The sequence below is a fragment of the Pan paniscus genome, chromosome 23 (assembly GCF_029289425.2).
Source record: "Pan paniscus chromosome 23, NHGRI_mPanPan1-v2.0_pri, whole genome shotgun sequence".
NCBI lineage: Eukaryota > Metazoa > Chordata > Mammalia > Primates > Hominidae > Pan > Pan paniscus.
In genome coordinates this window covers 50,893,223-51,015,118 of record NC_085927.1, presented here as the reverse complement: position 1 = coordinate 51,015,118, position 121,896 = coordinate 50,893,223, and the positions used below count along the sequence as shown (strand labels likewise).

General features: G+C 43.6%; 2 protein-coding genes and 2 pseudogenes across 6 annotated transcripts; 1 reads left to right on the top strand and 3 right to left on the bottom strand.

The window, feature by feature from the left end:
• Positions 1-2,519: 2,519 nt before the first annotated feature.
• Positions 2,520-93,037, bottom strand: EP300 (E1A binding protein p300). 4 transcript variants are annotated; one of them, XM_008967381.5, is made up of 31 exons: positions 91,689-93,037; positions 66,904-67,538; positions 58,374-58,550; positions 56,690-56,951; positions 54,477-54,590; positions 52,868-53,113; positions 46,298-46,391; positions 44,415-44,552; positions 41,949-42,066; positions 40,988-41,162; positions 35,384-35,461; positions 34,256-34,365; positions 33,023-33,160; positions 32,000-32,437; positions 30,187-30,366; positions 29,849-29,993; positions 27,092-27,210; positions 24,792-25,031; positions 23,697-23,785; positions 21,497-21,607; positions 19,438-19,494; positions 18,393-18,470; positions 15,859-15,926; positions 13,986-14,136; positions 13,718-13,864; positions 12,969-13,082; positions 12,011-12,176; positions 9,918-10,082; positions 8,797-8,958; positions 6,053-6,334; positions 2,520-5,808 (listed from the first exon to the last, which is right to left on the bottom strand). In XM_008967381.5, exons 1-31 carry the CDS (start codon positions 91,780-91,782, stop codon positions 3,634-3,636), a joined length of 7,266 nt encoding a protein of 2,421 aa, XP_008965629.1. In that variant the 5' UTR covers positions 91,783-93,037; the 3' UTR covers positions 2,520-3,633. The 4 variants fall into 4 exon arrangements, with proteins under 4 accessions (XP_008965629.1, XP_003814668.1, XP_008965630.1 ...); XM_003814620.6 differs by having other exon boundaries at positions 21,497-21,577; XM_008967382.5 differs by lacking the exon at positions 35,384-35,461.
• On the bottom strand, positions 14,269-14,368 carry LOC112438184 (U6 spliceosomal RNA; annotated as a pseudogene).
• A 16,510-nt stretch (positions 93,038-109,547) lies between the features above and the next one.
• On the top strand, positions 109,548-111,598 carry LOC100982852 (actin, cytoplasmic 1-like; annotated as a pseudogene). The gene has a single exon (XR_008955177.2). The product of XR_008955177.2 is annotated as an actin, cytoplasmic 1-like (transcript).
• An 8,556-nt stretch (positions 111,599-120,154) lies between these two features.
• Positions 120,155-120,779, bottom strand: LOC100982525 (small ribosomal subunit protein uS4-like). Its single transcript, XM_034948366.2, has one exon. It carries the CDS (start codon positions 120,752-120,754, stop codon positions 120,170-120,172), a length of 585 nt encoding a protein of 194 aa, XP_034804257.1. The 5' UTR covers positions 120,755-120,779; the 3' UTR covers positions 120,155-120,169.
• Between the last annotated feature and the right edge of the window lie 1,117 nt (positions 120,780-121,896).

The following is a 121,896-nucleotide window of genomic DNA, read 5'->3' as shown; positions in this document are numbered from 1 at the left end:
AAAAACTACAAACGTTGAAATCATCTTATTATATTGCTGACTCTGGATTAATCCGTATCTTCTACCTCCGTAACACTATTTCTGATCTGGGAAACGGCAGCTTTTCCCCCCGCCCTTTTTTTTTTTTTTTTTTTTTTTTTTTTTTTTTTTGAGACGGAGTTTTGCTTGTCTCCCAGGCTGGAGTGCAATGGCGTGATCTCGGCTCACTGTAATCTCCGCCTCCTGGGTTCAAGCGATTCTCCAGCCTCAGCCTCCCGAGTAGCTGGGATTACCAGTGCCCGCCACCACGCCCAGCTGTTTTTTTATTTTTAGTAGAGATGGGGTTTCTCCATGTTAGCCAAGCTGGTATCGAACTCCTGAACTCAGGTCATCTACCCGCCTCAGCCTCCCAAAGTGCTAGGATTACAGGTGTGGGCCACCGTGCCCGGGGCCTAGTTTTGTATTTTTAGCAGAGACGGGGTTTCACCATGTTGGCCAGGCTGGTCTTGATCCACCCATCTTGGCTTCCCAAAGTGTTGCGATTACAGGTGTTAGTCACCGTGCCCAGCCTCCTTCCTATTTAATGACTTCTGCTCCTACTTCCTGCTTTCATCATTGCAGTAAGAATGCGCTGGTCTAACACTTCAACCCGGCTGGCTGTCTTTAGCCAGAGGCAGAGCTTTAAAACCTGGGAATTTACTGCTTGGAAATGGGATAGAATTCTAAACATTTCCCTTTTGAGGGTTTATTCACATGAATCCTGGGCCCCTAGTCTTAGGGAGCTGGAAGGCCGTATTTCTGGAACAGGTGTTCACTACTTCCGTTTATCGGGTCTCAGCCAAGTAGACCTGGAGCTGCTCCCTAGCAGAATGTGGTGCACTCTTCTGGGCGCCTCCTCCTCTCCTCCTCTTCCTATCTCCCCTCCAACATCCAGCTTCCATACTACCCTTTCCAGAAACATTTCCAATTCCCATCAGCTAGGTTTTCTTTCATGGATTCCCTCTTGCATTCCTTGCATACATCACTTGGTGCTTTGTACTTTGTCATGCTGTCTTCTAGACCTGAAGCTGGTTAGGTTGAGGGCAGGCCTGCATGCTGTTCATGTGTGCTCTGCCTGGCCTGGCACAGATGTAGCTGCTCCATGGATATGTGCGGGGTCACTGAGCTGAAGCAGGTGGATGCTGGATGCTTGATACTAGATACATTTTCTGGGGCTGGCTCTGATTAATGCTGAGTGAGTTCACCTCACATTAAGATGCTGGTAAGGTGGCTCATGCCTGTAATCCCAGCAATTTGGGAGGCCAAGGTGGAGTATCACTTGAGTCCAGGAGTTCGAGACCAGACTGGGTAACATAGCAAGACCCTGTCTCTATAAAAATTTTAAAACGTCAGCCAGGCATGATGGTACACACCTTTGAGTCCCAGCTACTAGGGAGGCTGAGGTAAGAGGACTGCTTCAGCCCATGAGTTTGAGGCTACAGTGAACTACAATTGTGCCACTGCATTCCAGCCTGGGTGACGAGACTGTCTTAAAAAAAAAAAAGATGCTGGTTGTTTTCAGACTAAAATAGTAGCAACAGGTCAACGTATCTGAAATCCTTTAGCAGTCATATATGGTTAGTGTAAATCTCTGTGATAAAAGAAAGATCTGGAATTGATACCAAAGCAGCTCAGTACTTTTTAGTGTACTAACATTTGTTTTAACAACTTGTTCACAGCTACTGCAATGTTCAGATGGAGGATCAATAATCTCTCCATTCTTTGAGCATCTAGCATATTACTGGACTCATGTGTAATCTCTCTCAGCCTTCTAGGTTTTATTTCCACACATTTTCCTTCCCTTCAACCCGATTCCAACTGACTTCTTTGTATTCAGTTAGCAAACAGAGGAGTGTTTCCCTAGCTTCATCTTCTCTGTTTTTAAAAGACGGAGTCTTTGAAGTGCAGTGGTGAGATCCTGGCTAACTGCAACCTCCATCAGGATCTTGATTCTCCTGCCTCAGCCTCCCAGGTAGCTGGGACCGCAGGTGCCCACCACCACGCCCTGCTGATTTTTAGTAGAGATGTGGGTTTCACCTTATTGGCCAGGCTGGTCTTGAACTCCTGACCTCGTGATCTGCCTGCCTTGGCCTCCCAAAATGTTGGGATTATAGGCGTGAGCCACTGTGCCTGGCAAGTCTTGTTTTTTCCAAGAAGTTACTTGGGACTTAGGCAGATATGATCCGTCTTCTTAGGTCCTCCTTCTCATCCCTGTAAGATGAAGGTGATTAGAAGACCATGAGGTCATCCTTAAGGGGTCCTGTATCAAGGTGTTAAGTAGGTTATCACTTCCACCTTGACTGTTAGCTGGTACCTGCAGTACTTTTTCCCAGAACTTTGGATAAATTCACCAAGATCTACTTGTGAATACATTATACGTAGTAGATTAAAGAGGCTATAAGCTAATGCTTTCACTTTTTCCTCTGAATCCTAAGCATTAGGCACTTAAAACGGGTGTACTCCAAGGCAAAGATGTGTTATCAAGTGAAACAAAGTCAGGGTGTCTGTCTCACACAGTTTATTTAACAATAGGTAATAAGAAATCAAATTTAACAGTCTATACAGTGATCCAAAGTTCATATTTATAAGTAATCAACTTTAATTGCATGATTTACAACAGTTGAGGGTTTTTGCTCTCTATTTTCAAGTTTTATAGAAAGTGTGTGTGTGTGTGTGTGTGTGTGTGTGAGTGGGGTAGGGTAAGGAGGAAGAAAGCAAGCAAAGAAGAAACCCCCAGGGACATTTTGCATGTTAAAATCATCCCACCGGAATCGTTTCTTACCCTCTTTTTAATTTTTTTCCTTTGTTAGATGTAAAAATAACGAAAAAAATTCTTTCAAGAAACAGAAACCACAATATATAATACATCAATTTGGCAGCTGCCCCTGTATATTTTTGAAAAAGTCATTTTTCTCTCTACATGTACAAATTATTTTAATACTTGAAGTTTTACGCTCAGACTTACTTACAGAATAGAAAATTTTCTGGAGCACAAAAGTTGACTTGAGGGGAAGAAAGGCAGTTTTTTTTTTTTTTTTTTAAACATTTTTTAAAAGAATGAACATCTTTGCACCCAGAGAAAAAAAACTGGTATTTTAATATATATTTATATATATTTATATATATATAGAATGTAATTTTAAAGTAACATTAACCCCTTTTGTCCTCTGGTTTTAGAAATGTTTTAACTCTTCCATAAAGTGAGGAAAATAGGGAAAAATGTCAACCATCTGCACCAGTAAATAATAACTATTAATATTACATATGTTCATTAATTTAAAAAAAATAATAAAACCTATTGGAGGTGCAAGGCAGGAGCATATTGTTTGGCTTCACAGGCCTCAGCCTCCTCCCAGTGCACACTTGAACCACACACACAAAGGGGAAGAAAGGCTGGTGGTAACCAGCCATAACAAAAATATATTCTTTGTATTCTATCCCTCAGGTTCATCTTGCATGTTTGCTTTAAACCACAAACAGCTACTGCACAGTTCTTATGTGTTCCAAGGAAAATTGTCCTTTAGGCTACGAAAGATTCAAAAAAATTGTTTTCAGTACAAAAAGTCTTGTTAAGAGAAAATAATTTTTTTGCTCCCAAAATACTACAAGGTGTCTCTAGTGTATGTCTAGTGTACTCTGTGAGAGGTTTGAATTCAAGTCTGAGTTATCGGTGCTGAGTCCCAGGTCCGTGGCGCTTGCACCATGGAGGTTTGCCATGCCTGGATTGCTAGCAAGCTGAGAAAGCATTGAATTCTGGTCCGGGCTGGCAAAATGCCCTTGTTCCATGGGGTTGGCCTGGGCAGCTACCAGTCCAGGATGTGGGGAACTTGTCTGTGGGGAAACGTGGTGTGGAGAAGGCTGAGGCTGCATCCTTGGGGAAGGGCTGGAGTGCGGGGGCTGGGACTGTGGCCGTGGAGAAGGGACAGGCTGGGGAGAGCGCACTTGATTGGAGAGAGAATTAGGGATCTGCTGGCCTTGTAGGTGTGGGGACTGGGCCTGATTTGGGAGCATATGCTGCTGGGGGCTCATGGGGTTGGGCTGAACAGGGGACCCCATCTGTTGCTGAAGGAGTCGCTGCTGATAGGCCTGTAGACTGGCACCTGCCTCTGCTCCCAAGGCCTGGGGAAGCTGGCCTATCTGTCCCATATTTCCTTGTTGCATGTGATGCTGCATCCGCTGCTGCTGCTGTGGTGGGTAGCCAACTCCTTGGGGTTGCTGGAACTGGTTATGGTTGGCCATTCCAGGGCCTATTCCTGGCCCTGCTCCCTGTTGCTGCTGCTGTTGCATCATTTGCTGTCGTCTCAAGATGTCTCGGAATTGTGAAGGCATGGTGTTGTGGTTCATGTTCATCTGCTGAGCCTGGGGGCTCATCCCTCCCATGGGTGGCTGGAGTTGCTGCTGTGGTTGCTGCTGGGGCAGGCCAGCCCTCTGAACGCCCGCCTGCATTGGATTCATGTTCTGCATGGCTGGATTGGAGTGGACCCCCTGCTGACCTGGCATGGTAGGTGGCTGCAGCCCTGGCTGCCCCTGGGGCATGCCAGGCTGCCCAGGGATGGGTTGTGGATTAGAGTTGGCATACTTGGCAGCCCGCTGCTTGATGAATGCAGCCAACAGCTGGGGGTTGGCGTGAAGGATACTAAGCACCTGTTGCTGCTGCAGGGGAGAGCTGGGAGACCTGAGAGTCCGCAAAAGGTTTTGTAAGGCTTGTTGAGACACAGTGCCTGGTTTGAGTGGGCTGACACCTACCTGGCCCAATCCTGGTTGTGGAGCCATGTTCAAAGGTTGACCATGCTGGGCCACTGACATCATGGCTGGCCTTGGCATCCCAGACTGTAGTTGCTGGGGCTGAGGCAATCCTCCTTGGCTCCAGGGTGGCTGCTGCTGCATCCCTGTCGGTCCCATCCCTGGCTCCAAATGCCCACTGGGACCTCTGGTCATGGGAGGTGGGTTCATACCCATGGGGGCCATGGGAGTCATCGGGGGCATCTGGTGTTGGATTGGCCTTTGAAAAATTTGCACGTGGGCCATCTGGCGCTGCGTCTCCGCTGCTCTCTGAATCTGCATTGCCATTTCCACTGCTGCAGGTGGGGGCCCTGGAAGGGGTGGCTGAGCAGTCTGAGGAGGGGTTGGAGGAGTCACCTGGCCTGCTGCCTTACCCTGGGACACAGGGCCAGCAGCTTGAGTCCTGGGCAAGTAAGGTGGCATGCTATTGGGAGGGGTAGGCTGAGGCTGAGAAGTGGGCTGGGGCGTCTGCGGGGTGGTTGGCTGTTGGCCAGTTGGTGTTGTTGGAGTGGCAGGAGTGGGCGAAGGGAGGCCCTGTTGCTGCCCAACCACACCAGTCCGCTGCATGCTGGCCATCCTCCTGCGAAGCATTTGGGCCTGCTGTAGTCGGTGCTGCAGCTGTTGCTGCCGGAGCTTCTGCTTGATGTTTAGGCAGAACGGCACCGGGCATTTGTTCTCCTGGCAGTGCTTGGCATGGTAGCAGCAGAGGGCAATGAGCTGCTTGCAGATGGGGCACCCGCCATTGGTTTTCCGTTTGCAACCCTTGGTATGCTGCACAACCCGCTTCATCTTCTGGCAGGATGGCAGTGAGCAATTGGCATTCCGACACTGGCAAGCATGGACCAGAGACTGGATGCAGCGCTGGATACTCAGGCGGCGAGAATCGCCTGGGCTCTGGGTGGCTGCAGCCTGCTGGTTGTTGCTCTCATCATCTAAGCCAAGGCCTAGTTTCTCCATTTTGTGGTCATGGTTTTTAGTGTTATAGCAGGTGATACACAAGTCATAATCCTAGGGAAAAAACAGGAGGTGCAGGTAAACTCTCCAAGATTTAAGTCATTCAAAAGTATTTTAGATATTGTTTGGGCTAGAAAAGCCCCTTTCGTAGAACAAAAACTAGCCTCTTCAGCTCTGCCCCTCAAACACGAGGCCAAGCCCCTAGCATCCCACAGGCCTCTATAAAATACGTGGCTGCATGGCCCCTCAGAACAACCCTGCAGAGCTCACCTCCTCCTTCCCACAACCCGGTGCCTACCTCACAGACAGTACAGTGCCAGCGTGTCTCCACATGGTGCTTGCATTCATTGCAGGTGTAGACAAAGCGGTCCTGGCTCTGCGTGTGCAGCTCCACCAGCATGCACATGGTGGACCACTGGGCTCTTCGGAGTGAAGAGAACTCCAGGTGCTTGTCCCTTGCCAGCGTGAGAAATGCATCCCGACCATCCATCAGATCGCAGGGGATGAGAGGGTCAGGATCAACAATGGGAGGCAGGGAGTTGGCAGCAGGGCCAGCAATGAGGCGGATCACAAAGAAGACCTGAAAAACAGACAGTCTCTTTTTTTGAGACAGGGCCTCGCTCTGTCACCCAGGCTGGAATGCAGTGGCGTGATCTTGGCTCACTACAACCTCTGCCTCCTGGGCTCAAGCAATTATCCCACCATAGCCTCCTGAATAGCTGAGACCACAGGCCCACACCACCACACCTGGCTAATTTCTGCATTTTTTTGTAGAGACGAGGCTTCGCCATGTTGCCCAGGCTGGTCTCAAACTCCTAAGCTCAAGTGATCTGCCTGCCTCAGCCTCCCAGAGTGCTGGGATTACAGGTGTGAGCAGGTACAGCAGGCTGAGCACCAATGAGACTGGTGAATGCTGAGTTAGTTTCACCACCATATGCCTCCTGTTCCTTTTCCTGCTTTACCTCTTTGGTCTCTTGAGACTGACTATAAATAGAACTGAAATGCACATCCCGTGATTTTTTTCTCCTTCATTCAGTAACTCCTTCAGAGTAACAATGGTCTGGGTGAGGTATAGCACCATGCACAGTGGACATTTTGCCTCAAGGCAGTCTACTTTAAGATGCAATCCATGGTTTAACCTCAATCTAATTACAACAAACCAGACAAATCCAAATATGGAGACAGTATGAAAAACAACTGGCCTGGACTCATGAAGGTCCCCTATGCAACTTTCGTGTGTAACTTTTCCTACAGGTTTGGAAGGGAATGGAATGGATAAAAAATCTTAGTCTTTGTTGACAAAGCAATAAAATTCTTGTTCATTGAAGTTTGAAAAAACTTGTAACAACCATCAATTCTCATAACCATTAGTGTAAAAGGTATAAAAAGCTGGTATTACGTATGTATTTGACATTAATTAGTATATAACTATAAACACCTATTAAAGTAATAAAATGTAAAACATCCCCTTAAGAAATTAGGAACTTGTGAGAAACTGCTGTACTGATAACAGATTATTCAACATCTGTGCACACTGGCAGCCACACTCACAGTGTCTCTGGCCAGCAATGTTCGCTGCTTCTGTCACCCTACAACCAGGCCAATACTTGGATTTACAACCTAAATTTAAACAGCCATGGAATGTGTCCACAATTTAAGTCAAACCTATTACAATATATTCTAAGGGCTTTTCCCAACTGCCTAGGATTCTGTGGCATTACTTACTGCTTGAAATAGCTAGTAACTATTAATTGTTAATAATCATTACCTAACGTATTAGAACTCAGGAATCCTTCCATTTCACTAGCATGGCTGAGATAATGGTTATTACCATTATTACATCGTAGCCCATTATTCTAGGCTAACAAAAAAGGGGTGGTGATGGGGGGAGCAGTGGGGGAAAAGATAATTTGAACACCTATGTACCTAGGTCACCATGATAACATCATTATAACAAATTCCTCTCTAAAAAAGATTTTGTTAACTTTCTCTCCCAAAGAGACTGGTTAACCAATTTTTAGGTACGGAATTACAACCTGAAATCAAGCCTTCATTTCCCTCTCAACTTAATTACCACTTCCTATAAGAACTTGATTATATGTCAGAACCGAGATAGTAAAATGAGGAGTCTGACTGAACAATCGAGATTACTACCATTGGACAAACCCTGAGAGGAATTACTCTTCAATTCTCCTGGCTTTCGTTATCAATTATATGATATTAAAGAGAGAGAGAAAAAAAAAAACCTTACCCAGTTATTTTCCCAAATGACTGTAAGAACAACTAAACAATGTAAATGATGAAATAACTCAAAAAGTTTTGAGAAGGGGGTTGTAAGTCCATATGTGGAAGTTTAACTTTTCTCCAATTCTATTTACTAATTCACTTTCAGAAAGGTTAAATCTTTTTATTTTTTGAAACAGAGTCTTGTTCTGTCACCCAGGCTGTAAGTGCACTGCAACCTCTGCCTCCCAGGTTCAAGTGATCCTCCCACCCCAGCATCCCAAGGATTACAGGTGTGTGCCACCACGCCAGGCTAATTTTTGTATTTTTAGTAGAGACGGAGTTTCGGTTTGCCATGTTGGCCAGGCTGGTCTCCAACTCCTGACCTCAAGTGATCCGCCTGCCTCAACCTCCAAAGTGCTGGGATTATAGTCATGAGCCACCACGCCCAGCGAACAGTCAGTGTTTTTATTCATTTCTTATTTCTTTTTCTGAGGCGGAGTTTGGCTCTTGTTGCCCAGGCTGGAGTGCAATGGGGTGACCTCGGCTCACTGCAATCTCCGCTTCTCAGGTTCAAGCAATTCTCCTGCCTCAGCCTCCTGAGTAGCTGGGATTACAGGCATGTGCCACCATGCCCAGCTGATTTTGTATTTTTAGTAGAGCAGGGTTTCACCATGTTGGTCAGGCTGGTCTTGAACTCCTGACCTCAGGTGATCCACCCGCCTTGGCCTCCCAAAGTGCTGGGATTACAGGTGTGAGCCACCATGCCTGGCCAGAAATCTTGCCGTTTTCCCCCAACTCTGGGTGGCTGCATCTTACCTCTTTATGCTTCTCCATGGTGGCATATAGTTTCTGTGAGAGGTCGTTAGATACATTGGGCATCCCGGGTTTCTTCTTGTTGCCCCTACTCAGGCTGCTCTTATTTTTGCTGGTTTTCTTATTATTCTTCTTTTTAGCATTTTTGCTGTCTCCCTTGGTCACCTGCAGAGTAGCACAAAGGAGACAAGAAAATAAGGTTTTTGTTAAGTAATTTGGGAATAGCACAGAATATCTCCCTTCTTTGGAACTAGATATCATAATCTTATGCCTGTAACTTATTTTACTAGCTGTTCTCTTCACTTATTCTTTCTCCTTAAAGTTGTTATTTGACCTAATTTTCTCCCAGTGATCTTTAAGGCAATGGCAGCCCTTTAGCTTTTTGCCTAGAAGAGGCCACAGAATGTGCAGACCCTGTAGATTGATTGAATGTATCCCAGATTGGGGCTAGGGAACAAGGAAGGGGTGGCACTTTGGGGTAGTGAAGAGTGTATCAAAGTGGGGAGCCAGAAGACCTTGGTTTTATTTCCTTCCACTCATATTCTAAAATGTTATGAGCCTACAAATACTAAATGACAAGGCTGTAAGAGTTTGTTAACAGACTATTTAAGGGTGCCTTTTGTTAAGTTAAATTCAATGGAGGTAATTCGAGATATGCTATGGGGAAATAACTGGTGAGGTTACTAAGCCAGGCTTAGTAACTTAAATTCTGGCTCAGGCCTATTTTGTATAGCTAAGAATGGTTTTTTACATTTAAAAAGAGTGTGTTTTTAAAAGACAGAAAATATGCCAGAGATATGTGACCCACAAGGCCTATAATATTCATAACCTACTCCTTCAGATAAGTAATCTTCTATCAGTTTTTCAGGATTTCCTTCAGTTTCTTTTATCATTTCACATTACTCAAAGTCTGAGATGCCATTTTAAAAGGGGCTCTGATGCTTTAAAAGTTTAATACCACTGAAACAGAACCCTAATAACCTCTCTAAGCCAACATTTCTTGTCCAACTTAAAGAGCTCTTTTACACCTGAAAGCTTTAAAACCCAACTTAAAGTTTAAGTGCACTTCTGGATTAAATATTAGAATCATGATAGAAGTTTCAAAGGAAACTCAATGCCCTTACATCTGTGCTTTCATTGCTGGTGTTTTCCTCTCGTTTTCTCTCTTCTTCCTCCTGTTCCAGTTCCTTAATGCTTTCTTCCAGAACATTGGGCCAGAAATCACCCTCGAAGTAAGGCAATTCCTTTGCACTTGTTAATCTATCTTCAGTAGCTTGTTTAAAAATATCCTGTGAAAACATGCATGTACCTATAGGAATTTCTATGTTCTTTTAAAGCATTGATTATACAGAATAATCATGGCTGACAAGAAACATGAAAGCTTAAAATGTCTTGAAAGCTGGCAGAGACTTTATACCTAAGCCGTAAGCCAGGGAGTATTTAGAAAAATAAACAGTGAAAAGGCCTGGCCTAAAGTCAATATTTCCGGTTTTCTATTTCTTCTACCCACAAAAACAGGGAGCTTATCTGCCTTTATATAACCAAGTGGCAATTATCCTGCCAGGATCAACGTCAGGGTGGTAAGCACCATCATGCATGCCATGGCTCCTACCACTCCTTATCACAGAATATGTGGTATGAAGCATGCCCTCCTCACACCCATCCTTGGAATTTCAGCAGCTTTTACTGACAGCTTTGTTCAAAATGACCAAAACTACAAATACTGGAAATAGTATCTGCTGCAGAATGATTTGCTGGGCTGCTTAGGAAAACTTCTTTATTTAGTTGAACTACTAAATTGAGGAAGAGAAGTCTGTATCATGAGACAACCTATATTTATGAATAACATAATACTGTTAATTAAGAATATATTTTTGGCCAGGTGCAGTGACTCACACCTGTAATCCCAGCACTTTGGGAGGCCGAGGCAGGTGGATCACCTGAGGTCGGGAGTTCGAGACCAGCCTGACCAATGTGGAGAAACCCCGTCTCTACTAAAAATAGAAAAAATTAGCCTGGCTTGGTGGTGCATGCCTGTAATCCCAGCTACTCGGGAGGCTGAGGTAGGACAATCACTTGAACCCAGGAGACTGCACCATTGCACTCCAGCCTGAAACTCCGTCCAAAAAAAAAAAGGGAGAATATATTTTTGGCTGGGTGATGTGGCTCATGCCTATAATCCTAGCACTTTGGGAGGCTGAGGTGGGCAGATCACCTGAGCTCAGGAGTTTGAGACCAGCCTGGGCAACATGGTGAAATCCTGTCTCTACAAAAAATATACAAAAATTAGCTAGCTCTCGTAGTGTGCACCTAGTCCCAGCAACTCAGGAAGCTGAGATGGGAGGATGGCTTGAGCCTGGGAGGCACAGGTTGCAATGAGCGGGTATCATGCCACTGCACCCTAGCCTGGGTGACAGAGAGTGACCCTTTCTGAAAACAAAACACCCACACCCCTAAAACCCTAACCAACCCAAACCAAACCAACAAAAAACCAAAACAAAAAGATATATTTTAAGGCCGGGCACAGTGGCTCATGCCTGTAATCCCAGCACTTTGGAATGCTTGAGGCCAAGAGTTCAAGTCCAGCCTGGGCAGCATGGCGATACCCCAACTCTATCCCCACCCTCCCCCCAAAAATAAATAAAACAAAATTTTGGTTACATGTTTAAAACAGGGATTTCTTGATCTACTGCTCTTCAAAACCTGGTTTTTCTTATATTGAAAAATTTTGAATATACAAAATAAAAGCAATCAAATTAGCATTTTTAGGAATTACATGCAAGAGGTAGAACAAGCAAGACTTTTGTTTAAAAAAAAAAAAAAAGTTAAGGCTGGGCACGGTGGCTCATGCCTGTAATTCCAGCACTTTGGGAGGCCGAGGCAGGCGGATCACAAGGTCAGGAGATCGAGACCATCCTGGCTAATATGATGAAACCCCGTCTCTACTAAAAATACAAAAAAATTTAGCCGGGCGTGATGGCAGGAGCCTGTAGTCTCAGCTACTCAGGAGGCCGAGGCAGGAGAATGGCATGAACCCGGGAGGTGGAGCTTGAAGTGAGCCAAAATCGTGTCACTGCACTCCAGCCTGGGTGACAGAGCGAGACTCCGTCTCAAAAAAAAAAAAAAAAAAAAAAAGTTAAATGACAGAATAAAGAGCAGCAACATTAGTGCATTTCCAGATCTATTGTCAGCACCTGGCCCCTATGTCCCAACTGACCTTGTAGTCATGGACAATACGCTCTGATACAGCCTTGTCAAGCATTTTTTTGTACCATTCCTGCAGTCGCTTGGGCTTAGGTATCTTCTGGTCAGGAGGATGGCAATGGAAGATATAATCATCTCCCTCACTTGGTGGACATGCCCAAATATGCCCTGTTGTGTAACTAACAATACAAAGAGAAAGAACATTAAGGAAAAGAGATAATCTATTCTAGAAGGCTACATTTTAAACCACAAGGTGGAGTTGATATAGATACCAATAATTTTTCCCAAGATAACACAGTGTATATATAACCCAGAATGAGATTAACATTGTGAGGCCAAAATTAGGCATAACTCACAGTAGTAACAATGGATCTCATATTGCCTACTTATTTTTGGAGGCCATGGTGGGATGTTGCGAATCTCAGCCACGAAGTGGATGACTTAGCCCTGGATCCAAAAACCCTAAGTTTGCATGTTAAGACCAAATGAAGATTACACTGCAAAGGAAAATGGACCCATTTAACAAGAGCTAAATTAAAAGGCACACTGTTCAGAGAAACAGACTTCAAGATGAGGGAGTGAATGTTTCCAATGACATACATACTCTAAAGGTAAGAAGTATCTCCAGAACTGTTTTTGGTCTTCATACCCAGGTTGTAAAAGGATCAAATGCAGTTAAAATTCTGCCCTCAAATGAGGGGCACAAATCAAACTTCAAAGCAAAGTGGACCCAATGGCTTAGCTTACAAACAAAACTAATGTTGGATGGGTGAAACTAGGGCCAACATATCCATTTCTCTCTACTGACAACATTAACTTCAAAGGGGCTCCAACAAAGTTAAGAGAATTGTTACGTAAGAACTAAAATGGGGAAAAAAAGGCCAAGAGTTATATATTTGCATATTTAACCTATATCTCACCAGAATGCCATGCTAGTTAAAGAAAAAAAGCCATTATCAAAATATGCTTACCCTAATTTCTTGACATATTCTAAATATCCAATTAGGATTTCATGATAGACTGCAGTCCTCAAGCATTTAGGACGGAAGAAATGAACACTATCGAGGTAAGATATGTATACTCTCCTATACAAAATGAAGAGAAATGAAGAGAAAAAAAAAAGTCAGGTCACATAATGAGTTCTTTACTCCATGTGCCTAATAACACCCTCTCACTCTCCCAGGCTCTTTGCTCACATCGTTATTTGTGAAGCTCATCACAGGCAGGTAGGCGACTCCGCCGTGAACCCTTCAGGGAAGTTCAGTGAGCCTGTGGTTTCCTTCTATTTGTAATAACTAGCAGTGCCTGGCACATACAGATCAATCAGTATTTGGTGATCTCTATACATTTTTATTATTGCCTTTATACTATTTTTGGAGAAAAGAAATTCCCACCCGATTTGTATGATATATTTTCACATAGCTACTTAATCCAGATTTAAGCTCATTTTCTGAAGAGTAGTACGTTTGTTTTCAAATTCCAATTTCAGGTTGCTATTCATATCCTTTATTACTATGACCACAGAAGAGCAGTATTGAGCAGTTATTTTGTTTGGGGGTTTGCTTTTTAATCTGTTTCACTTTAAAATTATTGGACACTTGAGATTTTGCATTTCCAAACCAAACACACTAAACATTTTCTTGCCTGTTATGCTTTTCCACCTATTATAAGTTGGAACTCCCACACAAATCCGGAGCTAGCCACTGTGAGCTAGTCATACCTCTGGTTGGGTGGAGGGCAGTCAGAGCCATACTCTTGAACATGCATGCCAAAGAAGCACAGGTCAACACCATCAATTTCTTCAAAGGCAAAGAGGGCTTTGGTTCGGTATGGAAAGGATTCTGCCATCTCTCCACTGTCCACAAACCTATACAATTGAGATGGTGGGGGAACCACAACATAACTCATTCAGATTGGAATCACCAATAGTAACCATGTATGAGCAATTTTGGATCCACGAGGAGAAGAAAAGTGAAATGACTAGATACCTTGCTTTCATGCCTGGTTTTACTTCCACGGTTTTGTCAGAAGCATGAACTACTCTAACAGTGACCTCTCCTGACTCAGGGTGATTCTGTCGCCTCAGAAAGTCATTCACACGATTCTCTAGAAAGGTGCCAAGTCTGGTAGATGGCAACCCTAGGAATGTAAAAGTTAAAAGTTACTGAGGTGCAAATTTACTGTTGTTAGTCTTAAGGTTCAACCTCAAATCTCATTTGTACTTTTTTCAATACAAACAGGATAACTTGGTGAAATTTTAAAAAATCATAGCAAAGTAGTCACTACTTTGCAGATTTACATGTCATATTAGTGCAGGGAACATGCTAATCTTCATATCATTCTAATTTTAATACATGTGCTATTAAAGCAGACACAGTACTCAATAATTTCTAAATATCATTTTCCCCAACTTTTCATTTTGAAAAATTTCAAATTTTGGAAGAGTTTATAAAAATACAGAACAGGGGCCGGGTGCGGTAGCTCATGCCTGTAATCCCAGCACTTTGGGAGGCTGAGGTGGGCGGATCACCTGAGGTCAGGAGTTCGAGACCAGCCTGGCCAACATGCTGAAACCCCGTCTCTACTAAAAATACAAAAATTAGCCAGGCATGGTGGCGCACGCCTGTAATTCCAGCTACTTGGGAGGCTGAGGCACGAGAATCGCTTGAACCCGGGAGGCAGAGGCTGCAGTGAGCTGAGACTGCGCCACTATGGGCGACAGCGAGACTCTGTCTCAAAAACAAACAAACAAACAAAAAAAACCCACAAAAAAACAAAAACAAACAAATAGAACAATGGCCAGGAAACAAGGCTCACACCCATAATCCTAATCCTTGTACTTTGGGAGGCTGAGGTGGGAGGATTGCTTGAATCCAGGAGTTCAAGATCAGCCTGGACAACACAGTGAAACCTTGTTTCCAAAAAACAAAAACAAAACCCAACCAACCAAACATTATATATATATATACACAAATATATAAACAATGAACATCTCTATGTACTTTGCCTAGATTGCAGTAATATTTTAAAGTAACAAAGGTTGAGCATTTTGAGAAACCTTACAAGAATCAAAATAATCTGTAGATCAGTAAAACACCCCAAAACTAAATCAAATACTACATTTAGATTATTAGTGTTAATTACTTACATGATAAAATTTTTGACATCCTCCTGGCACAGTAGAAAACAATCACATAAGGCCAAAAGGTAGCCCATATAAATGGTGTGAACTGAGGGGTTGGGCATGGTGGTTCATGCCTGTAATCCCAGTACTTTGGGAGGCCAAGGTGGGTGGATCACCTGTGATCAGGAGTTTGAGATCAGCCTGGCCAACACGGCAAAACGCCATCTCTAATAAATTACAAAAATTAGCTGGGTGTGGAGGCACATGCCTGTAGTCCCAGCTACACTGGAGACTAAGACAGAAAAATCACATGAACCTGGGAGGCGGAGGTTGCAGTGAGCTGAGATCGTGCCACTGCACTGTGCAGCCTGGGGACAGAGTGAGACTCTCAAAAAATAAAATAAAAAATAATAAAAAAACAAACTGAGGGATGGCAATTCCGGCCAATCATTTCCACACCTTATCCTTTATGAAATGCCCCAAATAGGGAAAAATATAGGAATAGGAAAAACACGTATCTTGTGCATTCTACAAATCCATTCCTTGGAAATTTTTTTCTTTGGTCTAATAAATTTCACACCAAAAAATATATTACAGATCAACTATAAGGAGATTATAGAATTATTTTATTTTTACTCTATTACTGTGATTAAAAACAAAGTAATTCACTTTGGATGGTTTCTTATCTAGGCTTCAGATAAGTTTTGCCAAAATTTACCTTTAAGAATAAAACTTACTTTTAGCAGAAAACTTATTTTCTTTCCTAGTTCGTGCACTTTTCTTTAAACAGCCGTCACAGACGAATCTAAATGTAAACCAAAACTTTGCTTACACAACTTAGATAAACCGTTGAATTTATACTAACAAAAAGTTAAAATTCAAAAGACAATCTAGCGGAAGTATTTCTAAATTTCTAATGAAGAGTTAATAAAACTAATACACAAAGAGCTTTTAGAAATCAGTAAGAACAAAAAAGATAATTGAAAAACAAGCAACAGACATGAAGAAACATGAAGGGCATATAAATTGGTTTACACAGGAAAAGATGATCAAGGATTACAAATCAAGATAGGTTTTGCTAATGTGATTGGGGAGAAGAATCCTAAGAGGTGACATTTCCTATATGCTACTAGTTGGAAAGTACATTTTGAGAGTAGAACCAATAGATTCAGTTACTGCAAATGCACATGATATTTGTCTCCTAAGTAGTTTCTTGTATAAACTTGTTCACCAACCAAGTAAATAAATGGATTATAGTATGTTACAGAATACTATGCATCCATTAAAAATGCAGCAGACATAAATAAGTGTCTATGACCAGCCAGGCGTGGTGGCTCCCGCCTGTAATCCCAGTACTTTGGGAGGTCGAGGTGGGTGGATCTTTTGAGGTCAGGAGTTCAAGACCACCCTGACCAACATAATGAAACCCTGTCTCTAGTAAAAATACAAGAATTGGTCAGACATGGTGGTATGTGCCTGTAATCCCAGCTACTCGAGAGGCTGAGGCAGGAGAGGCTGAGGCAGGAGAATTGCCTGAACCCAGGAGGTGGAGGTTGCAGTGAGCTGAGATCACACCACTGCACTCCAGCCTGGGTGATGAAAGTGAGACTCAATTAAAAAAGTCTATGACTTATAACAAAATACAAAAATTAAAAATTAAATACACATAAATCAAGAAAATGTGCCGGGCGCAGTGGCTCATGCTGTAATCCCAGCACTTCGGGAGGCCGAGGTGGGTGGATCACCTGAGGTCGGGAGTTCAAGACCAGCCTGACCAATATGATGAAACCCTGTCTCTACCAAAATACAAAAATTAGCCGGGCATGGTGGCACACGCCTATAATCCCAGCTACTAGGGAGGCTGAGGCAGGAGAATCACTTGAACCTGTGAGGCAGAGGTTGCAGTGAGCCGAGATCGCGCCATTGCACTCCAGCCTGGGCAACAAGAGCGAAACTCCGTCTCAAAAAAAGAAAAAAAGAAAATGTATGATTGTATGTACAAAAGAGTGTTATTCCTGTAGTGAGGAATCTGGGTGGGAAGAGAGAAGCTGAGACCGTCGCTTTTTACTTTATAAACTGTCATACTATTCAAATTTTATAATGAACATAAATTACTTTTAAGAAAAAGCAAGCTTAACACAGTAATAACAGATTATTTTCATTCAGTTGACTGATCCTAAATTAGAAGAACCACAAGAAGTCTCTTAATCATTCTTACGAAATCTGGTAAGGAAAGCACTAAAAAGGCACACTTAAAAGACAAGTCACACTGAAAATAAAGTATCCACTAAACCATCACCTATTTTCCTTAGTGTTATTTTCTATGTGAAAATAACGGTGAAAAAAAGAAAAGTGAAATCTGTCAATTAGCCTGCCCTTTCCTGTAACCTCCAAATCAGGAACAACAATCAGCCCAAGAACAGAGCAGAAGACATGGAGATCCCATCTTAATGAGAGGCACTGGATGTCCCATATACCCCCTTCCTTTGGAACATGGCTGGGATTAGTTCCTCTTGTACAGAGCAATGGCCCCTCCCTTTTACTAGGCAATTACACTATGACTGCAGCCTTATAACTTGCTGTTCCTGCCCTAACCAAATGGTGACCCTTACCAGGGCCAGACCTATTCATGCCAGCAGCATGATCCTAGTTTCTAGATGCCTGAACAAAAGCATTTACTTTTTTCTGAGACAGAGTCTCACTCTGTCACCCAGGCTGGAGTGCAGTGGCATGATCTCAGCTCACTGCAACCTCCCCCTCACAGGTTCAAGTGATTCTCTTGCCTCAGCCTCCCTCCTGAGTAGCTGGATTACAGGCATGCACCACAAAGCCAGGCTAATTTTTGTATTTTCAGTAGACACGAGGTTTTGCCATGTTGGTCAGGCTGGTCTGGAACCCCTGTCCTCAGGTGATCCGCCCGCCTCGGCCTCCCAAAGTGCTGGGATTACAGGCGTGAGCCACCTCGCCTGGCCATAAATATTTACTTTTGATGTGTAATAACTACAATGTAATTTTAATAAACAATCCAGCAGAATAAAATATATTTATATGGCTAAGAAGAATGCATAAAAATAAGATAAAAATCTATTTTTGGATACTAGGTTACTTAATTTTTAAAAAGCGAACTATAATTATCGTGGCCAAACCCAAAGAAAACAATTTAAAGATAGTAACTTTGAAGATATAATACAGTCAATTGCATAGAATAAAAAACTTGTTAATATTCATGATAAAGAAAAATTCCAGAGAAAGTAACAACGTTAAGACTTACCCAGCAGGCCAGATGATCTCATGGTGAAGGACACAGATCTGATGCATCTTTCTTCCGCACTCTGTACATTCAACAAACCTGGAAGAGCAGAGCCAATTCCAAAATTAACCCCAAACCTTAACCAAATGAAAACTTGCAATATTTCCCATGACTTCTGACAAAGACAGCCAAGGTCATGACCAAAGAACTGAAAATAGTTTTAATAAAGTTTCTATTTTTTTAGAGATAGGGTCTCTGTTGTACAGGCTGGAGTGAGTGGCATGATCACAGCTCACTACAACCTTAAACTCCTGGGCTCAAGCCATTTTCCTGCCTTGGCCTCTCAGCTACCTGGCTAGGATAGGCACATACTATCATGCCTGGCTGTTTTTTGTTTTGTTTTGTTTTGTTTTCTGAGATGGAGTCTCTCTGTGTCGCCCAGGCTGGAGTGCAGTGGCATCATATTGACTCACTTCAACCCCTACCTCCCGGGTTCCAGCGATTCTCCTGCCTCAGCCTCCCGAGTAGCTGGGATTACAGGCGCGCACCACCACGCACAGCTAATTTATATATTTGTAGTAGAGATGGGATTTTGCCATGTTGGCCGGCTGGTCTCGAACTCTTGACCTTGGGTGATCCTGCCTTGGCCTCCCAAAGTGCTGGGATTACAGATGTGGGCCACCGTGCCCGGCCAAACCTGGCTAATTTTTAAGACAGATTCCTGGTGCTGAAAATTCCAAATAAATCCAAATACCATCCCATCCATTTTAGGAACATCTAGAAGACATACATGTCAGTCCTCCATGATCTAAAAGGCCTCACTGCAAACTAGAAGTTTAGATCTTTAATGTTTCACATTCAACATTAAGAACATTAAAATTAACATTAAGAAATAATGTTCCTTAGTACTTCAGTGTTTTCCATGGTTTTACTATCCATTAGATGTATGTTATGTAGATTTAGCCCAAGAATATAGGATCATCTGATTGGTCATGCAAACCTCAAGAGAATGAAAGGGAAAAAGAAAAGCCAAAGCGTACTGACTATTCAAGGGGATCGTACTTACAGTTCAGGATCCAGTGTGTCATTTTTTCTCTTGGAAAATTGTTCTTTATTTATTGTACTAAGGAGAGAAAAGGGACACAATGAGAAAAAGTGATAGAGATGAGCAATCTGACTGCTGTTCTAACCAAAGGAACAAACTTCACCCTATAAAGAGATTCAGGTTTTTTAAGAATACACATTTAAATAGGTGCACTCTTGGCTCACACAAAATGCATGTTTATGTAAAGGAATATTCTATAGGACTTCATAGTAAATAAATTTCCTCTTATCAAAAATGGAGAACCCAGGAAGAACTAGAAATACTGTTTCTTCTTTTCCTTTTAAAATCTTGTCTGTTACTACTCTTGGTGTTAGGTATCATGGCTTCCCATCCTGAAACCCAGCATAACACACTGCTCATAGCCTCACTACATACAAAAGCTAACAGTCTTACCATTCTCCAACTAGGATCCACATTCTCCAACTAGAATCAACATTAGGGGGACCAACTTGGACATCTGTTATACTTCCTTACAAAAATGAGAACATGTCCACATTGAAAACCGTTTCTTATACTAGTTATGGCCTAGAGATTCATTCATCTCTGTTAATAGCATTTTCCTGAATGGCCTGTCTTGCTACTCCAAGTGCAATCTGAAGATGAGCAGCACCAGAACAATCTGGGAGTTAGAAATAGACACTTGGATCCACTACAGGCCTGCAGAATTGGGAAGGGTCTTGTTCCTACTCTTTTCAAAGTTAGAGATGTACTGCCTTAAGGTTTAGAATATTTGGTAAGCCACCTGAGAGTTCAATGACAAGGCTTACGTCTCTTCCTGCATCAAGGAAACTTACCCTAGAGCTAACCTTCCTGGCTTAACCAAATGTCAAAATGTTTCAAGGATCAAAGGCTCCTAGTATCTACTCTCCTAGCTAGCACCCAGACACTGCTATCTTTAGAACCCAATTTAGAAAAATTAACCAGCTTTTCTCAGAAGCCCCATTTTTACTAGGAACAAGAGAATTCCAAATTTTTGTGCAACGTCCTGAACAGAAGTAAATATGAACTTTCAATAATATTAAAATTACACTAACAGTTTTTCCTTCTTAGACAGTCCCAGTTTGAATTCTAATGACGGCCTACATCTTAAGTTACTTTTTTCTTTTTTTCTTTTATTTATTTTGAGACAGACTCTCGCTCTGTCGCCCAGGCTGGAATGCAGTGGCCCAATCTCGGCTCACTGCAAGCTCCACCTCCCGGGTTCATGCTGTTCTCCTGCCTCAGCCTCCCGAGTAGCTGGGACTACAGGCGCCCGCCACCATGCCCGGCTAATTTTTTGTATTTTTAGTAGAGACAGGGCTTCACACCGTGTTAGCCAGGATGGTCTCGATCTCCTGACCTCGTGATCCGCCCGCCTTGGCCTCCCAAAGTGCTGAGATTACAGGCATGAGCCACCACGCCTGGCCAGAGATTAAACTATTAGACTATATGTTTGAAATTTTTTTCTTGGCCATTTACCAAATGGTAAGAGCTTGTGAGACTGCAAAGCACAAGCAAATCTCTTAAACCCCTGCATGCTGTTAAAGTCTATTATTCACAATAGTGACTTGGGTCTTCTGTTAACCTACAAGAGAAGGGTGTAAGGTGGTCATCAGTTCAATCACCCTCAAACTCAGAACAGTTAATAATGATGTTTTCTTGTACTAACCTCCAATTTTTCGAAGAGAAGCTGATTGCTTCCTATACAGAATACTTTTACTAGAACTAAGATGATTGCCCATTGCTGACATATTCCCTAATTCATTGATGTCTCAAAGAGCTTTCTACTATGATAGATATGTTCTCTATCTGTGTTGACCAATATGGTAGCCACCAGACACAGATAGCTACTGAACAGTTGAAATGTGAGTAGTCCATGTGATAAACAATTTTTATTTAAATTAATATGCATTTAAATAGCAACATGTGGCTAATGGCTACCATATTCAACAGCATAGCTTAAGTTCATTTAGAAATAAGCTGTGCATAATCACTGGACAACAAACTAATTAGCACTTTTCAAAATAATGCAGTTACTTACGTTTGAGGCTGGGAAGGGTCATCCCCCAAAGAAACGCTCTCCCCTTGGATCTCATTGAAACACTTCTCACAGAAATGATACCTGTCGGCAAGAAGGCCATACTGGGGTGAACTGTTCCGTTCACACAACACAGCCCAAGCCAAGCAACGAAGCCACCAATCACAGCAGGCCAAGGAGGGGGACGGGAGCAGAGAGCAGGTCATCAACGGCGACAAGGACATTCAATGATGCAGATATATGGGCCCCACAGTTTGGGTTTTGTTTTTTTTTGTTTTTTTTTTGCAATCAAAGCCAAGTGCAGACAACGACAAGCATGAGGGAGAAAAAAAAAAACACAAAACAAACGAAGAAATGAGGGATTGCAAGACAACAAAAAACATAAAAGCAAGACAGAACAACACAAAGCAGAAAGCCAAGGCAAAGCACAGATTAGCATTAAATATCTCAAATGGGATCACAAGTAGCAAATGATTACTGCAAATAAAAGCAAAAGTTTCAATTACACAGACCCATATCCTTTCATTTCAGCAATTAACGCTATGTGATGTAAATAATCAAAAGGAGGAAGAAGGATAAATATACCAGGGAGAGAAGAACTGCTACTCATTACCTAAATACAGGAATCACACCTCTTCCCACTTACAAAACAAAAAACCACAGACCCCCACCCCCCACCCCAAAAGCCCACTATAGATACAACTGCAGACAACAATAATCTAAAACAACCATTGCCAGGCGTGGTGGCTCATACCTATAATCCTAGCACTTTGGAAAGCTGAGAGGGTGGATCATCTGAGGTCAGGAGTTCGAGACCAGCCTGGCCAACATGCTGAAACCCTGTCTCTACTAAAAATACAAAAATTAGCAAGGCATGGTGGCACACACCTGTAATCCCAACTATTTGGAAGGCTGAGGCAGGAGAATCACTTGAACCCGGGAGGCAGAGGTTGCAGTGAGCTAAGATTGCGCCACTGCACTCCAGCCTGAGTGACAGAGTGAGACCCTGTCTCAACAAAGAAAGAAAAAAAACTGTTTATTGAAAAGCCTGCACAAGCAGTTAAATACTGACTACAGCCATCAAGTGATACATTTCAAAAGGAAATGATGTGTGCAGGTACCTGATTAAAGATGGCTTGGTGCAAAGATAAACACTTTAGACTACTGTTTTAATAAACATGAGAAGTTTCATGTCCAGTTACTTGCTTTTTTAAACATAAGGTACTTATAACAACTTGAGTCCCACCTTTTCTAGGTTTCAAATGAGTAAAGAGCTAGATTTTTACTCACTGCAAAATCAAAGCATTAGGTCTACAAAGCATTAGTAGCACGCCTAACTTTTTGTAAATAAAAGAAAAAGTTTAAGTGACTTTTCAAAGCTAGAAATGCATCTGCAACACACAAGTTCAGCAAAAACCAACAACATGGATTTGGTATTAACAAACAAATAAAGGGTATTAATATCATCCAGCCTTGTTATTATTGTATCAGAGCCCCAAATAAACACCCAATGCAAGCTATACTTGTAGCTGATCACTGAAAACAGGAGACAAATTGTGGTTAAGATAGATTAGTGAATGAGATTTATGTGATTACAGCCATTGATTGGGCAGGAGAAAATTAGGCAGAGGTGCCTCGTTTATTAGACTCAAATCATCCTCTGTCACATACAAGGCTGGGTTGGGAAAAGTAAGGTACAGAGAGCTATATGAGGTTTTCCTTTTAATTTGCTTAATATGAGGCAAAGAAAAGACTCCAGAATCCTGTTTTCATATATTCTAATAACAACTACTTAGGGATAGGCCTCATCTAAAAAGGAAATATTTCCAAAAAGCTGTCTAGCGAGTTTCAGTTAAAAGTTTAAAAATCTTCTCAGTTTTGCCTCAGGCTGTGGTGATCAACAAAAACACAGTAGAAAGAGAAGTGGGGCCTGGGATATAGACCCATCTAGGCCAACAACTCACAAAGTTGCTTAACTTCTCAAGCTCTTGGGAGGAACCCAGGTAACTGATGCAAGGCTACTCTGATAGAAAATTTTATTGTTCTGCAAACAAAGGCAGAAGGCAAAAAACAGAACTTGTGCTATACAGCTGTCTTCAAGCAAGATACACATGAACCATGACTGTATGTGTGCTGGCCCATCCGCATGCACTCCCTGGACATGTGGACACATGGACCATGGTCCACACCTGGCCAAGCTTACCTGTTCTGGTAACTGTAATAAGTGGCATCACGAGGTATTGTGCACAACTGTTTGCCGTAGCAACACAGTGTCTGTGGAGAGAACTCCAACTGCAAAAGAAACCATTTGTTAAAAAGCACAGAGGCCTTAAGGACAAGCTAGAACAGTAAGAATGGCAAGTCAGAAACAGAAGTCAGTGGTGTCTTAGTTCTCATTTATGTTAATAATGATGGGCTAATTCAGTTCCTGAAAATCATTCTCAGTTTACTACCACATTATTTCAAAACGCTGAGGTAGGCTTAGCAGTCATATCCTTCCGTCACTTTACCAAAGAACCTAACAGGAATAGCTGGGCAGGGTGGCACATGCCTGCAGTGCTCAGAAGCTGAGGTGGGAAGACTGCGTGAGCCCAAGAGTTCCAGACCAGCTTAGGCAACACAGCAAGACCATAGTCTTATTTTAAAAACAAAAAACCAATAATGTGAATTGGTATGTACAGGAAAGCCAGCACATGCTGAGGAATCTGCACCCACAGGTGAATATAAGAGTGCCCCTACTCCAGATGAGTTAACAGTCTGTTGATTATTTAATTAGTCAACTTTTCCATACAATTGCCACTCTGAAAAAATGCCTTTAAAGAAAGCCCATTTCATATTAAGAGATATTACTACTGTGGCACACAGTAAGAGAAAGACTGTGTTGGCTGGGAGAGGTGGCTCATGACTGTAATTCCAGCACTTTGGGAGGCCGAGGCAGGAGGACTGCTTGAGCCCAGGAGTTCAAGACTAGCCTGAGCAACATGATGAGACCCTGTTTCTACAAAACAAATTTAAAAAATCAGCCGGGCATGGTGGCGTACGGCTGTAGTCCCAGCTGCTCAGGAGGCTGAGGTGGGAGAATTGCTTGAGCCCAGGAGGTTGAAGCTGCAGTGAGCTATGACCTCACCACTGCACTCCAGCCTGGGAGAATAAGACCCTGTCAAAAAAAAAAAAAAAAAAAAAAAAAAAAAAAAGCCATGTCAAAGCCAGAAGCAGGATATTCTCTTATCCCAGTCACCACTATATTATTCTAGGTATCCCAGAAAAGTTAAAGTCAAATCTGAAACACATTTCTTACCTTTCTGCCACAACAGTATCCAAGGCTTTGCATCACTGGGTCAATTTCTTGTTCAAAGACCTCAGAGAGCTTGGAGCAGTATTTGTATACCCGTGATGTTTTCCGGTTATATAACCAGGCATTATTGAACATAAGCCAAATATCATCGACATATTGCCAGGGCTCCTGATACTGTCCAGTGTCTAACTTCCTCTTAATGGTAGAAAGATCCATGGGGCTCTTCACAATATCAAAGTAATCCTAGAAAGACAAGTGACATCAAACATTACTCAAGTCTCACTATTTTTACGGGAGATGGAGTATCATCCACTATCACTGTTAATCTTCCAGGCAGTGTTTTAGTTTCTGGCCTGTCTATATTCCCCAAGAGGTGACTGATGTCCATCACTTCTTTAAATATTAGTTTACAGAGATATTAAACTACTCAAAGGGCAGAGAAACAGAACTACTATGGACTTTCTAGACATCAGGCTGATAGTCTACTGAAGCAACTTCAGGTTCTTTATGAAAGTACATGTGAGATCAGTAAAGTCAAAGACATTTAAAATTTTAGTACTAGAAGGGGTGTACAATGAGGAAACTAGGCCCACAGAACTTAAAGTGTTCCATCTGAAATCACAGCAAGATACAAGAGAGGAAAAGTCCTAAAAGGCTTTTGCCCCTGGAAGCACTTGACCTTTGAGATGGAGTCTCTGTCAACATGTTGCCCAGGCTGGAGTGCAGTGGTGCGATCTTGGCTCAGTGCAACCTCTGCCTCCCAGGGTCGTTCAAACTATTCACCTGCCTCAGCCTCCCAAGTAGCCAGGATTACAGGCGTGCACCACCACGCCCAGTTACTTTTTATATTTTTAGTAGAGATGGGGTTTCACCATGTTGGTCAGGCTGGTCTCCAACTCCTGACCTCAAGTGATCTGCCTGCCTTGGCCTCCAAAAGTGTTGGGATTACAGGCGTTAGCCACCGTGCCCGGCCAAGTAACAGTTTAAAACCACCAAATGAAATCTGCCAGCAGCCTAGTATATGGAGGCAACTTTAAAAACAAAGCTAACCGCGGTCCTTTTTTCTGCTATGACCTATTGCTCTTGAAACAACAAAAGTGGCCGGGTGCGGTGGCTCACGCCTGTAATCTGGGCATTCTGGGAGGCCGAGGTGGGTGGATCATCTGAGGTTGGGAGTTTGAGACCAGCCTGACCAACATACAGAAACCCCATCTCTACTAAAAATACAAAATTAGCCGGGCGTGGTGGCACATGCCTGTAATCCCAGCTACTCGGGAGGCTGAGAGGTAGGAGAACTGCTTGAACCCGGGAGGGGGAGGTTGAGGTGAACTGAGATCGCGCCATTGCACTCTAGCCTGGGCCACAAGAGTGAAACTCCATCTCAAAAAAACAAAAAACAAATAACAACAACAACAAAAAAGTAAACAAACTATATAACCCAGGAATTCCACTCCTAGGTAAATACCAAGGAGAAATAAAAACTTAAATCCACACAATGTTCACTATAGTCCTATCTTAATAGTCAAAACGTGTAAACAACCTAAATGTCTATCAACTCATCAACAGGTGAAGAAAAATAATGGAATATTATTGGGCTATAAATAGGTATGTGCTACTGATTCATGCTACAACATGGATGAACCTTGAAAACGTTATGCTAAGGAACGTCCTGGCACAAAGAATCACATACTGTATGTTCCAATTTAATGAAACATGTAGAACAGACAAATCCAGAGACAGAATGCAGTCTGGTGATGTCTATGATTGGGGTGCTATGGGAGAAAACAGTGAGTGACTGTTAATGGTAAAGGATTTTTTTCAGATGATGAAAATGAAAGTGTCATGCACAACTCTGTGAATATACTAAAACTCACTGAATTAGGCCAGGCCCAGTGGCTCACACCTGTAATTCCAGCACTCTGGGAGGCTGAGATGGGCCTATTGCTTGAGTCCAGGCGTTCAAGACCAGCCTGGGCAACATGGCGAAACCCCGTCTCTACTAAAAAATACAAAAAACTAGCCAGGTGAGGTGGCACATGAATGTAGTTAGTCCCAGCTACTCAGGATGCTGAGGTGGGAGAATCACCTGAGCCCGGGAGGTGGAGACAGTAGTGAGCCACAATCGTGCCACTGCACTCCAGCCTAGGCAACCAGAATAAGACCCTGTCTCAGGGGGAAAAAAAAAAAAATCACTGAATTACAAATTTGAAATGAGTGGCTATACTGTTTGGAATGTGAATTATCTCTCAATAAAGCTGTTATCAAATTAAAAAATAAAATCAAAAGTACCACCAAATACTTACAGGGATTCCTAAAAGCTGAGGGTCCACAGGTTGACGAAAGGGAAGGGATTCTGGATCCTGACGGTAAAGTGCCTCCAATGTTGGCATCAGTGCCTGTCGTAGTTCTTCTGGTTTGAAAACTTAAAAAAAAAAAGTGCATTTGAAATTAGTTATCAATTAAGCAAAAGAACTTTAAAAAACCACTCAGCCTGAAGCTCTAAAAGCATCTCAAGAATCAATAACAAAATTAACCACTCTGTCCCCATGGAAATATCACTACAGGCTCAATCACTGATTCTAGATTCTAAGCCCCGCTTTGTTTCACACAGCTCCTAAAAAACATTGTGTCTTATCACCTTAAAACACCTTTCACCCTCAGCTTAACTTTTCAGTCACAAATTCAGTGAAGACAGACTCGGTCAATTAGAAGCAGAATCCAAAGGCTTCTAAAAATTTATGAAGAGACTTTGCCAAATAAGAGTCCATGGGACCAGGCACGGTGGAGGCTGAGGTGGGCAGATCACTTTGAGGTCAGAAGTTTCAGCCTGGCCAACATGGTGAAACCTCGTCTCTACTAAAAATATAAAAAATTAGTCAGACATGGTGGCATGCTAGTCTCAGCTACTCAGGAGGCTTGAGGCAAGAGAACTGCTTGAACTCGGGAGGCAGATGTTGCAGTGAGCCGAGATGGCGCCACTGCACTCCAGCCTAGGCAACAGAATGAGGCCCCATCTCAAAAAAAAAAAAGAGTGCACAAGATATTCGTGTTAAGAGGGAGATGCAGTCAAGCAAGAACAGAAAAGTCTTTCTTCATGACATCAGTATTTAACAAGTCAGAAACTAGACTAGATCAGGTATTGTCTTATACTACAAGGAGTCAGGGGCACAGAAGAGAAGACTCCTTCGTTCAAATGCTTGGTATTTTAGAGCCAAAGAAAAAGAAACATGTACTATTTTAATGACAAATGTTAGGTTTAAGTTTAAAAGAAGAGAGAACAAAAATGGTATTGCTAAAATAATAGACTTAGTTGATCAAATTAAGTTCAAATGTGTTCTCAATGATATTTCCCAAAAAGTCCGGAAAAATTTGTTGGTGTGTCCCAAATGGAATCAAACAGTTCTTTGAGAAGCTAGTGATTTAAAAAGCTTTCAATTTCAGCAAGGGCCTTATTTTTTCTTCATTGGCAAAAAAAATTTCATCATCGGGAGAGTATATTTGTTACTTCAGATAATTTTCACCTCTGGGGGGTTGCCATGGAGTGGGGGGAAACCAGACTACGAAGATGCTTGTCACTCATATTTAGCTGTGCTAAAAATAAGGACTATTTGAATAAACTTGTGAAATTAGACATTTTATTTTATTTATTTGTTTGAGACAATTACTCTCTGTCACTCAGGCTGGAGTGCAGTGGCGCCATCTTGGCTCACTGCAACCTCCTTCCATCTCCCGGGTTCAAGTGATTCTTCTGCCTCAGCCTCCCAAGTAGATGGGACTACGGGTGAGAGCCACCACACCCGGCTAACTTTTGTACTTTTAGTAGAGACAGAGTTTCACCATATTGGCCAGGCTGGTCTTGAACTCCTGACCTCAAGTGATCTGCCCGCCTCGGCCTCCCAAAGTGGTGGGATTACAGGCATGAGGGAACACACATTTTAAAGAGAGATTGCCAATAGTAAGATTGGGTTTGTTACAGCCCGTATTAAAACACCTCAATATATACAAGTCTTATTTTTAAAATGAAAATAATTTTTTAATCCCAACATTTTACAACACATTGTATTAATGGAACACTTTTTAATATATATCATCTGTAAGAGCCAGCAGACTCACCCCTCAGGTATGTCCTACCTGGTGCCTTTTGCAGATCACTAGAGCCACAAAAAGTTCTAGTCCTAAAATAGTCAATTAACACTTGTTGGAATGGCTGGATTTGAGCACTCTGCCTCAGACTGCCTGGGTCTGCTTCCTGGCCCAGGCACTAGGGTCAGCTGAGTAACCTGTGGAAAGTTACTTAACTTTGCTAAGCTTCAGGCCAATAACCTCAGAGCTGTTGTGAAATTATTAAATGAGGCCGGGTGTGGTAGCTCATGCCTGTAATCCCAGCACTTTGGGAGCCAGAGGCGGGTGGATCATCAGGTCAAGAGATCGAGACCATCCTGGCCAACACGGTGAAATCCTGTCTCTACTAAAAATACAAAAATTAGATGGGCATGGTGGCATGCACATGCAGTCCCAGATACTCGGGAGGCTGAGGCAGGAGAATCGCTTGAACCTGGGAGGTGGAGGTTGCAGTGAGCTGAGATCCCGCCACTACACTCCAGCCTGAACAACAAGAGTGAGAATCCGATTCCAAAACAAAAAAGAAAAGAAAAAGAAAGAAAGAAATTATTAAATGAGACAATGTGGATACTTAGCACACAGCAGGTGAATGACAAATGCTATTACTATTGCTATTCTTTCCTGCATTTTAGTCAAGGCTATTTACAAACATTTCTCTCTTCTGAAAAATGAGACAATTTTTAGGGTGTACTAACACAGGGAACCCTGAAGAAATGAGGGGAATGACTTAACTCATTGGTTGCTGCAAGTGAATATTTAAAAAAAAAAAAAAAAAAAGAAAAATTATTAGTAACAACGAAGAGACCAGGCCCAGGGCTTCCAGGTTAATGAAATCACATTAATGGCAACTTCTGAGGCCCAAGAGGCATGACCGCAATTCTGCCCTGGGTCTTTGGTTTCTTCAGCTACCTCCAGAACGAATGGCTTCAGAGACTCACTCTTTTTCTTTGACTGTCCTGGAGCCGGAGATGACTGGGTAGCTGAAGTACTTGGCTGGTCTTCCTCCTCTTTTATTTCAGTTTTTAACTCAGTGCTTCTCTCTTCTGTTTCGGTAGATTCCATTTTACAGTCTTCCACTTTAGACTAAAAGAAAAGGTAAGAATTTTTAGTATTCCAAAGATATCTAGTTGGGAATCAGTAATCTGAACACCCTTTCTCATGCAAAATCTATGCCATGAGATCTAATTATCAAAATATTTTTCTGCAATATTTTTTAAAACTTGGGTTCCTATACTGAGGTCCTAACCAAATCAAACAGTAATTGCCCTACTCTCACCTCTGAAATATCCTCCGGCTGAGTATCTGCTGGTTCTGGTTGATCCACTTCCATTTTGGCCTCCATCTTCACTTCCTGGGAAGGCTGCTTCTCAGGAATGGCCTGAGAATTCACTTCTGTGCTACTAGTAGATGGAGGGTTTGATACCTGTCCTTCAATGCTTACAGCTGGCTGGGAAAGCTGGGCAGAAAAAAAAGGGAAGTAGGTGAGACACACGCAGAGTCTGCCAACGATACAATCAGAATGTAAGGTAAGCAACAGGACAGCAGAATTAGCCACCTATTTCTTGGCTTATATTCATTCATGGTGCTTTCATTTGCTCTGCCCATTTCACCTCCCTTAATTATGCTTAAGAACAGGAGAATTAAGACTTGTAAATACTGGTTGGCTGATTGTACATCAAAGAACCAGCAACTATTTCATTGATAACTATCATTATCTGGCAGTGTGTGGGGATTTCAAAGATGTCTGCTTCAGAGGAGCTCACATTTATACAGAAATGAGTGAAAGAAAATAAGAAAGACTGGCTTGTTTTTACCTTCTCACCAGACAAAGTTTCAAAGGTACAGAAAAGGAGACAATAAATATAATGATGTCCCACAGAGTGGCTGTTTTGAATCGCTAGATTCTAATGAGATAACTGGCACTCCCTATCTTTATCCTAAGGCTTGTCATAAGAAATCTCTTAATGAGAAGTCAGTATTTTCTGGAAGTATCCTTGATTTTATAAAGAATAAAATCAAGCAGATCTACTGGTTCCTCTCTCATTCTGTCCTTCCTTGTCTATCAGAGGCCACGACGAACCAGCCATCCGTCAAGTACAGTACTTTATAAATGGCTGTGACTCATGGAACTTCTCAGCTCATCAACATGGCTGAGAACTATTGGATACCGATATATATTAATATCGGTATCAAAGCAGAAGCTTCTAAACCCTTAAAAAAAGTTATATTAATAAGGATTCAACTATTAGATGAGAATTTGGATTTTTATTATATACATAACCAACCTCTCACAAGGAAGCTACAGGTTGTTCTGGGTCTATAATTCTCTCATCTTATTTTTAAACTTTGGTTTGGGCCACAAGGACTCATAAATCTGCAATTTTTTCTTTTTTTTTTTAGACAGAGTTTCACTCTGTCGCCTAGGCTAGAGTGCAGTGGCGCAATCTCAGATCACTGCAACCTCCACCTCCCAGGTTCAAGCCATTCTCCTGCCTCAGTCGCCCGAGTATCTGGGATTACAGGCACCCGCTACCATGTCTGGCTAATTTTTGTTATTTTTTTGTAGAGACAGGGTTTCACCATGTTGGCCAGGCTGGTCTTGAACTCCTGACCTCAAGTAATCTGCCTGCCACAGCCTCCCAAAGTGCTAGGATGAAAAGTGTACACCACCGCGCCCGTCCAAATCTGCAATTTTTAAATTCAATCTCTAGGTTTTATGGCTCAAACTGTTTGAAAAAGATTCCTTAAATATATGTAAAATTTATGTGCTACACTAAATAATATACTAAATAAGGAGAAGGACTGTGTCCCCTTGTCGTACCCCTTTACGTACCTTCAGACCTCAGGGTACAACATGAAACATAATGGTCAAAGTCAGAGCTAAATAAAATCTTTATGCTCCTGCTACGATAGGTCCTATCACAGGAAGGCAAAACAGGATACAAAAGTCCCTAATGAAAAATAGATTACATTCTACTTGTGGAGAAAACAGTAAGAGATAAAGCAAAAGAGAATGGAAATGGCCCAGAAGTAATATAATACTACAGTATAGCTCTAATGATTCTGCCTAAATCCAAATCTCTACTTACTGGAGTTGCAGGCTGCGGAGGAAGCAGCGGTGCTGTTGGGGTAGGAACAGATGCTGCTGTGCTCTGCTGTGAGCGAGGCTGCTGCTGGGGCTGGTCAGCAGAAGGTGCAGCAGGAAGTGAAGGCTGCACTTGTTGGGGAAGTTGTGTTGTTGGTGGTGTAGGTGTCTGCCTTGGAGGGGGATGTAGAGCCTGGGACTGTGGCCCAGGTGGCATGGCAGGAGGTGTAGGAACAGGGGCTGGAATTGTTGTTGCTGGTGGCTGCTGAGCCCCTATGCTTGGGGGAGTATGGTGAGGGGTGGGGGTACGACTAGGTACAGGTGAGGGTGAATTCTGATGCAGAGCTGGTTGAGGAAGCTGGGGACAGTGAATGTGGCTCCCCTGAGACCCTGGAGGCATTATAGGAGAGTTCACCGGGCAGGAAGAACTAGACATTTGTGCCTGTTAAAATAAAAAACATAACAAGACAGCAATTCAGAACAGAATTAAGGAAATACTTACATAGGCATGATATATAAATTTAGGACACAAACTGATTAAACAAAGAGTAGCAATGTGTCTATTTCAAAATGTGTAAAATACCCTATTACTGGGGATGTATCTTTGGACAGCACCATCAAGATAGTACTTAACTAAAGAGACTTCAAACCATTCAGCAGAATGGCCTCAGCCACCGCAGAAAAATGGCAGAATTGAGTGCAGAGTGCTCTAGGGCCTGCCTATGCTCTCTTCAGCCAGATTTCCTTCTACATTGTGTTTAATTCTAAGATTTATTTTAAAGTGTTCACTAGTAAAAACAATTAAAACCATCCATTTAAATTATTTCCTACTTTGTAACAATTAACACCACTGCTATGTCACAGAATAATCTCTTCATGTTCAGAATACTCTAAGTCCAAAATTGCTATTTTTTTAAAAATCATCTGGTTTCACCCACTATTTGCTGCCTCTCTCTCCTATAAAAACCTACGTCAAGAGAAGTTTCAAGAATCAAAAATAAGTGAAAAATCCACTTATGAGACATACTTGAGACACTGGAGCTTGACCGCTGGACGGAGCCAAAGGGATATTTGTTACATTCATTCCCTGTGATGGGAACTGAGTCTGAGGAAGGAACTGGCCCTGGTTGGAAGGCTGTTGCATACGAGGCCCATAGCCCATAGGCTAAAAAAAAAAAAAAAAACACCACAAATCACCAAACTGCTTCATTATAGTTATTCTACTATAACTAAAAATCATCAAATGCTCCTAACGTCAGGCTTATTAAGTAGAGAAAAGCCAAAGACAGGAGTATAGGTGAAGAGGGCTGAAGAGGAGAAGGAAGAAAGTTGTAGAACAACTGACTCTTGTGCCAAGATAAAGAGAAAAAGCCTCACAGTTTACCTAGGCCTACTCCAAGAAATAGTAAGAGGATGGAACACACATTCTCTTGGTACACAAATATGCCTAGCACAAGGATAGCAGGTAATTTTCTTTGCATGCTCTGTTAAGTGAGGAGAGTTAATCACAATTTCATGAGGTCATGTCAGTGATGTAATAACACAAATTCTAAGACCCATAATATGTAAAAACAAGAAAATCTTACAAGTTGTAGCAGAATCTGGTAGCATTCATGGTCCACAAATGCTCTAGCACTGTTACATGTCATTTCCAAAATTACCCTACACAAATTCAGGCCTTAAAGAAAGAAATCTCGAGTACCAAAGGCCAAAAACTTCATAAGCTAAGACCATCTGTCTTATAGGTTAAAATGAAGGACAGAACTCCCTGTTGAAAATGGCAGATTAGTGAGAAGTAGTAATGCTCAGGAACCCCCAAAAGGGTCAAGAATCAGAGGCACCAGCTAACTCTAAAGGGCAGCAGGAGGGTTAGGGTCAAGGTAGAGAGATGGACTGGTTAAGAGTTCGCATAAGGAGCAGGAGAAGCCTAGTCTCTCTTCTCCGAGTTCAAGAACCAGGCAAACGCACCATCAACCTTGCAAGACAGTTCTCTGCCTGGAGAAGGGAAGACAGACATCAGGGAAGAGAAGTGACCGTGAAAATGCATGCAGGCCACTAAACACTGACACTCCAGGGACAAGGGACTGGCTGTTTTCGTTTTTTGGTCAGCTTTCTAGTAGAGTTAAATACAGAAGAATTACAGAAGAACTAGGAGTTATGGTCTGTTTAAATGACTGTGAGAATTTATAAAGGAGGAACAAACAGGATTTTCAAAATACCAGGTAAAGGCCAAAGAGATTACCAAAGACGTCAAACTAACCGGGTTGAGAGCTCCAGGTTGAGCCAACTGTCCATGGTGCTGCAGAGGAGGGGTTTGCCGGGGTACAATAGGGGGCTGGGCCATGCTCATCTGGCCAAATTGATTCAAACCTGTGAATATGCGCAAAATGTTAGATCTGAATGCCTTTGTGAAATTGAATAATAAAAGACAGAATTCTTATGTCTGACTCTGTATCATTTTTTTTTTTTGAGACGGAGTCTTGCTCTGTCGCCCAGGCTGGAGTGCAGTGGCGCAATCTCCGCTCACTGCAAGCTCTGCCACCTGGGTTCACACCATTCTCCTGCCTCAGCCTCCTGAGTAGCTGGGACTACAGGCGTCCGCCACCACACCCGGCTAATTTTTTGTATTTTTAGTAGAGATGGGGGTTTCACTGTGTTAGCCAGGATGGTCTCTATCTCCTGACCTTGTGATCTGCCCGCCTCAGCCTCCCAAAGTGCTGGGATTACAGGCGTGAGCCACCGCACCTGGCCCTGATTCTATCAGGACTAATAAACTGGCTTTCAACCTTCTAAGTATAAATAAATCTGTCTCATTCACAGTAGCAGTAAACAGACATTATCAACTAACAGGATCTCCAAACTGAATTTTACAAATTTTACAATCTGTTTTTTTTTTTTTTTGAGACAAAGTCTTGCTGTCACTCAGGCTGGGGTGCAGTGGCACGATCTCGCCTCACTGCAAACTCCGCCTCCTGGGTTCAAGTGATTCTCCAGCCTCAGCCTCCAGAGTAAATGGGATTACAGGCCCGTGCCACTACAACCGGCTAATTTTTTTGTATTTTTAGTAGAGACAGGGTTTCACCACATTGGCCAGGCTGGTCTCGTACTTTGACCTCAGGTGGTACACCAGCCTCGGCCTCCCAAAGTGCTGGGATTACAAGCGTGAGCCACCATGCCCAGCCTGCAGTTGTTTTTTAATGGATACTTGATCATTTAATGTCACCTGCCCTGTGATCTGCCAGCCAACCTGCTCTTCACCTGCTCTTCCTCTATGGGCAGGTAATCATGACACTTGCTGTTGGCATAAAGCGGGTGTTCAGATAGCAAGTATTATCTTGCAGTACACCGGGGATTCTTTTAAAATAAAAAAATTTTTTTCACTATTTACCAGATTGTGGAGTTATCCGAGGCATCATCTGGTTTGGCACACTGCCACGGATCATACTTGGGTCAGGTAGAGGGCCATCTAGAGTAAAAAAGAGAAATAAAGAAGTATCTTTGCACCATCTTCCCTTAACCAAACAAAAACTCACTGCACACACAAACCCCACAAAATATTTTTAATAATACCTTTGAAAATTGAGTATGAATCACAAAATAAAGCTCTGAACTAGACAGAAGCTTGAAGAAAATGTTATTTCTGGAATACAGAAAAATGCCTCCAAGTGGATTTGTTGGTATTCCTTTATGAGCCCGGGTGCTTTCAATGTTGATAGAAAAATAAGCTATTGAAGCCATTATAGGCCAGGCACAGTGGCTCACGCCTGTAATCCTGGCACTTTGGGAGGCTGAGGTGGGTGGATCACTTGAGGTCAGGAGTTCAAAACCAGCCTAGCCAACATGGCGAAACCCCATCTCTACTAAAAATACAAAAAAATTAGCCAGGCGTGGTGGCAGACACCTGTAATCCCAGCTACTCAGGAGGCTGAGGCAGGAGAATCGCATGAACCTGGAAGGCGGAGGTTGCAGTGAGCCAAGATCACACGACTGCACTCCAGCCTGGGCGATGGAGCAAGACTCTGTCTCAAAAAAAAAAAAAAAAAAAAAAAAATTGAGGCCATTATAGCATTTAATATGTTATTTAACAAAGTCTGAGTCTGGTTGACATGCAACAGAGTATCTCCATGGATAATAGCTATGAATCATGTCTAATGGTGGCCGAATTTGATCATGTAGCACAACGTTTTTATGCACACAAACTGTGAACATTGATTTTAAATAATATGCATATTATACCACACTACATATCATGTACCTCTTAAATACAAAACCAGAAATAATTCTTAAAAAAATAAAATATCCTGTAATCCCAGCACTTTGGGAGGCCGAGGCGGGTGGATCACGAGGTCAGGAGATCGAGACCATCCTAGATAGCACGGTGAAACCCCGTCTCTACTAAAAATACAAAAAAATAGCCGGGTGTGGTGGCAGGCGCCTGTAGTCCCAGCTACTCGGGAGGCTGAGGTAGGAGAATGGCGTGAACCCGGGGCGTGACCCCGGGAGGTGGAGCTTACAGTAAGCCGAGATCGCGCCACTGCACTCCAGCCTGGGCGACAGAGCGAGACTCCGTCTCAAAAAAAAACGAAAATATAAATACATAAATTCTAAGGTCTTTTTCCTGGATTATCTGCACATGCTCTAGCGTAGTACTTTCAACATAGTGCACAGAGAAAATATTTTTACAGCACCCTGGGAAAGGACAGATGTCTGTAGTGACCTGGCTCCACCCTGGCCATACCCTCCGTCAAGGGCTGTACATTCAAGCCTCAGGCATAGGAGAGGAAGACCTGCTGCTCTTCTAAGGAGATGTCCATCCCTTCAGACAAATTTCAACCTTTAGTAAATGAGCAAAACTGACAGAGGAAATGCTCAACATTTATTCATATAAACTTTTATCTGTAACTCTGCAAGCTTTATAAGAAGTATATGCATAATCCATGCTCATTACATAAAAATTAAAAATCAATAGAAAAATGAATCAGGATCCAACAAATGACCTTAAGATAAACCTTTTCTCTTCCTCCCCACACATATCTGTATTCATGCACACTATCTACAAAACAATGTTTTCACCTAAGATATGAGTAACTTTTTTTTCAAGTCAACAATATGGATAGGTGTTCCAAGCTAAATGGCAAGTGCCAAGCAGCTAATACCAAGTAAAACTGTTTTAAGTACCCAAAACAATAGAGAACGGTGAGGACTGAAGTGGAGAGAAAACACAGCTCTTCTAGAGTCAGCCATGAGTGCAGCTATAGACAGGTGTCACTGTAGGAGAAAGCGGGTCAAGTCTGCCAGACATGTCCTTTTTTTTTAAAGCAGCCAGAAATTCAGACTTTTTAAATGCAAAATCTTCTGATTTTTAAGTATTTGAGACTAATCAAATGAAAATGGTTTAAAAATAAAACCGCAATCCTACTGCCCACATTTGCCCCATATGATGCAGATACGAATGTATCTATTATTGCTCCATGAGGCAGCTCTTGTCATTTTAAGGAAACTTGATGAATTATTTAAAGGAACATCTTGATAGTATTTTTTAAGATAAATATTTAAAGGCTGGGCGCAGTGGGTCACACCTGTAATTTCAGCATTTTGGGAGGCCGAGGTGGGTGGATATCTTGAGCTCAGGAGTTCGAGACTAGTCTGGGCAACATACAGAAACCCTGTTTCTACTAAAAAATAAAAAAAAATTAGCCAGGCATGGTGGCGTGTGCCTGTGGTCCCAGCTACTTGGGGGGCTGAAGTGGGAGGATTGCTTGAGCTTGGGAGGCATGGAGGATGCAGTGAGCCGAGATCACACCACTGCACTCCAGGCTGGGCGAAACAGACCCCATCTCAAAAATGTATATATGTAAATATTTAGAGGTAAAGAAAATATACACAAACAAAAATGTCCATCTTTCACATTTCAATATATATGCCCTTAATGCAAACTATATGCATTAAGTCAAATAATCAAAAACCCTTTATCACACAATACAAGTATCCTGGAATTCCACTGCCCCCATCAAAAGCCCATGTTCAGAGGTTAGTATTTACTTCTTCCAGAACTTTTTCTAGGGCATATGCCACACTTAAAAAAACTCAGACTATAACATGCATACCTTCTGTCATCAGCTTTTCCTGAAACTTTGTATCTTTGCAAAAAATTAATAAGGAAAGAGTTACCTACCTTCAACTCCATTAACAACCGGGATTATTTTTTCAAGATGGTACACATTACATAAGTTTACTATGGGCATATTTTTAGGCCAATACACATAGTCCTGCCATTGCCACTCTCTGATTCTATAATAACTGTATTCTTTGTATTAAAACAAAAAAATCAAACGTGGCCAGGTGTGATGGCTCAAGCCTGTAGTCCCAGCACTTTGCAAGACCAAGGTACGCGGATCACTTGAGGCCGGGAGTTCGAGACTAGCCTGGCCAACATGGTGTGAAACCCTGTCTCTACTGAAAATACAAAACATTAGTTGGGTGTGGTGATGCATGCCTGTAATTCCAGCTGCTGGGGATGCTGAGGTACAAGAATCAACTGAATCTGGGAGGCAGAGGTTGCAGTGAGCTTAGATGGTGCCACTGCACTTCAGCCTGAGTGACAAAGAGAGACTGTTTCAAAAAAAACAAAAACAAAACCAACAACAAAAAAACAAATGTTAAAGAAACATGAAGATGAGAATGTTATGTTTTCTTCAACATTCTACGTAGTTCTTTCAATTTTGTTTTTTCAAAGTTTACAAACCTTATTTATTTATTTAAAGACAGGGTCTCACTCTGTTGCCCAGGCTTGAGTGCAGTGGCACAATCACAGCTCACTGCAGCCTCGACCTCCTGGGCTCAAGTGATGTTCCTGCCTCATCCTCCTGAGTAGCTGGGACTACAGGCACATACGTCCATGCCTGGCTAATTTTTGTATTTTTTATAGAGACAGAGTTTCACCATGTTGCCCAGGCTGGTTCTGAACTCCTAAGCTCAAGTGATCTGCAGCCTCAGCCTCCCAAAGAGCTGGGATTACAGGCGTGAGCCACCACCATGCCCGACCACTTTTATGCTGCTATTATTTTCTGTGTATCAGGTTAAGGTAAGAATCTCATTCTACAAAATGTCAGATTTAGTACGAGCTAAAGGTCAACATATACTTAAGGCTGATACTCAGTTCCACTACCACTTATTCCTGCTTACATCAGTACCATACTGTTTATACTGACATTAGAATACAATTTAATATCTCACAGACTTTAAACTTGGCTCAGAAGTTCACCCAGAACTTGAGTAAATTCTACCAAAACCAAGTATCTCAGGTATGTCCACTTGTTTTTTTTTTGAGACAGAGTCTCGCTCTGTTGCCCAGGCTGGAGTGCAGAGGCACAATCTCGGCTCACTGCAAGCTCCGCCTCCCGGGTTCACACTGTTCTCCTGCCTCAGCCTCTTGAGTAGCTGGGACTACAGGTGCCCGCCACCACGCCCGGCTAATTGTTTTGTATTTTTAGTAGAGATGGGGTTTCACTGTGTTAGCCAGGATGGTCTCCATCTCCTGACGTCATGATCTACCCGCCTCGGCCTCCCAAAGTGCTGGGAGTACAGGCATGAACCACCGCACCCAGCCTGTCTACTTTTTTTAATCTTTAGTTACTACTCAAGTCCAAATCATGTACTGAAGCAGTCTCAACTCTAATCTTGACTTTTTCATTCCTGGAAATTTGTTCTAACTACTCAAAAAATCTGTGTTTTTCCTTACTATTGGGCAGCCTCCATGTATACTATTTCCTCAGCAATGTTGCTCCTCCCAACTTTTTACACATTACAAAACAGTACCTGGCACACTTCAGTTAGCAAATGAGGCTGCTAAAGGCCAGTGGTAACCAATGGTTCTCTACTTTACTACTTCAATGAATGAAAGAGATGAACTTCTCAGCCCACCTATAATCTACTGATTGTATGAGGTTTACTGCCTGCTGGCTCAGTTGGCACTTCTTAGAGGTCATTAGCATTTCCTAACTCAGTAAATGCAGGTTTTTCCTATCACAGCCTTGCTCACAGCACTTACAGCCTGTGCCATTCCTGAAAATGGTGTACCTGCTCCATATTTCACTACTTTGATCCTACCAATAAGTCAACGATTGAGTAAGACTATCATAGTCTTGGCTATCTGGTTAATTCATCAGGTCAACAATGATGCTATAATCAGAAACTGAAGCTGTCAAAATGTAATTTTAAATGATGCTTCTAGGCAGGGAGTGGTGGCTCATGCCTGTAATCCTAGTACTTTGGGATGCCAAGGTGGGCGGATCATTTGAGGCCAGGAGTTTGAGATCAGCTAGGCCAACATGGCAAAACCCTGTCTCTACGAAAAATACAAAAATTAGACAGGCGTGGTGGCATGTGCCTGTAATCCCAGCTACTCGGAAGGCTGAGGTGGGAGAATTGCTTGAACCTGGGAGGCGGAGGCTGCAGTGATCCAACATCATGCCACCGTACTCCAGCCTGGGTGACGGAGTGAGACTCTGCCTCAAAAAAAAAGAAAAAGAAAAAAAAAAAAAAAAAAAGAGTTCCTAGACTTAGCATATTTTATGTCAAGTAGAAAGTGTGACAGTGTAATATGATATTATGTGTGTTACAGGGCTCCTGAACCTGGTCAGCCTACAAACATTTACTGGCTACTTACCACACAAGCCAGTCTCAGAGAAATCTGTGAACATCTGTATGTAGGCTATTGCTTTCTAGATGTCACTATTAGAGAAGTTTACACCTTGGGCTCTAAAAACAATTCCAGATTATCAAGGTATGTTAAGTACCATGCCCAGACATCTTAAATATACTTGTTCTGCTTCTGTTTTTACTAGTAGATGAGTTATTTTCTTTGCAAAGGCAAATGGTTATTTAAAAAACTCTAGAATAGTTACACAAGCTTACAGAAATTAATGACTTTAGATAGAAACTATTTTATTATCAATTTCTCTCAAACAGAAATATAACAAAAAACACTTACTAGAAGTCATTCCTGGTTGCGGCTGTCCCATGTTAGGCCCTGGATTCATGGAAACTGGAACCATGCCTGCAGCATTTGGTAGCATGTTCTGCTTCTGTAGTCTGGTCCTTCGTTTTTCTTCTAGTTCTTTCTGGATCTTATAGATTTTCTCAGCTAGAAGGTGGTAGTATTCCGCCTTTTGAATTGTTGAAGTAAAATAAGGGAGATGAGGAAAAAAGGAACTACCACCAGGTAACAGAAAAAATAAACTGAGAATAGATATTAGTTTCATTTTATATGCTGCATTAAGAACTGGTGCCAATTTAGAAAGGAAAGTTCAACTTATGTAGAGAATCTGAACTACCGTGAACAAAAGTAAGTCGCTACTTCATTATATTCTAGTGAAAAGAGAACACAGCTGGTAACAGCTCAGCACCACCCCACTCCTGTTTTTGAGAGAGACAAGGTCTCCCTCTGTCACCAGCAGCGCAATCCCGAATCACTGCAGCTTGACTTCCAAGGCTCTGGTGATTCCCCCACCTCAGCCTTTTGAGCAGCTGGGACAACAGGCGCGTGCCACCATGCTTGGCTAATTTTTTGTAGAGATGGGGTTTTGCTATGTTGCCCGGGCTGGTCTCCAACTCCTAGGCTCAAGTGATCCGCCCACCTCAGACTTTCAAACTGCTGGGATTACAGGCACCGAGCCACTGCACTCGGCCAGCTCAGCCACTTTTTAGGTTGACAGGACAACCAGATAAAGTGCCACATGAGTGCACTGTATTAGGAGGAAAAACATAAGATTCTTGACATACACTTAAGAAACTGCTTTGGTATCCTAACTATGCTTGGGGACAATAAGACGGGATAGCTACAGCGTGTCCCCCGTCTGAAGCACATGTACTACTTGTACATGCTAAAGAGGAATAAAATAACCACAACAGGCTCAATCTTGGCTATTAATAGAAAAAAACCAGACACTCACTCGATTGTTTGCAGATTCATACATGTCCCCTTCAACTTTCCGAGCATATGCAACTAGGTTTTCCATCCGTCTGTCTTTTAAAGCAGCAGGATCCGGCGTAGGAAATATGGCTTGGACGCTGGAAAAAGAAAATCCTACCACTGTAATATCATGTCAGCATTTAATTAGTATTTTTCTGATTTTTATACACTGAACACATAGAGGAAAAGAAAAAATAATGGCAAGGTGATATATATTACTTACTGAAATGAAATTATCTTTTTGTGATTAACAAAAGAATTTTTGTCTATATTTCCGTTCACAATATAAGAAATGACTCTATAAAAAATACTCTTTGGTCCCTGTTACTCTAGACGTAAAGCAAAATATTACTTTGGGCTACATACTAAAGACAGTGAGGAAAACAGGCCTTGTCATAGTATCACGTAGCCTTCAGAGTTCCATCTGCTCTTCTAAATTTATTATTTAGCTTACTGAAATAAAATTCAGTAACCACTCTAAAATGTTAAAACATCAAAAACTTGAACTGTTCTGACAAAGGCTTATAAAAAACAAACAAAAAACCAAAAACCTGAAGTGGACAGACCAGAAATGCGTAATGATTCTGTTAGATTCAGTTTTTCACTTTCATGCAATTCCCTAACAAAATGTTTTGCACTAGTATCTCTTATGACTGACAAATGTGATCTTTAGGCACTAATTTTATTTGGACATCCCATACTCAGTTGCATAGGACTTGAAGGAACCAGATCAAGAAGATATAAATGGAAGTCCAGAAGATACCAAGTTGGTAGAAAACTCGAGCATATATAATAAACTTTTAACGTAAAGTCAAATGATCAACCCCAAATAATCATCTCTGTCCGTTAAATAAAAGTTCCTGAATAGTCTGTCACAAAATAAGAGATTGGTTATTCTTTATTAAAGGAATAATTTCATTAAACTTGTGAAGTTCTTTCCTTGTCAAATTCCGTTACTTAGTGCTACCATTGAAGAATTCCTGGCTGGACACAGTGGCTCAACGCCTGTAATCCCAGCCCTTTGGGAGGCCAAGGCAGGTGGATCACCTGAGGTCAGGAGTTCGAGACCAGCCTGGCCAACACGGCAAAACCCCATCTCTACTAAAAATACAACTATCAGCCAGGTGTGGTGGCAAACACCTGTAACCCCAGCTACTCGGGAAGATGAGACAGGAGAAACGCTTGAACCCAGGAGACGGGAGGTTGCAGTAGCCAGCCGAGATCACGACACTGCACTCCAGCCTGGGCGACAGAGAAAGACTCAGTCTCAAAAACAAAAACAAACAAACAAAAAATCCTAAATGATTAGCAAGCATGGGTTCGTGGGAGAAAAAAAAATTCCTAAATGAAACGTATATAATTGGTAGTTTGACGTAACATAAAAATAAGACAAAATGATAAATAGTTCCTCAGTCAATTAAAAAATATGGATACACTAAAGACGACCCTCCTATTAACTGAAAGTGAAATGAAAAGACTTCTCCAAGAAAAAATACCGCGTGGTGTTTGAACGGTAAATTCTGTAATTGGCAAGGTCCAAGCTCTACCTTTTTATGATGCTGAGCACATTTCATTACCTTGCTCTATATGCCTCCCCCTCCTTCATCTGACAAAAACTCTTTAGATTAAGATGGAGTTCGTAAGGGGAGAGTGCCTGAAATATATCAACTTCTCAAAAATAAACTGCCATGTGCACATCTGGAGGACGAGAAGACCAGAGAGTCCACCCTACCAGATTTTTACATAATAAAAGCTCTACCAGGACAGGCGTGGTGGCTCCCACCTGTAATCCTAGCACTTTGGGAAGCTGAGGCAGGCGGATCACTTGATGTCAGGAATTTGAAGTCAGCGTGACCAACACAGTGAAACCCCGTCTCTACTAAAAATACAAAAATTAGCCAGGTGAGGTGGCACGTGCCTGTAGTCCCAGCTACCTGGGCGGCTGAGACAGGAGAATTACTGGCACCTGGGAGGCGAAGTCTGCAGTGAGCCAAGATCGTGCCACTGCACTCCAGCCTGGGGAACAGAGTGAGACTCCATCTCAAACAAACGAAAAAACAAACAAAAAAACCCTGCTCTACCAGGAGTAACAGAAAAGGATGTTATCAATGCAATATTTTAATGAGCTGAGGCCTAGTTTTTCTTAAATATATAAGTTTTGCAAAGGCAATAGCTAAAAACAATGTTTAATATATTATTTACTGTCACTAGACAGAATAGTTCACATACTATTAAAGCTGAAAGACTACCATAGATGATGGTGGGAAAGGTTGAGAAGGAAAAAAGCAGCAGCAGCAAGAAATCCACAAGAGTAGAAGTATCAACATCAACGTCCATGCTACAGAAAAATTGCTAATATTCCTTTAGTAATTAAATGCCCAGGAGATTGAAAGCATGTTGACGTAACATCTCTTTACGAATGAGACATGTCCACAATCTTACTTACAGTTTGTGAACAAGATGATTTCGAAGATCCTGAGTAATATCTTCGTGCCACTGTTTCCGAATTCCAGTAGTGGATGGTTGAGCTGCTGTTGGCATAGGACCCAGGGAGGGCACACTGGCATTTTCACTCATCATTGGGCTTCAAAAAGGGGTCACCAAATAGTTTTAGTGAAGAAAGGTAGGAGAAGACCTCATTTAATTCAAGCTGACACTGATTATTGTAATGGAATCAATATGCTATGTCACTTCTATTCGCATTAAGGAGCTAGGCAGGGAGAAGTGTGTGACTAGACTGATTTTAAACTGTGCATGTTCATACCTGTGTGAGGGTAAGTTGTATTTCTTTGGAGGGCAGGATGACGTCCTAACACAAGATATCATAAGACTTCATTTTCTGGGTTTTGTCTGTAATGCCTTTTTTTTTTTTTTTTTTTGAGACAAAGTCTTGCTCTGTTGCCCAGGCTGGACTGTAGTGGTGCAATCCCAGATCACTGCAATCTCTGCCTTCTGGGTTCAAGCGATTCTCCTGCCTCAGCCTCTTGAGTTGGTGGGATTACAGGCACCCGCCACCACGTCCGGCTAATTTTGTATTTTAGTAGAGATGGGGTTTCATCATGTTGGCTAGGCTGGTCTCAAACTCCTGACCTCAAGTGATCCACCCACCTGGGCCTCCCAAAGTGCTGAGATTACAGGCGTGAGCCACTGCGCCCAGCCATTTTTTTTTCCTTCTTGAGATGGCGTGTCGCTCTGTCACCCAGGCTGGAGTGCAGTGGCATGATCTCAGCTCACTGCAACCTCTGCCTCCGGGGTTCAAGCGATTCTCCTGCCTCAGCCTTCTGAGTAGCTGGGATTACAGGTGGGTGCCACCATGCCCGGCTAATTTTCTTATTTCTAGCAGAGACAGGATTTCGCCACGTTGCCCAGGCTGGTCTTGAGCTTCTAAGATCGAGCAATCTGCCTGCCTCGGCCTCCCAAAGCGCTGGGATTACAGGGGAGCTGCCATGCTCGGCCCATACTTAGTTTTCTAAGGCTTGTGTTATCAGACTAAGCTGTCATTTTAACACAGCTCACCTCAGAGAATGCTTTGGATGATGGACTACCTCTCTTTTTAAAATAATAATTTTTATCTTTTGAGACACAGTCTCGCTGTCACCCAGACTGGGGTGCAGTGGTGTAATCACGGCTCACCAGAGCCTCGACCTCCCAGCCTCAAGTGCTCCTCCCACCTCAGCCTCATCAGTAGCTGGGACTACAGGTGCACGCCACCATGCCCCGTTAACTTTTTTGTATTTTCTTGTAGAGAAGACGTCTTGACATATTGCCCAGGCTGGTGGACTAATTCTTAACATCAGGATAAGGCTATTATGGAGCTGTAACCTTGCAACATCCTACTGTATTAGGGAAGGTGTAGGCTACACTAGAAAATCAATACAATTTCGATTAAGGCTGTAGAAAGAAGAAAGAATGGGCTAGGCGTGGTGGCTCACGTCTGCAATCCCAGCACTTCGGGAGACTGAGGCAGACGGATCGCGAGGTCAGGAGTTCAAGACCAGCCTGGCCAACACAGTGAAACCCTGTCTCTACCAAAAGTACAAAAATTAGCTGGGCATGGTGGTGTGTTCCTGTAATCCCAGCTACTCAGGAGGCTGAGGCAGGAGAATTGCTTTAACCGGAACCAGGAGGCAGAGGTTGCAGTGAGCTGAGATCGCGCCACTGCACTCTAGCCTGGGCTACAGAGCGAAAAAAGAAAGAATGGACTCAAACATCTATCTGTATTCAAAGACATCCTCAAACCGAGGAAACTAAGTTCAAAAGTCAAACAATGAATTGTTAACCAGCAGTATTTGTAATGTGACCCAGGGTATAAATCACGTTAAGACTTACTTTTGAGAATTTATGGCTGAATGCAACATTGAGTCAGAAAGAAGACTCGGCGTTTGAACTCCTACACCTCCATTTACTCCCATAGGACTAGCACCTAAGTCAAAATGAAATAACAGGAGACAGAAATAAATACAACAGCCACCATACAATAAATACTATAAAGTTAAGAAACAAATGACAAATCAGAAAAAAAATTTGCAGCATATACAATAAATAATTGACAATATAACTGGCAACACATATGTAAAGGCTGATTTGAAGCACCCTTACAAACAGGTAAGAAAAAGATGAAGCACCCAACAGTAAATCAAAGAAAACAAAACATAACTTAAAAAAAAAAAAAAAAAAGCAAATGTGACCAGGCGCAGAGGCTCACGCCTGTAATCTCAGCACTTCGGGAGACCAAGGCAGGCAGATCATGAGGTCAGGAGTTCGAGATCAGCCTGGCCAACATGGTGAAACCCCCTATCTACTAAAAATACAAAAAATTAGCCGGGCGTGGTGACAGGCGCCTGTAATCCCAGCTACTCGGCAGGTTGAGGCAGGAGAATCACTTGAACCCGGGAGGTGGAGGTTGCAGTGAGCCAAGACTGCACCACTGCACTCTAGCCTGGGCAACAGAGCGAGAATCTGTCTCAAAAAAAAAAAAAAAAAAAAAAAAGGCAAATGTGCACAACAGCACTTATGGTTAAACTTAAAACATATTTTCATGTATGAAATTCTCAAAACTTTGAGAAGTTGATTTTCTAAATCCAAGTGTTGAGAATGATGTGTGGAAATACACATTTTCAACTAAAATGCACAGATGTATGAACTGATAATCTCTTGAATCTCTTGGAAGAGCTATTTGGCAAGTGCTAACATATATTCTTGGAATTTCCACTTTTGATGGCTTACAGTTATATATGTCTAGAAGGAGCAAAGAATCCTCAATGCAAAATTGTTAGAGAATTGAGCTATACATGCAAATGCTTCCATAAGCAACAAAAATTTATGTAAGGAGATAGGAGCCTAAGAACAGTGATCCTTAGAGAGAGGGACACAAAGCAGTGTTCGGGGGAAAGAAGAACAGTTTTTATCGAATATTCCAACACTCCTTCAAAATGGCTTAAATAGCTCTAATGTGCATACATTACTTCTTCAATTAACACCTTCAATGAATATCCTATTTCTTTCTTTTTTCTTTTTTGAGACGGAGTCTCTCTCTGTCGCCCAGGCTGGAATGCAGTGATGCAATCTCAGCTCACTGCAAGCTCCGCCTCCCAGGTTCACACCATTCTCCTGCCTCGGCCTCCCGAGTAGCTGGGACTACAGGCGCCCACCACCATGCCCGGCTAAGTTTTTTTTGTATTTTTAGTAGAGATGGGGTTCAACACGTTAGCCAGGTGAGTCTCGATCTCTTGACCTCGTGATCCGCCCGCCTCGGCCTCCCAAAGTAGAGGCCGGGCGTGGTGGCTCACGCTTGTAATCCCAGCACGTTGGGAGGCTGAGGCGGGCGGATCACAAGGTCAAGTGATCGAGACCATCCTAGCCAACGTGGTGAAACCCAATCTCTACTAAAAATACAAAAATTAGCTGGGCATGGCAGCGCACTCCTGTAGTCCCAGCTACTTGGGAGGCTGAGGTAGGAGAATCACTTGAACCCCAGAGGCAGAGGTTGCAGTGAGCAGAGATCATGCCACTGCACTCCAGTGTGGCGACAGAGCGAGATTCTGTCTCAAAAAAAAAATAGAGATGGGGGTTCTCACTATATTGCCCAGGCTGGTCTCAAACTCCTATGCTCCAGTGTTGGCCTCCCAGTGTGTTGGGATTATAGGCATAAGCCATCCATGCCTGGCTGCATATTCTACTGCTTTAAACACTAATAACATCTTAAGTGACTGGAGAGATAAAACAACAAACAAACAAACAAGAAAGAAAAACTAAAAACATTCAAACCCATGTTGTTCAATGTAAAAAAAACCAAAATAAAACAAACACTAAAAACAACCAAAGCAACACTCACATCAAACCAAATTTTCATGTGGTTAAAAGACTTTTGATACACAGTTCTATTAATACACCCCTCAAGTTATTTTTAAAAACAAAACTTCCCACTAAAATGAAAATAACTGGCTCAATTTATAAACAATTTTTAATGAAGAGAAATGCTGTTGCCTTCCTTCACCATGCTCCGTAAAAGCTTAGGCTAAACTTTCCTTCATTGTTTTGTTTTTGAGACAAGGTCTCACTCTGTCACCCAGGCTAAAGTGCAGGTGCACAATGATAACAGCATCCTGAAACGCCTGGGTTCAAGCAATCCTCCCACTTTGGCCTCCCAGTGATGGAATTACACGCACGAATCACTGTGCCCGGGCAGAATTTTCCTTCTAATATTATCAGGCTAGCTCTCTGAAATTTAGCTGTTAGAACTGTCTTTTTCAAATAGAGTTGTGATGTCATTAATCGTGTATGTGTTACTGTAAAAATCTTGTGTGAAAATTACATTTGTAGATAAATTATACTTAACAAAACTTGTTTAGTGCAATGAAATAAAAAACTGATTACACTGTACATGAATTTGCTTATCTTAGTGCATTCTGATGGTTCATGACAACACAGCTACACATTCTCTCCAAGGTCTCCAGGTCTATTCTAGAGATTTTTGTTCACTAAGAAATTATTACTACAAAGGTACTATTAACTGAAGAAATAAAAACAAAGGGAACTTGAGTAATCTTAAATCTAATTCTAAATAAAAAGACACGAAGAAATGGGGGGCAAAAATCCCCCAAAATTATCATTCAAATAATTGTGCATATATATAAAAGTACATAGGCAAGATAATATAATGAGAGGAAAAGAGCTATAATAGGAACTATAAACATAACTTTGAAAAATAAAAGGGAACTACCCAGTTACAATAATGAAAATCCAGGCTAGGGGAAGACAACAACCTACTAAAACTTAAGGAAAAAGGTAAGTGCATTCTGCGTAACACGGAATGGGAGATAAAAAAGCAATGCTGGCTGGGCGTCCTGTAATCCCAGCACTTTGGGAGGCCGAGGTGGGCGGATCACGAAGTCAGCAGTTCAAGACCAGCCTGGCCAATGTGGTGAAACCCTGTCTCTACTAAAAGAAAACACAAAAAGGTGGTGGTGTGCGCCTAGTCCCAGCTACTCTTGGAGGCTGAGGCAGGAGCATCGCTTGAACCCAGGAGGCGGAGGTTGCAGTGAGCCGAGATGGCGCCACTACACTCCAGCCTGGGTGACAGAGTGAGATGTTGTCTCAGAAAAAGAAAGAAAGAAAGAAAGAAAAAAGCAATGCTAATTCCAAGACAGAAGATATAAAACAAGAGGGGAAAATATGCTAGTGTCCAGGTCCAACTTTCCATTACCGCTGTACATGTTATTTTCAATACAGAAGAGGTAAAAGGAAGCCTGAAAAGGCAAGATTGCTCCTCATCCCTTTTCCTAGTCCTGCTTAAAAACTCGTCACTCAATAATTATTTAACTAGTTAGTACTGGTTGTCATGGAAGTAACGAAAAACACAAACTGCTTTGGGAGGTCGAGGCAGGCGATCACTTGAGCTCAGGAGTTCAAGACCAGCCTGGGCCACATGGCGAAACCCTGTCTCTACAAAACATACAAAAATTAGCCAGGCGTGGTGGTGCACGTATGTGGTCCCAGCTACTTGGGAGGCTGAGGTGGGAGGACCGCTTGAGCCCAGGAGGCAGAGGTTGCAGGCCAAGATCGCACTACTGCATTCCAGCCTGGGTGACACAGCGAGACCCAGTCTCAAACACACACATACACACACAGTGAGACCAATCTCACACACACACACACACGTACGTTTCCAGTTATCAGACCCAGTCTCAAAAACACACATGCACACAGCGAGACCAATCTCAAACACACACGTACGTTTCTAGTTATCCAAAATTTATCTAAGAAAACTTATCTAAGTCCCTGATTAGGTAAAACTCAAGAAAAAATCCTCCTTGAAAATACTACTTTCAAGAATGAAATCAGAAAAAAAAAAAAAAAAAAAGAAAAGAATGAAATCAACAGACCAAGTAATAAACAATAACAACAGGGCAGGAATGAAGAATCTAAAGAATATTAAAATAGAAATGGTCTGGTACAATGAGCATTAGCACAACTGTCTAAAATAGTCATGCCAGTGACTGCAAAATCTGACTTACAAACTTGAATACAAGAAGCTCCATGTCACCATCTAGCATTTTAGATCTTAAATTATTAAAAGTCAAAATCAAAATTGATGGGTCTAAAAATGTTTGCATTTCACTCTCATAACTTTCAGTTTCTGACAAAACAGTTGTTCAACAGTTTTGAAAACAGGAGCATTAAACTTTACTGCACAGTGGCTCAACATGTGCTTAAAAGCAGATCGCTGGTTTGAAAATACTGTTATTATATAGTAAAGAAAAACAGAAAGAAAAAAATGTCCTGAAGATTAATTCAAAAACCAAAAATGGGAGCAACAGAACACAGCAGTGGAAAATAGGAAGAAAGTAAAAAATAGCAGTATGGGTTGGTTGGCATCCCAAATACAGAAATCCAAAACTTTGTGAATGATATTCAAGGGAAATGCTCAATGCAGCATTTTGATTTTTGGATTTGGGATTCTCAACTCAACCAGCAAATATAAACATTCCAAACTCCGAAAAAAATCTAAGTACTCTGTTTTCAAGCATTTAGGAAAAGGGATACTCAATCTGTATTAAAAAATAATCTTAGAGGGTCAGGCACAGTGGTTCATGTCTGTAATCACAGCACTTTGGGAGGTTGAGGCAGGCAGATCACCTGAGGTCAGGAGTTCAAGACCAGCCTGGCCAACATGGCAAAACTTCGTTCCAAAAAAAAAATTAGCTGGGTGTGGTGGCAGGTGCCTCTAATCCCAGCTATTTGGGAGGCTGAGGCAGGAAGAACTGCTTGAACCCAGGAGGCGGAAGTTGCAGTGAGCCAAGATCGTGCCACTGTACTCCAGCCTCGGTGACACAGCGAGACTCTGTTTCCGGGGTGGGGGTGGCGGGGGGGATAATCTTAGGCCAGGTGCAGTGGCTCATGCCTGTAATCCCAGCACTCTGGGAGGCCAAGGCAGGAGGATTGCTTAAGCCCAGGAGTTCAAGACCAACCTGGACAAGACCCGGTCTCTACAATGCTGGATGTCTAACTACTCAAACAAAATAGCTTAGATATTTGAACTGCTTGACAGCAGAGGGATAGACACAGAAAAAAGCTGTTTGATTTTATCATATGCAATTAGAGAAACATACATATCCCAAAATTAAGATATTAGAACAATTCTTCCAATTTTATCATATGCAATCAGAGAAACATACATATCCCCAAATTAGGATACTGGAACACTTCTCCCTCTTCCCTCTCAGTCATAAAACAGGAAGTGAGGCAAACAAGTCACAAAAAAACTATTTGAAAAGGCACACTATTCCTCCTGCCAGACATGAGGAAATCATTACCAACTACACTCATTTCTATATGTTTCAGCCCAAAATGCCTCAAGTCAAAACACAATTTCTGTTGTATAGTTTAAAACAGCAGAATAATTGGAGATCTCAATGTCCATCTGTAAGAGATTGTTGGGCTGGGTGCAGTGGCTCACGCCTGTAATCCCAGCATTTTGGGAGGCCTAGGTGGGTGGATCACGAGGTCAAGAGATTGAGATCATCATGGCCAACATGGTGAAAACCCCACCTCTAGTAAAAATACAAAAATTAGCTGGGCATGGTGGCACGCGCCTGTAGTCCCAGCTACTCAGGAGGCTAAGGCAGGAGATTCGCTTGAACCCGGGAGGCAGAGGTTGCAGTCAGCCGAGATCGTGCCACTGCATTCCAGCCTGACAACAGAGCGAGACTCCATCTCAAAAAAAAAAAAAAAAAAAAAAAAGAATGAAAGAATGACATACTATACAACCATTTAAAATGATACATGGAATACTGACTATGAAAGATGTCTACACAGTATTTTTTTTTTTTTTTTTTGAGATGGAGTCTTGCTCTGTCACCCAGGCTGGAGTGCAATGGCTCAATCTCGGCTCACTGCAACCTCTGCCTCCCAGGTTCAAGCCATTCTCCTGTCTCAGCCTCTCGTTTAGCTAGGATTACAGGCACGCACCACCACACCCTACTAATTTTTGTATTTTTAGTAGAGACGGGGTTTCGCTATGTTGGTCAGGCTGGTCTCAAACTCCTGACCTTGTGATCCACCCACCTTGGCCTCCCAATGTGCTGGGATTACAGGTGTTAGCCACCATGCCCGGCCCGTCTACACAGTATTAATCAAAGTTTGTTGTGGAATAACATATGGGATCTCATTTCTGCAAATCTAAACTCATATAATGCAAAAAAGGATCAAGGAAGATACAAACCAGTGGCAGTTACCTCTCGTAGATGAACTGTAAGGGACCTTTTACACTGTAATCTTTAAAAAATTACTTAAAAAATCATGTAGCAGAAAAAATAAAAAGGAGCTAACAACGCTGTGTTTATAGATGTCATTTACTGACACAACCAATACCATGTTAGTAGGATGACACAAACTTACTCATGTTGCTCATGGGCCGCATGCCTTGGGGAGACTGCCCAGGCTGCTGATTCTGCTGGTTCTTTGCTTGCACCTGGGGTTGTGTCGGCATCTGATTTACTTGATAGGGTAGTCCAAGAGCTGCATAGGCTCTTTCTATAGAGCTGGGATCAATCTGACTAACAGTGCTTAGGTTGGGGGCAGACTGTTGACCCACCCCTAGAGAGCTAGGATTTCCAAGTCCAACGGGTGCTCCAGTCAAAATTGCTAGAGAAGACAAAAGATATAGTATTACAAATTAATGCTGGTGAGAAAAAAAAGACTAACATGTCTAATAAAAAAACCCACAAAATTATTGTTACGTGATTATGAAACATCTGAGTATGTGGATCTTGTCTTCCATTATTTCCTTGAAGAAATTTCTAGATGCAGAACTGATTGGTAAAGGGGACCACTGGTATAAAAGGCTTTTGATTCTGAATGCCCAATAGCCTTCCCAAAGGGCTTTATTAATGTTCCGACCAACATTGTATGAATGCTTTGGAGCCATTCAATTGCCAACACCCGGCAGCATCATTTCTGCCTACACTACAGGAGAGAAACGATACCTTATTTCTCTTAATAGTGAATTATATTGGGAGTTCCCCTCTCTCCTCCCATCTCTGGTGAATTGTCTATTTTCTACTCCCAATTCTTGTTATAAAATTTAATTCCATTTTCAAATGCTGTACAATATTTCCCAAATTTGTCCTTTAACCCTAAAAGCTTAAATTTTTGTTGCTATAGGGATGTGGTAGTTACAATTTTAAAGTGTTAATCTCGTCTTTTCTCTTAAAAAAAAAGCTCTTCTATATCCCAATATTATAAAAATAATCTCATATTTTTTCTTTTTAAAATAATTTCCAAGTACCTGGAACATTTAGATCACTAGTATAAAAGAATAACTTGCCCAATGCCAAAGCAACAGTCTTTAAATTTTCATAGGTTCAAAGCAGAACATAAATTTACCTATTGCTGTTTGTATAAATAATAAGTATTGAGAGTTCCTGGATCTTATTTTGGATGTTAAGCAGTGTTCAGTTTTTTTTGTTTTGTTTTGTTTTGTTAAAGACAGGGTATCACTGTGTCACCCAGGCTGGACTGCTGCGCCACAATCATAGCTCACTACAGCCTCCAACTCCTGGATTCAAGCAATCCTCTCATCTCAGCCAGGCACACACCACACACAGCTAATTTTTAAAGTTTTTGGAAGATACAAGGTCTTGCTAAGTTGCCTAGGCTGGTCTTGAACTCCTGGGAATCCTCTTGCCTTGGCTTCCAAAATTGTTGGGATGACAGGCATGAGCCACTGCACTGTTTTTTCTTTTTCTTTTTTTTTAAATTGAGGCAGGTTCTCACTCCATCACTCAGGCTGGAGCGCAGTAACATGACCATAGCTCACTGCAGCCTCAAACTCCCTAAGCAGTTCAATTCTATGCACTAGGGAAGCAGAAAAATTAAAAGGGAAAAAAACATTTATTCAACATAGTACAACACCACAGGTCCCTCACATAATCAAGTAGTACTATAAATGGCACTGGTGAGACTTTAAAACTTTTCATATAAACCTTCAAAAGATTTCATCACTTACGCTGTTGATTTCTCTTATCACCAGCATTTTTGAGGGGGAGACACACAGGACAATCATGTCTTGTACAATTCTTCCAGTGTGAAATGATTTGTCGAGAAGATGCACAGTGTGCCACTAAAGAGAAGAAAACATTTTTTTTCAAGAGCAGGTTAATGTTTTTACATTAATAATAGCTAACTTGTTGACCACTTAATAAGTAACATAAATGCATTAACTTATTTCATCTTCCTAACAGCCCTATAAGGTAGCTCCTATTAATACCCAGAATTCACAGTCAAGAAAGGCAAAAAGAATGGGTAAGCAATTTGTGCAAAGTCACAGAGTACTCAAAGTGAGATTCAACCTCAAGCAGTCTGGCTTAAGAGCCCTCATTTTTCACCATGCTATACACAACCTACTTTATTCTAAGCAAATGTACTCTAAACCAATGTTATGACACACATGCCTGTAAGAACACTTTTTAATGACTTCATACAAATTGTATTAGATCGGGTAAAAATGACTGCAGTAAATTGTATTAAATTGAACACTTGCCTACATGACAGTTAGCAAACCCTCAATAACATTTAAAGTATGCTATGCTAGGGCAAATAAAAATCAACGTCTATGAGGATCACCACACGGGAAGACCTTTAAAATTTATTCTTTTCTCATATCCTTAGATACTTGCTCACAAAAATTATACTGTGTTTTGGCCGGGCGCGGTGGCTCACGCCTGTAATTCCAGCACTTTGGGAGGCCGAGGCAGGCGGATCACGAGGTCAGGAGATAAGAGACCATCCTGGCTAACACAGTGAAACCCCGTCTCTACCAAAAATACAAAAAAAATTAGCCGGGCATGGTGGCGGGCGCCTGTAGTCCCATCTACTCGGGAGGCTGAGGCAGGAGAATGGCATGAACCCGGGAGGCGGAGCTTGCGGTGAGCCGAGATCACACCGCTGCACTCCAGCCTGGGCGACAGAGCAAGACTCCATCTCAAAAAAAAAACTGTGTTTTTATCATTTCCTAAAATAACGTCACTATCAGTAAAGGAGTCTCAAAATTGATTTTGTTTATGGCAGCTTTATTCATAATTGCCACAGAATGGACGCAGCCAAGACGACCTTTACCGAGTGAGTTAACTGTGATGATGCATTTAGACAATGGAATTTTCTAAATGCTTTGGGGTATAAATATTTTTTAAATTGCACATATTGGCCAAGCGTGGTGGACCACAAGGTCAGGAGATTGAGACGATCCTGGCCAACACGGTAAAACCCCGTCTCCACTAAAAATACAAAAAATTAGCCGGGCATGGTGGTAGGCACCTGCCTGTAGTCCCAGTTACTTGGGAGGCTGAGGCGGGAGAATGGCATGAACCTGGGAGGTGGACTTTGCAGTGAGCCGAGATTGTGCCACCACACTCCAGCCTGGGAAACAGAGCGAGACTCCGTCTCAAAAAATAAATAAATGAAATAAAATAATTTTAAAAAATTGTACATATGTACACTGTTTTTTTTTTGAAACAGGGTTTGGTTCTATCGTCCAGGCTAGAGTGCAGTGGTATGATGTCGAATCACACCAACCCCTGCCCTCTTGGGCTCAAGCCATCCTCCCACCTCAATCTCCCAAGTAGCTGGGACTACAGGAACACACCCAGACATCTGGCTGATTTTCTTTAGTATTTTTTTGTAGAGACGAGGTTTCACCATATTGCCCAGGCTGGTCTTGAACTCCTGACCTCAAGTGATCTGCCCACCTCAGTCTCCCAAAGTGCTGGGATGACAGGCATGAGCCACTGTGCCCAACCTTTTTTAAAGACATGGTCTCACATTGTCACCCAGGCTGGAGTACAGTGGCGCAATCATAGCCCCCTGCAGCCTTGACTTCCTGGGCTCAAGCAATCCTCCTTCCTCAGCCTTCTTAGTCCCTCAGCTAGGACTACAGGTGCACCATCACGCCCGGCGAGGTCTTGCTATGTTGTCCAGGCTGGTCTCAAACTCCTGGCCTCAAGCAATCCTCCCCATTTGGCCTACCAAAGTGCTGGGATTGTAAGTGTGAGCCACCACACCTGGTCTAATGTATACATTTTGGTGACTTTGTACATACAGACACCATCACCACAATTAAGGTATTAAACATATCCATCACCACAAAATAGACTTGATCACATTTTCCTTCTTCTCCCTGGCTGTAAAAATTGCTAAGTACAGTAACCCTGTGGGTCCACTTACCTTGGCAAGACTTGCCTGACTGGCAGTGTGTCATGTGGTTTAGGACATTCTTCATTGTGCGACAGTGGGGAAGGTTGCACTGCCTCACTTCCCCATTGGCCTGTTCGCGGCGCTGGCACTTGTGAGCATGCAAAAGGAGAACAAGCTGCTGCTGGATGAGCTTGCGCTTCTCTGGATCAGCTGTATGTGCTCCAGAACCCATCCCTTGGGCAACTGGAGTCACCAGGCCTGGCTGCTGGACCTGCGGGGCTGGCTGCTGACCCTGAGAGATATAACAATATATTTAATGGTAGGAGTCATAATGTGCTATTTCTTAATAAATAGAGATGTGGACATTTTCAATGAAAACCTTTATGGTTAGTCTACTATAAGCCAGACTCCATTTTTTGACACAGGGAATGCATAAACCATGGCTCCTACCTTTAAGAAGCTCAATTTAATAAGAAAAAAAAATGACATTACGAAGTGATATAAGTATGTATAATACACAGAGAGCAAAAGCAGAGAGAAGGACATGGTAAACTCCAGCGGGAGAGGGAAGGGTGAGAAGGTGTCTGTAGTTAAAAGCACACCCAAATTAGGTTTTAAAGAGCAATGAAGAACTCCTCAAGAGACTCAGCAGAGGGGTCTTTCGGGTTGGTGAAAAACTAGTTTTTCTAAACTCTGGGATAAATTTAGTTTTTTAAATTAAAAAGTGAAGATTTCAGGCTGGGCGCGGTGGCTCAGGCCTGTAACCCTAGCACATTGGGAGGCCGAGGCAGGTGGATCACCTGAGGTCGGGAGTTCGAGATCAGCCTGACCAACATGGAGAAACCCTGTCTCTACTAAAAATACAAAGTTAGCCGGGCACGATGGCACATGCCTGTAATCCCAGCTACTCAGAAGGCTGAGGCAGGAGAGTTGCTTGAAACCGGGAGGGAGAAGTTGCAGTGAGCCGAGATCGTACCACTGCACTCCAGCCTGGGCAACAAGAGCTAAACTCCGTCTCAAAAAAAAAAAGTGAACATTTCTCGGGACAGAGATGACATGTTTCATTCATCTGTATAGCTCTAGTACTTGGCAGAGTATCTCAAATATAGGCAGTCCATAAACATAATGACACAAAGGACAAAACTAAAACATCTGAAAGAGGATTTTTTCAGACAATTTTTTTCCAAAGTTGAATGCAGACACATTTACTAGTAGTTTGACTGTACAAAAATAACACTAGAAGTTCCTGAAAATTTTATTTAACAAAAATTGCTGTTTAAAACAATACATTACTTTTGAGAGGGAATTTACTTGGGTGTAGTAGAATCAAATAATATTGGTAAATATGGTCACTGAGAGTTCGGATCCTTTGCCAGAGATTCCTTCCCCCAGAAGTGAAAGGTTCCGCTTTCGTATCGTATGGAAACGCTCACAAGACCAAGTTGCTGAATGGCAGGCCCCTAAAACTTCACTGTAGCAGTTCACTTACTCCTGTTTGGATCAACATGCTCACTGATCAATAACCACATGGAACAAAAAAACAGAGAAATGGAAAGGAAGCACAAGCCTCCTCACAGGGATCATCAAGTACATATCAATTTAGGCTCCTAGTGGGTACAAATCCCAGCATATATAACAGAAGGGTGAAAGTTTAACACAATTCTTTTGTCAAAATGCCAGTTTGAAAACAAGTCTGTAATGGATTAGTACTCACCATGTTGGGCATTCCTCCACCAGGAACTGCCTTTTTGTCCATAGCAAATGGAGATAAGTTATTTGATAGTACAGTTTTTGTCTGAATCTGGAGACCAAGGCCACTGGCTCCAATCTGCTGTCCAGGATTCTGAGTATATGGTGAACCATAAGGATTGGGGTTGTTCATCATTCCCATCTAAGAGTAAGAAACAAAAGAAAACAAAATAAGCAATAAAATTTAAGACATTACTATTCCTTTTCTGATTTCACTTCCAAGTTCACAAAGACAGTTTCAAAGGAAATTCTCAGCTTCTATTAGAAAACACACTACAGCTTGGGCAACATGGCAAAACCCCATCTCTACTAAAAAATACAAAAATCTGGACATGGTGGCGCATGCCTATAGTCCCAGCTAATTGGAAGGCTAAAGTGGGATTATCAGTGAAGCCTGGGAGGTAGAGGTTGTAGGGAGCCATGATGGCAAAAAACCAAGTGGCCGGGCCTGGCGACTCATACCTGTAATCCCACCACTTTGGGAGGCCAAGGCAGGAGGGTTTCTTGAGGCCAGGAGTTTGACAACAGCCTGGGGAACATGGTGAAACCCCATCGGTACCAAAATACAAAAAAAAAAAAAAACCCAAAAAACAAAAAACAGCCGGGCGCAGTGGCTCACACCTGTAATCTCAGCACTTTGGGAGGCCGAAGCGGGAGAATCATGAGGTCAGGAGATCGAGACTATCCTGGCTAACATGGTGAAACCCCCTCTCTACTAAAAATACAAAAAATTAGCCGGGTGTGGTGGCGGGCGCCTGTAGTCCCAGCTACTCGGGAGGCTGAGGCAGGAGAACGGAGTGAACCCGGGAGGCGGAGCTTGCAGTGAGCCGAGATCACGCCGCTGCACTCCAGCCTGGGCGACAGAGTGAGACTCCATCTCAAAAAAAAAAAAAAAAAAAAGGAAAGAAAAGCTGGATGTGGTGGCATGTGCCTGTGGTCCCAGCTACTCAGGAGGCTGAGGTAGGAGGATCACCTGAGCCTGGGAGATTGAGGCTGCAAGTAAGCCATGATCAGGCCACTGCACTCCAGCCTCGGCAACAGAGTGAGACCCTGTCTCAAAAACAAACAAACAAAAAAAACCCACTATACAAAGTATGCTAACAACAATACATTTTCAAGATTAAGATCAAAATTAAGATTTAGGGGCCTTGTGTATGGTAAATGTACAGAGTTATTTTCATAAATATTTGAAATATAGATGTTTTAGAAATACTTCTGATCATCTTCATTTAATTCTATCTGTTAAACAAGGTTTGCCATTCATTTCCATTACGTCACACATGATGCTACATGGCGAATTCAACTTAATAAGCCATCTAACCCCTTTGTCATGTTCAAGCATTTGAATGTTTTCTTCTTCTTCTTCTTTTTTTTTTTGACTATTAAAAAATAGAGACGGGGTCTTGCCATGTTGCCCAGGCTGGTCTCAAATTCCCGGGCTCTAGCAATCCTCCCACCACAGCTTCCCAAAGTGCTGGGATTATAGGCGTGAACCACCATGCTTGGCCTCATTTGAATAATTATTCCTGTATTTTGTTTGTATAAAAAGTAGAAAACTGATGGTTTGGGAATATGTCCTTTTTTGTGTAGGGACATTGATGACAGTGTTTTTTAAAACTTCTGATTCTGACTCCTTTACATAGAGCATGCGAAAGTCCAGACTCCACACTATTCCTTGCTGTTTTAAACCTAGCTGCTCTATTAAGTCACCTGCTAAGTCACCTGCTTGGCCCTTCAAGTCATTTGACTTTGCAACCCTTATGTACTTCTCTATTTTTGAGACAAAGTCTCGCTCTGTCGCCCAGGCTGGGGCGCAGTGGTGCAATTTCGGCTCACTGCAACCTCTGCCTCCTGGGTTCAAGCGGTTATCCTGCCTCAGCCTGAGTAGCTGGGACTACAGGCATGCGCCACCACACTCAGCTAATTTTTTAACTTTCAGTCGAGACGGGGTTTCGCCATGTTGGCAAGGCTGGCCTTGAACTCCTGACCTCAAGTGATCTGCCCGCCTCGGCCTCCCAAAGTGCTGGGATTACAGGCGTTAGCCACTGTGCCGGCTCCCTATGTACTTTAAAAAGTAGTTTATGTTCTATATTTATGTTAAGTTCACCTGGAGCCATTATACTATAATAATAATTAATTGAAAAACAGCATTATTCTAAAGTCAAACGTTTTACTAATAATGAAAGTTATAAAAATGCATTTTCATTAATCTTTCAAATTATTTTAAAATAATTCAAAATGGGGTCAACTTTATATCCCAAACAAAGTTTGAAGCCACCGTCCTCTTCTGCCAAATTACACATAGGATCCCAACTACAAGTCATCATCACTACTAGAAACATTGAGCAAACACTCAGAATAACTCAAGATGCTATAGCTACTGCCCAATTAAAGGATTCATACCAGATTTCTGTCTGCCAAGACCAACCAAAGGGTCCTTCAATTCTACCTCTAAAAGCACACATAGACACTAAAACCCTTCCCATGTATTCCTACCTACTGTGACTGTCTTAACTCAAACCTATCACAGTGCTTGTACAGACTGTGGACAACAGGTTTGCCTGTCTTCTGTTTTCATCTGCCTCTATAACAGAAAAAAATCAACCCCACAGTACGTATACCAAAGCCTTTATGAAGTCTGACTACCTATCTATGGTATCTTATATATTTCCTGTACTGATTTCTTAAAGTCTGAAAGTATCACGCTCCTTGAGCCTCCAGCATTTGCCTCAAGCTTTTCCCTTTCCCTACAACTGAACAGTAGCACATTTTCTTTCCTATTTGACTCCTTAATGCTAACCTGGAAATAAACACCAAGTTAACAGAGAGGCATTTTCTGTTGGTTCCTTAGATAGTACAACCTAACTAAGAAACACCTGCAGATTCTACTCATCCTTGTAATTTCAAATGTTACTACCTCTGTGAAGCATCTGTTTTGGACAGGTACAGAGCTCTTAATAAAATTTTTCTTTTACTTTTTCTATAAAAAGACAGGGTCTCACTTTGTTGCCTAGGTTGGAGTGCAGTCGCATTATCATAGCTCATTATAATTCCCAACCTCTGGGCTCAAGCAATTCTCCCATCTCAGCCTCCCAAGCAGATGGGACTACAAGCTTGCACCACCATGCCCAGCTAATTTTTATTTTTGTAGAGATGTTGCCCAGGAGTTGACTGAACTCCTAGCCTCAAGCAATCCTTCTGCCTAAGTGCTGGGATTACAGGCATCTCCCACCATGCCTGGCCTAAAATTCGTTCTTTAAATCATATGCAATATCTATACTCTGCAAATCTATGAATATGACATCTTTTTTGGTTCAGCAGTTTGCCTCTATTAAAAAAAACAAAAAAAGTAAATTAATCTTCTTTATACTATTACCAAAAAATGAAAAAAAAAAGTTAAAGAACATTTTCATTTTCCAGATGAAATTCAGAGACTAAGGTAAGTAATTTACAAGAATGATTTACAAGTAATTTACAAGTGGCAGTTTGATGGAAGCATAAAAGAATGAGGTGGCCTGAAATGAGAAGCATTCAGAGAAGATAATTTCTTGGTCGGGCACGGTGGCTCACGCCTGTAATCCCAGCACTTTGAGAGGCAGCGGTGGATGGATCGCCTGAGGTCAGGAGTTTGAAACCAGCCTGGCCAACATGGTAAAACCCTGTCTCTACTAATAATACAAAAATTATCTGGGCGTGGTAGCACACACCTGCAATCCCACCTACTCGGGAGACTGAGGCAGGAGAATCACTTAAACCTGGGAGGCAGAGGTTGCAATGAGCCAAGATTGGGCCATTGCACTCCTGCCTGGGCGACAAGAACGAAACTCTGTCTCCAAAAAAAAAAAAAAGAAGAAGAAAGAAAAAAACCTTCTTGATTCTATGTAAATATGGCCAAAAGATTGCAGGGGCAATAGAATGCAGAAACAGGTTTAAATCAAGTCCAGGCTACTTTTGGTAGGTACAAATCTGGCTGCAAGTGCTGCTGTTACCTATGTTTTTTTTAAAGTACTATTATTTATCCTATGTGGCTCCAATAATATCCATACCTATACATGGGGGAGTTGTTTAACCTGTTTCTTATTAGCATGAAAATTCATGATAGACATAGTATGAAAGTCATTCTATCACAGAACCCGCATGACAAACAATAAAAGACTAAGACAATAAATTATGCCCTCAAGAGTCCTATTATCTGAATCAACAAAATGTTGGAATTTCTAAGCTGTGTTGTTGTCTCTTGTTAATAAATGTAATGTCTTACTTTGGGAGGCCGAGGCGGGCGGATCACGAAGTCAGGAGATCGAGACCATCCTGGCTAACACGGTGAAACCCCGTCTCTACTAAAAATACAAAAAATTAGCCGGGCGTGGTAGCGGGCGCCTGTAGTCCCAGCTACTCAGGAGGCTGAGGCAGGAGAATGGCGTGAACCCGGGAGGCGGAGCTTGCAGTGAGCCGAGATCGCGCCACTGCACTCCAGCCTGGGCGACAGAGCGAGACTCCGTCTCAAAAAAAAAAATAAAAAAAAAATAAAAATAATAAATGTAATGTCTTTATCCAAATATTTCCCCAAACAATCTGGTCCTTCATGATTGCATGCCTTGCCTGCCTAGACCAACTGAATTTCAACCAATTCCTGACACTGCTTGTTCCCTTAATCACGATGCATTACCTGGAAACTCCAAGCTCCTCTATGGCAGACTATGGGTTTAAATACACAGACTACACTGATTGCTGATCAGCTGGCAGTAATTTCTTCCTGACACTTTTGGTCACTGTGACCAAAAAAGATTCTCTAGCTTTTGTTTTTCCATCTCCCACACAGATCTGCTGAGGAATTAGAAAATAAAATAACAACCAACCTCCAGATCACTGCCCCTTCTATCTCCTGAGCCCTGCTTCTTTACTCCCCACACTAAATGTAATAAGGAAGATTTTGTACTTAATTTCTGCTACACTATAGTTATTTGATCTTGTTTCTTTCTCCATAGCTAATATGCTCCAGATGTCCAATTACCCACCACCATACAAATAGCTACCTAAACAAAAAGGAGAGGGTGAGGAAGCCACACAAAGTTCTAGGCAGCTACAAGAAATGCATCCCGCAGACAACTATTCTTTTCTTTTTTGAAAAAAAAAAAAAAAAAGAAAAAAGAAAAGTAGAGATGGGGTCTCATTATGTTGCCCAGGCACATCTCGAACTTCTGGCTTCAAGAGATCCTCCTGCCTCAGCCTCCCAAAGTGGTAGGAATACAGATGTGAACCACTGAGCCATGCCTATTTTTTCTTCTTGAAAAAAATGTGGCCAGGCTTAGTGGCTCCTGTCTGTAATCTGAGCACTTTGGAAGACCAAGGCAGGTGGATTGCTTGATGCCAAGACAACATAGTGAGACCCTGTCTCAACAAAAATAAAAATAACTGGCAGGGCATGACAGTCCTTGTAGTACTAGCTACTTAGGAGTCTGAGGTAGGAGGATCGCATAAGCCTGGGAGATCAAGGCTGCAAGTGAGCTGTGATGGTGCCACTGCACTCCAGCCTGGGTGATAGGATGAGATCCTGTCTCAAAAACAAAAGTAACTTAAAACATTCTGGCTTTGATTAGTTTATGCTGAATCTAAAGATTGGGGTAAAAGGCAGTATGATCCAAGTTTCTTCCTATAAATCACCATAGGTCAGACTTTTGGAAGACAGCTGTAGTAGTAACGTCACCACCTGCCTGCACCTCCTGAACCACAGATTCATCCATGAAAAGAACTGTGTGCAAAAGCTGATGTCATTTGCCAACAGGGTTACAGTCATCAAATCTTACTGAAAACTTTCTTACACCTTAAATCCTAATTCTTAAATATCACAAGTCTTAGGAGTTTAAGAAATGTAATGAGTATAATTCGCTCTACAAGATAATTTTAGGACTTGGTACAGTGGAAGGGCAACTGCTGGCGTGGGTGTGCCACGACACAAGGATAATTTTTTGTTTTTGGTAGAGATGGGGGTCTCACTATGTTGCTGGGGCTGGTCTGGAATGATTCTAGGTGTGAACCGCTGCATCCAGCCTTAAGTGGTTATCTTATCCTAAACCTACATAACTTAAAACATTTTTAAAATTTATTAAACATTTAAAGCTCCCTCATTTGTCAAACACTGATATAAGTACTCTACAAAATACCAATATAGGTGGGTTCATTTAAAATAAGGAAATAGGCCCAGGTGCGGTGGCAACACTTTGGGAGGCCGAGGTGGGCAGATCACTTGAGGTCAGGAGTTCACAACGAGCCTGGGCAACATGGTGAAACTCCTTCTCTACTAAAAATACAAAAATTAGCCAGGCTTGGTGGCGCATGCCTGTGGTCCCAGCTACTTGGAGCCTGAGGCAGGAGAACTGCCTGAACCCGGGAGGCAGAGGTTGCAGTGATCCAAGATCACGCCACTGCACTCCAGCATGGGCAACAGTAAGACTCGGTCTCAAAATAAAAATCAAATAAGGAAATAAAATATCGTTTAACAGAAGTTTAAAATTTGAATTCCTCCTTCTCATCAAAATACAAGCTCCACAAGGACAGGGATTTTTGTTTTGCTCACTTCTATATAAACCCAGTTTCTGAAAGAAATTAAGATTATAACCATAATAGTCCCACACCCCCAAGCAGATGTCAATGAGCCTTTCCTTATTTTTCTCCATAGCACTTACCTGGCATACTCTAAAATTTATATCTTATGTGCACAGTAGAAAGTAGGTTACATAAAATAAGTTCATTCACTACTTTAACCCTAAAGTATTTTGTCCACCAGTGAGGGTTTATTGTAAGTCATCCCTCCTCTCCATAACAGAATATAAACATCAGTGGCAAGGACTTTCTCTCTTCATAGCTATGTTCCTAGATCCTAGAAGAGGTACTTAATAATTTACCTTGTTTTTGGTTCTCACTCCAAATATTCTAAGTAAACTACACTGACACGGCAATCTAGAAGTGTCAGAGGATGGGTGCAGTGGCTCACACCTGTAATCCTGGCACTTTGGGAGGCTGAGACAAGAGGATCACTTGAGCCCAAGAGGAGTTTGAGATTAGCCTGAGCAACATAGTGAGACCCCATCTCTTAAAAAAAAAAAAAAAAAAAAAATCAGCCAGGCATGGTGGTATGTGCCTTCAGTTCCAGCTACTCAGGAGGCTGAGGCGAGAAGACTGTTTAAGCCTGGTAGGTTGAGGCTGCAGTAAGCCATGATTAGGCCAGTGCACTCCAGCCTGGGTGACAGAGTAAGACCTTGTCTCAAAAAAAAAAAAAAAAAAAAAAAAAAAAAAAAAAAAAAAAGGTGGCGGGGGTGAGGGGCAGAAAGGGATAATCTACAAAGAAGGAATGCTAAAACAGAATCCTAACTTGTCAATATTCTCGCAGCAAAAAAAAATTTAAGGTTTTTGAATTCCTACATGTCACCTCAGTTCCCCCTAACACAAGTTTGTCCATCTGTCTTCAATTCACACTTGCATTCTCTGTCACCATCAAGGTTCTTTTTTTTTTTTTTTTTCCCTTAAATAGAAGATGGGGTCAATGCTACCTGGTTGGTCTCTTAACTCCTGGGCTCAAGCGATCCTCTAGCCTTGGCCTCCCAAAGTGCTGGGATTACAGGCATGAGCCACTGCACCCAAGATTCTCAGGAACACAGAAGTCCTGATGTCTGCTCAAATTATTCCTGTTACAGAGAAAGCTTGCTCTTGACTCCTTGTGAAAATCGTACCTATCTCCAATTTCATCTTCGAAGTGAAGCCATCTCTCATTCAACAAAAACGAACTACATGCCAGGCACTGGCAACCATAGTGTGATCCCATTTTAAGAAAAACAGATAAAATATGTAAAGAAAAATATGAAGAAATAAGCACTAAAGTATGTGTGATTATGCCTTATTTATGTATACAGGATCCACATTTAAAAGTTTAAAATATTTTTAATATACTTAGCATTCTCTAGTTAATAAAGCTAACAGAAGTCTTTGGCCAAGTTCTGGTTCACTGAAACATCTACACTGTTGAGGTTTCACATAAACAAATGCACCTTAATTTCCATCAACCAATAAAGAAAAATAACAGTTAATACATTTCTCAGAATAAATGTATCTCTTGAAAACCAGGGACATTCAAAGCAATAGGAACAAATGGAGTATCCATCTGAAGATAGTGTAATGCCAGCCATCTCAAAACTGTAATTTTATAAGGAGGCTACAAGGCTAAACTGGACTTGGAAATGAGATAAAAACATTCCAATACTTGTGCCAGAGAGAACCAGCATTAGCCAGCAATCATTTGGAAGTATGAAGTTATAGAATACCAGCTGTAAAATAAACGTTTTACTTAAATACAGGCACTTCTTAAAACTTATGACAGCACAGTAAATTCCTGGCGTGTAATAGTGGAAACTGCTATACAATGTAAGGCAAACCCTCCATCCATCATGACAATACTCACATGCATGCCGATTGTGCACACAAACCAAAACTGTACTTACCTTAAGAGGCTGGGGGCCTCTCAATCCTGTTTGTCCTCCCATCTGGGGAGAGCCCTGCTGAAGAGGCTCAGTCAGTAAGTTGCCAGCACTTCCCATGCCTGGGTTTGGGTACTGCATATTCTGTCGCCCTCGGCCTGCTCCAATTGAACCGTTCATGACTTGATTAGGCATTATCCCTTGTCCATTGCCTGCAGCCAACATTCCAGGATTCATGCCCGCATTCATCCCTGTGTTCATTCCCATGGCAGGCTGATTTACTGGACTGTTCATCATACCTGTTGACTGCGTAGGACCCTGATTTGGTCCACTAGTGCCCATCCCCATGTTGGGAGAAGTCAAGCCTGCCTGTGTCATTGGGCTTTTGACCATGCTATTTATCAAACCTAATCCAGGACTGCTCTGTTGGGCCTGGCTGGCCATGACTTGACCTGGGCCACCAACTCCCATATTGAGGTTAGGGGAACTACCAGATCGCAGCAATTCTGACAGCTGTTTATGTTTAGAAGCTGCATCTTGTACCATGCCAAGACTTGTCTGAAGCTGATTAATATCACCACCATTGGTTAGTCCCAATTCTGTAGAGTTGATTAATTCATCTGGTAAGTCGTGCTCCAAGTCAAATAGAGAGCCAAAATCTAAAAGCAAAGGGAAAAAACAAAGGTCAAAGTATGACAAAACCAAAATAAAAAACTGCTCTATATTCTTCTTAATAAGCATTAAATGTCATTTCCAAACCTCACTCCATGTTTTTCTATTTATTTGAGACAGGGTCTTACTCTGTTGCACAGGCTGGAGTGCAGTGGTGCGATCTTGGCTTACTGTAACCTCTATCCACAGGTTCAAGTGATTCTACCATCTCAGCCTCCCAAGTAGCTGTGACTACAGGTGCGCACCACCACACCGAGCTAAATTTTGTATTTTTAGTAGAGGCGGAGCTTGCCATGTTGATCTGGCTGGTCTTACACTCCTGAGCTGAAGCTATCTGTCTGCACTGGCCTTCCAAAGTGCTGGGATTACAGGTGTGAGCCACTACACACAGCCCTATATATATATATATATATACTATTTGTATGGTAGTTTTTTAGGTCATACTAAAACCATTTTATAGATTTTTTAAATTGAGGGGATATTTGGTTATATCAACAAACTTAAACACTTAAGAACTATACCTAAAATAAGACCAAGGAAAAAAGGGATTGAAAGTACAACACCCCCCATCAATGATAGACTGGATAAAGAAAATGTGGCACATATACACCATGGAATACCATGCAGCCATAAAAAAGGATGAGTTCATGTCCTTTGCAGGGACAAGGATGAAGCCTGGAAACCATCATTCTCAGAAAACTAACATAGGAAAAGAAAACTAAACACCGCATGTTCTCACTCATAAGTGGGAGTTAAACAATACGAACACATGGACACAGAGAGGGGAACATCAGACACCAGGGCCTGCTGGGGGATGGGGGGCTAGGGGAGGATAGCATTAGGACAAATACCTAATGTAGATGACGGATTGATGGGTGCGGCAAACCACCATGGCACATGTATACCTATGTAACAAACCTGCACGTTCTGCACATGTATCCCAAAACTTAAAGTATAATTAAAAAAAGAAAAACATTCTAAATAATGTTATAGAATTAGCATAATAGTTGAAATAAAATTTTATTTTTTGTTAAAAAAAAGTGCAACACCCATTATTACATGAGTTGCTAGCTAAAGGTTTGTATCCACAGTCATGGAAAAAAGAAATGCAATTAAGCTGTATTAATATTCCCAAGTTCCTTAGAAGAACAGTTAAAATATCTACACACAAACTAAACTCAGGATGGAAAGAAAACATTTTAAATATTGTAATACATAAAGACACACAACTGATACAAAAGACCTGTCATTTGTGGAACACTCAGTGTGCGCTCCAGTTAAGCAGAGGGCTATCCACCATTTTTTACCAAGTTCCTATATAGTACCTGCCTCAAAGTAGGCTTTTAACAGGCGGAGTTTTTGACCTGTAGCCTACAGAATAGCTTTCCTTAACCAAAATCTAGCCAGAATAGGGTACAACACCATGCCTCTGGCTCCTTCACCATACAAACCACCCCTACCAAAAACAGGGTGCAAGACCAGCCCTGGTAGCTCACACCTGTAATCTCAGTACTTTAGAAGGCCAAGGCAGGAGGAATTCTTCAGCCCAGGTCAACACAGCAAGACCCTGTCTCTACAAACAATAAAGTCGGCTGGGTGTGGTGGCACTAGGCTACAGTCCTAGCTACTCAGGAGGCTAAGGTGGGAGGATTACTTGAGTCCAGGAATTTGAGGTTGTAGTGAGCTTTAACTGCACAACTGCACTCCAGCCTGGGTGACAGAGCAAGATCTTGTCTCAAAAAAGAACAAACAAACAAAACTGGGTGCTAAGTATAGATTAATGCAGGGTTTCTCAACCCTGGCACTATTAACATTTTGAGCTATGTGGTAATTCTTTGTTGTGGGTGGAGGGGGATTGTCTTGTGCCCTCTATTATCATTAGGAGACTCCTGGTCTTTCTACTTATGCCAGTAGCACCCATATCCCAATTGTGACAATCAAAACTGTCTCCAGACATCACCAAACATCCCCTGGGGGAAGAAAATTACTCCTGATTGACCTATTGACAGTATTAACCTATTATAGAAATTATTTGAGTTTTCTTTCCTTTCAATTCTCTAAAGTAGTTTTCACATTAAAAAGGCATTACTGGGTGCTGGGCATAGTGGTACACACCTATAGTCCAAGCTACTCAGGAGGCTGAGGCAAGAGGATAGCTTGAGCCCAGGAATTCACATCAAGTCTGGGCACTGTGAGACCTTGTCTACTAACAACAAAAATTCCACAGCTATTATCCTCTTAAAAAATGGACCATCCCTTGAAGACAAAATATTGCCTTAATGGTCTACTTGATCCAATTAATCTTAGTTCCTAAGTATAACTCTTCCTGTATGTGCCCTTCCTCTTCTTGTAGTTTTTTTTTTTCTTCCCAATCCTGCTCCTTCTGTATCTTTTAGCATTTTATCATGTCACTGAAATTATCTCTGGGTTTGCCTCCTCTCCTCCCCTTGCCATCCCTTGTGACCACCCCTCACTCCAACCATGCATTCTTCGCGAAGGACATGTTTTACCACTTACATACCAGCTCCTTGCCTACTGGCAACATAGTAAGCACATGGTCATATATTAACTAAACCAACATGTGGTCATATATGAACTAAGTCAAATTGTATCCCAAGATCTCAGGGCATAATTTAGAGTCCAGAGTTTTACAGAATTACTCTTTCCTTTTGAAATATCATATGGGCTCCTCCATCAAAAATGTGTCACAAGGCTGAGCACTTTGGCTCACAACCTGTAATCCCAACACTTTGTGAGGCCAAGCAGGGCAGATGGCTCGAGCTCAGCAGACCAGCCTGGGCAACATGGAGAAAACCAAACTGCACAAAAAAATACAAAACTTAGCCAGGCCTAGTGGCCTGTACCTGTGGTCTCAGCTACTAGGGAGGCTGAGGAAGGAGGATAGCGGCAGCTTGGGAAGTTGAGGCTGCAGTGAGCCGTGAATGTACCACTGCACTCTAGCCTGGGTGACAGAGTGAGATCCTATCTCAAACAACAACAACAACAAACACATAAATGTGTAACAAAACTGATCTAAAACCACTATTCAAAAATGCTTGCTTAATATACTGATATAGTTCCTTCATTATTTCCTTATACTTACGTGATTTACAAAACTGAGATCATACTTTATTTGCAATTTTTACTTTTCCCCTGGAGTATCCAAGAAAATATTTTATCATTAGCATACTGAACATAGAGGACAAAAAAATCTCCACTTTAGAAATTTTAAAAACAGGCAGTGATAAATTACAAAAGAAATCACAAAGGAAATTGAGTAATAAAAAATATATTTCAAAACCTAAAGGCCTATGTTAGAAAATAAAGTTAAAAAGGCCGGGCGCAGTGGCTCACGCCTGTAATCCCAGCACTTTGGGAGGCCGAGGTGGGCGGATCACGAGGTCAGGAGATCGAGACCATCCTGGATAACACGGTGAAACCCCGTCTCTACTAAAAATACAAAAAATTAGCAGGGCGTGGTGGCGGGCGCCTATAGTCCCAGCTACTCAGGAGGCTGAGGCAGGAGAATGGCATGAACCCGGGAGACAGAGTTTGCAGTGAGCCGAGATCGTGCCACTTCACTCCAGCCTGGGCGACAGAGCGAGACTCCGTCTCAAAAAAAAAATAATAATAAATAAAGTTACAAATTAATGAACTCTCCAGTGAGTCTCCTGAGGTTGCTAATAATGAATTAAGTATCCAAATTATATTAGAAAAATAGTATTAATATGAAAAAGACAATCAAAGACAAAAGCATAAACGAAAGAGGAAATAGGAATGTAACAGCATTACCAAAACTAGAAGTTAGTTTTTTGGAGTAACAAAAGACGAACTTCAAGAAGGTTAAGAAAAAAAGAAAATTAAAAGATAAAGCAATACTATCAACTTTATACAAATGAAGAAAACATACAAAATAAATAAATTCCGGAGAAAATACTCAAACCTTAATAAAAAAGAAATCATATAGGATATGGAATGTCCCAGTTTCTCCAACAAATCCATAGCATAAGTTGGGGGGGGGGGGGGGGTGTGTGGAATCCTGATTCAAACAAGCCAACTATAAACACACATTTTGAAATGAGAGTAAGAGATATTTAAGTACAGACTGAGCAATGGGTGATATTAAGAAATCATTAACTTTATTGACTATAACAATGGCATCATTTTAAAATAAATCCTTTTTACTGAAAGATATACATTGAAATATTTCTGGTGAAATGACATGGCTAGGATTTGCTTTAAAATACTCCAGCAAAAAAGGGGGGAAGGGTAGTATAATATACTAGTAAACCTGAAGCTGGGTAATAGGCACATGGGAAGCCAGACCACTGTAATCCTACTGCTACTAGAGAAAATAAGCCCTTGGTTAATCTTTCCATAAAGAAAGCACCATATCCGAATTGTTTACAGGCATGCCCTACACCAAACTTTCAAGGAAAATACAATTCAAGCTAACACAAATACTTCTAAAAAAAAAAAAAAACAAATAATATAAAAATTACACATGGCCAATATAAGAAAAACACAGGCCAATCTTCTTCATGGACACAGAAACAAGACTCTTTAAAAAGAGCAAACCAAAGGCTCAAAAATCATCATCAAGTTGGGATAATCCCAGGAATCCAGGGGACACCAGAACATCTATAAACTGTCATTCGCCATAGTAACAAAGGATAAAGAAAATATAAGATTCATCTTGGCCAGGCACAGTGGCTCACGCCTGTAATCCCAGCACTTTGGGAGGCCAAGGTGGGCAGATCACTTGAGGTCAGGAGCTTGAGACCAGCCTGGCCAATATAGCGAAACCCCATCTCTACTAAAAACAAAACAAAACATTAGCTGGGTGTGGTGGCAGGCGCCTGTAGTCCCAGCTACTTGGGAGGCTGAAGCAGGGAATCGCTTGAACCCGGGGAAGCAGAGGTTGCAGTGAGCAGAGACAGTGCCACTGCACTCCAGGCTGGGTGACAGAGCGAGACTGTCTCACACACACACATAAAAAAATACGTGGCCAGGCGTGGTGGCTCACGCTTGTAATCCCAGCACTTTGGGAGGCCAAGGCGGGCGGATCACGAGTTCAGGAGATTGAGACCATCCTGGCTAACACGGTGAAACCCCATCTCTACTAAAAAATACAAAAAATTAGCTGGGCGCGGTGGCGGATGCCTGTAGTCCCAGCTACTCGGGAGGCTGAGGCAGGAGGATGGCGTGAACCCGGGAGGCGGAGCTTGCAGTGAGTGGGGATCGCTCCACTGCACTCCAGCCTGGGCGACAGAGTGAGACTCTGTCTCAACAAAAAAAAAAAAAAAAAAAAAAAAAAAAAAAAAAAAAAAAAAGGTTACAAGTTCTAAAAAAGAAAAAAAAAGAGAAAAAAGTCCGGGCATGGTGGTTCTCACCTGTAATCCCAGCACTTTAGCAGGCCAAGGCAGGCGTTCACCTGAGGTCGGGTGTTCGAGACCAGCCTGAGCAACATGGAGAAACCCCGTCTCTACCAAAAATACAAAATTAGCGGTACGTGGTGGTGCAGGCCGTAGCCTCAGCTACTCAGGAGGCTGAGGCAGGAGAATCGCTTGACTTGGGAGGCAGAGGTTGTGGTGAGCCCAGATAGTGCCATTGCACTCTAGCCTGGGTGACAAAAGCAAAACTCCGTCTCAAAACAAAAAAGAAGGAAAGAAAGAAAAAGGAAAAAGGAAGAAACAAAACTTATTGTCTGTAGATAATATAACTGTTGACATAGAAAGTTCAAAGCAAATACATATAACATCACACTATACCCCATGAATATACACAACTGTTGTCAATTTTAAAGAAATACACACAACTGGAAATTGTGAGAGGTTAGCAAGATGACTGGTTATACCATAAATATAAACGTATCAAAGTGAATTTCTGTATGCCAGCAACAAATGGTTACAAATAATTTTTTAAATAATGTAGAGCCGGGCACAGTGGCTCACGCCTGTAATCCTAGCACTTTGGGAGGCTGAGACAGGTGGACTGCTGGAGGTCAGGAGTTTAAGACCAGCCGAGACCAGCCTGGCCAGTGTGATGAAACCCGGTCTCCACTAAAAATACCAAAATTAGCTGCGCGTGGTGGCACATGCCTGTAGTCCCAGCTACTCAGAAGGCTGAGGCACGAGAATCGCTTGCATCCAGGAGGCAGAGTTTGCAGTGAGCAGAGATTGTACCACTGCATTCCGGCCTGGGTGACAAGAGTGAGACTCTATCTCAAATTTAAAAAAAAAAAAAAAAAAAAAAAAGATTTATAACATAGGGAAAAACTGACAATGTATATAAAACAGGTGTAAACTCAAAAGTAAAGGCTGACTAAATAGAATATCTCAAACACTTAGAAATCCTCAGTATTAAAAACATCATTCCCCAGTACTGATCTATAGATTCAATGCAGTATCAATCAAACTTCTAGAAGTTTGTCAAGAAACTGGACAAGATGATTCTAAAGTATACACAGATCCCAAGGACCACTGGAAGTGTGAAAAAATAAAAAGGAAAAGACAGCCAGAAGGGTGGCTCACGCCTGTAATCCTAGCACATTGGAAGGCCGAGGGGAGAAAGACCACCTCTCTACAAAAATATTATTTTTAAAAATTAGCTGGATATAGGCCGGATGTGGTAGCTCACATCTGCAATCCCAGCACTTTACTTTGGGAGGCCGAGGCGGGTGGATCACTTGAGGCCAGGTGTTCAAGACCAGCCTGGCCAACATAGTGAAATCCCATCTCTACTAAAAATAAAAAAATCAGCCGGGAATGGTGGAGCATGCCTGTAGTCCCAGCTAGTCGGGAGGCTGAGGCAGGAGAATCAGTTGAACCCGAGAGGTGGAGGTTGCAATGACACCACTGCACTCCAGCTTGGGCAACAGAGTGAGACTTTGTCTCAAAAAAAAAAAAAAAAAAAAAAAAAGAAAAAAAGAAAAAAAGAAAAAAAAAATTAGCTGGATATGCTGGCATGCACCTACAGGTCCCAGTTACTCAAAGGGCCTGCTTGAGCCCAGGAGGTTGAGGCTGCAGTGCGCTATGATCCTGCCACTGCACTCCAGCCTGGGTGACCAAGTGAGGCTCTGTCTCAATAACTTAAAAAAAAGGGGGGGGCGGGGAACAGGATGGGCACAGTGGGTCACACCTGTAATCCCAGCACTTTGGGAGGCCGAGGCGAGCAGATCACCTGAGGTCAAGAGTTCGAGCCTGGCCAACATGGTGAAACCCCATCTCTACTAAAAATACAAAAATTAGCTGGGCGTGGTGGCAGGCGCCTGTAATCCCAGCTACTCAGGAGGCCGGGGCAGGAGAATTGCTTGAGCCCGGGAGGCAGAAGTTCCATTTAGCTGAGATCACGCCATTGCACTCCAGCCTGGGAAACAGAGCAAGACTACATCTCCGGGGGGTGGTGGCGGGGAGGTGCTTGGGGGAGCATGGCCTGAAGCTTGGGTCTCAGAAGCTCCAAAAAAAACCAACTCCATCCGTCCCCGTCCTCCTCCCCCTGCCAAAAAAAAAAAGATGCAGGGATAACCTTGTTTCCATCTCTGCATAACAGCAAAGTGCCTACTTCATGTTATTTGTGATTAAATGAGTGAATAAATGTAAAGTGTTTAGAACAGTACCTGGCACACACTAAGCACTATAAACATGTTACCTATTGTTATTCAATGGACTCATTACACTATTAGGAGATAGCCCAGCTTACAATGATGACAGCATACATTTATCCAGCACTTTCAATGTGTCAGGCATTTTTCTTGGCACCTCACGTTTATTCTCATTCATCTCAACAACCTCAGAAGTTCATACTAGTCACATCACATGTACAGAGTTCATCAAGCAGTAATCAGCTTTAGTAATATAGAAGTCTTGTTATTCTAGGGCCTACAGTGAGGGTTTTCATTTACTGAAGCCAAATCTATTGTATTTGATTGCTGTCTTATGTTTTCCGTTTTTTTTTTTTGAGACAGGGTCTTGCTCTGTCGCCCAGCCTGGAGTGGAGCGACGGGATCACAGCACACTGCAGCTTCACCTCCTGGCTCAAGCAATCCTCCTTAGTAGCTGCCACCAAAGGCACGCATCACCACACCTAATTTTTTATTTTGTTGAGATGGGAGTCTCACCATGTTACCCAGACTGGTCTGAATCTCCTGGGCTCAGGCAAGCCTCCCACCTTGGCCTCCCAAAGTGCTGGGATTACTTACATATGTGTGCCACGGCGCTGGGCCAGCAAGCATTTTTTCTAGACAGTAAGGTGAGCTCTTAAGATATTTATCTACTTTTGCCCCCTTTATATTTAATTAAAAACTTATAAATCTGAAGTTTGTTCCATTACCTTTTAACTATCCTATGGCAAATATTAAAAAACAGTATCACAAATGACTGTTGAAATGAAGGAACTATCTCCAGTAAGACATTTCCTGCTTACTAAAGTATCAACCAATCAACATCACCAGGCTGCTTCTACCAAGTAGTTTGTTCACAAGTTCCTTTATGCCTTTAATGATGCTCCAATACAAACATCACTTTCAGTAAAATCTTTCTTCTGCTTCACAAGGAGCAGTATTTTTTTTTTTTGAAGTTTCTTCATCTGAGTGTACACTGAGTCCAATCATGGTGAAGTAAAACGGGACAGGACACATATAAATCTGATGTGAAAAGTTTAGCATAGGTTGGGCACCGTGGCTCACGCCTATAATCCTACCACTTTGGAAGGCCAAGGCTGGAGGGTTGCTTGAACGCAGGAGTTCAAGGCCAGCCTGGAATGTAGAAGGACACCAGTGTCAACAAAAAATACGAAAATTAGCCAGGCATGGTGGTGCACATCTGTAGTCCCAGCTACTTGGGAGGCTGAGATGGGAGGATTGCTTGAGCCCAGGAGGTTGAGGTTGCAGTGAGCCATGATCACGCCACTGCACTCCAGACTGGGCGACAGAATGAGACCCTGTCTCAAAAAAAAAAAGAAAGAAAAAGAAAAGTTTAGCCTAATACATGGTTTACCCAGTGGACCGTGTATTAGAAATGTAACAATTTAAACAACAACTGAGTTTGGATTAAACACGTGGAAACTAGTGTTGAGTCAAAACATCCTTTCATTATTACATACTGATTCTGTAGATCACCCTTGTTGTCTTCTATATTGCTTGTGGTCTGCTCCTTGCAACAGATGTAACCATATAATCCCTTATAAAATAAACTCGGTGGCCGGGTGTGGTGGCTCACGCCTGTAATCCCAGCACTTTGGGAGGCCGAGGCAAGCTATCACCTGAGGTCGGGAGTTCAAGACCAGCCTGACTAACACGGAAAAACTCTGTCTCTACAAAAAAAAATACAAAATTAGCTGGGTGTGGTGGCACATGCCTGTAATCCCAGCTACTTGGGAGGCGAGGCTGAGGCAGGAGAATCGCTTGAACCCAGGAGGCAGAGGTTGCAGTGAGCCGAGACTGCACCATTGCACTCCAGTTTGGGCAACAAAAGCCAAACTCCAAATAAATAAATAAATAATAATCTCGGTTCATTTAGCCTTTCCAAAAATCAAAGGATCAAAATAATTCAATGATACGTGAGAAATTGAACAAATGAAGTATTATATATAAATGAAGCATAACCTTCAAAATTAGGACCATTAAAAATATAATCCCAAACACTGTACTATGAACATAAATCAGACAATTTTCTAGTTACTTAACTATGACACAAAATGTAATTTAAAATTAAAACAATTTTGGCTCAAAATCTAATTCTACTATATTAGTATCTCTCACAGTTACACTTTTTTTTTTTTTTACTTAAAAGGCTCACATATTATTTCTTGAGTAAACACACTTACCTTTGTACTTTAGGTAAAATGAAGTAAAATCAACTCAGTTCTCTTAAACTGTGTTCATTAAGTAAAACACCTTTATTAATTATTTAAAATCCAGTCAATTCTCAAATCTCACTTAGAAGACAGAATCCATCTACTGCTCCTCCTCCCTTTAGCTGACTTTCTCTGTGGCATTAAAATGCTTTTAGGTCAGGCACGGTGGCTCATGCCTGTAATCTCAGCACTTTGGAAGGCCGAGGCTGGCGGAGATCAGGAGTTTGAGACCAGCCTGGACAACATGGTGAAACCCCATCGCTACTAAAAATACAAAAATGAGCCGGGGGTGATGGCGCACGCCTGTAATCCCAGCTACTCAGGAGGCTGAGGCTTGAGAATCACCCGAACCTTGAAGGCGGAGGTTGCAGTAAGCCGAGATCACGCTACTGCACTCCAGCCTGGGCGACAGTGCGAGATTCCACCTCAAAAAATAAAAATAAAAAAATGCTTTTAGGCCAGACCTGGTAGGTGGCTCACAACTGTAATCACGGCACTTTGGGAGGCCAAGGCAGGCTGCTTGAGCCCAGGAGTTTTAGACAAGCCTGGGCAACATAGCAAGACCCTGCCTCTACAAAAAAAATTTAAAAATTAGCCAGGCATGGTGGTGCAGCTACAGGCTGAGGTGGGAGGATCATTTAGCCCAGGAGGTCGAGGCTGCCGTGAGCCAAGATTGCGCCACTGCACTACAGCCTGGACGACAGTCTCAAACAAACAACAAAAAACACTTAATGTTTTTAAAGAGTGGACACGTCAAACTTTTCTTTCATCTAACCCAGTGGTTGAGTCCACAGGATGAGCAGGAGCTTGACAGATGAAGAGTGGAACAATCTAAGGTGGGGAGAGTAAAAGCTCAGCCAGTTCAGCAATTGAAATAAACAAAATGGGGAGAACAAAGTGAGTGATGAGGTGGGCAGAGATCAGAAGACTCAGAGCGCCAAGGCCAGGTTAGAGATTTGGAATTTTTTAAAAAACGCAACAAAAAAAGAATGGAGTTGAAAACCAAACCTACATAACATTAGTCATTCTAATTCTGATAATGGTTTGGCTAAACATTGAAACTACCAATCTTACAAAGATTTCTTGTTCTTATTGTTTTTGGACACTCCTACTCTTACACTGGATGCTTAAAAAGCATGAAATTTTAAAACTGTAGCTTTTAAAATGAGAAATTTTGTAAATTTTACAAATTTATCAGGTTCCAACAACTTTCCTAACCTCTATTCAGTACTTCATTTAAAAAAGGTACTTTAACCCTCTGTAAATGAAGAATTATCTAATCATATAAACAACCCATCTAGCAAGGAAATAAAGATGTACAAACATTTCAAACTACGTAATTTGAAGGAACATTAAGAAAATTAAAATAAAATATCCATGCTGGAAAGATAGGCAAGATCTCTAATACTCCAAAAAATTAGGAAAACTTGTAAGTTTTATACAAATTTGGATAAAAGATGATAATTATACAGGATTACACAGCTACAAATGCTGACAGCTGTTGAATTTTGAAATCCAATAGAGTGAAAGGGCAAAAGTGCAAGCAAATTTCAAAATACGTACTCTTCACATGGTCCTGCTATCATGACATCAAAAGGTATACTTATACTTTGGGAAGAGATTAACTTGAAGTTTATTCTTTTTAAACCCCAACACGCCAGGGGTGGTGGCTCACGCCTGTAATCCCAACACTTTGGGAGGCCGAGGTGGGTGGATCATGAAGTCAGGAGTTCAAGACCAGCCTGGCCAACATAGTGAAACCCCATCTCTACTAAAAATACAAAAATTAGCCGGCTGTGGTGGCATGTGCCTATAGTCCCAGCTACTCAGGAGGCTGAAGCAGGAGAATCGCTTGAACCCGGGAGGCGGAGGCTGCAGTGAGCGGAGACTGCACCACTGCACTCCAGCCTGGATGACAGAGTGAGACTCCATCTCAAAAAAAGAAAGAAACAAACAAAAAAACCCAAAACATTTCTATATTAAATTTTTTTTTTTTTTTGAGATGCAGTTTCGCTCTCGTGGCCCAGGTGCAATCTCAGCTCATGGCAACCTCCGCCTCCCGGGTTCAAGAGATTCCCTTGCCTCAGCCTCCCGAGTAGCTGGGACTACAGGCGCCTGCCACCACGCCCGGTTTTTTTTTTGTTTTTTCTGAGATGGAGTCTCGCTCTGTCACCTAGGCTGGAGTGCAGTGGCACGATCTCGGCTCACTGCTAGCTCCGCCTCCTGGGTTCATGCCATTCTCCTGCCTCAGCCTCCTGAGTAGCTGGGACTACAGGCGCCCGCCACTACGCCCGGCTAATTTTTCTGTATTTTTAGTAGAGACGGGGTTACACCGCGGCTAATTTTTTTGTATTTTTAGTAGAGATGGGGTTACACCGTGTTACCCAGGATGGTTTCAATCTCCTGACCTCATGATCTGCCCGTCTTGGCCTCCCAAAGTGCTGGGATTACAGGCGTAAGCCACCGTGCCCGGCCATGCCCAGCTAATTTTTGTATTTTTAGTAGAGATGGGGTTTCACCATGTTGGCCAGGCTGGTCTTGAATTCCTGACCTCAAGTAATCCACCTGCCTCAGCCTCCCAAAATGCTGGGATTACAGGTGTAGGCCACTGCGCCCAGCCTTAAGTCTTGAATTTTAAAGAGATGAAGTGCTTTAATTGATCAAGAATGTGACCTGGTGCCATGTTTAGAAAATTCACATTGACAATTCACCTTGCTATTTTTCAATGTATTAATATAGTGACACTTCTTGTGAAAATAACTACATGAGGCCGGACATGGTGGCTCACGCCTGTAACCCCAGCACTTTGGGAGGCCGAGGCGGGCGGATCGCCTGAGGTCAGGAGTTCGAGGTCAGCCTGGCCAACATGGCAAAACCCTGTGTCTACTAAAAATACAAAAATTAGCTGGGTGTGGTGGCGGGCGCCTGTAATCCCAGCTACTTGGGAGGCTGAGGCAGGAAAATCACTTGAACCAGGGAGGCAGAGGTTGCAGTGAGCCAAGATCACACCACTGCACTCCAGCCTGGGCAACAGAGCAAGACTCTGTATGAAAAAAAAAAAAACCAAAAAAACTACATGATGAAGACACTATTATTTATTAAAATCCCACCTTAAGAATCAACTCAAGGACATGTTTTATAGTAAGCCTAAATTGTGTGCTAACTTAACTGTCACTGAACATTTCTTGATTTTGAGCAAACCTTGAGATTTGTTACAAGGGAAGGCCTACAGGGAATCCTAGATGGAGAAACATACCCTTTAAAAACAAAACAAAACAAAAACAACAACAAAAAAACCTTGCATATCTGTAAATAACAAGGAGAGTGAATGGTTTCTAAGTTGGTATCTGGTATATTTTCTACATTTATAACAACTGGCAAACCAAGCATGGATCTTGAACAAAATAAACAATTCACTTTGTTAATTACAATGTACCAAAAACTTCCAAGGCAAATGATAAGCTCATTTCAAAAGAGGTAAATAATGTACTCCTAGTCTTCCTGCCATAGGTTCTACCTACTGCTGCTCTGTACGGTGTTACCAGAATTAGTCTTTCCCCAACCATGTCACTCCCCTGCTCATACAATTCTTATCCTGATGCTAAGATAAATGGCAAATTCCTTAGCATATTTCTTTTTCCACAATAGAACCCCAACATCCTTTCCCATCTCTCTCCCATGAAAAACCCTATCACACAGCGTATATTCTAGCCACATCAGAAACATGTTAGCTTCATCTGAAAAACCCTTCCAACTTTCCCTACTTCTAAGGTATGCTAATTTCCACCAACCCTGTTCAAATATACATTCTCTCCATGAAGTTTTCCATCAACGCTCCAAACCTACTCTGTCAAAAGCAACCCCTATCCCCTGCCTTTATATGTAACATTTAAAAAACCTTTTAAAGCATAACTTATGGGAAAACTGTGTGGACATGTATACCAACCCCACTGTATCTCTGAAGTCTCTGACAGCAGAAGGCACCTTAATTCGTCTTTACATTGCAAATACCTAAGACTTGGTAGGTATTCAATGTCTGTTGGCTAAAATGAGATAAAGGTGCAGCAAATGAAGAGTGACTGACTGCTCAACTCAGAAGAACCACCAACTTCAAAATGCCCCAAATGTAACATCACTACCCCCATCACACCTGCCTACCCACTTCACAAATACTATGCTTCCTATGCTCCCCAATTTATTAAATAATTATCCAGCTGGGCACAGCTGCTCATGCCTGTAATCCCAGCACTTTTGGGAGGCCAAGGCAAGCAGACCACTTGAGGCCAGAGTTCGAGACCAGCCTGATCAACATGGTGAAACCCCGTCTCTACTAAAAATACAAAAATTAGCCAGGAGTGGTGGTGGATGCCTTTAGTCCCAGCTACTTGGGAGGCTGAGGCATGAGAATCGCTTGAACCCGGAAGGCGGAGGTTGCAGTGAGCTGAGATCACACCACTGCACTCCAACCTGGGTCAGAGATTGTCTCAAAATAAATAAATAATAAATAAATCATCACCCAACAAGTTGCTCAAACTTTAAACTTGGGAATTATCCTTGATTTGTCCATCTTACTACCTAACTTCTAATCAGTCACCAAGTTCTGCTGATCATCCATCTTCCCTCAAATCTTCCCACTTCTTTCCATCTTCTGTGGTAAGGGTGGCTGGAACCCTAAAACAGCTGTTTCACTGGTCTCCCTGCCTCCCGTTTTTCCCTGCTTCTTCCCAAACTATTCCTCCTTTTACTTAACTGCCTAAAGCACAATTCTGCCCCATCCATTAAATGGGTAAAATGGAAAGTCTACATTCCTGTATTATAAGCCCTCCATGATTGGCCCCCTTGCTCACCTCTACAGTCAAGTTTTTGGCTATTCTACCAGTCAGATAGCACTCACAGGTTCCCAGAACAGGATATACCTGGCCTCACACAGTCTCCTTTCTAGCCTGGGCTCATTTTTACTAATCCTATCTCTATCTGTGAGATCTCAAAATCAGACACAATTCCTCAAAGACAGCCACCAGGATAACTACTGGGTTAGGTCCTCCTGTTCCTCCCACTATATACGTACTTCCCAAATACAATGCTGATCACACCAGACTCCGTGAATGCCAGTCTTCTTCCCTTATCTATAAACTCCAGGAAGGAAAGAAGGAACAATGTACAGAGGATAAGTTCCTGGCATACAGAAAATGTTGGCCTAATACAGAATAACTGCCATCTTGTCAACTCTTCTAAGCCAGTATTCTTCAAATTATGGCTCACAAGCCAACAGTGGGTCATAAAAATCAATATAGTAGGCTGCAACCAGTACTAAAAAAAAAAAAGGAAAAAAAAGCAACAGAAAATATGAGAGTATATTACAAGTAATAAGGGTAAGTATTCTTGTGCATTCTTTGAAACAGAGTCTCTAGTGCTACAAGTTAAAGGTAGTTCTTCCTTAAGTGTTGTAAAAAAATTCTTTGGAGCACTGCACTGCTACTTTTCTTCTTCCTCCTTTATAAGAAAGTTTCTTAGAGGCAGGCATAGTGGCTCACATCTGCAATCCCAGCTACTGAGGAGGCTGAAGCAGGAGGATAACTTCAGCCTGGGCAACACAGCAAGACTCCATCTCAAGAAAATTTATTCTTTAAGACCCAGGTGGCTGGGCACGGTGGCTTACCCCTGTAATCCCAGCACTTTGGGAGGCCGAGAAGGGTAGATTATGAGGTCAGCAGATCGAGACCATCCTGCCTAACATGGTGAAACCCCATCTCTACTAAAAATACAAAAAATTAGCCGGGCGTGGTGGCAGGTGCCTGTAGTCCCAGCCACTAGGGAGGCTGAGGCAGGAGAATGGCATGAACCCGGGAGGCGGAGCTGGCAGTGAGCCGAGATTGTGTCACTGCACTCTAGCCTGGGTGACAGAGCTAGACTCCATCTCAAAAAAAAAAAAAAAAAAAAAAAAAGATCCATGTAAGAAAATGAAAAGTAGAAAAAATTATGCTTAATTGGCCAGGCACTGTGGCTCTCGCCTCTAATACCAGCACTTTGGGAGGCCGAGGTGGGCAGACTGAGGTCAGGAGTTCGAGACCAGCCTGGCCAACACAGTGAAACCCTATCTCTACTAAAAATACAAACATTAGCCAGGCATGGTGGCAGGTGCCTGTAATCCCAGCTACTTGGGAGGTTGAGGCAGGAGAATCGCTTGAACCCAGGAGATGGAGGCTACAGTGAGCCAGGATTGCACCACTGCACTCCTGTCTAGGAAACAGAGTGAGACTCTGTGTCTAAAAAGAAGAAAGAAAAAATTATGCTTAACACAGTTCTTTACCAAGAAGCCATTCCTGAACATTTCTAACAAGAACAATGTTTTCCATTTTCTCATTATGCCTTAACTATCTGCTGATTTTCATTTCTATTACTTACGTATACAAGACATCTTACATGATAGGATATATAAGATGTCTTGTATACGTGACATGATAATATATATGATATATATATACGTGACATGATACAAGGTGTCATGATACTATATATATATGGTTGTCCCTTGGTATCTGCTGGGAATTGGTTCCAGAATCCACTCCCTCCACTGCAGATACCAAAATCTGAGGATGCTCCAGTCCCTGATATAAAGGGGACATGTAGTATTTGCATATAACCTACACACACCCACCTATATACTTTGAATTCTTTCTGGATTATTTACAATACCTAATGCAGTGTAAATGCAACATAAATAGTTGGTGCACTGTATTGTTTAGGGAATAATGACAAGAAAATAAAGTCTGTACATGTCCAGTACAGATGCAACCATGGATTTTTTTCCCCTAAATATTTTCAATCTGTGGCTGACTCCACAAACACAGAACCCTCAGATACGGAAGGCTAACTGTACAGTATTTTTCCATTTTAAGCTCTGTTCCTACATTCTTATACTCCTAGAAAACAACATTTGGATAGATGACATAAGTCTTACTCTTAAGACTCCTCTATGAACATCATGCACTTGGCTTTCTCTTTATCCAGTCTATCTATACAGGAGTTCATCCTTACCCCGTTTCATTTTCTGCCATTTCAAACACCTGTGGTACAAAAATATTACAAAGAAAACTGCAGAAATAAACACTAATTTTTGTTGTTTTAGAAACAGAGTCTTGCTATGTCACCTAGGCTGGAGTGTACAGTGGTGTCATCATAGCTCACTGTAACCTCAAAACTCCTGGGCTCAAGAGATCCTCACACCTTAAGCCTCCCAAGAAGCTAGGACTACAGATGCATGCCATCATGCCTTGCTGACTTTTTAAATTTTTTTTCTAGAGATGGTGGGGGGATGGGGGGTCCCACTACATTGCCCAGGCTGGTCTTGAATGCCTGGCCTCAAGCAATCCTCCTGCCTCAATCTCCCAAAGTGCCAGGATTACAGGCGTGAGCCACAGCAATGTTTTAAACTGTGCGCCATTCTGAATAGCCTGATGAAATCTCACCTGACCGGGTAGTGAATCTCCCCTCGGTCTAATGTATTCACCTGTATAAACTACCAGCCATTTGTCACTTAGTAGCCATCTCAGTTATCAGATTGTCAGACTGACTATGGGGCAGGGCAATGCTTGAGTTTTAAGTAACCCTTATTTTACTTAATGACAGTCCCTAAGTCCAAAAGTAGCAATGACAGCTATTTGGATATGCCAAAGAGAAGCTGTAAATTGCTTAAAGGTGAAAGTTCTTGACTTAATAAGGAATGAAAAAAAATTGTATGCGGAGGTTACAAAGATCAAATCTATACATGAAATTGTGAAGGAAAAAAATTCGTGATAGTTTTGCTGTTGTACCTCAAACTGCAAACATCACAGCCACAGTGCATGACAAGTGATTAGTTAAGATGGAAAAGGCATTAAATTTGTGTGTGGAAGACACGGACAGAAACGTGTTCTGACTGATGACAATTATATTCACTACTATACAGGGTTTCAGGTATCCACTGGAGATCTTGGAATGTATCCCGCAAGGATAAGGGGGGACTACTGTATATCCACTAAAAACAAAACAAAAACAGGCCGGGCGCGGTGGCTCATGCCTGTAATCCCAACATTTTGGGAGGCCGAGGTGGGTGGATCACGAGGTCAGGACTTTGAGACCAGCCTGACCAATATAGTGAAACCCTGTCTCTACTAAAAATACAAAAATTAGCCGGGCATGGTGCTGCGCAGCTACTCCGGAGGCTGAGCAGGAGAATCGCTTGAAGCCGGGAGACGGAGGTTGCCATAGGCCGAGATCACGCCACTGTACTCCAGCTTGGGCAACAGAGCAAGACTTCGTTGCAAATCAAAAAAACAAAAACAACCCCCAAACCATCTACCACTGCTTTCCTTCTGATATATTTAGCAGTAAAGTTAAAAACAGTTAACAATGAACACATACTACACTGAAGCAAGCATAGTCCTAAGCATCTGATAAAGAGAATTCTCATTTATTCCTAACCACAATCCTGTAAGGTGGGTAAGTAAGGAGGATTCCTATAAGGTGGGTACCCACCTTACAGGGCTGTGGTTAGGAATAAATGTGAGGAGGTTGAGCCAGGTTAAGTATTTGGCCCAAAGTTCACAGTTAATAAATACAAGCTTGGGCTATGAACTCTAGCAGTCTGACTCCAATACTCATTCTCTTAGCTACTCTCTTACTCTTTTCAGTACTTTTAGTTTTACTCTATCTCTCTCAACAAAATTACTTCTAGGGCCAGGCACGATGGCTCACACCTGTAATCCCAGCACTTTGGGAGGCTGAGGTGGGCGGATCACGAGGTCAGTGCATGGAGACCATCCTTGCTAACACGGTGAAACCCCGTCTCTACTAAAAATACAAAAAATTAGCCGGGTGTGGTGGCGGGCGCCTGTAGTCCCAGCTACTCTGAGGCTGAGGCAGGAGAATGGCTTGAACCCGGGAGGCGGAGCTTGCAGTGACCCGAGATCGCGCCACTGCACTCCAGCCTGGGCGACAGAGCGAGACTCCGTCTCAAAAAAAACAATTACTTCTAATTGCTTTGGGACATTTATAAAAAAGAATCTAGATCTAAAAACAAATTATATCCAAATTGCTCAGAAGAGGCTTAACACCTCAATTATTATTTATCCTCTTAAGCGTTTCTGGGAAAGTGAGCAGTAATTTCCCATTAAAATTTCAAAATGATACTACCGTCTATTAAGCGAAAAAAAATCACCTGCGAAGTTCAATGTTAAAAAATTTTTTAGCGGGGAGGGGAGAGGGATAGCATTAGGAGATATACCTAATGCTAAATGACGAGTTAATGGGTGCAGCACACCAACATGGCACATGTATACATATGTGACAAACCTGCACGTTGTGCACATGTATCCTAAAACTTAAAAGTATTAAAAAAAAATTTTTTTTAGCTGGGCGTGGTGGCTCACGCCTGTAATCCCAGCACTTTGGGAGGCCGAGATGGGCGGTTCACAAGGTCAAGAGATCGAGACCATCATGGCCAACATGGTGAAACCCCGTCTCTACTAAAAATACAAAAAATTAGCTGGGCATGGTGGCGGGCGCCTGTAGTCCCAGCTACAAAGCGAGACTCTGCCTCAAAAAAAAAAAAAAAAAAATTTTAGACTTGGTATAATTGGTTTCATTTGCCCATTAATTTTACTGCTTGCCTCACTTAAAAAAATATTCAACTTTAGAAATCTTCAAAGGAGGAAACCCTAAAATCTGGACAAACATAAAACTAGCATCTTTTACTTTTCCATTAATTGCTGGGTATATGAATTGGCAGAATAACTCTCAAATTGTTTTTGTAAATATACCAGGAAAAAGTATTTTACACTCCCACTTGTATCTGCAACATTCTTCCTACTCTTTTTTCTCTTTCCTATTTACCACTTAATGTCCCTACAAATACCACTTTGCATTAATTTTCAACTGTTTCCATTTTTTTCTTTTTATTAGAGAGAGAAAAGCAAAGAAAAACACAAAATAATGCCAAAAGGCCACCAAGGCAGAAACCCTTTCCTCCCTCCTCCCTATTATCCATTCACTGGACATGCCAATACAATTCCAACCTCTGCTATAGAAGATGAACTCCTGCTGGAATAAGACACCCATACTGTAACACATTCAAGATTTACAACCTAAAAGTCACTTTATCTCACTATCAACCAGAGACAACCTTCTTGAAGTCCTATAAATGAACTTACAAGGCCTTGAGAATAATTGCCAGAAAAACTTAAAGCACTTTAGTAAAATGTTTTGCAATTTAATACTGAGGAGAGAAATGCCTCACTAAATCAGGAGCTATATCTGCAAGACTCCAGAAGCAAACTCTTATGTAAACATTCAAGCCAAAATAAAATAAAACATAGCATATCACAAGTTACAGAGCTGGAAAATAAATGGTCTTGATCAAAATGTTTTGGTTAGGATGACGAACCACTAACACAATGGCATTTTAAGAAAATAGAGCTGACAGCCGGGCGTGGTGGCTCACGCCTGTATTCCCAGCACTTTGGGAGGCTGAGGCGGGTGGATCACCTGAGGTCAGGAGTTCAAGACCAGCCTGGCCAAAATGGTGAAATACTGTCTCTACTAAAAAATACAAAACTTAGCTGGGCATGGTTGTGGACACCTGCAATCCCAGCTACTGAGGAGGGTGAAGCAGAGAATCGCTTGAACCTGGGAGGTGGAGATTGCAGTGAGCCAAGATCGAGCTACTGCACTCCAGCCTGGGCAACGAGAGTAAACCTCTGTCTCAAAAAAAAAAAAAAAAGTAGAGCTGACATTTTAAAAAGCCTTACCACTTCTCCACTGTGTACATTAATCTACTGGTCAAAAAGCAGGTATACTTTACACACTATCTGCCCTGTGTCTTTGAAATGGGGGAAAAACTCAAAAAACAAAAAAGCACAAAACCCAGGGCCACAAAACTGTACCAAGACCAGAAGGATCTTTACCCTACTTAATTATATGCCAGATCCTAAAATCCTATCTTTCCAGGTGCTTTTTAAGTGCATATGGCATTAAGCGTTTACGAAGCAGTGACAAAACATGTTCACTGAGTAATGAAGACAACAGATGACCCTCATCATTTCCATCACTCAGATGATCAGAAACAGCTCCAAAAGATATTTCCAGGATTTGCCTAACATTAACTTTTCTAGTCTTTTGGTCATTTTTACAAAAAAAGTTTACAAGTGGCTTTCATAATCTTTTTTTTTTGGAGGGAGTGGGAGAACAAAATGTCATTTCTCAAATGATTTGTTTTACCCTAACCATACCAAATGAAATAAAAATTTCAATGGATCAAATGCAAATACTGAAACAGGAACATAAAGGTGTGAAGGCTACAAATAAGTCTTCTCTTCCCCATCCCAACACGTAAAAGTTGAGTTTAACCTAAGTTATTTGAATCAACCTGGAAATTTTTTAGGAGAGTATCTGAGTATTAAACAGAAATTCAGAGGTTGAGACTTCAGTACTAATTTGATTTGTAACACTTTAGCATGTCATCCCATTGGATTCCAGTTTTCTTTCCTTTAAAGCTGACATTAGAACGCTCTTGGTGGATATATTTACATCAAGAGATTTGCAAGCCTAAATCACTTTTTTAAAAAAAGTTTGTAGGCGCTAGAATTTCGGGCTTATTTCAACCAGTTCTAGACAAACACCATAATATCAAGAAATAATTTTCTTTCACATTTATAAAATACCCAAGTGACAACTCAAAAATCAAAAGTTACAAGTTTGAAACTTAAAAGTTTTAAGAGGTGATGTGCCTCCAATAAAAGTTACCTGCAAACATATTACAAACTGCAGAATGTCAAAAAAAAAAAAAAATTCAAGATATAATGGTACCTCTGGCCGGGCGGCTCATACCTGTAACCCCAGCACTTCGGGAGGCTAAGGTGGGTGGATCACTTGAGGGCAGGAGATCGAGACCAGCCTGACCAATATGGTGAAATCCTGTCTCAACTAAAAATACAAAAATCAGCCAGGCGTGGTGGTCTGCGCCTGTAGTCCTAGCTACTAGGGAGGCTGAGACAGAACTGCTTTAACCCAGGAGGCAGAGGTTGTAGTGAGATCGCACCACTGCACTCCAGCCTGGGTGACAGAGCGAGACTTCATCTCAAAAAAAAAAAAAAAAAAAAAAAAATTACAATGGTACCCAACTTGAAGTAAGTTAACAGAGGGACAGTATTTTCTTTATACTCACTTCTCCCCTCCCCCAAACCCAGACTGGTTACAATTAAAAACCGTACACCAAAGAATTCCTGGAGTAGAATCTTGATTTGGGGAGGGGGGTAAAGTTAACCCTCATTACAAAATTTAGAAAAGTAACTAAGATAAACTCGTAGCATTATGAGTGAACGAATTAATCTCAATGTTGAGAGTTTTTTTTTAAACTATAAAAGCCCACTTAACACATTTAAAACTCTTGTAATTATTCAAAAATATTTCAAGTAGCAAAACAGACCGACATGGAGAAAGTAGTAGCACACCTGAACAGAAGTATTTAAACAATACAGCTCCAAGACGAAACTGCTCAAATCAGGACTACTCAAAGTACACAAAAAAGTTTCCCCTACGTTCCAAGTCACTGGCTAACTCCAATGTAAAATCGACTACCACGTTACACCAAAACTAAAAAGCAAAAACTACCACATTACACAAATACGAAAGAAACACCACAAAAATCTACAGGTGATTAAGTGTCTAAAGATGATCTAAAAAATGTTTCTGAATGGCACTTTAGTAGGTGCAAAGGAATACAACGACGTTTGTGTATGTGTATGAATTCTGAAGGAAAAAACCAGCTAAAAAAATCCCTGGAGACTACAGTACCTTCATAGAATAGGTACAGATCAAAGTTCATGCATAATCAATGTTACAAGCCTTAGGTAGAGGAACTCTGCAAGATTCCTACTTCTCAATTTTTGCAGGTTAACTTAAATTCATTTCACATCTTTCTTATAAAAGCAACGAATTCAAAACATTAGCTGTCTTCCCATTTTCACCCTCTGAAATGAAGCCTATTTAGAAACATGCTCTCGAAGTTCTCTACAAACTCAAAGGGTACATTTAACTCCATTATGCACTCTCACTGGCAGATGGAGGGATGACGCTGAGCCTGCTCTCAGGGAGTTAAAGAGATGCTCCGTAGTAAAGGGGAACATCTTGTAGACTGTCAGATGGCCAGCCATTCTTCATCTTCATTATCCCAGCAAAGAAAAGGTCCTTACCCATCAGGATAACACCATTAAACTAACTGTAAGAAAAGAATGAAGGGATGATGGAAGAAGTCTCCCTGAACTTCTCCTGACAAAGGAGCTAGTCCACAACTGAATGAACTGGTCGTAAAGCTTTTAAACGAAAATCTTGATCTCCAAGTATGTTTAAAAGTGTAAAAAGACAAAGACACACACAAACACCAAACCTAATGCACATTTTAAACTTTTGTACAATCAGTTCATGTTTGTAGTTCATGATTGGAACTCTTTCAACTTCTAACCTTGATTTCCAGGTACGTAACTCCACAAAATTGTTTATCTTTTTTATTTCCCCTAAAATGAGAAAGTGACTGCAAACTGCAAAGAACATGCCCCTGTTCTCCCAACCTAAAAACCCAGAGTTTTAGACATTTTGGTCTCACACCAAAGAACTGGGAGATGTGAAATGAACTGCGCTCCATATTGATTCTTAAAGCAAATAAGAAGAAAAAGGAAAAAAAAGCGAAGAATGGTAGGTAAGATAAAAGAATTGTTAAACTTCACCTCTAACCTGAAATCTTGGACCTCGCACACACAAAATCAAGATTTTTTTACACCCTATTCCTCAACAGAAAATATTCTGCAAAGGAGAGAAAATTTCGAAGAGTGGAAAGTAGAGGAAACACAGTAAGTACAGTAAGGAGAAAGGATTCGAAATTCATTTGCCAAGAACAAAAAAAATGAAACTTAAATTGCATAGGAGCTCTTACACACAAATGCATTGGCATTTCCCAAATTAAATTGCATGAGAGCAACAATACAGGCCATTTCTATATAGCACCCACTTACGAGCTCTAATTCCAGAACACACACCGATATGACATAGTGTTGCAATCAATGTATTAGGAGGCAAAGAAAATGGTTGGGCTACTGGACGTCTTCGACCAGCTCATTCAAATACCTTTAAAATTAATTAAGGGGCAGGGAACTAGAGAGAGAGGAAGAAAAAAAAAAATGGAAGAATAAAGGCGCACCGAGTAGAAAAGATTAAAGGGAACGTGGAAGGCCGGGGCTGCCGAAACTAACCTGTGCCATCGCTGGCGGACGCCGAGAGGGCCGGAGATGAGAGTTTAGGCCGCTTGGCTGAAGGCGGCCCCGGTTCCACCACATTCTCGGCCATTTTTAATTCTTTCGGAGATACAAGCGAGGAAAACCAGAATCCTCAGGAAATCTCTTCTTCGGCCCGGGGTCCCCGCGCCGCACCCAGGGGTGGGCTGGGGGGCTCCGACGGCACCCGAGGGGGTGGGGGAAGTTCCTTTTTCTCTTCGCCGGGTCGCAGTGGCTGGAGAGGGATGCGTACTCGATAGAAAAGGTAAGGGCAAGTGCGAGGGGCCGGGCCTGGGCCCAAGCCCGGAGGAGGGCACAAGAGCACAAATTCGCCGAGCGCGTCCGCTGTGGCGAATTCCCGAGAACTCGCGGCTCTAGAGGCGCAGTCCCCGGCCCGCCACGGCCGGCCCCTGCCCAGCCGAGGTCTCTCGGAGCTCCGCCGCCGCCATCAGCCTCTTCCTCCTCGGCGCTGTCCTCCTCCTTCTCATCGCCACAAGGAGGCGGGGGCGAAAAGGGGGGAGAGGAGGAGGCGACAAGAGACACTCACCTCCTCCCGGTGCCCCCTCCCGGGCCTGCGCCCCCACCCTCCGAACCCTCCTCCTGCCGCCGCGCTCCGCGCCGCCGCCGCACCGGCCCCTAATGGCCGCAGAGAGCTCGCCCGAGCCGAGAGCCAGGCTGGCGCCGCCGCCTCACATCGCGCGGCGGCCGGCGGAGGCGCGGCAAGGACGCCGGGAGCGGAGCTGGCCGGACCAGAGGGCCGAGGGGGCCGGGCCGAGCAGCGCCGCCCGCACGCCCGCGCCGACGCGGAGCCCACCGAGGAGGCCCCGCTCCGGCGGCGGCGCAGGCGGCCCCTCCTCGCGCCGCGCTCCCCTCCTTCGCCTTCCTTTCCCGCGGAAAATAAATAAATACGGCCGCTGCTACGGCCCCCACCGCCGGCGGCCAGGTGCTGGGAGCGCCCGCCCCCCGGGGCTCCGTTCGGGGCCGCCCGCGGCGGCGGGCGAAGGCGCCGCGGGGCGCGGGGTTATGTAATGGTCCCCCCTAGGCGTCGACGCCGGCCCGGATCCTGGACCGCGGTGGGGGTGTGTGCGGACGGGAGGGGGCTGGGGGTCGCCTCAGCCCGTGCGCCCCGGGCCCCCTGCCACTGTCTCAGCCCCTGCCGCCTCTCTCCGACCCGACTCCCCTCCGCACTCTCTGGCTCCCGCAGTTAGCACTCAGCCCGGCGTCCCGCTTGCCCACTCTCGCCCGCTCTCTCTCGCCCTCTCTCCCCCCCAGCCTAGCACACAAACAAGATGGCGGCTGTTGTTTCTTCCCTCTGCCGAATCCTCCTTACAGGCTAGCGGTAGCGGCGGCGGCCGGAAATGAGCCAAGGGGGGGTGAAAAAGGGGAGGGGCCGGGCCTCCGGAGGGGGGCGGGGCCTAGGCCCGAGCCGCTCACACAATGGGGGAAGTGGAGCCGGGGGCGGGGCCTGTCCCAATCACGGGATCCGCCCTAGGCCCCAACGCGGTTAGCGCTTCCGCAAACTCCCCCGGCGTCACCCTGTGGCTCCCTTTAAAGGGGAGGATTTTAAGAGTGGGGAGGATTTTAAGGGGGGAGGGGCGGGGACGGATTCAGAATCTATTTTCAGTCGGTGGATAGTTACGAGGGAAGGTTCCTGCCTTTGGTCTCTGCGTAAGGGACCGGTGGGAACCGGGACGACGGAACCCCGGAGCTGCTCCGAGGAAGGCGCCAAGTCGCCACTCAGGTGGCCAAATGGGAGCGCCCGTAGGGCGGCCCTGCTCTTCGGCCCTTGGGTGGCGGGTCCCCCAAAACCCCGGTCGAATCCACCAGGCAGGGTGTACCCACTGCCGGCTGTTCCGGGCCAGATACCCAGTGCGTCCTCACTTCTCCATTGCCCTCCCAAAGGGAGCAGTTCACATCCAAAAAGCACGTTGATTACGAGTTGTTTTCATTTTCTCTGAATTTTCCTTTTCCTTTTTATGTATTATTTATTTATTTATTTTACAACGAGCATTATTACTCTGACCAGAAAACAAAATCACAGCAGTGGAAAGATGTTTCGGCACCAGACCCAAATTCATTTCTTGCCCTCCACGTGTGTCCATACGCCCTTACCAGGTAGCACTCTCACCGCAGAAGCCTTCAAGTATTTTCCTAAACATGGCTGGGACCTGAAGACATTTCTAGGGTTTGTCTTTTTTTTTTTCTCGTCCGCTCCCAATAGAACAAGTTAGTAAAAGACCACGTCTAGCCATTGCCTTATCTAATGTAATTATTGGAAAAACAAAAATGTGGTAAAGGTAATGTAAGGATGGAAAAAAGCAAAAATGTAATGGTGAGAGGAAATGCTGGAATATAAAGTCTAGTGTGTGGGACTCCACAGTCTTGCAGCTGAGGTCGGAGACGTGCTTTCAGGTTCCTACACATCACCCTGTGTTTGGCCATGGGTAAATTGGTACTGGAGGAGGTGGCAGGGGTGTAAGTGACCCCGAAAGAAACCCCGAAACCAGTATCTACTGATACGGTTAAAAGCTTTTTCTCGGCCAGGCACGGTGGCTCACGCCTGTAATCCCAGCACTTTGTGAGGCCGAGGCCAGTGGATCACCTGAGGTCAGGAGTTCGAGACGAGCCTGGCCAACATGGTGAAACCCCGTTTCTACTAAAAATACAAAACTTGTCCGGGTGTGGTGGTGCACGCCTGTAATCCTAGCTACTTGGGAGGCTGAGGTAGGAGAATCTCTTAAACCCGGGAAGCGGAGGTTGCAGTGAGCTGAGATTGTGCCATTGCACTCCAGCCTGGGCGACAAGAGCAAAACTCTGTCCCAAAGAAAAAATTTTTTTTTTTCTTTTATTTCATATCTCATGCTCTGTAGCTGGTATTTGCAAATTGTTGGATTTTCTTTGTTTTTTTTTAATATTGTTTCTGTTTGTTTTTTAAATTAATGTTGGGATGAATAAATAAGAACATAAGAGTGAAGATCCTAATGGAGCAATTGAAGTTGCTGACAGGGATGGAATCTGTCCTCTAATGATCAGGCCTAGATCACCCAAACTGCAGTAGAAAAGCAGGCAAATTGAACCGGGCGCCGTGGCTCACGCTTGTAATCCCAGCACTTTGGGAGGCCGAGGAGGGCGGATCAGGAGGTCAGGAGATTGAGACCATCCTGGCCAACACGGTGAAACTCCGTCTCTACTAAAAACACACACAAAAAAATTAGCTGGGCGTGGTGGCGGGCACCTGTAGTCCTAGCTACTCGGGAGGCTGAGGCAGGAGAATGGCGTGAACCCGGGAGGCACAGCCTGCAGTGAGCAGAGATCACCCACTGCACTCCAGCCTGTGCGACAGAGCGAGACTCTGTCTCAAAAAAAAAAAAAAAAAAAAAAAGGCCGGGTGCGGTGGCTCACGCCTGTAATCCCAGCACTTTGGGAGGCCAAGGCGGGCGGATCACGAGGTCAGGAGATCGAGACCATCCTGGTTAACACGGTGAAACCCCGTCTCTACTAAAAATACAAAAAATTAGCCGGGCACGGTGGAGGGCACCTGTAGTCCCAGCTACTCGGGAGGCTGAGGCAGGAGAATGGCGTGAACCCGGGAGGTGGAGCTTGCAGTGAGCCGAGATCGCGCCACTGCACTCTGGCCTGGGCGAAAGAGCGAGACTCCGTCTCAAAAAAAAAAAAAAAAAAAAAAAAAAAGAAAGCAGGCAAATTGAAAAGGACAGAACTTCTTTATCTTAAAGTTGTTACAGGATGAATTCAATGTGTAGGAGTGAGATCAAGATTGGCCTTCAGGGATAATTTTGTTATTTTTAATAGTTTATACCCATATTCAGCCTAAGGAGTACAAAGGAAAGAATGTTGGTCGGGCACAGTGTCTCATGCCTGTAATCCCAACGTTTCAGGAGACGAGGGTGGGAGGATCGCTTGAGCCCAGCAAACATAAAGAGACCCCCCTATTCCCCATCTCTACAAAAGTAAAAAAAAAAAATTACTTAGGCGTGGTGGTGTACACAGCACCTGTAGTCCAGCTACTCCAGATACTGAAATGGGAGAATCACTTCAGCCTGGGAAGTCAAGGCTGCAGTGAGGTGTAATCATGCCACTGCACTACAGCCTGGGCAATAGAGTGAGAGATCCTGTCTCTTAAAATAAATAAATAAATATTTTAAAAAACAAAGGAAAGAAATGAGAAATGTGGAGGACACCTGGAAACTTGCTCTGTCATTTCCTGGTGGGAGATTGCTTGCCCAGTTTTTTTTTTTTTTTTTTTTTTTTTTTTTTTTTTTTTTTGAGACGGAGTCTGGCTGTGTTGCCAGGTTGGAGTGCAATGGCGCCGTCTCAGCTCACTGCAACCTCTGCCTCCTGGGTTCAAGTGATTCTCCTGCCTCAGCCTCCCGAGTAGCTGGGACTACAGGTGTGCGCCACCACATCCAGCTAATTTTTGTATTTTTAGTAGAGATGGGGTTTCACCATTTTGGTCAGGATGGTTTAGATCTATTGACCTCGTGATCTGCCCGCCTTGGCCTCCCAAAGTGCTGGGATGACAGGCGTGAGCCACTGCACCTGGCCTGTTTTTGTTTGTTTGTTTTCTTGTTTTTTTGAGACAGAGCCTTGCTCTGTCACCCAAGCTGTAGTGCAGTGGCATGATCTCCGCTCACTGCAACCTCTGCCTCCCAGGTTTAAGTGATTCTTCTGCCTCAGCCTCCCTGGTAGCTGGGATTACAGGCATGCACCACCACGGACCCAGCTAATTTTTTGTATTTTTAGTAGAGACGGGGTTTCACCATGCCAGGCTGGTCTCAAACTCCTCACCTCAGTTGATCCACACACCTTGGCCTCCCAAAGTGCTGTTACAGGAATGAGCCACTGTACCTGGCCCCAGCTGCTTTTTTTTTTTTTTTAAGAGTTTCTTTTTTTTCTTATGAGACAGAGTCTCACTCTGTTGCCCAGGCTGGAGTGCAGTGGCATGATCTTGGCTCACTGCAGCCTCTGCTTCCCAGGTTCAAGCAATTCTGACTCAGCCTCCCTAGTATCCCTAGTAGCAGGGATTACAGACATGAGCCACCGAGCCTGGCCTCTTTTTCTTTCCTTTCCTTTTCTTTTTTTTTTTTTTTTTTGAGACAGAGTCTCGCCCTGTCACCCAGGCTGGAGTGCAGTGGTTCGATCTCGGGTCACTGCAACCTCCGCCTACCAGGTTTAAACAATTCTCCTGTCTCAGCCTCCCGAATAGCTTGGATTACAGGCTTGCGCCACCACGCTGGCTAATTTTTTGTATCTTTAGTAGAGATGGGGTTTCACCATGTTGACTGGGCTGGTCTCGAACTCCTGACCTCGTGATCCGCCTGCCTCGGACTCCCAAAGTGCTGGGATTACAGGTGTGAGCCACCGCACCCAGCTTTTTTTTTTTTTTTTTCTTTTTAAAGAGTTTCTGTAAACTTTAGGAAAAAGATTTGCTTACTTTTACACAGGATCCAGCTTGAATCAAAGCAGCATTCAAACATACCTTGCCCACCTGGCCAAAAATACTGTAGGACTAGATATAAGAAGTGGATTGAAGGAGATCTGAGGAACATCCCATGAGAAAATTCAACCAAAAGAAATCAGAGGCCATGGCCCCCGGCTCTGCTGTACATGCAGAACTCTGATGCTTGGGGCATCTTCTTGAGATGTGCTCCTCTGGCCTTTCCCCAGGACCCTGAACCTGAAATTGGCCATGTTGGAAGTGGCTGATGGCAAGAAAATAAGGATCACACAAAGACAATCAAGGTGACTCTTAAGATGGCTTCAGAACAGCAGAAGTGAGGCTGGGTATGGTGGCTCATGCATGTAATGCCAGCATTTTGGAAGCTGAGGCGGGCAGATCACTAGAGGTCAGGAGGTTGAGACCAGCCTGGCCCACATAGCAAAACTCCATCTCTACTAAAAATACAAAAAAGTTAGCTGGACATGGTGGCACACGCCTGTAATCCCAGCTACTCCGGAGGCCAAGGTACAAGAATTGCTTGAACCCAGGAGGTGGAGGTTGTAGTGAGCTGAGAGATCATACCACTGCTCTCCAACCTGGGCGACAGAGTAAGACCCTGTTTCAAAAAAAAGAAAAGAAAAATAGATCACGCCTGTGATCCCAGCACTGTGGGAAGCCAAGGCAGGTGGATCACCTGAGGTCAGGAGTTCAAGACAAGCCTGGCCAAGATGGTGAAACCCTGTCTCTATTAAAAATACAAAAATTAGGCCAGGAGCGGTGGCTCACACCTGTAATCCCAGCACTTTGGGAGGACAAGGTGGGCGGATCACGAGGTCAGGAGATCGAGACCATCCTGGCTAACACGGTGAAACCCCGTCCCTGATAAAAACAAAAAAAAATTAGCTGGGCCTGGTGGCAGGCGCCTGTAGTCCCAGCTACTCTGGAGGCTGAGGCAGGAGAATGGCGTGAACCCGGAAGGCGGAGCTTGCAGTGAGCTGAGACGGCACCACTGCACTCCAGCCTGGGCCACAGAGCAAGACTCCGTCTCAAAAAATAAAAATACAAAAATTAGCCGGGTGTGGTGGCGGGCGCCTGTAATCCTAGGTACTCGGGAGGGAGGCTGAGGCAGAGAATTGCTTGAACCCAGGAGGTGGAGGTTGCAGTGAGCCACAATTGTGCCACTGCACTCCAGCGTAGGCAACACAGTGAGACTCTGTCTCAAAAAAAAAAAAAAAAGAAAAATAGAAAAAGAAAAATATTTTAATAGCCAATATTGGCAAGGAAGTGGAGAATTTGGGCTTTCATACACTGTTAGTGGAAATAGAGCGTGGTACAAACTTTTAGGTTCATACTGAATGTTTATAGCCTTTGAAAATCCCAGAATCTAGGACACATTCTACAAGTGTACAAAGATGTGAGAATGTTCCCTGCAGCAGTGTAATAGTCCCTCCTCTCCACCTTCCCCAACAAAGGGAAACAAACTAACAGCCTGTATGTAGGCGAATGGTTAAAAAACAAACAAACAATGGATATGATTCTCCTTATATGAGGTGTCTACAGTAGCCAAATTCATAGAGACAGAAAGTAGAACAGTGGTTGCCAGGGGCTGGGGACAGAAGGGAATGGGAAGATCTATTTAATAAGTACAAAGTTTCCCTTTGAGCAGATGAGAAAGTTTTGCAGATGTATGCTGGTGTTGGCTGTACAACAGTTTGGTGTACTTAATGCCACTGAACTGTGCACTAAAAAATGGTTAAGAGGAAGCAGGTATGGTGGCTCATGCCTGTAATCCCAACACTTTAGGAGGCCGAGGCTGGAGGATCCCTTGAGTCTAGGAGTTCGAGACCAGCCTGAGCAACGTGGTGAGACGCCCCCCACCCTGTCTCTACAAACATTTTTAAAAAAAAGTTAGTCAGGCATGATGGTGCACACCTGTGGTCCCAGCTACTCAGGAGGCTGAGATGAGAGGATCACCTGAGCCTGGGAGGTCAAGGCTGCAGTGAGCCGTGATCATGCCTCCACTATATTCCAGCCTGGGTGACAGAGAGAGGCTCTGTCTCAAAAAAAAAAAAAAAAGGAAAAAAAGGTTAAGACCATAAATTTTATATATGTGTATTTCATGAGAACTTACTAAAGTTTTTTTAAATGGTAAAAATGATAAATTTTATGTTCTTTCTTTCTCTCTATACATGTTATGTATATATATATAAAACATATATATAAAATATATAAAAATCCCAAAGGGCTGGGATTACAGGGAATATATATATATATATATATATAACTAAAAATACAAAAAAGTTAGCTGGACATGGTGGCACACGCCTGTAATCCCAGCTACTCTGGAGGCCAAGGTACAAGAATTGCTTGAACCCAGGAGGTGCAGGTTGCAATGAGCTAAGAGATCATACCACTGCACTCCAGCCTGGGTGACAGAGTGAGACCCTGTTTCAAAAAAAAAGAAAAGAAAAATAGATCACTCCTGTAATCCCAGCACTGTGGGAATAATATATGTATATATTCTTTTTGACACAGAGTCTCACTCTGTTGCCCAGCTGGAGTGCAGTGGTGCAGTCTCTGCTCACTGCAACATCCACCTCCTGGGTTCAAGTGATTCTTGTGCCTCAGCCTCCCAAGTACCTGGCACTGCAAGTGTGCACCACCATGCCCAGCTAATTTTTGTATTTTTTATAGAGATGGGATTTCACCATGTTTGCCAGGCTGGTCTGGAACTCCTGACCTCAGGTGATCCACCCGCCTCAGCCTGCCAAAGTGCGGGGATTACAGGCGTGAGCCACCGCGCATGGCCTACGTACCATAGATTTTATCACAGCTAGACAACAACAACAAAAACTATGGAACAGTCTTACAATGATGGGATATTATGCAGTCAATTGAAAATGAGTAGGCAGATATATACTACCATAGAAAGATGTCTATGTATTACTAAGGACAAAAAGCATATTGGTAAATAGCAGGTATAGAATGTCTCTATTTTTACAAATATAATTATTAATAATAATGGGTTAGACCGGGCATGGTGGCTAATGCCTCTAATCCCAGCACTTTGGGAGGCTGAGGCTGGAGGATCATGAGGTCAGGAGTTTGAGACCAGCCTGGCCAACATAGTGAAACCCCGTCTCTACTGAAATACAAAAATTAGCCTGGCATGGTGGTGCGTGCCTGTAGTCCCAGCTACTCGGGAGGCTGATGAAGGAGAATCACTTGAACCCGAGAGGCAGAGGTTGTGGTGACCCGAGATTGCGCCACTGCACTCCAACCTGGGCAACACAGCGAGACTCTGTCTCAAAAATAAAAATAAAAATAAAAATTAAATAAATAAATAAATAAATAAATAAATAAATAAAGGGTTAGGGCCAGGCACGGTGGCTCACACCTGTAATCCCAGCACTTTGGGAGGCTGAGGCAGGAGGATCACGAGGTCAGGAGATCGAGACCATCCTGGCTAACACAGGTGAAACCCCATCTCTACTAAAAATACAAAAAATTATCTGGGCATGGTGGCACGTGCCTATAGTACCAGCTACTTGGGAGGCTGAGGCAGGAGAATGGCGTGAACCCGGGAGGCGGAGCATGCAGTGAGCCGAGATCGCGCCACTGTACTCCAGCCTGGGCGACAAAGCAAGACTCTGTCTCAAAAAAATAAAATAAAATAAAAATAAATAAATAAATAAATAAAAAGGGTTAGAAGCTGATGGAATATGCACCAAACTGTTAGCAGTACTGGGGTGAGAGAAGCGTTATGGGGAGTGTTCATTGTACATTACAAATTTTTATGATGTTTGAAGTCAAAACTAGAAAGTATTTTTTCTAAAATAACATTCAGGCCGGGTGCAGTGGATCATGCCTGTAATCCTAGCACTTTGGGAGGCCGAGGTGGGTGGATTGCTTGAGCTCAGGAGTTCGAGACCAGCCTGGGCAACACAGTGAAACCCCGTCTCTACTAAAATACAAAAAAAAAAAAAGTTAGTCAGCATGGGGCCGTACACCTGTAGTCCTAGCTACTCGGGAGGCTGAGACAGGAGAATTGCTTGAACCTGGGAGGCCGAGGTTGCAGTGAGCTGAGATCATACCACTGAACTCCAGCCTGGGTGACAGAGCGATACTCCGTCTCAAAAAACAAAAATAAACACACCTTCAATGGTTCTTCTTTGCTGTTAGGATAAAGTTTCAATTGCAGGGAATGGTACATGCTTACCTACCTTATTTCTCTGAACTTCCCTCCCGGCAGCCAAGTGGAATTATTTCTATTCTTCTGGTGCCATGCTCCCTCTGTTGTTGGGACATTCACACATATACTCCTGTCTGAAACACCACTGCAATCCTTTCTTTACCCACAAATTCCTGATCACCCTGCAGGTCTCAACTAACATATTCCTTTTTCTATAAAGCACCCCCCCACCCCGATCCCTCTGAGCCCTAGTTACACACTCCTCTTGTGCCCTCTCTGGCAAATACCCTGTACTTATTTTATTATTTATTTATTTTTAATTATTTAATTATTTTTTAATTTTTTAATTAATTAATTAATTTCTTTATTTTTTGAGACGGAGTCTCACTCTGTTGCCCAGGCTGGAGTACAGTGGCGCAATCTCAGCTCACTACAACCTCTGACTCCCTGGTTCAAGTGATTCTCCTGCCTCAGCTTCCCAAGTAGCTGGGACTACAGGCGCATGCCACCATGCCCAGCTAATTTTTTTGTATTTTCAGTAGAGATGGGGTTTCACCATATTAGCCATGATGCTCTTGATCTCCTGACCTCATGATCCATCCCCCTCGGCCTCCCAAAGTGCTGGGATTACAGGCTAGAGCCACCGTGCCCAGCCTTTTTTATTTTTATTTTTTGAGACAGAGTCTCACTCTGTCACCCAGGCTGGAGTGCAGTGGCACGATCTCAGCTCACTACAACCTCTGCTTACCGGGTTCAAGCAATTCTCCTGCCTCAGCCTCCCGAGTAGCTGGGATTACAGGGGCCCACCACCATGCCCAGCTAATTTTTGTATTTTTAGTAGAGATGGGGTTTCACCATGTTGGCCAGGCTGGTCTCCAACTCCTGACCTCAGGTGATCCTCCTGCCTCAGCCTCCCAGAGTGCTGGGATTACAGGCATGACCACTGTGCCTGGCCTTCTTTTGTTATTATTATTTTTTATTTGTTTGTTTATTTATTTATTTATTTATTTATTGAGATGGAGTCTCCCTCTGTCGCCCAGGCTGGAATGCAGTGGCACGATCTTGGCTCACTGCAAGCTCCGCCTCCTGGGTTCACACCATTCTCCTGCCTCAGCCTCCCCAGTAGCTGAGACAACAGGCGCCTGCCACCATGCCTGGCTATTTTTTTTGTATTTTTATTAGAGACAGGGTTTCACCATGTTAGCCAGGATGGTCTAGGTCTCCTGACCTCACGATCCACCTGCCTCAGCCTCCCAAAGTGCTGGGATTACAGGCATGAACCACCATGCCTGGCTATTATTATTATTTTAATAGAGACAGCTCTCAGTATGTTGTCCAAGCTGGTCTCAAACTCCTGGCCTCAAGCGATCCTCCTGCCTCAGCCTCCCAAAGTGCTGGGATTATAGGTGTGAGCCACCATTCCCAGCCTATCCTGTACTTTTGAATCACCTACATTACACACCATATTATAGTTGCCTGGGTCCTTGTCAGCCTTTCCTGCACAGCAGGGAAGGCGACCATGTCGTCCATCTCTCTTTCCCAGCTCCTAATTTAAGACCTGATGAAGAGGGACTCAACCCAAACTTATCGTTCAGATGAATACATACCATCGATTTGTGAATCTGGTCAGGGTTAGTGGATCCCCACCTGCCCCAACCTCATCTATGCTACTACAGCAACAAGGGCTTTCTGGCCCTGAAAAGGACTTGATCTAGCTTACTTGTCCGTCAGGGTGCCAGTCAACCTCTCTGTCTTCTGGAATCTCAGATAGCTTGACTGGATTCTTTATAATTACACCAGAAATAGAGTAAGTGTTTACTCTGGGAAACGAGCTCTAAAGGAAATGAAATGTCCTTCATGAGGCCCCAAACTGAAGCAAAAGGAAGGTTGGAATGGAGGTCTTCCAGCATGATATCCAGGACTCTTTCTACAGAACCCTTACTACTTTCTTTGGGCAGGAGGCAGGTCTTATGCTTCCACAAGACCCTAGCACCTAGGACAGGAACTGGGTTGGAATACATAGCAAATGAGTGTTTATTGAATGAATAAAGAAAGAGGGAAGTTCTATACATAAACATGCTCACAAACACACACTCACATGCACACAATATCTTTTCCATAGAATTTAAAAACAGAGTGGCAAACCCACAAAAACAGCCACAGAACTTGTGACTTTCCATATCATTAGGCATGATTGTGCCACCATCAGGAATGAAATGCACCAGCGGAATCAGAGGTAACCAAGGATCTTGCGCTCTTTAAAAAAAGAAATTGTTTTTATAGAGACAGGATCTCACTCTGTTGCCCAGACTAGAGTGCAGTGGTGCGATCCTGCCTCACTGCAGCCTCCAATTCCTGGGCTTAAGTGATCCTTCCCACTCAGCCTCACTGCAGACGTGCAGTGCCATACCCAGCTAATTTTTTTTTTTTTTTGAGACAGTGTTTCATTCTGTGGCTCAGGCTGGAGTGCAGTGGCACGATGCTGGTTCATTGCAACCTCCAAGTCCCCGGCTCAGCTGATCTTCCCACCTCAGCCTCCCGAGTAGCTGGGACTACAGGTCTGCACCACCATGCCCAGCTTATTTTTCTGTTTTTAGCAGAGACTTTAAACCAGAGGGAGAGTAAGTCTTTGTACTCATTAATGAAGGACATTTCACTTGCTTTAGACCTCCATGTTGCCCAGGCTGGTCTTGAGCTCCTGGGCTCAAGCGATCTGCCCACCTCAGCCTCCCAAAGTGCTGGGATTACAGGCGTGAGCCACTGCACCCAGCAAAATTTTTGTATTTTTTGTAGTGACGGGGTCTCGCTGTGTTACCCAGGCTGGTCTCGAACTTCTGGCCTCAAGCCATCCTTCTGCCTCAGCCTCCCAAAGTGCTGGAATTACAGGCATGAGCCCCTATGCCTGGCCAGAACTTGCACTCTTTATACCCCAACCCAACCCTTATGAAGCCTCGTCTCTGCGCCCAGCACTGTGCTGGGTACTAGGAATTCAAAGATGGAGTACACACTGTTCCTGTCCTGGTGACACACCATCTACTTGGAGAGAAGCTTGTAGAAATAAATAGTTACTGGCCAGAGTGGTGGGGCTCCCTCAAGGCAAACATGGATGGATAATGCATGAGCAGAAGCACCTGTCACATTGGTGCCTGAATGCTGCTCACCATGGGTAAAGCATCATGTGCCCAGGCAGGAGAGGACACTGAAAAGGTGGGCCCAGCCAGACAACAGAGGGCCATGGGTATGATGCTGGGAAGTTTGGGCTGACACCTGGGTCCTGCTTTTTGGAATATAGGACACCTGGGTCCTATTTTGGAATATGTGGTCTTTTTTTTTTTTTTTGAGACAGAGTCTCACTCTGTCACCCACGCTGGAGTGCAGTGGCGCGATCTCAGTTCACTGCTACCTCTGCCTCCCGGGTTTAAGCGATTCTCCTGCCTCAGCCTCCTGAGCAGCTAGGACTACAGGCATGCACCACCATGCCCAGCTAATTTTTGTATTTTTAGTAGAGACAGGGTTTCACCACGTTGGCCAGGCTGATCTTGAGCTCCTGACCTCAGGTTATCCACCCGCCTTGGGCTCCCAAAGTGCTGGGATTACAGGTGTGAGCCACCAAGCCCGGCCCTAGAATATGTGGTCATCTTATCTATCAATTAGCACATCTGTACAGTAATTCAGTGGAATATTAAAATGTTAACAGTATTATAAACAAAAGCCCAATTGACTTCATAATTAGAAAATTATAAAAAAATACCTAAAATTTGGTCCTTTATATTCTTTTTTTTTCCTTTTTTTTTTTTTTTTTTTTTTTTGAGACATGGTTTCACTCTTGTTGCCCAGTCTGGAGTGCAATGGCATGATCTCGGCTCACCACAACCTCCGCCTCCCAGGCTCAAGCAATTTTCCTGCCTCAGCCTCCCAAGTAGCTGGGATTACAGGCATGTGCCACGATACCCAGCTAATTTTTTTGTATTTTTAGTAGAGACAGGGTTTCTCCATGTTGGTCAGGCTGGTCTCAAACTCCTGACCTCAGTTGATCTGCCTGCCTCTGCCTCCCAAAGTGCGCGGACTACAGGCATGAGCCACTGTACCCGGCCTAGTCCTTTATATTCTAAAAGGATTCTCCAAAGGATGGCAAAAGAAACTGATATGCAAATAAGATTTTTTTGATGCCTTGTACCCCCTAAGCTGATGCCATGTGTGGTAACTATAGCCACAATGTGTGGACCTATCAGACTGTGACTCTACCTAAAGGATCTTAAAATAGCTCTGCTCTGCTCTCTGGAGCAGGCAAGCATCTGCTCTATTCGGCAGTAGCTCATTCTTTACTATTGTTGCTATGTGACAAACTATTGGCTCTCAGTGTTAATCCAAGCCTGCCAGAGAAGGAGGGTGGGCAGAAGGCTTTGGGAGAAGCATCTTTTCTAGAATGTAATGTAACAAACAGGTCTTGAACATTTCTTAGGTAACTGGCCCTGAAGATACAAATATCTGGTTCAGTTCAATGAACATGAATTAACCCCTATGTGGCAGGCACTGTGTTGCGCAGCAGGGATAGAAGAACAAATGAAACTCACCTGGTTTCTGTCTTCAGTTGTTCACTACCTAGTAGGAGAGTCAGAGTCATAAATAGGAAACAGCAAGCTCATGTGGGAGACGCAATGATAGAGGCTTGGGTGATGTATGGACATTCAGAGAGTGCTTCAGATGAGTTCAGCAGTGGGCATGGTGATGTGCCTGTGGGACGCCCATATGGAGATCATGCATGGACAGCTGGACAAACAAGACCACAGGAAAATCAGACTCACTCCATGTCCTTGAGGGTCTTACTATCTAGTGAAACAGAAATGTAAACACAATAAAACAATAGATCAATGACAGTATTTTTTTTTTCAGACAGAGTATTCCTCTGTCACCAGGCTGGAGTGCAGTGGCACGATCTCGGCTCACTGCAACCACTGCCTCCTGGGTTCAAACGATTCTCCTGCCTCAGCCTCCCGAGTAGCTGGGATTACAGGCATGCGCCACCACACCCAGATAATTTTTGTGTTTTTAGTAGAGACGGGGTTTCACCATGTTGGCCAGGCTGGTCTCGATCTCCTAACCTCGTGATCCGCCCGCCTCAGCCTCCCAAAGTGCTGGGATTACAGGCGTGAGCCACCGCACCTGGCCTAATGACAGAATTTTGTAGTGGAAGTTAACACAGAGGTTCACACAAAGGTGATGGTGTAACTACCATGCCCTGGAAATGTTGATGTTCCTCTAGGAGACAGCCTAGGAGCTGAATTATTTTATTTATTTATTTATTTATTTTTGAGACAGAGTCTTGCTTTGTTGCCCAGGCTGGAGTGCAGTGGCTTGATCTCGGCTCACTGCAACCTCCGCCTCCCGGGTTCAAGCGATTGTCCTGCCTCACCCTCCTGAGTAGCTGGGATTATAGGTGCCTGCCACCATGCCTGGCTAATTTTTTGTATTTTTAGTAGAGACGGGGGTTTCACCATGTGAACCAGGATGGTCTTGATCTCCTGACCTCGTGATCCACCCGCTTGGCCTCCCAAAGTGCTGGGATTACAGGCGTGAGCCACCACACCCCACCAGGAGTTGAGTCTTGAATGATTCCGAGTGGTTTTCCTGGGCAAAAGGAAGAAGCCTGTGTGAAATAATTGGACAACTGCTTGGCTCTGCAGTCCAGGCACAAGTAAGGGGGACATGGCCAGGGCTGGCACAGCAAATCCGTAAAGCCCAGCACCTGGACAATGGGCACTGGTGATGTGGCTTACAAGAGAGGGGAATGTATGGCACTGCCTAGTGATGTAAGACTTTGGGGGTATCAAGGTTGCTAGAGGCATACAAGACAGCAAGCCTTGGCCAAGCATGGTGGCTCATGCCTGTAGTCCCAGCACTTTGGGAGGCCAAGGTGGGAGGATCATTTAAGCCAGTGGTTTGAGACCAGTCTGGGCAACACAGCAGGACCTCATCTCTGCAGAAAATTAGAAAATTAGCCAGGCTTGGTGGCACATGCATACCTGTAGTCCCAGCTACTCGGGAGACTAAGGAGAGAGGATCACTAGAGCCCAAGAGTTCAAGGCTGCAATGAGCTGTGATTGTGCCACTGCACCATAGCCTAGATGACATAGTGAGACCTCTGTCTCATAAAAAGAAAAAAAAAAGAAAAAAGACAGCAAGCCTTCACCGTTCCATGCTCCTCCAACCTGACAAACATCATATTCCATATGGGATGCCAAGACCGCAGGGCTTCAGGTGCATCTCCATGAGACACAAGAGGAATGCCTGCCTTGTCTTCCTCCTTGCAGCCTCACTGAAGGTTGATCTTTTGTACTATTTTGATTCATTTTGCATAAATCAAAGTAAATGCAATTTCAAATCAAATCCAAATCAGTACCTCAGTTTAAATTCTTGAACCTCAGTAAAATTCTGTGCTTTGACCTAGCTCAGCTTTCTTGGTAAGAGAAATAGACTCTTGATAAGGCTGATGAAATCATTGTTGCTGCTGCCAAATGTGTAGAAAAACCAGTAGAGATATTCATTAAGTGATTTATTTATTTATCAAAAATGTATTGAGGCCAGGCACAGTGGCTGACATCTGTAAAGCCAGCACTTTGGGAGGCTGAGGCAGGAGGATTGCGTGAGCCCAGGAGTTTGAGACCAGCCAGGGCAACATAGTGAGACCCTATCTCCACTAAAAATAAAAATAATTAGCCAACTGTGGTGGTGCTTGTAGTCCCAGCTACTCAGGAGGCTGAGGTGGGAGGATCGCTTGAGCCCAGGAGGTCGAGGCTGCAATGAGCCATGATTGCACCACTGCACTCCAGACTGGACAACAGAGTGAGACTTTGTCTCAAAAACAAAAACAAAAAAAGTATTGAAGCGGCACCTTATGTGGCAAACAAAGGGTGTGTTTATTTAATCTATAGAGGTCTTGTAAATTGATAAGAAAAAAAAAGGGAAAAAAATAGGCAACACCTTCCAAAACAATAAGCAGTTGTAGCTGATTAACCCTAAGGAGAATCCTAATAATTCCCACCTCCTAGTGTCCACATCCTTGTGTGATCCCCTCACTTTGCATGTGGGCAGAACCTATGACCCACTTCTAATGAATATGGCAAAGGTGGTGGGCTGTCACTTCCAGATTATATCATGTTATATAAGACTCTATGTTAGCAGATTGAATCAGTAGATTCTCCTTGCTGGCTTGATGAAATAACCCACATGTTGAGGAAGCCTACATGGCAAGGAACTCTGGGTGGCCTCTAGAATCTGCCAGAGGCCTCCTGCCAACAATAAAAAGCCAGGGCCCTCAGCCACACAGCCACAGGGAAATGAATTCTGCCAACAATCTGCATGAGCTTGGAAGCAGATTCTTCCCCACTGGAGCCTCCAGATGACAATGTAGCCCAGGCCATACCTTGATTGCAGCCCTGGAAGACCCTGGGCAGAGGACCTGACTAAGTTATGCCTGGACTCCTGATCCACAGAAATTGTGAGATAAGGCCCCAGCGCAGTGACTTACACCTGTAATCCCAGCACTTTGGGATGCCTGAGCCTGGGAGTTTGAGACCAGCCTGGGCAACAAAGTTGAACTCCCCACCCACCCCACCTCTTTTTTTTTTTTTTTTTTTTGAGACAGGGTCTCACTCTGTCACCCAGGCTTGAGTGCAGTGGCATGATTATAGCTCACTGCAACCTCCGCCTCCTAGGTTCAAGCAATTCTTTAACCTCAGCCTCCCATGTAGCTGTGTCTACAGGCTCGAGCCACAAACACTTAGCTAATTTTTGTATTTTCTGTAGAAACGAGGTTTTGCCACGTCGGCCAGGCTTGTCTTAACTCCTGAGCTCAAAGCAATCTGCCTGCCTCGGCCTCCCAAAGTGCTGGGATTTGCCATGTTGGCCAGGCTCATCTTGAACTCCTGAGCTGAAAGCGATCCACCTGCCTCAGCCTCCAAAAGTGCTGGGATTACAGGCATGAACCACCATACCTGGCTGGGCATGGTGGCATGTATATGTGGTCCCAGGGAGCTTGAGGATCGCTTGAACCCAGGAGGTTGAGCCCTGCACTCCAGTGTGGGCAACAGAGTAAACTCTGTCTCAAAAAAAAAAAGGAGACCGCGTCTGCTCCGCAGCACAGAGCCTCACCCTCGCCGCTTGGCTGCCTGTCCACACCCCCAGCCAGCTCACCATGGATGATGATATTGCTGCGCTCGTTGTTGACAACGGCTCTGGCATGTGCAAGGCCGGCTTCGCGGGTGACCATGTCCCCTGGGCCATCTTCCCTTCCATCGTGGGGTGCACCAGGCACCAGGTCATGATGGTGGGCATGGGTCAGAAGGACTCCTATGTGGGCAACGAGGCCCAGAGCAAGAGAGGCATCCTGACCCTGAAGTACCCCATCGAGCATGGCATCATCACCAACGGGGACGACATGGAGAAGATACGGCACCACATCTTCTACAACAAGCTGCATGTGGCTCCCGAGGAGCACCCTGTGCTGCTGACCGAGGCCCCCCTGAACCCCAAAGCCAACTGTGAGAAGATGACCCAGATCATGTTTGAGACCTTCAACACCCCAGCCATGTATGTGGCCATCCAGGCCATGCTGTCCCTGTACGCCTCCGTCCGTACCGCCCATGTACAAGGGGTATGCCCTCCCCCACGCCATCCTGCCTCTGGACCTGGCTGGCCAGGACCTGACTGACTACCTCATGGAGATCCTCACTGAGCACGGCTACAGCTTCACACCACGGCCGAGCGGGAAATCGTGCGTGACATCAAGAAGCTGTGCTACGTCGCCCTGGACTTCGAGCGGGAGATGGCCATGGTGGCCTCCAGCTCCTCCCTGGAGAAGAGCTACAAGCTGCTCGATGGCCAGGTCATCACCATTGGCAACGAGCGGTTCCACTGCCCCGAGGCGCTCTTCCAGCCTTCCTTCCTGGGCATGGAATCCTGTGGCATCCACAAAACTACCTTCAACTACATCATGAAGTGTGACGTGGACATCTGCAAAGACCTGTACACCAACACAGTGCTGTCTGGCGGCACCACCATGTACCCTGGCATCACCAACAGGATGCAGAAGAAGATCAGCGCCCTAGCACCCAGCATGATGAAGATCAAGATCATTGCTCCTCCCGAGCGCAAGTACTCCGTGTGGATCAGCGGCTCCATCCTGGCCTCGCTGTCTACCTTCCAGCAGATGTGGATCAGCAAGCAGAAGTATGACCAGTCCGGCCCCTCCATCGTCCACGAATGCTTCTAGGTGGACTGTGACTTAGTTGCATTACACACTTTCTTGACAAAACCTAATGCACAGAAAACAAGATAAGATTGGCATGGCTTTATTTTTGTTGTTGTTTTGTTTTGTTTTGGGCTTTTTTTTGGCTTGACTCAGGATTTAAAAACTGGAACAGTGAAGGTGACCGCAGTTGGTTGGAGCGAGCATCCCCCAAAGTTCTACAATGTGGCCGAGGACTTTGACTGTACATTGCTCTTTTTTTAATAGTCATTCCAAATATCGTGAGATGCATTGTTACAGGAAGCCCCTTGCACTCCTAAAAGCCACCCCACTTCTCTCTAAGGAGAATGGCCCGGTCCTTTCCCTAGTCCACACAGGGGAGATCATAGCATTGCTTTCATGTAAATTATGTAATGCAAAATTTTTTAAATCTTCGCCTTAATTTTTTTTATTTTGTTTTATTTTGAATGATCAGCCTTCATGCCCCGTCTTTTTTGTCCCCTAACTTGAGATGTATGAAGGCTTTTGGTCTCCCTGGGAGTGGGTGGAGGCAGCCAGGGCTTACCTGTACACTGACTTGAGACCAAGTTAAATAAAAGTGCACACCTTAAAAAAAAAAAAAAAGGCAGAGGCTCTGCCCTCATGACCTAATCAACCTGACCACTTCCCAGAGCCCTACCTCCTAACATCATCACCTTGGTGACTAGATTTCAACATGATTTTTTGGAGGAACATATACATTCAAATGCTGGCAATCATATGCACAGGGCATATATGAAATATAATAAGTACAATTTAAAGATAAAGCCAACATTTGTGTAATCATTACCCAGGCCATGAAATAAAATATAGCCAGTCTTAGCAGACCAACTCCCGACTGTGTGGCCTTCCAATATACCCTTTGCTTCCCTGAAGATGTAACCACTACACCGACTCCCGTCACCATTATTCCCTTTCCTTTTGGCAATCCAGCCACATTGATGTGTAAAGCTGTGATTTGTTCATTTTATTGCTGTGTGATTTCCACTGTATTAATGAAACACAATTTAGTTTTCCACTTTACTATGAACAAACATTTGAGGCTCCCCCCCCTTTCTTATTTTTAGAGACAGGGTCTCACTGTGTTTGTTGCTCAGGCTGGAATGCAGTGGTGAGATCATAGCTCACTGCAGCCTCGAACTCCTGGGTTCAAGCGGTCCTCCCACCTCAGCTTCCTGAGTAGCTGGGACCACAGGTGCATGCCACCAAGCCTAGCTAGGTTTTCCATTTTTGTTCTATTAGAAACACTTCTGCTCTAAACGATAATTTATAAGACTCCTGGAACACATAGGGAAGGCTTCGTCAAGGAGTATGTATACTAGGAATGGAATTGCTGGGATAAAGGGTGTGTATATCTTCAGTTTTTCTAAATAATTCTAAACCACTTGTCTGTACAGTTCACCAATTTATACTCCTGCCCCAGTGTGTGAGAGTTCCCTCTACTCTCAGTGTGTGAGAGTTCCCACTGCTCCACTTCACTGGCAATATTTGGTTTTCACAGACTTCTTAATTTTAAACACTCAGATGAGCATGCAATCGTGCTTTATTGTGATTTTAGTTTAGTTTAGTTTAGTTTTGTTTTGGGGACAGTGTCTCACTCTGTTGCCAAGACTGGAGTGCAATGGCGCGATATCGGCTCACTGCAACATCTGCCTCCCGGGTTCAAGTGATTCTGGTGCCTCAGCCTCCCAAGTAGCTGGGATTACAGGCGTACGCCACAACGCCGGCTAATTTTTGTATTTTTACTAGAGACAGGGTTTCACCACTTTGGCCAGGCTGGTCTTGAACTCCCAACCTCAGATGATCCGCCCACCTCAGCCTCCCAAAGTGCTGGGATTACAGGCGTGAGCCACCGTGCCTGGCTGATTCTAATTTTTCAGTTGGTAGTTCCTTTATTGCCCATTTGGATTTCTTCTTTTGTAACATTCCAGTTCAAGTTTTTTTTTCAATTTCTTATTTGTCTTTGTCTCATTGATATGATTTGTAATTTCCACTTTATTATTTGCCCTTTAAGTTTGCAAATGGACCTTAAGTATATGATAAGATGTTCAACTTCAACTATAAAAAGAGATATGAAAAAACCACAATGATATTCTTTTTGTCACTATCAGATAGGCCAAAAACCAAAGCATTTAATAATACCATGTTGACAGTCATGTGAAGAATGTATGGATCACAGTGTAAATTGGTGAACTTCAGTGGAAAGCAGTCTGGCATATCTAACGCACTATTAAAATTGTGTGAGGCTGGGCCTATAATCCCAGCACTTTGGGAGGCCAAGGCAGGCGGATCACGAGGTCAAGAGTTCAAGACCAGCCTGGCCAATATGGTGAAACCCCATCTCTACTAAAAATACAAAAATTAGCCAGGCATGGTGGCGTGCACCTGTAGTCCCAGCTACTCAGGAGGCTGAGGCAGAAGAATGGCTTGAACCCAGGAGGCAGAAGTTGCACTGAGTTGAGATCGCACCACTGCACTCCAGCCTGGCCGACAGAACAAGACTTTGTCTCAAAAAAAAAAAAAAAAAAAAGTGTGTGGGCTGGGCCTATAATCTCAGCACTTTGGGAGGCTGAGGCTGGTGGATCACTTGAGGCCAGGAGTTCAAGACCAGCTTGGCCAATATGGTGAAACCCTGTCTCTATTAAAAATACAAAAATTAGGCTGGGTGTGGTGGCTCACATCTGTAATCCCAGCACTTTGGGAGGCCGAGGCAGGTGGATCACCTGAGTTCGGGAGTTTGAGACCAGCCTGACCAACATGGAGAAACCCCATCTCTACTAAAAATACAAACATTAGCCAGGTATGTTGGTGGGCACCTGTAGTCCCAGCTACTAAGGAGGCTGAGGCAGGAGAATTGCTTGAACCCGGGAGGCGGAGTTTGCGGTGAGCCAAGATCGCACCATTGCATTCCAGCCTGGGCAACAAGAGCGAAACCAAAAAAAAAAAAAAAAAAAAAAAGCCAAGCATAGTGGCACTTGCTACTTGTGAGGCTGAGGCATGAGAACCACTTGAACCTGGGAGACGGAGATTGCAGTGAGCCAAGATTGCGCCACTGCCCTCCAGCCTGGGCAACAGAGCGAGACTGTCTCAAAACAAAAAAAAAAAGTGTGTGTACAGTTTCACTCAACCATTTTACTTTTCAGAATTTGTCCTATGGATATACTCACATGTGAAATCACACGTTCAAGGATATTCAGGGTAACATTGTTTATAATAGCAAAATATTGAAAAGAACTTGACCAGGCGAGGTGGCTCAGGCCTGTAATCCCAGCACTTTGAGAGGCCAAGGTGGGTGGATCTCTTGGGCTCATGAGTTGGAGACCAGCCTAGGCAACATGATGAAACCTCATCTCTACAAAAAAAAAAAAAAATACAGAAATTAGCCAGACATGGTGGTGTGTGCCCGTAGTCCCAGCTACTCAGAGGCTGAGGCAGAAAGATCAATTGAGCCCAGGAGATTGAGGCTGTAGTGAGTCCTCATCATGACACTGCATTCCAGCCTGGGGGACAGAATGAGACCCTGTCTCAAAAAACAAACAAGCAAACAAACAAACAAACAAACAAAAAATGCTAAAAAAACCCAGCCTGGACAACCTGATGAAACCTTGTCTCTACCAAAAAAAAAAAAAAAAAAAAAAAATAGCTAGGCGTGATGGCACGCATCTGTAGTTCCAGCTTCTCAGGAGGCTGAGGAGGGAGGATTGCTTGAGCACAGTAGGTTGAAGCTGCAGTGAGCCGTGATTGCACCACTGCACTCCAGCCTGTGTGACAGAGTGGTAATTTATTATTTATTTGAACTTAAATAAAGAACTTAAATGCCCAGTGATGAAGAGTGATTAAACAATTTATGATACATCTTTACAAAGGTACAGTATACTGAGTTTTAAAAATCCATTTTATATACACTGAAAATGCATATTTTCCAAGACACAATATTAAGTAAGAAAGTAATCAGGTGCAGAATATGTGTAAAATATACGATAATCTCCAGAGTGTATATGCATATATGCTTGTTTTCACATAGAATATCTTGGAGAAGGCCGGGCGCGGTGGCTCACGCCTGTAATCCCAGGACTTTCGGAGGCCAAGGTGGGCAGATCACCTGAGGTCAGGAGTTCGAGACCAGCCTGGCCAACATGATGAAACCCTGTCTCTACTAAAAATACAAAAAAATTAGCTGGGCATGGTGGCGGGCGCCTGTAATCCCAGCTACTTCGGAGGCTGAGGCAGAAAAATCACTTGAACCCATGAGGTGGAGCTTGCAGAGAGCCAAGATTGCTCCATTGCACTCCAGCCTGGGCAACAAGAGAGAAATGCCGTCTCAAAAAAATTAATTAATTAATTAATTAAAAAGGTATAGAGGTATAGTCAGTGGGTGATTGGGGAATCAGGGTGAAAAGAGATATATATATATTTTTTTACTGTACATCAATTTGCACCTTTCAGATTTTCTATGATATGCATGTATTCCCTATGAAAAGTAAGTCAAACGGCCAGGCGCAGTGGCTCATGCCTGTAATCCCAGCACTTTGGGAGGCCGAGGTGGGTGGATCACCTAAGATTAGGAGTTCGAGACCAGCCTGGCCAACATGAGGAAACCCTGTCTCTGGGCGACAGTGTGAGACTCTGTCTCAAAATAAAATAAAATAATAAAATAAAATAAAAGTAAGTCGAGTGATTTTAACATGTCAGGCTTGTACTAAATTCTAGAGGTACAGTGGTGAACAAAACAGAAACCTTGCCTTAGGGAGCTGCCAGTCTGGTGCTGGGAGACACTCCCTGAACTCAGCGCTGCAGGGATGTGTGATGAGCACTGTGACGGGGCACACCAACACCAAGGCACTTCGGAGGAGGGTGACACACAGCAGGGACACCCAGCAGTCTTGGAGGTGGGCAGGCAGCCTGAAATTTACATGGGGGGCAGAAAGAACAGGGAGCCAGTCCATGGAGGTGGCTTAAGGGACAGGAGGCCCCAGCAGAGAAAACAGCATTTGTGGAGGAGGGCAAAGCTCTGTTAATTTGAGGAACTGAAAGAAGTTCAGCTCAACCGGAAGCTGACATGAGTCAAATTGGTTTTCAGAAAAAGCCATGCTAGAAATGTGGAGAAAGGATTGAAAGGGGCAAGAGTGGAGTCAAGAAGATGGGTTACGCCAGGTGTGGTGGCTCATGCCTGTAATCCCAACACTTTGGGAGGCCAAGGTGGGCAGATCACCTGAGGTCAGGAGTTCGAGACCAGCCTGGCCAACATGGTGAAACCCCATCTCTACTAAAAATACAAAAAAAATTAGATGGGCGTGGTGGTGTATGCCTGTAATCTTGGCTACTCGGGAGGCTGAGGCAGGAGAATCACTTGAACCCCAGAAGCAGAGGTTGTGGTGAGCCGAGACTAAGCCACTACACCCCAGCCTGGATGACAGAGCGAGATTCCGTCTCAAAAAAAAAAAAAAAAGAAAAGAGAAAAACAGAAAAAGAAAAAAAGAAAAGAAAAGAAGACGATGGGTTAGAAAGCTTCTGTAGTCATCAGACAAGAGGAGACAGGAGGCTGGATTAAAGAGGTGGTGGTGAGGGACAGAAAGGGCAGGATGGATTCAATAGACCCTGAGAACTTAGAATCTACAGACATGGTGATTGGATGACTGAGTGAAGGAAATGGAGGATCATTATAATAATAAAAGCTAATATTTTGTAAGAATTTCCTTGGGAGGCCGAGGCAGGCGGATGTCTTGAGGTCAGGAGTTCGAGACCAGCCTGGCCAACATGGTGAAACCCCCGTCTCTACTAAAAATACAAAAAAAATTAGCCGGGCATGGTGGCGGGCACCTGTAATCCCAGCTACTCAGGAGGCTGAGGTTCGAGAATCACTTGAACCCAGGAGGCAGAGGTTGTAGTGAACTGAGATTGCACCATGGCACTCCAGCCTGGGTAACAGAGATAGACTGTCTCAAAAAAAAAAAAGAATTTCCTGTGGGGGCAGCACCTGTCCAGCACTTGGTGTGATTCTGTCGCTCAGTCTTCTCAGCAACCAGGGACGTAGGTACTGCCGTAATGAGAGTTTACAGATTAAAAGTTGAAGGAGGTTAAGAAACTTCATTGAGGCCAGGCATGGTGGCTCGTCCCTGTAATCCCAGCACTTTGGGAGGCCAAGGTGGGTGGATTGCTTGAGCTCAGGTGTTTGAGACCACCCTGGGCAACACCACAAAACCCCATCTCTACCAAAAATACAAAAATTTGCCGGTCGTGGTAGTGTGCACCTGTCGTCCCAGCTACTTGAGAGACTGAGGTGGAGGATCTCTTGAGCCCAGGAGGCAAGGCTGCAATGAGAGACCACCAAGTCTAGGGAACATAGAGACAAACCCAACCCTGTCTGTGTCCTCATGGAACTTCAGGGCCAGGAATGGTGACATTAGTGACCTTTATGCTAAGAGAGGGGTAGGTGGGCACCAGGAGCTGTAGGAGCACAGAGCAGGGAGAGGAGATCTAATCTGACTTGGGGAGAAGGTTCCTTAATACAAGATGTGGCTGGAGGTAAATCTTATTTAAAAAAAAATTTTTTTTTGAGACAGTCTGGCTCTGTCACCCAGGCTGGAGTGCAGTGGCACGATCTCTGCTGACTGCAACCTCCACCTCCCAGGTTCAAGTGATTCTCCTGCCTCAGCTTCCCAAGTAGCTGGGATTACAGGCATGCACCACCATGCCTGGCTAATTTTTATTTATTTATTTATTTTTGAGACCGAGTCTCTCTCCATCACGCAGGCTGGAGTGCAGTGGCACAATCTCGGCTCACAGCAATCTCTGCCTCCCGGGTTCAAGCGATTCTCCTGCCTCAGCCTCCTGAGTAGGTGGGATTACAGGCATGTGCCACCATGCCCGACTAATTTTTTTTTTTTTGTATTTTTAGTAGAGAGGGGGTTTCGCCATATTGGTCAGGCTGGTCTTGAACTTCTGAACTCAGGTGATCCACTTGCCTCGGCCTTCCAAAGTGCTGGGATTACAGGTATGAGCTACCGCGCCTGGCCAGTTTTTGTTTGTTTGTTTGTTTTTGTATTTTTTTAGTAGAGACAGGGTTTCACCATGTTGGCCAGGCTGGTCTCGAACTCCTGACCTCAGGTGATCCACCTGCCTCGGCCTCCCAAAGTGCTGGCATTACAGGCATGAACCACTGTGCCCAGCCTGGGTAAATCTTGAAGGACAAGTAGTGACAGACAAGTAAAGGGCAGAGCCTCAGGCAGAGACAGTAGTGTGGATGAAGGTGCCTGCCATTAAGTGAAGGTGTCTCATTACAGGGTGTGACACCGTGCCCGATCAGCACACATCTTCTTATTCTGGAATCCATGCTGAACAACGCCACTATCTGGGGCACACTGTTCTCACAGAGGAGGACTAACCAAAAGTACCCCAGCCAAGCTACACAATTGCATTTCAAGCTCTGCTCACATGTGACAAAATTCAGGCTGGGTGCAGTGGTTCACATCTGTAATCCCAGCACTTTGGGAGACCAAGGTGGGAGGATCACTTGAGCCCAGGAGTTTCAGACCAGCCTGCGCAACATGGTGACACCCCTTCTCTTAAAAACAAACAAACAAAAAAGGCTGGGCGTGGTTGCTCATGCCTGTAATCCAGCACTTTGGGAGGCTGAGGCAGGTGGATCACCTGAGGTCAGGAGTTCAAGACCAGCCTGGCCAACATGTCGAAACTCAATTTCTACTCAAAATACAAAGATTAGCTAGGCATGGCAGTGCACACCTATAATCTCAGCTACTCGGGAGCCTGAGGCACAAGAATTGCTTGAACCCAGGAGGTGGAGGTTGCAGTGAGCCAAGATCGCGCCACTGCACTCCAGCTTGGGCAACAGAGTGAGACTCTGTCTAAAAAAAAAAAAGGGACAAGGCCAGGCGCGGTGGCTCATGCCTGTAATCCCAGCACTTTGGGAGGCCAAGGCGGGCAGATCACGAGGTCAGGAGATCGAAACCATCCTGGCTAACATGGTGAAACCCCGTCTCTACTGAAAATAAAAAAAATTAGCCAGGCGTGGTGGCCAGCTCCTGTAGTCCCAGCTACTCGGGAGGCTGAGGCAGGAGAATGGCGTGAACCCGGGAGGTGGAGCTTGCAGTGAGCCGAGATTGTGTCACTGCACTCCAACCTGGGCAACAGAGAGAGACTGTGTCTCAAAAAAAAAAAAAAAAAAAAAGGGACAAAATTCATGTCCACTCATATCCCTTTGTTCAAAACATGTCATATGGCCAATTCCAAAGTCGGTAGGGCAGGCAAACATGTTAAGGGTTGGAGGGTCATTGTGAACTTGTAAGATAGTGTGTGGCAACCTGTCATTGGGGATAGAGAGGAGAAATAGATTAGAATCTTGAGATTTGGTGGCTGATTTGATGTAGGGGATCTGACAAGGATTGCCTCAGGTGATTAAATTGAAGATATTACCATTAAACAAGAAAAGGGGTGCAGGAAGAGGAACCTTGTCATAGATGTTTGTTGATGCCCAACATCAAATCTGGCTTCTTGGCTGGTCCGATGGTAGTGGGTTGTCAGAGCTTACTAACATTAGTGTCACTACATTTGGTATACAACCTCCCAGTGCTAAATTTGGCTAAAAAAAAATCTTGTCATAACAGTACCCTGTTTTTTGTTTTTTTTTTTGAGACAGGGCCTCGCTTTGTCACTCAGGTTTGAGTCCAGTGGCACAAACACGGCTCACTGCAGCCTCAACCTCCTGGGCTCAAGCAATCCTCCCGCCTCAGCCTCCTGAGTATGTGGGGCTACAGGTGGCTACCACCACGCTTGGGAATTTTTTTTTTTTTTTTTTGAGATGGAGTCTCGCTCTGTGGCCCAGGCTGGAGTGCTGTGGCTTGCTATCGGCTCACTGCAAGCTCTGCCTCCCAGGTTCACACCATTCTCCTGCCTCAGCCTCCCGAGTAGCTGGGACTACAGGCGCCCGCCACCATGCCTGGCTAAGTTTTTGTATTTTTAGTAGAGACGGGATTTCACCATGTTAGCCAGGATGGTCTCGATCTCCTGACCTCGTGATCCGCCCGCCTTGGCCTCCCAAACTACTGGGATTACAGGCGTGAGCCACTGCACCCGGTCAACGGTTGGCTAATTTAAAAAAAATTTTTTTTTTGGCAGGGCACGGTGGCTCAAGCCTGTAATCCCAGCACTTTGGGAGGCCGAGGCGGGCGGATCATGAGGTCGGGAGATGGGAGATCGAGACCATCCTGGCTAATCCGGTGAAACCTCGTCTCTACTAAAAATACAAAAAAATTAGTCGGGCGTGGTGGCAGGCACCTGTAGTCCCAGCTACTCGGGAGGCTGAGGCAGGAGAATGGCGTGAACCCCGGAGGCAGAGCTTGCAGTGAGCCGAGATCGCGCCACTGCACTCCAGCCTGGGCGACAGAGCAAGACTCCGTCTCAAAAAAAAAACACAAACTTTTTTTTTTTTTTTTTTTTAAAGCACTGATCCTGTTTATTTGGCAGGAAAACTAGACAATGCAGCAGCCCAGGAGGGACAGGTGGGCTTAATCCTCCTCCTTGTGGTCCCCAGCCCCAGCCCCACCCTGGCCCTTCTTGGCATTCTTCCTCTTCACGCGGCCCGGGCGGCCACCCCCATGGGGAGAGCACAGAGAGAAGTCGATGTGCTTCTGGGAATCCAGGCGGACAATGAAGGACGGGATGTTCACCACCTGCTTGCGGACCCTGATATGGCGCTGGCGGATCAGCACGCGAGCGTGGTGGATGGACTTGGCCAAGCCCAGCTTGAAGACCTGGGTCTGTAGGCGTCTCTCTAAGAAATCCTCTATCTTCAGGCCCAGGATGTAATCCAGCTTCATCTTGCCCTCATCCAGCACCCCAATGCGGACCAGCCGCCGCAGCAGGGCATTGCCTTCGAACAGACGCCGTGGGTCCTTCTCATCAAGCGTCAGCAGTTCCCGGGCGGCCTTGCGGATCTTGGCCAGGGTAAATTTGACCCTCCAGACCTCACGTTTGTTCCTGAGCCCATACTCGCCGATCAGCTTCAGCTCTTGGTCGAGACGAGATTTCTCAAAGGATCTCCGCGGGGTCACGTAAGTTTTGCGACAAACCCAGCTCCGGGCCACTGGCATGTTGGCTCCCCTAACCCGTCTGCGCCTAAGCCTAGAACCCGGTCACTGAGAAAGAGCAATTTTTAAATTTTTTATAGTTACAGGGTCTTACTTGGTTGCCCAGGCTGATTTCAAACTCCTGGGCTCAAGTGATCCTTCTGCCTCGGCCCCCCAAAGTGCTGGGATTACAAGCATGAGCCACTGAGCCGGGCCCATGTTCTGATATATGCATACATTGTGGAATGGCTAAATCAAGCTCGTTAAGCTAATTAGCATATCCATTAACTCACACACATCTTTTTTGTGAAAAGAACATTTAAAATCTACTCTTCACAATTTTCAAGTATACAACATATTGTTATTAACTATAGTTACATGTTTTACAATAGATTTCTTGTACTGTGTGCTGCTGTCTAACTGAAATTTTATATCCTTTAACCAAAATCTTTCTAACCCTATTATTCACTAAGCAGGTGGAAATACTGATATGAAACATGATAAATTGGTTGCAAACGGAGATTAGCCTTTGAAAGTATCAGTATATAATTAATACTTGATGCTAAGGGGTGAATGAGCTTTCTCAGGGAGACCGGATAAAGCTAAAACAGAAGAGGGTCTTGGACCTTGGAGAACCGCATCATCTAAGGAGCTGGCTGTGTGTGGAACAGCACAGTGTCGACTCAGAAGGCATGGTCATGGAGGAAGGAGAGGAGAAGTGCTGCAGAGGCCAAGGGATTCAGGAGTCTCCAAAAGTAGGAAATCTTTCGTTTTTCTTTCTTTCTTTCTTTCTTTCTTTTTTTTTGAGACAGTCTCACTCTGTCACCCAGGCTGGAGTGCAGTGGCACAATCTTGGCTCACTGCAACCTCCACCTCCCGAGTTCAAGTGATTCTTCCACCACCACGCCAGGCTAATTTTTGTATTTTTAATAGAGACCGGGTTTCTCCATGTTGGCCAGGCTGGTCGCGAGCTCCTGAACTCAAGTGATCTGCCCGCTTTGGCCTCCCAAAGAGCTGGGATTACAGATGTGAGCCACCATGCCCGGCCTACATTTAATCTTTTTCATGTAATCTTCTTTTTTTTTTTTTGAGATGGAATTTTGCTCTTGTTGCCTAGGCTGGAGTGCAGTGTCTTGATTTCAGCTCACTGCAACCTCGGCCTCCCG

Excerpts from the sequence above, each read along its gene's own strand:
- EP300 (XM_008967381.5), bottom strand. The coding sequence starts at position 91,782 with ATGGCCGAGAATGTGGTGGAACCGGGGCCGCCTTCAGCCAAGCGGCCT. Across the intron at positions 44,553-46,297 it reads TCAGCCATAAATTCTCAAAA|CCCAATGATGAGTGAAAATG; the intron begins GTAAGTCTTAAC and ends CCCTTTTTGAAG. Across the intron at positions 27,211-29,848 it reads AGGACAGTCAAAGAAAAAGA|TTTTCAAACCAGAAGAACTA; the intron begins GTGAGTCTCTGA and ends TTTTTTTTTAAG.
- LOC100982525 (XM_034948366.2), bottom strand. The coding sequence starts at position 120,754 with ATGCCAGTGGCCCGGAGCTGGGTTTGTCGCAAAACTTACGTGACCCCG.